Source organism: Emydura macquarii, unplaced genomic scaffold, assembly GCF_026122565.2.
Source record: "Emydura macquarii macquarii isolate MOO-44397 ecotype Brisbane River unplaced genomic scaffold, CSIRO-AGI_Emac_v2 contig_3390, whole genome shotgun sequence".
NCBI lineage: Eukaryota > Metazoa > Chordata > Testudines > Chelidae > Emydura > Emydura macquarii.
This window is the reverse complement of record NW_027133527.1, coordinates 2,589,334-2,711,229: the sequence shown is the minus strand read 5'-3', so window position 1 is coordinate 2,711,229 and position 121,896 is coordinate 2,589,334. Positions and strand designations below refer to the sequence as shown.

At 56.4% G+C, this 121,896-nt stretch overlaps 3 protein-coding genes across 5 annotated transcripts; 1 reads left to right on the top strand and 2 right to left on the bottom strand.

The window, feature by feature from the left end:
* Positions 1–462: 462 nt before the first annotated feature.
* MIEF2 (mitochondrial elongation factor 2) lies at positions 463–14,203 on the bottom strand. Of its 2 annotated transcripts, XM_067534268.1 has the most exons (4): positions 14,076–14,203; positions 11,070–11,223; positions 5,513–5,693; positions 463–3,088 (listed from the first exon to the last, which is right to left on the bottom strand). In XM_067534268.1, exons 2-4 carry the CDS (start codon positions 11,214–11,216, stop codon positions 2,019–2,021), a joined length of 1,398 nt encoding a protein of 465 aa, XP_067390369.1. In that variant the 5' UTR covers positions 11,217–11,223; positions 14,076–14,203; the 3' UTR covers positions 463–2,018. The 2 variants fall into 2 exon arrangements, with proteins under 2 accessions (XP_067390369.1, XP_067390370.1); XM_067534269.1 differs by lacking the exon at positions 14,076–14,203 and having other exon boundaries at positions 11,070–13,216.
* Positions 14,204–15,851: 1,648 nt separating this feature from the next.
* On the top strand, positions 15,852–40,112 carry FLII (FLII actin remodeling protein). The gene is given in 31 exon segments (XM_067534248.1): positions 15,852–15,961; positions 18,057–18,167; positions 20,450–20,521; positions 22,273–22,353; positions 24,486–24,571; positions 25,255–25,416; positions 25,980–26,083; positions 26,911–27,086; positions 27,563–27,720; positions 28,634–28,718; positions 29,599–29,746; positions 30,038–30,171; positions 30,559–30,771; positions 31,358–31,537; positions 31,883–31,965; positions 32,141–32,215; positions 32,414–32,518; positions 32,724–32,827; positions 32,830–32,894; positions 33,014–33,118; positions 33,495–33,686; positions 34,249–34,437; positions 34,888–35,027; positions 35,135–35,369; positions 35,977–36,131; positions 36,457–36,517; positions 36,881–37,009; positions 37,334–37,440; positions 37,822–37,927; positions 38,146–38,211; positions 38,713–40,112. Coding segments are annotated over 31 exon segments (3,825 nt in total). The 5' UTR covers positions 15,852–15,898; the 3' UTR covers positions 38,848–40,112.
* Positions 40,113–43,612: 3,500 nt separating this feature from the next.
* On the bottom strand, positions 43,613–107,300 carry LLGL1 (LLGL scribble cell polarity complex component 1). 2 transcript variants are annotated; one of them, XM_067534245.1, is made up of 23 exons: positions 106,952–107,300; positions 93,562–93,659; positions 72,725–72,806; positions 72,127–72,257; positions 67,528–67,686; positions 66,522–66,684; positions 65,872–66,007; positions 64,513–64,567; positions 63,510–63,664; positions 63,171–63,388; positions 62,736–62,803; positions 58,756–58,909; positions 57,657–57,761; positions 56,592–56,884; positions 55,286–55,439; positions 54,418–54,571; positions 53,255–53,538; positions 52,694–52,958; positions 52,186–52,300; positions 51,675–51,769; positions 50,775–50,895; positions 50,158–50,237; positions 43,613–46,725 (listed from the first exon to the last, which is right to left on the bottom strand). In XM_067534245.1, exons 1-22 carry the CDS (start codon positions 107,030–107,032, stop codon positions 50,159–50,161), a joined length of 3,165 nt encoding a protein of 1,054 aa, XP_067390346.1. In that variant the 5' UTR covers positions 107,033–107,300; the 3' UTR covers positions 43,613–46,725; position 50,158. The 2 variants fall into 2 exon arrangements, with proteins under 2 accessions (XP_067390346.1, XP_067390348.1); XM_067534247.1 differs by having other exon boundaries at positions 72,142–72,257.
* Between the last annotated feature and the right edge of the window lie 14,596 nt (positions 107,301–121,896).

Genomic DNA, 121,896 nt, shown 5'->3' with positions numbered 1-121,896 from the left:
GCCACACAGTTCAAAACATTGACAGCACGATTAGCAGTTTCACTGCACAACCCAAAGTGTGGTTTAAAGTTCCTGTTCCTGTATAGCCAGCTGAGTAATTCAATTGTCAAAGCACTATCAGCGCATTCAGCTAAATGGAATGTAAGACCTCGGACTGTTTTTAAACTTTGGTAGCACACACACCAAATCTTGTTCTTCAGGAAAACGAATGCAGCAAGAAATGCCTATGACACAATAGCTGAGCGTGAAACAGAATTAAAAGCCTCAGCCCCTCAACTTGTGAGCTGCTATTTCAAGTCAGTGAAATCTCCACTGTGAAATTTGTGTGTAGGCGGCTGAGGGAGGGTGACAGAGCTGTACTATACTCATATACATAATCTTTTAAGCAGCAGGGACTCCTCCTCTGGTAGTGAGGGCTATAAGTACCTGGATAGGCAGAACAATGCTGTTCACTACAAGAGACCCGTTCCACAAGGAGGCTTTATTTTCATCACTAACATTTGGAACATGGTTTTGTTCATACAGATCAAGTAGTCTTCAGATCAGAGGGAATCACTGTACAGAGAAGGATTCCTCCCTCCCCCACAAACACAAAATACCATCTTTGCAGAGAAAACTAAATACCAGTTAGATGCTCACAGTAAAAGGCTGCAGGTTTATTTTCCACTCAGTGTGCAAAACAGGCCTGGCTCTTAATTCGTGAGAGCAGTGAGAAAGTTCATTCCTCGTATTTGAAATAGAGCTGGTACCAATCTATCGGCAGCCACTACAGAAACAATTCATTCTTAACATGACGACCGAAACACAAAATCACTTCAGCTCTTGCTAACAGGAAACTCTGATTAAAGCAGCATTGTCCTCATCCTGCCCCGTTCTGGGGTAAGCAGAATCTTAATGAGGACCGAGAGGGGGCAGGATCTCTAGATAGCAGCAACACATGCATAAAACAGGGTTTAACCTGAAAAGCTGGGGTGGAAATTGTCCACGATTCATTTTAAAGCAGCAGGAGGCTCGGGTACAACAGTAGTAGTTACAGCCCTGGCCTGTCTAGTAGCCAGCCTACAATCTTGTCTGCGTCCAAGGCTGGAGATCACTTAGGTCCATCCACAGTGAAAGACTGTGGAAACTCCCCATCTCTCTCCCTCCATCGCCACCGCCACCGTGAATTCACACTGTGGAGCCCCTGCTGAAGTTGGCAGCAAGACATGGGTGAGGAGGGAGAGTTAAAACATAAAAAGACACACTCAGGGTACTGAACCCCCAGTATTAGCGCTCACGTACACACAACGAGGAACACCAGGTACACAGTCTGTCCTGATGGGCAGCTCTATTAGTAACACTGAAAGTGCTTCAGGAAAAAGCAAATGAGATCTGATTGGCTATGGCAAAATCCTGTGGTGCATAATCAGTTGCTCCCTCAGGCCTGTCCCTTCATACAGCCAGCATCTTGGGTTTGCAAATACCTACAAGGTTCCCACACCGCCCCCATAGAAGTGTAGAGGCTGGCACTTTCAGAGTGAATTTTGTGCTCGTGAAAGGGGCTGGATTGAGAGCCCCGGAGACTGAAGTCCAGTTTATACAAGGTACAGCACAAGCAATGGCAGTGTAAGGTTCCCCGCGCACTTACCAGTGAGCATCTAGGGCTGGAGAGTATCTCCAGAAACCAGGGGAAGTTCAGTTTGCAGGCCTGTCAACCCTTGGCCGATAGTTTGGTAGGGACCGAACTCACTTCCCCCAGACCTCGCCACTAAATAGATGGTAACTAACTTCTCGTTACTACAGACGTGGGCTGGATCGGAACTGGGGGGACCTGGAGGTGAATGGCTCCACATCCCATTTCCCGTCCCTTTACTCAGGCACCTCGTGTTGAAAAAGTGAATACTTTTTTGTTCATTAAGTGCAAGGATTTCACCTGGTCGCGACTAGGAAGTTAGAAGCTTGGCAACCTACTCCGCTGGGGAGAAGGGGACAGAGAGAAGCGCAAAAACCTACAGTCAGGAACTCCCCAGGCTAGCAATTCATTTATACGCACATTCCTGCAACAAGAGGCCTGGCTCAGCTACGGCACTGTAGAGTATATACCCCATCTCGTCTATTTCCTCTTCCCCCAACTCGCAGAACAAGTTAATTTTACTGCTGAAATAGCAGGGGAGGACGCCTTTCTCCAGGTAGCCTACCAACTCTTCGATCACTTGCTGGAACCTAGCAGCCAGGGCCTCCTCTGCCCAGTCTGATTCGGTTTCACTGAGATGGAGGAGGACGTGAGTCAGATGGCTGCCAGTCAGTCTGCTCAAGACAGGATGGTTTTTACAAACACCCTTCAGGATTTTGAGGCAGCACTGCCTGGCTCCAGAGTCTCCAGCATCCAGCTCTTTAAGCTTGGCAACCTCGGCCCTATAAAAGCATTGTCGCCACAGGTTTTCCACAAGTCCTTTCGGCGGCTGGGCAAGAAGAACCTTATCCCCAGCTTCTGTCACTGGACAGAGGGTTATGTTCAGCTGGGTCTGCTGGTGCGTGACCTCCAACTTCAGCTCCTCAGAAGCCACCCCGGGTCTGATGATACACTCCAGCAGGCTGCCTATGGCAGGCCAGTTGGTGCAAGCCACCAGTATTTTATGGAGCGCCTCACTGAGCGCGTTGGAAGAGAGGTACCGGCCCACTATGAACCTGTCCCAAGGGCTGCTCCCGCGAGGGAAGTACTCCATGTCAGTCCGCCTGATCATCCAGAACCGGGGGTTTTTTACGACCGTGTCCTCTCCTGGGATCAGGCTCCAGAGCGTGGTTTCAAATACCAAGGGCAGCATGAAGCAGATGTGGTCAGCAGCAACCACCTGGAGGTCATCACAGAGGGAACCACCCAGGGACATGGGGCCGAAGGGCAGCTCCGGGTACTTGCTTTGCAAGAAGCTCTGCAGTTCTGTGCAGATGTCCTTTGCTAGCTGCACGCCAAGGACTACTTCCGTCTCCGGGATGGTGACACGGTTTCTGTAGTAAGAGAGGAGCTTCTCCTGGAACGTGAGACAAAGCAGCGTCCTGGATTCTACTTGGGGAGTCTCCGGGGAGGTGGGATGGCCACGAGGCTCTGCGGCTGAGAAGGGAATAAGGAGATGTATTAGAGGCAATGCTTCCAGAGTGAGCACTGCACGCGCAAAAAGAAAAAAGAATAAATCGGTGCTGGAGACCCAATCTGTACAGCATAAGCAGTGGCAATGCAAGCTTCCCCCATGCAAGCTGCAGCAAACACGCCTCAGTCCTGACCTGGAAGAATCGTCAAGACTTTAGCTTGATATCCAGGGTCATCCAATCCTTGGCCTCTCAGCGCAGATTGCCAGCAAGGGAACCGGCGGATGCTTTGCAGTGACACAGCACCTTTCATCCAAGGATCACAACTAAAGCCTTACAACCCTGCTGGGGCAGGAACTACCCCCCTAGGTCAGCCTGAAAGGCCACAGTAGGAAAGATTAAGTGACTTGCCCAGAGTCAGCAATTCAGTGCCAAAGCTGGGACCGAGACACAAATCTCCTGACCCAGTCTGGTCCTCTAGACACTCAAGGTATGTCTGACCTGCCATAAAAGACGTGCAGCTGGCCTGGGGCTCAGGCTGCGGGGCTATGTAATTGCAGGGGAGACATTTGGTTCTGGGACCCCATGGGGGGGGGGGGGGGAAGACACGACGGTCCCTAAGCCTGAACCTCTACTCTGCAATTGTATAGCCCCGGGAGCCTGAGTCAGCTGACCCGGGCCAAAGGCAGCTGTGCTGCGGGTCTTTTATCACAGCGTAGATGTACCCTCAAGTGCCACGCTGAGGACGAGCCCTGATGGTGGCTTTGTTTCAGGCACACACCCACACTCCTCTATGAAGTGGACTAAAACCACCACACAAGCTCCTTGGGGCGAGAACTATCCTTTGTGCTGTTTGTACAGCGCCTTGCACCATGGGGACCTGGTCCATGAAGGGGCTCCTCAGTGCTACACCACCACAAATAACGTATGGAAGCCACTAATGATGCAGAAGTAGTGACTTCCAATCGCTGGATTCGAACAGGCACCTAGACGAGAAGAGGTCCACGTCCCATTACCCAGTGTCCTGCTTAATGCGTCAGGGTATCTTAACTTCAATACCGACTACCTGGCTTACGTTCCAAGCAGTCTAACCTGCTGTTTCTCTACCTTTTGAGGTGGGTGATCCCTCAATTCAAGTCAAGAAGTGTTGCAAACCCCTTACGTTTACTACAGAAAGTAAAACTAGGGATCTATGATCAGCCTACGTAGCTACTGGGTGAGTGTTTTGAGAGGATGACAAAATACTGGCCCTGGCAGAGGAGATGTGGGAGGAGTGAGATTTCTTCGCTTTCGACTTAACGGAAGTTTCAATACCTCACGGCCCCGCTTGGACTGCCTTCCTTCTCTCCCCCTCAGAGGTTGTGACTCACCTCTTGAGAAACACTGGTTTAGGCCACATGACCCATGACTAACTGCAAGAGGGAAGCCATGTTCGATGTTGATCCAAAGGAGTTATCTGGAAAGAGCGCTGGTTTGAAACGGGACTGTCTTGTATTGAGTCTCTGATCTGCAGGCCCCGTCTCGTGTGGACTGTACATACTCCTGGACACATGCCATGCCCATGTCAGAAAGCTCCAAGCACAGCGTTCAGCCAGTTAGCGGGCAGTGAGAACCAGTTTGTACTGTGTCACAGCATGCAGCTCTTGGGGGTCTAGTAATAAGCGAGTGCTGCACACCTGCAGTATGCCGGGTTCAACCGACCTGCTGCTGAAGAGATCCTGGCTGTAAATACCAAGCTGGCATTTTAAGACAGCATTTGTCTATAGGGCAATTAATATTGGGGTCTCCTGCAGTGTCTTCTGGCAGTCTCCCCTGGTTAGGTACATGGTGATGGGCACCATATAAATATAATCAAAGGGAGGTGAAGCTGACACATTCTTATCCTACCATGTGGTACAGATGTTCTTGATGCCACTTGAAGTGCATGTACCCGGGGGAGATGGATCCTGTCCAACTCATGATGGACTGGGAGCCTCCCACAATCCAGCCAGCTTTCCCATCTCTGGATTAAAATAAGCCCTACCAGCTACATGGCAAGGCAACTCAGGAGTGAGTGTGACCCTCTCTGCCCTGTTACAGTGATGTGGAACCAGTTGTGAACTTGCCATCAGCCACCCACTAGTCAGCCAGCTGTGTGGAACATGAAGGGCCAAATTAACTGCTGGTGTAACACCCTGATGTCAAGCAAGGAGCCCACTGAGACTAGTCTGCTTGGCTAGCCGGAAAGGATGGGTCCCACTACAGAAGACAGGATGAGTTCTCCAGCAGCCAGAGGGTGGAGGAGTTCTCGTATGGTCGTGTAGCATAGCATTACTTAGGAAACAACAAGCAATATGAAGACGAGCAGTTGCCTGACGCCAGCAACATGCAGTGAACACCTGGGGCAGCTGTTTCAACCCTGTCTAGAACTTGGACACTAGGAGTAAGGAGATGGAGCATCGATCCTGACCTGGGGCAGGAAGGGTCGCAGACGAGGACAGCAGAGACTCGCTGAGATCCGCCCGGCTTTGCCTCTTTGGAGGCTTTGACGCTGCCTTGATCAAGGTCAGATCTTGCCAGCTCTCCTCGATGGACTTCTGCTCTGCTTTACTGTCGTCCTCGTCAGGCAAGCTGGTGGCTCGGTCTATCAGCTGTGGGAGCAAATGGAAGAATGAAGATTCACAGCTGAGTCACTGCTCTTACCAGCTGTTATTCTACAGCTGACTAACCCCATCTCTGCTGCCAAAGCATCCATTCGTCCCGAAGTGGGCGGTTCTAGAATGGTTTTATTTAGTTCTCACGCAAGTTTTTACTGCTCATGAAAGACGCTCAGCTGTCAGCACTACCACACAAAGAGTATGGCCAGCAAGCAGCATTTACAGGCATCCTAACACTGCTCCACGCCAGATGCAGAGAAAGCAGATGTAGACATGCAGAGGGTAAAATGAGGACTTGAACCATAGATTAATTGGTACCGTTCTACAGATGGATGGGCTGGTTTCAGAGCTGCATCCACAGATCAGCTTTTTCCCCCCACTTGTGAATGTTACACGGGATTTGCCGCGTCTTAATCAAATGATAAGAAATCAGAATTTACATCCCCAGACAAACAGACTGTAGACCAGTGGTTTTCTAACTGTTTAGGCCACATACCCCTTTCCAAATAAGGCAGACTACCATGTACCCCCATCTGAGTTAGGGTCATAATATATCTAGGAAAATGGGGGAGGGGGGAAGGGGAGGAATAAAAGGTCTGTCAGGGATAACACGATGCGTTGTCCGCCATTATTTTCTCACATAGGATTTTTCTCACATTACCCCCTAACGAGAGCTCACATACCCCAGTTTGAAAATCACTGCTGTAAACAGTCTCAGAGCACTTCTGTCAGGGTGAACATGTAGATCAAGCACGGACATCCCTCCCCCTCTGAATCCTCGCTCATTACTCTCAATCAGGGTGGATTAAAAAAATGGATTTCCTTATTTAAATCAGGAATTTTTTTTTTAGTTTAAATTAAAAAAAATAAAGCTATTAAAATCAAATTTGAAATTGGCAACCAATGTTAAGGCCTAAACTTCTTATAATCATTTAAATTAAATACCATACATTATATTAAGCAGTACTGTTTGCTGCCAACTTTTAAAGAAACTCAATCACTGCCTGGAAGTCTCTGGCAAAGCACCTAGAGCCAGAGTTTGTTGAAGTGCTAAACCACTTTTGACAGCAGTGGCCTCTTCTACAGACTCAGAAAATATTCTCTTTATTTCAGTTTATTCAACTAGTTCAGTTCAATGATTCGTTCATTCAAAGATAGGAAACCAACTGGAGCTGAAAACCCAGGAAAGCTTGTTTTCCTCTTCCAATCTCCGAATGAAAACTAGGTGTGAGAAGACCTAAAATCTTGAAGGATGCAGCGGCCAGAAATAATCATTTTGATTTGCTAAGTACAGACAGCACTTCTTTTCTTTAATACATTAATCTTAAATGCAAAATATGCATCCAGCACATTTAAGGTATCATAGGCCTGACCTACATTACAAACTTGGGTCAACAGAAGCTGCCTTACGTCGACCTAACATATGTGTCTACACTAACCGGTCCCTTCCACCAACCTAACTCGTCTGTAACGTTGACTTAATTACTCCAGCTCCACAAGGGGTGCAGTGCTTTAATCGATGTTGGTGGGTCGACAGAGAGGCAGTGGAGACATGGCACTGTGTAAGTCGACTGAACTGGCCTTCAGGAGGTGTCCCACAATGCTCCACTGTGGCCACTCTGGAGATGGTTTTCAACTCCGCTGCACAGCAGCCAGGTACACAGGAAACAGTCCCTCCCCTGTTCAAGCCCTGGGGAACTTTGAGTTCCCATTTCCTGTTTGATCAGCCTGGAGAGCTTGCCAGGTCAGCTGATCACAGCAACTCAATGTTGACATCCATAAAAACATCACGCAGGGCATGGGGGAGAAGGGCTACCCCATGGACATGCAGCAGCACCACAGGAAAAATCAAAGAACTTGGGCAGGCGTACCACAAGGCAAGGGAGGGGAACAGTCGTTCTGGTTCTGCAACCACAGACGTGCCGCTTCTACAATGAGCTGCATGTGACTCTTGGTGGCAACCCCACCACTGCCCCCAAACGTAGCGTGGATACGCCCAGGAGTGTGAGTCTCCGGCCTCCCTCAGACAATAACAAGGATGTTCTGGACGAGGAGGAGAATGGGAGACAGGCGGGCGGGGGGATCCATTTTCCCTGAGAGCCAGGAGCTATTTTTAACCCTGGAGCAATCCAGCCGGTCACAGCAGGACAGCATGGTGGCCAACCGTGATGCCAGGCAAGGCACCTCTGGTGCGCATGCAATTCCAATCAAACGGTAGGGGTTACAGGCTCTTATGTTTTGTGTGTAATATGAAGAAAAAGTGAGGAGCAGTGGCTATCTGCTTCCCCAGTGGCTGCTCCAGCTATGCAGAAGGTGCCCCTGGAAAAGACTGTTTATGTGCACAGGAATGGCCCGGGAATCCTCCATGGAGATCTCCAGGAAGCTTTCCTGAAGGTACTCTACAATCCTCTGTAGGTGGTTTCTGGGGAGGGCTGCTTTATTTCTTCCTCCATAGCAGGACACTTTCCCCTGCCACTCTAGTATTCGCTCTGCTGGCATCATTGCAGTACACAGCATGAGGTGCAGTATCCCTTCCACTCAACACCAGGGGGAGGATACTAACAACAAAAGCTGGCCATTCAAAGACCTTTGATGGGCAAGACTTCTGTGCTTTCACAGACAAGCTGCATTTGTTTCTCCCCTCCCAATTTTATCACACCGATTGCCCTGATTACATTATTTTTCTGCTCTTTCAGTTTCTTTGTTTGTGCAAGAAAACTCAATGTTTCATGAATGAAATATTTATTTATTACAATTATGGAGATTGGGGGGGGAAGCTGATGCAACAGAGGGGAAGGTCTGGGAAGGCACAACAGATAAGCAGCGCACATTACTGTGGCTCATGACTGAAACGGGCTTTCAAAGCCTCCTGGAAACGCAGAGCTCCTTGCTGGGCTCTTCTTATTGGTCTAGTATCTGGCTACTCAAAATTAGCTGCCAATCTATTCACCTGCCCCGCCCCTGCAGAAACTTTTCTCTTTTTGCCTCACAGATATTACTGAGCACAAAACATGCAGCAATAACAGTACGGATATTTGTTTTCACTGAGGTCTAACCTAGTAAGCAAACTGCACCAACGACCCTTTAAACATCCAAAAACACATTCCATCACCATTCTGCACTTGCTTAGCCTATTGTTGAACTGCTTCTCATTGCTGTCCAGGTGGGCAATGTATGGCTTCATGAGCCACGGAAGCAAGGCTAGGTTGGGTCTCCCAGGATCACTATTGGCATTTCAACATCATCAACGATTATTTTGCGACCTGGAAAGAAAGTCCCTGATTGCAGCTTTCTCAACAGATCTATGCTCCTAAAGATGCGTCATGCACCTTTTCATCCCACGTTGACGTCGGTGAAACGCCCCCTGTGATCCACCAGTGTAACACCACCGAAGAGTATCCCTTTCGGTGTATGTACTCTTTGGCAAGGTGGTCTGATGCCAAGATAAGGAACGTGTGCCATAGCTCGCCCCACCGCAGTTACAGAACCCCATCATGGAAAAACCATCCCCTACGCCTAGAGTCACTACCCTTCTTGGTAGAAGCCGATTAATGACCCTAAATACTTGGATCACAACAGCTCCCACGATGGATTTACCAAACTGATTCCCCACTGACAGGTAGCAGCCTGGTGTTGCAAGCTTCCACAGAGCCATCACCATTCACTTCTCCACTGTCAAGCAGGTCTCATTTTAGTGTTGCTGCACTTCAGGGCTGGGGAAAGCTCTGCACAAACTTCCGGAAAGTGGCCTTCCGCATTGGAAAGTTCTGCAGCGACTGCTCGTCATCCCATAGCTGCATAACGATGCGATCCTACCAGTCAGCACTTGTTTCCCGGGACCAGAAACGACGCTCAACCATGTTCAGCTGCTGCGCAACTGCCAGCAGCAACCGGGAATTGTTTCGTTCTACCGCTTGCAGCAGGGCTGCTTGAATGGCATTGCAATGTTCCTGTCTCAACTCTGGAAATACCTTGCGCCTTATCCTGCAGTGTTTGTAATGCTCATAACAAGAGTGCACAGCTGAGCGGGTTCCGTGCTTCTCGGGCTTGGTGTACTGGCAGCTAAGCCAGGCTTTCAAAAAAAGGTGTGAAAAATATTGGGTTGTTTGCCGTGATATCGGGAGGGTGGAATCTGCATCATGGGAGGCCGAAGCGATGTTCCCATTCCACCCTGCAACAACCTTTTGATCCCATGAGGTTTTTCAAGCCCTTCCCAAAACCCCCCTGTGGCTAGTTGCACTGTGAGATAGCCATCCACAGTGCATTGCTCTGTGCATCAATGCAAGCACTGCTAGTGAAGACACGCACTTCACCAACAGACAAAATGCACGTGGTATGGACATGCCCAGCTGAGTTAATTACTGCAGTGCCTGGATGTCGACTTAAATGAAGTCAACTTAACTTTGTAGTGTAGACATGCCATAGTGAATAAAAAACGTAAATGCTGGTTTTGTGCATTTGCATTGAATTTGAATTTCAATGCAAATGGGATTTGACACAAAATCACAAGTAAAAAATTAATCTACTAAAGAAGAAAAATTAATCTACTAAAGAAGGAATGAATCCTTCACCATTTTCTATCATAACAAAAAAAATGCAAAATTAAAGAATCTGAATAAATGCAAGTTAAGCTAAATAACTGCTTAAATAAATGTGTATAGATATAATGTAGGCTCCTGGTTAGCAAAAAAAACCCCACCAATTATAAGGGGAACTGTAAAGTTGCAAATCAACATAAGAACATATGGTTGGTCCTAAACTTTTCTTTAGGAAAATAACTAGAAAGCACAAATGCAAAACATGATTAAAATCTCTACCTGCAATCAATTCAGCCTGCTCTAAATGAGAAAATCCTGCACCCCTGTTTTTTGTTGAGGAAGCTAAAAGGTGACTTTCCTTTTAACAGGAAGCCAAACCGCAGTCACAGGCAAAGTCCAGGAACATTTAATTGTCCTGGGCTGGGAAGACTGGTGGAGAGAAGATGTTTGCTCCCCCCTACCTCCTGCAGTAATGCTCCTCCCTCAAGAAATACACCCTACAGGTTTTGTGATCTTTGACCACACGGGTATCACATGCAAGCAAGGTGACTGGCTCAGATCACAGACTCTGCTTAGAGGAGGCCAAGGACTGTACGGAAAAAGACATGCATGGAAGGTTTGCTCTCTTGGTGTGGCTAGGGTGGTTTGGGGAAGGATGCGTTGCAAGGCCTTGTTCCTTTGCAAGCTGGGATTATAGCTCTTTTGTTAACCAGGGGCAGCGCCTTAAATTCCTGACGTCCCAATGCATACATCACAGCCCATCGAGTGTGAACAGGACTGTTGGTCACTAATCCTGTTCCAGAGGGAACCCAGAGAGCCCAGCCCGCCTTACCCGTTTCACCGCCAGAGTCGCGATGGCCAGCACGGCAGCACCTCCCACCCCAAGCACCAGCCTGGCGTTGGCCAGCAGGAAGTCAACAGCACCGCCTAGCCCATTGTCGTCCCGCCTCTTCCCTCTTTTATGAACCAGCTCGGCCATGGTCGACCTGCAGAGGAGACAGAAATATGCGAGGTGATGCGCCTGTGCTGGGGTCCGAGGTGACTCTGTGGAACCATCTGAAGATGCTGAAGAGCAGGGAAATTTTCTTCACAAAGAGGATCTACACGTTTGTGAAACAGCCTCCGCAGGGAAGGGATGGAAGGCCCATTAGCTGGGACATTTAAACCTAGGCTAGACAAAGCAGGGGAATGGACCCAGCAGATCTCTTTGGCCTTCGATAGCTTCTTCATACTCACCTTCCTGGCTCTGCATAACTGCACCTCCATCTCCGCTCTCAGTTCATCTTGCCCCCCTCTCCTGGTCAACACTCTCTTACCGCTTGCAGCTCCACACCCCTCCCCGCAAACCTGGAACTGCCTCCACCCCGCTGGGACAGCCCTGCTAACCAACACTTGGTGATCAGAGGAGACGCTCGCCATTTCACAGGTGTCTGTTCGAATGAGAACACGGAGACCTCTACAGGTCCCTGAACCCCACCCTGGAAACACGACAGGAAAGGGAGAGAGATAATTAAACAAAGATGGCTGCTAACGGACGTCCTGCCTGTTCCTCTTACACTGAGAATGAGAGGGATTCGGTGCCACAGGATTTTCAGAGACTCTTGTGATGTAAAGTTAACCGAGACAGAGATGGGGCTCAAATTGAGTTCCTACAAGAGACCTGTGCTCTAAAACAGTAGCTAGAGCAGAGGGGCTGGGCATCAGGAATCCAAGGCTCTGTGATTCTCTGCAACACCACGGTCAAGTCACATGACCTCTGTGACTCTGTTTCCCCATCTGCAAGCTGGGAAAACAAATACCCCAGAGGCATGTAGTCAAGTGCTTTTAGGGCTCCAGAAGAGAAGAGCTAGACAAATACAGAGTGTCATTATAAGGCAGGGGCTGGAGTCAAGACCGGATTCCTTTAAAGATATATTGCGGGGATTGTCTTAGATTGCACAAGCAGATCAAAGTCCATTCAAGATAAGGGCAGTGTGAGATGCCTTTCACCTGGGGATTTTGCTTCCTTCAGCCAGTGAACAAAACTCCTCAAGCAGCACTGACAATCAAGTGGCTGCCTTGTTCCACTTCCTCTTACTCTAACATTGCCATCCTCTCCTTCCCAAACTGCAGGGGCATTATTTCCACCTCACAGCCTGCAAAGGAGACCACCCCCCCCATACGTGCCACTTTCCAGGCCAGGCACTCCTTCTTTCCTACTGACGCTTTGTAGCAGACACGGGCCCCAGCCGAATTCTGAGATCCTGCCACACTGGGACAGCACAAATCTGTACGTGACCTCCACAGCTTAGACCTTTGAAACCCACACAACATCTGCATCCATTCGTCACTCGCAGCAGGCAGAGTAATTATCCCAATATGACTCAGTTTCACGGGCTCACTATGGGAACCGAAGAGCTGCCATCAACAGCTTATCAGAGGCCAGAAGCAGGGTCTGAAGAGCTCCCCAAAATGGTTCCTGTCTCAGGGTACACGCACTACAGGGCCGCGAACCTACGGCCAAAGCAGGCGCGCTGGAGCCAAGCCATTTAGTGCATGAGCAGGCGTTCGCAGAACGCCAAGCGGGGCTGGGCTGCGAGTCCGGCTGTCTCTGTTCAAGCTCTCGGGTTCCTCCAATGAGTAACGGAACGGGTTTAAAGGAGGCCCACCAGGGCAAAGTCTAGCTCAAGGAACCCACAAGTCTGTGAACATGTAGCAGGCTCACAGAAGTAAACAGGTTACCGGGATAGCTCGGAGTCTACGAACACGTGTCATGCATGGGAACAGGCTGCCTGTCCCTGAACACAGGGGAGTTTGTTTTCTACAGACAGAGGCACGTGACAGCATTCCCGGAGTAGGCCCAGATCGCCGCCCCCCCCTTTAGGTTTGGAAATGCTCCATCCCAAGCAACGCCTGGCTGCTCTGCTGGAGCGTTAATAGGCAATTAACTGGCACTCTCCACACAAAACAATTTAATATGACAACCCAGAACCACCCCAAGAGGCAAGTACCCTCCCCCCGTTTGCCTAACCGAGTGGCTCAAATGTACACAACCATTAGAGTAGCTACAGAACCCATCATGCCCCCCTCCCCCCCACTCTAACCACTAGCCGGCACTGCCCTGGGGTAACAGCACAACCCCCAGCCAGACTGCAAAGTGCAGGAGGCTTGGAGACCAGAGCAAGAGGCTTCTCTTGGGGGAAGGGAGAGGGGGAAAGCCCCATGTGCCGGCTTGCAGACCCATAGCAACTTTAGCATCCTCCGGGCTGGACTCTGCTGGGCCGCCAGCCCTCAGGCCAGAGAAGGGCCGCTGACCCTTTCAACGCAGCAGCGTGGGGAAAGGGGTCACTCCACATCCCGCAGCCCCGCCGGAGGCAGACACCCCCGAATCGATGGGGTTTCACCCTCTCCCCGCCTAGGGGGAGTGAGAGAAGCCAACCTGCCCCGGCCGGGGAGCGGGGGGCTCGGCTGCAGAGCCAGGCGGGCAGCCCTCACAAGCGGGGATCGGCCCGGCCTGAGACCCGAGGAGGATCATCAGAAGCGCCCGTCCCAGCCTTCTCCGGCCGGCGGGAAGCGGCCGCCCCCCACCCGTGCGCACCCGGTCCGCTCGTGACATCGGCCCGACCTACGCAGCTCCGGATCAGGGGCTCTCCGCCCGCCCCACGGGCCCTCGCTGTCACCCCACGGCTAGCGCTCAAGATCACGGTCCCTCCCGGGGTCTAGATCACGGCCCCCCCGCCGTGCCCTCCCTCCCGGGGTCTAGATCACGGGGCCCCCACTCTAGATCCGCAGACGCCGCTTGCAGCGTCGCCCCGGGCGAAGGGGGAGGCCCCGGCACGCACCCACTCGCCCCGCTCACCTTGCGCAGCCAGCCCCGCTCGGTCAGGGCATGTTGCGGCGGGCGAGGCGGATCGTGGCTGGCCCCGGAGCCCAGGCGCTGGAACAAGCCTCGGCCAGCCCCGCACCCACCCTCACCCCCTGTCCGTCCCTCCCCGCGGTTATGGCCGCCCGCGGCGCCTCCTCTCCGGTGGCGGCCGCCTCCAGCGAACGTCGGCAACCGTCAGACTCCGGCGGGCGGCCAATGGGAGCGCCCGCCCGCTGTCTCAGTGTTCCGCAATGGAACGCCCTGTTGCCAATCTCCCCCCCGCCCTCTGCCCCGGACTCGTCACACGTGGGCGGAGCCCGGCGGCGCTTCGCCTTAAAGGTACAGCGCAGGCTGGCAGGGCCCAGGCTGAACGCTGAGAACGCGCCCGGGGAGAGACCCTCCCTGCCTCTCTAAAGCTGCCCCGTATGTGGGTCTTCGCAGGGCCGCCCCTCTGTCCTGAGCGTGGGAGATATGTTCAGGGCACACCGCCAGCTGCACAGTTGTCAGGGCTCAGGGTCCTCCCGGAAGTCCTGGGTTCGAGGTCTCAGAGGTGACAACTTGCCCCAATCCTGGACCAGGAGGAGCCCCCTGTGCTGGGCGCTGTACAAACAGAAAACAAAAGAGAGCCCCTGCCCCAAAGAGCTTACCATTGACTATTAGAGAAGAGGCCGTAAGATGGATAAGGAGGGGCAGGGCAGCATGATGAGACAATTAGCATCATCTTATTATTCATTTGTATTTGTTAATTAATATTAATAACCTGTCTCCTGCACACAAAGACTGCCAGGGTGTTGTGCAGACAATTAAATACACTGAAGTTAGTGAGCACAGCTACGCCAGGTGAGACCTTAGAGGTTGAAGCTCTACTTGCTCTGTGTGGATGTTAAAAAGTGGAATAGACTGGCCTGGGATTCCAGGGATCGAGGTTCTAGTCCCAACTGGGCGATGTTAGGAAAGCCCCTTCCCTCTCTTTGCCTCAGTTTCTCCATCTGTGAAATGGGCATAAGGATATCTTGTCTGTAAAGTGCTTTGAGATCTGCTAGCCCTGGCTGGGATGGTTTAGCCGGGGTTGGTCCTGCTTTGAGCAGGGGGTTGGAGTTGGTGACCTCCTGAGGTCCCTTCCAACCCTCATCTTCTGTGATTCCATTATTTTCCTATCAGTAGTCCCAGTATCTTCACAAACACGTCCCCTCTCTTTCACGGATCGCTGCCAACTCCCCACATCACACAGCAAAACAGTAAGGTCGCATCCTTAGCATCCATGGCCCTGTGACAGGGCGGCGCGGGATAAAGGAGGGTACGCAAAGCCAGCTAAATGGGACAAAAACAACCAGCGTCCTGTCGCACTTTACAGACTAACACGTGTAATTTCTGCAGGCAGAAGCTTTCGTGGGCCGCCTGCAAAAATTAAATGTGTTTTTCTTTAAGGTGCTACAGGACTCTGGTTGTTTTTGCTGTATGCAGACTAACACGGCCACCCCTCTGGAACTGAATGGGACAAGGTTCCCCTCCTCCCCCCTGGGACCAAATAAAGGGGGATTCACGCCAAAATGTGTCCCTGCCTGAGACAGGCCACTGCAAATCCCTTCTCACGGGTGTGTGCTTCACAGCAAACCTCCCCTGGGCCTGGGAAGCGTGTGTAGCACCTCCGTCGAGGAAGGGGTTAAAAGAGGGAGAGGCGGCCTCCACCAAGCTTGGCTGTAGTGTGCACAGGGCCAGCCCCTGCTTCCTCTGGGCTGTGTGTCAGTGTAACACACCCTGGAAGAGCCGGCCCCACTCCTGGCAGCATTGCAGCTGCTGCTGCTGACAGAGGCGACATGGCAGCCACTGGAGTGCTCCCCTTTATCAGGGGGGTGGATCTGAGTGGGAATGACTTCAAGGTAACTCAGGGCCCCCCTTCAGCTGGGCCCTGGTGGGGCAGAGGGGAGTTCAGTTGGGGGGGCTGGCCTGTGGGCAAAGCCCAGGGCTGGGAGACAGGCAGGGAAGTGGTTGGGCAACTCCCAGAGTCTAGGCCCTGCCTGCTTCCTGCATGGCTAATTTTAGACAGTTGCTCACCCTGGTGGCTGCAGTGTGGGCCTGGAGATCAGGCTCCCAGAAAGTGGGTTTTGTCCTGCAGGCAGGATTTGGGCTGTTTGTGCCACTACGATTGTTGTGAGAGGGCGTTTAGTTGCCAGAGGTGCCTGGCAATTTCCGAGGCCCCTTTCCAGGGCGGGGCGGGGGGATATGAATGGGTGCCATTGTCCGTCTGTGGCCGGGAAGCGCTCGGTGTTGTGATGTTTGATTACGGTCTGTGCCGCCTCGATCACATTTAGCACCTGTCAAGCGTTTTTAATCCAGGGCTCCCCGCACTGAGACGATTTAAGCGTCCTTGTGAGCCCCGTGAGGGCGGGACAAGTATTATCCCTGTTTTTTAGAGGAGTAAAATGCACCCTAGAGAGATGGAACGCCCAAGGTCACGCCGGCAGAGCTGGGAACAGAACCCAGGTGCTGTTGTGCCCAGTCCTCTGCTCTAACCCCTAGATCGCACTTCCTCCTGGGGAATGCTGGTCTCCAGAGTTATATTTCCCCTGCCTCAGCTCCGACCAGGGGTATCCTGGTTATCCTCTGGCTACCCTCGCAAGTCAGCCTTGTTTTCCCTGGGTCCATTCCTGGCACTTGGCCATGGGTGATTTTGCTTGTGTACGGAGACTGAGCTGGCTCGCCCGGCTTTGCCCCGGCGCTGTGACATGATTGATATTTTGTGCGTGCATAATCCGACCATGCTGATAAGGATCTTGTCCCCTGGCATGACCCCGCGTGCGACATTGATACGGGTTCCTACCCTGCATGAAACTCGAACCAGGCCTGGCAGATATGAGGTCACGCTGGCCCATGCCCGTCACCTTTGCCAGCATCTGATGGGGTACGCAGAGACTTTACCTCCTCTGAGATTAAAATTCAGGGTCTTTCCTTTCCCTGAACAGCTGATCCCTCCACTTTCTAGCATGGGCTTACCTGCGTCAAACAAAATAATACCCACCGAGGCCCTGATCTGGCCAGCTGCTCCATGCAGGTGGTCTGCCCGTTGATATAATCAGGGGTGGGGGCAGGGGTCTCTCCTGGCTGGCAGGGTCGGGGCCTCCGCCTGTCGCTGCGAAACCTGCTCGACGCAGTTGCGTGGTCTGGGTTAAGGATTTTGTACTTTGGAAAGGCTTTTCATTGCGTGTGTGCGCCTGTCCTTCTTCCCCCCTCGATGGGTCTCCGGGGGCTGGGTTGTTTTTTAGGAAGCCCATCTTCTTCCTGACAGTGGTGGCAGCACGCCCAACCCCCTCATCTTGCATAACCTGCCTCACCGTTGCTCCATTCATGCTCTCCTGTGGGGACGTTACCCTCCTCTGTGTCAGTTTCCAGGGCTTATCCAAGCAGGGCACATGTAGCCGACGGTAGAGTCGGCCTAGGCCCATGCCTGCCTTTAGATCCTTTCTCTAAAACCCATGGATGAGGCAATGCTCTGAGCTAAGAGGGCAGCGATCCTGGGCTGCGTGAGCCAGGAAATCAATCATAAGCAGGGTGGTGGAGGGGCAGGATCGAGAACCCCGCAGGAGGGAGGCCGTTGTTGGGGTGGAAGGTCACAGGGTGAGATTCCTATAGGGAGGGCTGCAGGATGTTGTTGGGGTGGGGGGGCGGTGCCAGGGCTGAGAGCCCTCGCAGGGGCTCGGAGTCCTGTCCGGCTGTGTCTGTGGCGGTAAGTGTGACGCCCGAGTGCATTTCCCTGGGGGCTTTGCTACAGTAAGTTGCGTGCTGGCAGAACAGCCTGTGCCATTGGCGCCTTTAACGGGCAGGCTGGGAAAGTTGCCGGGGCTGGTTTCACCCCTGGGGCGCGGTGGCGGGTGTTGAGAACACAGGGTCTAACCATTTCATCTCCGCTGGATGAGAAACCTGGCAGTACCCGCTGGGCGCCGTGGAACGACTCTTTCTCTCCCCCTCTCTTCTCAGGGTGGCTATTTTCCTGACCACGTGAAGTCCATGACCAGCTTGCGATGGCTGAAGCTGAACAGGACGGGTCTGTGCTACCTGCCGGAGGAGCTCGCGTCCCTCCAGAAACTGGTAAGAGCGGCTTGCTGTGCAAAAACCCACCGGCCCTCTTTGAGGCTTCTCTTGGGAGGCAGGCCTTTTGGGAGGGCGTGTGAGTAGAAGACCGGGGACAGCATGGGTCCATTGAGAGCCAGCGCGCAGAGCCAGCAGGCTTCAAAGGGAAAGCGTAGGGGGCAGGTAAACCCGCCTGCAAGCTGCTCCTACCATCATCCTTAGTCCTTAAACAGTGCTTTCCATTCCATTGCAAAGCAGCTCAGTGTGATTATCGCCATTTCACAGCTGGGGAAACTGAGGCACCGGGCAGTGCCGGGACTTGCCCAAGCTCACCCAGCAGGCCAATGGCCAAGCCAGGAATAAAACCCTTGCGGCTTGATCTGGGGTTCTGTCTGCTAGGCCACGCTGTCTCCCGCGCCGCGCATTGCAGCATGTGTTTGCATACACACTCTCTGTCTTTAAGGATGACCTGGAAAGGAGCTTTAAAAACTGGGCTTGGGTCTTGAAAGTTCTTTAAATCTCCCCCCACCTTAGAAAGGTCAGGAATGTCAGGACTGCTTCTCCCTGGTTTTCCTGCAGGACCTCTTGGGAGTCTCGGGAGATGCGTATTGTGATCCCTCGCAACTTAATCGAGGGGGTTGAGGTGTTGGAACTTGAACAAAGGCGTACTTTAGCCAGAGTGGTCATTAGATGTTGGAATGAAACCAGGAGTGGAGTCCTCTTGCGCTAGGCGCTGCATAGTCTTTTTCTTCCTCGGCCACTTGGCGTTCACTTTCTTGTGATCAGAGGAATGTGGTGGATTCACCATCACTTGAAGGCTTTTAAATCCAGACTGGGCGTCTTTCTAAAAGATCTGTAGCTCAATCAGAAGTTATGGGCTTGATGCGGGAACTGCTCTGAGGTGTTGTGTGGCCTGTGTTAGACAGTATAACCTCAGACAAGATAATCCTAATGGTTCCTTCTCGCCTTCCAATCGGGGCATCTGTGTCATACCTTTACTGGTTCCCCAGTTGCCATAAAGTCTTCCAGAATAGACAAGATCTGAATATCTAATGGTGCCGGCAAACAAACCTCCTTGCTACATTATAAAGAAACAAAAAATGGGCTCAAGTCCCCATTTTTACTTTTTCTTTTCAGATCATCTTGAATGGAAAACTGTCCAGTTAAAACTCTCCTTTATAACCAAGCCCCCAGTAAATCTCATTACCTCTGGGACTGATGCTGCCTTCGACATTAGTCGTGCAACCCTGTGCATGCCTGACCTCACTCGTGAGAATAGTCTCTGGAATCTCAATGTGTTTACACACAGTCACGTTAAACTTGCTTGTAACTATTTGCAAGAGGGAAGCTTTCGCTGATTGAAGCTGAGCGAATGTCTTTAAACCATAGATTCGCCAATCCTTTGATTTCTGTTTGGAATCAAACTAACATAGTTCAGTCAATTTCAGTGCAGTTTATAGTCAATTTCACTTTGAGGTTCCCATGTGCTGTCTCTGTCTCTATGGCTAGTTTTTAAATAGTGCCTCTCATCCATAGATCTCAGAGAGCTTGTAAAGGAGGTGCTGTCTCTATCCAAGGCACTTATCTTACCCCCTCACAATCTTTGAATGGATTTATCCTCACACCGCTGGTGATCAGGGGTATGGTGAAATGAAGCACAGAGACTGTGTTGTGCCCAAGACTGCCAGGAAGTCTGTGGAATAGCAGGGAATTGAAAGAACCTGGGTCTCCTGCGTCCTATTGAGGCCACCCTGTCGCTCTAGCAAAATGCTGCAATGTGCTGGTTGCAAAAGCAGAGAGAATGTTATTTTTTTAAAATGAGTCCCAGCTCCCATTGGAATAATAAAAACAAACTCTGGAAACTCTTCTGTAGCCTCAGCCTGCCTCGTGGGGTCTAGGGCCTGTAAAAAAAGCAAGGTTGGACAAAATAAGCTGTCGTGGTGGGGACTCGAATGAAGAATCCTGCCTGTATTCGGAGCATAGTCTGGTGCTCTAGCTCCTGGTGGGATGATCTTTTATTTTCCTTTGGTAGCACCAAGACGCTGGCTAGGCGGCAGTGAGCGTGAGGGACGGCTTAGGGCTAGCCAGGAATGGGGTCCCACTGCACTAGGTGCCGTACAAAGCCAGTAGCAGACAGTCCCTGCCCCGAAGAGGTGGGCAGTCTAAAGAGCCAAGACCCCACAGGACGGAGGAGGGGGCAGACGGCTCCAGCTGGGTGGTGACAGCAAATGGCCCAGTGGTGCCGTGATTTCTTTTCGCGGCGTTTGCAACCAGGCGTTTGTTCTTCCGTTTCCAAACAGGAGCATCTGTCTGTGAGTCACAACAACCTCACCACGCTCCACGGCGAGCTCACCGACCTTCCCTGCCTCAGGGTGAGTAACCTACGCTGTGTCCCCCGGTCACCCACGCACCCTGCTGCTCCCGGAGACAGCGTGTCTCTGCAGGCACTCGACAGCCGGCCTGCGGATAGAAACACCAGCCACGGCTGGATCCCAGATTGGGAGCCCAGGCTCCCCTGCCACGCCTGGGCCCAGCCAGGACAGCTGGGCCGATGGAAGTCAGGGGCTTCTGAGCTCCTCTCAGAAACTCTCTCAGCTCCAGAGGTTGAATTCTCCAGCTGAGTGGAAATGCACCAGCGCTGCTTCGGGCTCGGGGCTGCTCTTGTCTGTAATTAGCAGCTTGTCCTGCCTGCAGGCATCTCGGGGTGCCTCTCTGGTGAGCGGGGGCCTCTCCAGATTGCAATTCCAGGAGCGAGTGCCAGTGCCTCCCCTGTGCCTGGGAACAGCTGCTGCGGCTGGTCCATCTCGCGCAGGGGAGGAGGGATGGGCTGCGGTGTAGCCGGATTCTCGCCACGCTTTGGTCAGGAAACGTTTTGGACCCGCTGCAAACGCTGACGGAGAGCTTTGCCTCCAAAGATCCAACCCACGCCCCAACCCCCCACCCCTGCCTCCCCGGGAAGCGGGTGAGGCCAAATGCTGCGCTATGCTTTGGTAACTTCCTGAACCGCTTGCTGTGCCGTAACCCAGGGGGGCGGCTTCCTGGCAGCTGCTCCTTCAAGGGGCTGGCACCAGGGGTTGCTGGTGCTGAATGGTTCGAACGACCCAGTGTCTCCCCTCCCTCCACCAGGGGAGAGGGGCACTGGCTTCTAGGCTAGGGGTCAGAGCTGGAGGCTGGGGGTCAGGTCCCCTGGGGTCTGTCCCCGGCTCTGCCCCCCACTCGTTGTGTACCCATGTCACTTGGAGGCCCACCCTGCAGCCATCGCTCACTCAAATGGGAGCTCTCCCTTGAATGAGGGCTGCGGGGCGGAGCCCTTCACCGCCCCGTGCCTCAGTTTCCCCCTCTACCAAACGGGGACTATAGCCCTTGCTGGGGGACTGGAGGAGTGCCTGATGCAGCGAAGCTGCTTGGGGCTGCCCCTTGCGCCGGGGTGAAGCCCAGGGGAGCCGTGGGCTGGCTTGTGTAACTCCCGTGAAGACAGGCCTAGTCCATGCGTAGTGGGTGAGTCTGGGCAGCCGTGGCGCTACGGTGCCTGGGTTCTTCAGCTCAAGTGGGAGAGAGAAACAAGCGTTTAGATCCAGCCGCCCCCCGGTCAACCCCGGCGGGGCCGTCCGGCTTGGAAACCCCGGTGAGCTGGTGGCCCGCCGGGCTGTGTAGCCTGGGACTCTTCCCGGGTGGGGGTGGGAGCTGGTGCCTTTCTCTGGGCGGTGGGGGTGGGGAAGCTGGATGCTCTTCACCCCCCCAGGCACTGCTGGCAGCTGACCGGCTGGGACCGTGGCTCTGTTTGGTGGTGGGTGGGAGGAGATCACTGGTGGCTGAGAGTATCCGCCCTCTCCCAACCCATGCTTCCCTTCCCTCTGGCAGGGGATTTTCTGCTCTCTCCTCCGATCCCAGCCAGCTTCTCCTCCTCTCTCCCCGTTAACCCTCCAGCTGCATGCCAGCCCAGCAAGCCTTCCCCAGGCTGCCCCCCTTCTGCTAATCCCCCTCCTCTGGGCCCAGCGGGGCCTGCTCATGTCTGGCCAGTCTCTTCCCCCAGCTCCGGTGCAGCTGCTGAGTCGGGCCTGCGAAGGACCAGGCCCTGTCTGCCTCTGGAGCCGCGGTTGTAAATCTCTCTTCCCCTTTTAAGGCAATCGTGGCTCGGGCGAACAGCCTGAAGAATTCAGGAGTTCCTGACGACATTTTCAAGCTGGATGACCTCTCAGTGCTGGTATGTGCTGCCTGTTCAGGCTGGGTCCTTCCTCGCTCGCCGAACCCAATCAGTGCAGAGAGATGCCAACGGCAGCAGCGGGGAGGAGAAGGGAACCATAAACCAGCGTGTCCAGTCAACCCAAAAGAGAGGCAGCACTGTCTAGTGATCAGAGAAAAGGATGAGAGCTCAGACTCCTGGGTTCAATTCATGGCTGTGCCACTGATGTGCTGTGTGACCTCTGGCAAGTCCCTTCGCCAGTCTGTGCCGCTGTTTAAACGGGGATTGTACCCATCTCTCTGAATTGCTTTGGGTCACGCTTTGTATTAAGGGCACATTCATAAGAGGTTTAACGCTATACAGTGTTGTAATAAGTGGCTTATCAGTTGTTAAAATCCAGTTGCACAAAAGGTTGCTTATAAACTATGGCTTAGAACTGACTCTAAGTCCACCTACTGATGTGCTTATAACTACCCCTAGCTAGGCGTGGCAGCATTTGGTTTATATTTATTTTACAGTTTCAATGGATAATAATCAGCGTTTGCTTTGAAGCATTTTTTAGATTTCTATCAGTGTAAATGTTCACAGTTGTGTGAAATCCTGGGGGGTGTCAGACAGTAATTATTTAAAGACAGGAGACACTGAGGTTCAGAACGTTAAAACTTTACAACCGTTAAAACACAAATTGTCAACATCAGACGTCAAGAAATATATAAACTAAATATATATATATATATATATATATATATATATATATAAAGTAAATCTCCTTCAGTCAAACGCTAAGTTCTCAAGCAATGTTTTCCTGACTTTGCCTATCTGTACATTTTGATTATTATCGATGGAAATATTTTTCTGGCAATTTATGTGCCGGTGTATGGAGTGAAACCGACATTTACCGACACGTTCCAGTAAAAACCGAATCTGTCCAAGCCCACCTATAGCGTATTTGTTTGCAACGGGCTTATAACATCTCTTAATCCTTGGTTAACTCTACAAATGTACCCTGGCTACAAAGTGTGACTTGAAGTTTGAGCTTCCTGGATGTAAAGGCACCGCCCTATGAACTACGGGTGAGACTTTTAAAAAGTGCCTAACTCCCATTGGCTCTCCGTGGGAACTGGGAGTGTAACTTCCTTCGGCAGGTTTGACCGTCCCAGCCCTTAATAGTAAAACCTGGCTGTTGTCGATAGGGTCCTTTGCCAAGCGTGCGGCCAGCTATGTGCGCTTCAATAGCTTCGTTATTAGATCCTCTTTTTAAAGGCACATGCTGTTAACTTCGGGGCAGGGCTCTTCCTTTGTGTCCGTACAGCACCTAGCACGATGGAGCCCAGATCCTGCTTGGGACCTTAGGTATTTATTGTGTCTATTATGGTAATGCCCAGCTTGACCTCTGCTCACCGTAATACACTTTACCATAAGAGCCTGTTTGACTCTACATTGGTCCCCATTTTAAAGCTGTTCTAGTCTGCTCAGGAATATCTTTGGGGATTCCGAATCTTTTCTTTTTTGAGCACCATGATCTGGCTGAGAAATAAGTAAACAGCCCACGTTTTACCGTGCCGCACCAAAACCCCGCTGGGCGTGAGTCGTCCCCGTCCCCCTCTGCCTTGTACCTGGCAGCTGCCAACTGCGTTAGTGGCGCTGCTGCCCCTCTGCAGGAAAGCGATGCAGGCCAGCCACAACGTCCGCGACGCCCTGTGATTGCCTTGGCAGGGAGCACACACCGCGGAGCGTTTATCAAGGCAGGAGGCTTTGGATGCCCCCATAGCAGTGGGGCAGGCAGTGAAATCAGTGGGAGCTGGGTGCCCGTCCCCGGAGCTGGAATCTGAGCTGAGGAGTAATGCTGGGGGCGGGGGCCTGGAAACCGGACTTCCCGAGGCCCTTAGGGTTGAGTTTTCCAGCAGGGAGGTTCCAGGGCCACGTGCTCGGAGGCAGGTGCAGCCGTGGTAGCTGCGTTACGCACACGATCCAGGGCACGTGTTTGCCCTCAGGCTTTGCTGGTTAGCACGGTGGCCCGGAAGATCTTTGTGGTGGTGGGAGGGGGCTGATTTCGGCCGCGCCGGGGGGGGGAGGCGGTTGCTGGGTGGGTCATTCCGTGTCTGCTGGGATCGAGGAGTTTCCTGACCGCTCTCTCGCTTCCCCTCCCCCAGGACCTGAGCTACAACCAGCTCACGGAGTGTCCCCGGGAGCTCGAGAACGCCAGGAACATGCTGGTGCTCAACCTCAGCCACAACAGGTGAGTCCGGCCGATCCGGGGCTCCGGCCACGGCTCTGAATGCTGCACGGGCGGGGGCACCCACTGGGCACACCCCCGGGGACACCCGGTTCATCCAGCCTGGCTTTCCCCAGCCCCATCTGCGGCTCTCGGGGAGGCCTGGGGGCTGGCGCCGTGTGAGAGAAGGGAGGTGGAACTGACGCGAGGGCCGCTCCGAGCGGCTGGTGAAGGTCACGACGTGTCTGGTTCCAAACAAGCCCCCTGGGAGAGGTGCGCTCGTCCCGTGCGACTCGGTAACGCCTTCCCGCCTCCGTCCTGCGTTTTCTCCCTCCTCGGCCCAGGGCGTCCTCTGCGGCCCTGTCAGAACCCAGAAGATCCCCCTTCTTTGCATCTCGGCTAGGATCGTGCCCCCAGCCAGGCCTGGGTTGCTCTGCTGTCTCCCTGGGTGGAGATCTGGGAGCTGAGCTTGTGTGTGACTGCAGCATGTGTAGACGTACCTGCGCGAGTTCCCGGCACCCGGGCAGTGAAGCTGCAGCAGGCCAGGCTGGGTCTGTTCTCAATCAGCTGGCCCATGCTGCGTCGCTGGCTGAAGATCAAAGCCAGCCCGGGTGCGTCTACACATGCTGAGGACACATCTGGTGGCAGCATGGCCCTACCCCCTCTCCTGGCGGGTAAACATGGCGCGGCTCGTCTTTCCTCTCCAGCATCGACAGCATCCCCAACCAGCTCTTCATCAACCTGACGGACCTGCTGTACCTGGACCTGAGCGAGAACCAGCTGGACAGCCTGCCCCCGCAGATGAGGCGGCTGGGGCACCTGCAGACCTTGGTCCTCAACAACAACCCTCTGCTGCACGCCCAGCTCAGGTAGACGGGTGCCGTGCTGCGCTGCCCAGGGCCTGCCGGCTCCGGTAGGGGGTGGGATGCGGGACCAGGAGAGGTCACCTTGGTCCGGCCAACTTCTCTTCTAGCCACTCTCCTGGGCCTGGCTGGGAAGAATCTTGGCCAGGCAGGGGGGTCGGGTTTCTTGACTGGTTTCCAGCTGCACCAGACTGGGGAGGGAAAGCAGCCGCCGAAAAACAACCCCAAGAAACGCCCGAGAACCCAGCCTGGCGGGCCCCTTTGGAAGGGACATGGCCAGCCTGAACCAGACGTGACGTCAGTGGAAACCTCCCCCCACTGCCGTCCCTAGGCTTTGGATAAGGCCCGTAAGTCTTTATATCAGACCAGCTTCTTTATATCAGACCAGCCCTAAAGACGGGTCTTCTCTCTGCCTAGCTATGGCAGGCCCAGGTCCTGTCCCCCGCCCCGTGCCAGCCTGTCCCAACCCTGAGCCAGCAGGACTGTGGATTGGAGAGCTGGGCCGGCCCCGGCGCTGGCTGGATCCACCCCACCCCTCACTGCTTCCCTCCGTCTTTTTAAATGTAAAGGCAGCTGCCGGCGATGACGGCTCTGCAGACTCTGCACCTACGGAACACGCAGCGCACTCAGAGCAACCTGCCCACCAGCCTGGAGAGCCTGGCCAATCTCGCAGGTGAGCTGCCGGGGGGTTCGTGCCGGAGGCTGGGGGCGCACGGGGAAACAGCATCTCTCCAGGCCTCCTTCCGGCAGCTGCCGTGCGCCGGGGCCGGTCCAGCGAGATGGCAGAGCCTGCGGCTTTGGGCCTGCAGCCTTGGGGAAGTGTCCCACGCCCGCCTGCATGGCGCCGCGTGGCCACGCGCCGTAGCTGCGCCCAGCTCTGTGCAAGCGGTGGCGGGGCTGGCCGGGTGCATCTCCCAGGGCCAGGCCTTTATCTCTGGGCTGGCTGAACCCGTCCTCTGCAACGGCGTCTTCCCTGCTGGGGACCCACGACCGTTGCATCTTCCCCGGTCCAGCCACTCCTCCCTCGCTCCCACAATGCAGTGCCTTGTGCCTGGGGAAATTACCCAGCAGCCCCTGCTCCCTGTAATGCCCCTGCAGTCCCAGCGGGCACCGGGACAGCCGCCTGGCGAGGTTCCTCTTGCGACCACGAGCCGCGACGTTGCCGCTGTCGCCCGCGGCGCTGGGCGGGACGAGCCGTGGCGAGGATGACCGAGGCAGCCGTCCCGGGCGGCGGTCGCCTCCGAAATGGCCCCCTTGCCTCTGGCCCAGACCTGACCCCACTGGCCGAGCTCCGGCTGGTGCAGACGGGGCGTAGCGGTTAGACGGGCAGCCTGTCCCCTCCCCGGGAAAGCGGACGCGTTCGGGGCAGGGCCCGCTGCATTGTCCTGGCATCACGTCTGTGCACTTGTGGTGATGGTGCAACCCGGCCAGAGCCCTGGGTCCTACTTGCCTCCCAGCTGCCTTGAGACTTCCCTCCGCCCCCCGTTCTTCTCCCCCCAGACGTGGACCTGGCCTGCAATGAGCTGAGCCGAGTCCCCGAGTGCCTCTACACCCTCACCAGCCTGCGCCGCCTCAACCTGAGCAGCAACCAGATCGCCGAGCTCTCCCTCTGCATCGACCAGTGGACCCAGCTGGAGACCCTCAACCTCTCGCGGAACCAGCTCACCTCGCTGCCTGTACGGCGCCCCCTCTCCCGAGACGCCCGCGCGCTGCCCTCGGGGAGCCCGCGGCCAAGCCCAGGGGGTGGTCTCAGTGGGATGCGGGGTGGCTCTCACTGGAGTGTGGCTTGTGGAGCTGTGAATGCCACAGCAGCATTGCAGACCCACGGGGCTGGTCCCATCCCTCCCACACTCAATGGACCCGTGCTGTCCTCACCGTTCAGGCCGAGCTACGTAGCTGAGGACCTCCAAGGGGCCCCATCGCCCTAGCATCAGAGCCCCTCGCAACCTGTAGTGGGTTTATCCCCACAGAACCCCGGGGAGGTAGGGCAGTGCTGTTATCCCCGTGGTACAGTGGGGAAACTGAGGCACGGAGCGGCTAAGTGACTTGCCCCAGCGGCTGGTAGGATGCCCTGGACGGTAGCCCCCGCATCGCCCAGTGGCCCAGGCCGTGGGTGCCGCCTGATCTGTGGCGCGTCTCCCTCCCTTCCCAGTCTGCCATCTGCAAGCTGACCAAGATGAAGAAGCTCTACCTGAACTCCAACAAGCTGGACTTCGACGGCATCCCCTCGGGCATCGGCAAACTGACCAGCCTGGAGGAGTTCATGGCAGCCAACAACAACCTGGAGCTGATCCCCGAAAGCCTGTGCAGGTCAGCGACCCGCCCGCCACCCTGGCCTGGGGGTGCCCTGTGCCGTCCGGCTGCCCATCGCCCCCATCCCCCAAACACTTGCCGGTCCGCTAAAGGGGCTGGGCGCCTGCAGCCCTGCTGGACCTCAGCGGGGTCTTGGCACCGGCAACAATCAGTCCTGCTGCGCGGCGCCCCCGCCCCCTGCGCATCCTGCAGGGCCGCCCAGCGCCCTCCCCCCCACACCTCCCCAGGCCAGGGGGGTGAGGCCGCCCCGCCCGAGCTGGCACCGGGCTGCAGGGCTGGAGTAGGAGAGGCGGGTGCCGTGCAGCGGGTAAGGGTGGGGGTCCCCCAAGCAGGAGGAGGTAAGTGGGGGTGTCCCCCCCCCCCCAGTCTGCAGGTACAGACCCCCATCCCTGGGGCAACTGGGGGGCGGCACCATCTGGGACCCCTCCTGCCCTGCGTGGGGGAGGGAGGAGGGTCTGAGGCCTGGGTGGGGGGGGAACAAATGCAGCCTTGGCCCCCGGGTGCCAGAGACCCCCAGTACACCACTGCCTCCCTCCTGGGCACGTCTGGGGCGGAGAGGAGAGAGGAAGGGCTTTGCAGGCTCAGGGTGGGGCAGGACAGATGGACGGCGGGCGGGCGGGGCCGGGGCAACGGCGGGAATGAAAACCCAGGGACTCTGCTCCATCCCAAGCCCCTGCCGTGAAGAACTGAGCTGTCTCGTGGTCACTCACCCAGCTCCTTCCTCCGCGTGGCGCTGTCCCCTCTGCACCCTGCGTCCCTCCTTCCTCCCCGGCCGGGATCTGGCTCCCCTGCTCGCGAGCGGGGCTCTCTGGCCGTAATCGATCTCCTGGCACGGCGCCCCCCCCCCGTGTCTCCGCTCCGACGCGGGTGCAGGTGCTAGGCTCTGCTCGCCTCTCCTCCGCCCCGCCAGGTGCGCAAAGCTGAAGAAGCTGGTGCTGAACAAGAACCGCTTGGTCACCCTGCCGGAGGCTGTTCACTTCCTGGCGGACGTCGAGGTGAGGCCGCCGGGGCGCAGGCCTTGGTGCTGAGCAGATCTCCCGGGCCCCGGGCAGGGTACAGGCTGGCGTGCGCGTGGAGGGCGAGGCGGAGGCTAACCACGCCTGAACGGGCTGGGTCTGACCTGGGGCAGGGGGAAGGCTCTCTGCGCCCCCTTGCCAGCTGGGGGGGTGGCCCGAGTTAACGTCCGGGGTCGGGATAATCCCGTTGCGCAGAGGTAGGAAGCTGGAAGCCTAAACCCATTGAGGGGCTGGGCCTGGGACACTAAAGGGGAAGGGTCGGGGGGTTTTAGCCCCAGACCGAGTTCTGCCGATCATGCTGCCCCTCGCCCTGGCCCGGCAAATCCCTGGACCGGAGCAGCTATGATGGAGCCGCCCTTTGCACCCTCTGCCGCCCAGCGATTCAGTCTGGGGTGCCCGGCCAGGCCTGGTGATCCGGTGCCACGCTGAGGGTGGGGTCAGCGCATGCCCAGGAGGAGATCTTGCTGCTGGGTCTCACCTGGTGTAAAATCCCTGCTCCCCCCAGTGCTGGCAGGTGCATGCGGTGAGGTGGCCCGTTCCCACGGGCACCCGGAGCACGTCGGACGTTGATCCGAGTGGCACTTGGGCTGGCTGCCCCTGGGCCCCAGCCCGCCCGCTGCTGGAGATGGTTTGTGTGTTGGCAGTGGAGGGCGTGGCCGTCCCGGCCCCCAGCACATGGGAAATGAATCACGTTTGCCCTGCCCAGCCATAGTCCGGCACCTTCAGACCCTGACCCTAAATCCTGATGGGGGCACTGGAGGTTCCTCCTCCCCCCGCGCTCTCCGGGGCAGAGCGACCACCACCGGCTGCCCAGGTCTCTCTCGTGGCGGGTGTTCAGCTCACCTCTCTGCCCCTGCAGATCCTGGATGTCCGGGAGAACCCCAACCTCGTGATGCCCCCGAAACCGGTGGACAAAACCTCCGAGTGGTACAACATCGACTTCTCCCTGCAGAACCAGCTGCGCCTGGCCGGCGCCTCGCCCGCTACCGTCGCAGCAGCCGCAGCTGGTGAGCCGAGGGGCAGCGGGGGAGCACCCATCCAGCGGGAGCTCAGCTCCTGGGGAGCCAGTGATTCATTGGTGGGGGGGCACTGGGCGGACTGGGGAATCCCGGGCACTGGGAGCAGAGTAGAGGGAGCCCAGACGGCTCTTGGCCAGGCTGCGGCACGTCTCTGCAATGCCGAGCGGTCCCTCCTTGGGCTGAGAGCACCCGGTGGAGCAGGGCCCCACGCCCTGCCCTCGAGCAGGTGTTGGTGATCTCTGGGCTGCCGGTTCTCACCCTCCCTGGCCCCGTTCCCAGGCAGCAGCACGAAGGACCCCACGGCCCGCAAGATGCGGCTCCGCCGGCGGAAGGACTCGGCCCAGGACGACCAGGCCAAGCAGGTGCTGAAGGGGATGTCGGACGTGGCTCAAGAGAAGAACAAGAAACTGGAGGTAGGAAGCGGTGGGCGCGTGTCACCCCTTCCTCCACCTCGGCTACCTCCCTCCCGCAGCCCACGGGTGTCCACCTTCCCCCCCCCCGAGGCCAACGGAAGCTGCCGCTGCTCAGTGCCTCTCTCGCTGGGGGCCCAGAAAGGGTGGCACCCCAACATAGGCGTCACAGCCGGGACTGGAAGGGCCACGCTCCACGGAGGAGCCTTGCTTACCGGGGACAGGCGCGCGGGTTTTGTCAGATCCCAGCCCCAGTTGGCATCTAGGAAGATCCCCAGCGTCTAGGGACCCTGCGGGGTTGAAGGTGGCCCAAGATCTCAGCTGTGACTGGAGAGAAGCCAGGCCCCTTCTCACCCGCCCTCTGGTCTTTCCCCCACCCTCACCTGACAGGAGAACGGGGACGTGAAATACACTGACCTGAAGACGCGCCGCTGGGACCACAGCCTGGAGAAGCCCCAGCTCAACTACTCGGAGTTCTTCACCGAGGACGTGGGGCAGATCCCCGGCGTCTCCGTCTGGCAGATCGAGAACTTCGTGCCCACCCTGGTGGACGAGGCCCTCAACGGGAAGTTCTACGAAGCTGACTGCTACATCGTGCTCAAGGTACGGGCGCCGCCAGGCCGCCACGCCTGCCTGCGGGGGGACCTAGAGCACACCCCGGACTCAGGGACCTGAGTCACCTGGGGAAAGAGGGCGGGGAGCAGTGCGGTGACTCGCCTGAGGTCACGCAGGGCAGAGCTGGGAGTAGGACCCAGGAGTCCTGGAGACCAGCCCCACCCTGCTCTGACCACTAGGACACGCTGCTTCCGGGATAGCGCCCGGGGCTCCTGGCCTGCTGCTCTCGCCATGCTCCTTCCTAGCTTCAGAGGGTTTCCCGTGAAGAGGTTTAATGCTGTGGGTGGGAGACGGGGGCAAAATCCAAGCTACGCCCTTCCCCCTCCACGGTTCCTCGAGGCAAGTGACAGTGAGAAGGGAATGATTCCCTCACCCCAAATGCCCCTGCATCGGCTCCAGCTTCTCCCATGCTGGCCCCGGGCCGTGTCCCCCATGCTCTGCCCGGCAGAGCGTCCCAGGGCTCCTTTGGGTGGCGCAGAGAGCAGGGAAATGCCCTGGGTTCTCCCCCACCCCGCCACCCACTCAGCTCCCTCCAGCCCTGCCGACTGCGCTGCGCCTTGGCGTCTCCCCGCAGACGTTCCTGGACGACAACGGCTCCTTGAACTGGGAGATCTACTACTGGATCGGGCAGGAGGCCACGCTGGACAAGAAGGCCGGCTCGGCCATCCACGCCGTCAACCTGCGCAACTACCTCGGGGCTGAGGGCCGCACCATCCGGGAGGAGATGGGGGACGAGAGCGACGAATTCCTCCAGGTGCCCTCCCCCCTCGACCGCCCCGGCCACTCTCCTGCCTTCCTCTTCCTCCTCCTCCTCCTCCTCCGTGCAGGCCCACCCACCCGCCATCCCTCGGGCTGCCCGCTGCTCCGCACAACCCCTGTCCCATACAGATCCCCCCTGCCTCCCTTTCCCATCTCTCCCAGCCCCTGGGGCCGGAGACGTCGGCTTTGCCGCTGGAGGCTCCCCGTGACCGACCGCCCAGCCCCCCTGCCGCCGGTTCTCGCCCTGCCGGGAGGGATGCCAAAAACAGCCCCCTGTTGTCCCTGAGCTGTGGGGCTGGCTGGCTGGCTCCGAGCTGACCCCTCATCCCTGCCCCCTTAGGTGTTCAACCATGATATCTCCTACATCGAGGGGGGCACAGCCAGCGGCTTCTACACCGTGGAGGACACGCAGTACATCACCAGGTATTGGCGCCGGGGTGGGGGGCAGTGGGGCGCCACCATTGCGTGCGGAGCCGTTCGCGCAGGCGGCAGAGGCTGTGGCAGCCCCTCCAGGAGAGGGTGCCCTGGGGTGCGCCGCTGCCGGGTGCGGGGGCAGATTCCCTCTGGTAACCCGCTGCCGCTCGGCCCCTCCCTGCAGGCTGTATCGCGTCTACGGGAAGAAGAACATTAAGCTGGAGCCGGTGGCGCTGAAGGCTGCTTCGCTGGACCCCCGGTGAGTGCGGAGCGGGGCCGGGCCACGCTGCAGACGGGCAGTGCCTCTCTGGGGGTGGGCCGGGCGCACTGGCAGAGCAGCTACCAGCTGGGGGGGCCATCTCTGCCACTGAGCCCCCATCAGGAAGGCTCTTGCACCACACTGGCTGCGGGATGCAGGACCCCTGCACCCTGCGCCGGCTCTTGGCCTTCAGAGCAGCTACCAGCTGGGGAGAGAGGGGGACGTCTTCCTCCTGGACAACGGCCTGGAGATCTCCGTGTGGAGGGGGAGCCAGGCCACCCTGAGCAGCACCACCAAAGCCAGGTACCGGCCGGCGGGGGGCGGCTGCGGGGGGGGCATGGCAGCCACAGAGCCAGGCTGTGCCGATGGGGGGGGGACGCTGAGTGCAGGGTGATTTTTACCCCCCCACACACACCACATTGGAGCTCGCCACCGGCAGGGGGGGCCCCCAGGAGCGCGGCTGGCCTGGGATCTGACCGGAGTCTCTCTCTGCCCCCCCGTGGCGCAGGCTCTTCGCCGAGAAGATCAACAAGAACGAGCGGAAGGGCAAGGCGGAGATCGTGCTGCTGAGCCAGGGCCAGGAGCCCCCCGAGTTCTGGGAGGTGCTGGGGGGCAGCCCGAGGAGATCACGGCCAACGTCCCGGACGACTTCCAGCCGGCTAAGCCCAAACTGTATAAGGTAGAGACTCCCCGCCCCCACCCCGGGGTGCCCCCCCAGGGCAGCCTCCCCGGGGTACAGGGGAGCTTGGCCTCATCTCTGACCTGCTGGCCACCCCCTCTCCTCTCTCCTCGGCTCAGGTCGGCCTGGGGCTGGGCTACCTGGAGCTGCCCCAGATCAACTACAAGCTGTCCGTGGAGCACCAGAAGCGGCCCAAGGTGGACCTGCTGCCGGAGATGCGACTGGTAGGGCAGGGCTGGGGCCGGGGCTGTGCGCCGGGGGGGGCCCACGAAGGCCACGGGGGCTGTGTGTGTGGCTGGAGGATCTGGGGGAGACTGGCCGTACTCTCGACCGCCTCCTCCCTCTGCCCCTGCTCCCAGGAGCTTCCAGGAGAGCCACGGGGCTGAGCTCTGGGTCTCCATCCCCGGCACCGTGGGAGGTGGGGAGTCCAGAAAGTGCCTCCCTTTTGTGGGGGGGGGGATATCAGAGTGGGGAGCTGTGCATGGGGCCCTGCTCCCAGCTGGGGGATGCTGGCAGGGCCTGGGGCCGCGCGGGAGAGTTACCCGAAGGGTGCTGGGCTGGCGGCAGGTCCCAATTCCTCCCCTGCCGGTTGCTCTGCAGCTGCAGAGCCTGCTGGACACCAAGGCCGTGTACATCCTGGACTGCTGGTCGGACGTCTTCATCTGGATCGGCAGGAAGTCCCCGCGCCTGGTGCGGGCGGCCGCCCTCAAGCTGGGCCAGGAGCTGTGCAACATGCTGCACCGGCCCAGGCACGCCAGGGTCATCCGCAACCTGGAGGGCACCGAGTGTCAGGTGCGAGGGCGGGCGGGGGCGCTGGGAGCGGATCCCTGCTGGCTGCGTCTGCGCCCGTCGCTGGGCCCTCGCCCCTGGGTGCCCCTGGCCGCCCCCCTCTGCGCAGGGATGGCTTGGCAGAGGGTGGGGGGCGCATGCATGCAGGGGGGACCCGGTGTCGCGCCCTCTGCCCGGGGCCTGGCACTCCGGCGTGGGGAAGCCCGTTGCTCTGCGTCGGCACGTGCTGGAGCGGGAGGTCTCTGCGGCACGTGCCCTGTCCGTTCCAGGTCCTGGCATTTCTACACCGCTTCCCCGTCTGGCAGGGCGCCGTGGGCCGATGGCGCTGCACTGGGATGGGCTGGGGAATCGGGGTCTGGCCCGCTGCCAGTGGAGGGGCGAACGGGCTGCCCGCTCTGCGGGGTGGGGATCTGCGTCCGTCTCGCTTCCCGTCTATCTGCGTCCGTCTCGCTTCCCGTCTAGCCGCGCTGGGAGCTGCCCTCTGGGGAGGGAGGGGGCCGCGTCCCCTGGGAGAGGCTGAAACCTCCCCCCACCCGGGGCCGGGGTCTCTCTCCTCCCGTGGCAGGTGTTCAAGTCCAAGTTCAAGAACTGGGACGACGTGCTGAAGGTGGACTACACCCGCAACGCGGAGACCGTGCTGCAGGCCGAGGGGCTGGCCGGCAAGGTGAAGAAGGACGCCGCGAAGAAGGATCAGATGAAGGCTGACCTGACAGCGCTGTTTCTGCCCCGCCAGCCCCCCATGGCGCTGACGGAGGTAGGAGGCGGGGGTTAAAAGAAAGACCCCCCTCACTCCCCCAGGGGAGTCAACTGGGCCCTTTGGGGAGGGATGTGCTGGGACCTTCTCTGCCAACCCAGCTGCCCTAGGCTTCCTCGCCTGCCCCCGGACCCCCTCCAACCAGCCATGGATCCACGGCCCCACTGGCTCTGGGGCAGCCAAGCCTGGGCGGGTGCGGGAGGGCAAGGACTGGTCCCACTGTCTCTGGCGAAGTGGAAATGTTAGTCCTAGAGGCTGGGCTCTGGCCCCATGCCCTGGACCTCCCCTTATTGGGGCGGCGGGGTGTGGGAGCAGGTCACCGCAGCCCCACTCCCATCTCAGGAGTTCCCCTAGGCCCCCCCCTGCAGAGCACTAACCACTAGGCCAGCTTGCTGCCCGGCGCAATGTCCTCCTAACGGTGTCTCCCGCGTCTCTGGGCGCGAGGTGCAGGCGGAGCAGCTGATGGAGGAGTGGAACGAGGACCTGGATGGCATGGAAGGCTTCGTCCTGGAGGGCAAGAAATTCGCTCGCCTGCCCGAAGAGGAGTTCGGACATTTCCACACGCAGGATTGCTACGTCTTCTTGTGCAGGTGACGGCCTCCCCTGCCTTCCCCGCCGGGCCGCTGGGTTGTGGGGGGCTGGGAGACTGGGGCTGCCCCTCCCCGTGTCACTGGCATCCCCCCCTCTGTGCTGGCAGGTACTGGGTGCCGGTGGAGCACGAGGACGAGGCGGAGAAGAGGAAGAAGAAGGGCGGCGGCACGGGCGGCGGGGAGGAAGAGGAGGAGGAGGAGGAAGAGGAGAAGCAGCCGGAGGAAGATTTCCAGTGCATCGTCTACTTCTGGCAGGGGCGTGAGGCCTCCAACATGGGCTGGCTCACCTTCACCTTCAGCCTGCAGAAGAAGTTCGAGAGCCTCTTCCCGGGCAAGCTGGAGGTGAGATGGGAGCCTGGCGGCCCCCCTGCCCCCCAAAATGCTACCCCCCCCACGGGCCGCACCCCGACCTGGGCACCCTGAGCACCCCCCGCCCTCCAAAATACTACCCCCCCCCACGGGCCGCACCCCGACCTGGGCACCCTGAGCACCCCCCATCCTCCCCAAAATACTACCTCCTTCTACGGGCCGCACCCCGACCTGGGCACCCTGAGCACCCCCCCCATTCCCAGGGGCCAGACTGGGCGCCCCAAGGCCCCTGCGCTATACCTGCCCTGCCAGAGGCAGGGAGCCCCCTTACATCCAGCCCCACGGGCCCTACCACAAGCTGGGCAAAATCCTCCAAGTCAGTCTAGTCTCTGCTGCGGGGGGCGCCCTGTGGCGGGCGAGCAGGGCCGCGACGTTCCCCGCCCTTCTCCCGGCTGTGGCGTTCGGCTCCCAGTGCGGGAACGGGCCGCTGGCCTTCAGAGCCGGCAGGCGCCCTCATGGGCTTTGCGTGGGGCCGGCCAGGTGGCCATGCCGTCACTCGACGGGGGCTGCCCGCGTCCTGCGGTCCTGCCCCCCCCCCGAGGATGAATGGCCACCTCCGACGCTGTCCCCTTGCCCCCAGGTCGTGCGCATGACCCAGCAGCAGGAGAACCCCAAGTTCCTGTCGCACTTCAAGAGGAAGTTCATTATCCACAAGGGCAAGAGGAAAGCCAAGGACGCCAACCTGCAGCCCAGCCTGTACCACGTCCGCACCAACGGCAGCGCCCTCTGCACCCGGTGAGCGCCGGAGCCGGGCTTGTCCTCGCCGGCCAGGCTGTGCCGGCGGCTGGGTGGAGAGGACGCCTGGCTGTCAACCCTGAGCTCCAGCAGGGAAAGGTGCCTGGGCTCGACCTCCCTATCCCTGCCCGGCTGAGCTTCCAAGGCCGGGTCACCCCTGGGACTGGCGGGATGTCCCCCCCCCCCCCGGCGATGCCTCTGGCCAGGGGCTTTCCCGCGAGGAGCTGCTCTGCTCACCGGAGCCTCCTCCCTGTGGGGGTTGAATTGGGAGGGGGGCGGCTGGCCATCCAGGGCTCTGAACTCCCCCTCATCTCGTCCCTTGCAGCTGCATCCAGACCAGCACCGACGCCAGCCTGCTGAACTCCGAGTTCTGCTTCATCCTGAAGGTGAGCGGCCCCGGGGCTGGCCGCCGTCCCCACGGAGCGAGGGTGGCCAAGGGGACTCCAAGGGGACTGGAAGGGGCTGGTTGCCCGAGTGTCCTCACCCCAGATGGAGGGGGAGGAGGAGAGGCAGGCTGGGGCAGATGAGGCGGGGCAGAGAGCGGCTGGTAGAAATCGGGCTCGGTTGGTGGTTAAGCTGCGGCGCGTCCGGCTGATCTGACCCCTCAGCGCCGCAGCCTCCCCTGCCCTTCTCCAAGGGCGATGTCCCCCGTGGACCGGGACGCCAGCGGCTTGTCCCCCGTCTCCCCTCCTCACGCCCGGGCTTCCCCGTCTGCTCCGGCAGCCCTGACCCGCCCTCCGCTCCCCTAGGTACCGTTCGAGAGCACGGACAACCAAGGCATCGTCTACACCTGGGTGGGCCGGGCCGCCGACCCCGACGAGGCCAAGCTGGCCGAGGACATCATGAACCACATGTTCGACGACTCCTACAGCAAGCAGGTGGGGCGCTGGGCCCGAGGCCGGGCGGGCGGGCGCCCCTGTGGGCGGCGCTTGGTGCCAGGCTGGGCCAGCCAGCACCTGCTGGTGTCACTTGTCAGAGCGAAAGGCTGGCGGCAGGGGGGGGACGACCCTGGGACACTTGGTGCAGGAGCAAGATCTTGGAGGCTGGGCTGAGTCCATGGGGAGGCCCTGGTTCTTCGCCCAGCACCCCAGGGCAGGAGATGGCGTGGGATCGTACCGGGAAGCTGTGAGTGGTGCTTGCAGGCGCCCCTCCTGAAACACACGGGTGGGCGGGCGCCCTGACCTCTCCGCTCTGCCTGCCAGGTGATCAACGAAGGGGAGGAGCCCGAGAACTTCTTCTGGGTGGGCATCGGGGGCCAGAAGCCTTACGACGAGGACGCCGACTACATGAAGCACTCGCGGCTGTTCAGGTGTGTCCCTGCAGGGCGGGGGCAGTCTCCCCGCGCAAGGTATCCACTGGCTAGAAAGGTCCCCGGCCGGTCAGGGCTTCAGGTGCCCTTTTGCGCTCCCACCCGCCGGGCCGACGGCTCCCAGCCAAGGGGGGAGGAGACCCTAGGCCCTGTGACACGCTGCCCCGTGGGTACCAGGAGAGCTCTGCCCTGACCTCTGGAACTGAGGAAAATGTTCACCAGCACTGGGTTGAGCTCTGACACACTCATCGCCACGGGGGGGGCTGTCCCAGAGTCTGGCTCCCAGGACAGCCCACGTGCTGCCTGGCTGCTGCGGGGCTGGCCTGGGGCAGGGCACCCCCGCCTCCCCTCGCTGACGGCGGGCTGGCTCTCCTGCTGCAGGTGCTCCAACGAGAAGGGCTATTTCTCCGTCTCGGAGAAGTGCTCCGATTTCTGCCAGGACGACCTGGCGGATGACGACATCATGCTGCTGGACAACGGCCAGGAGGTGAGTTCCCGGGGCCCCCTGTCCTCGTGGGGGTGACCCCAGTGGTGCAGAGTGGAGGGGGGGGAAGGGGCGGTAGCCCCGTGATTGTTCTACATCCAACTGGGCCTCCCCGGCCCAGATCCTTGTGAGACCCATGCGTGGCAGGCTCAGCCAGGTCCGGCCGTGCTGCCAGGCGCGGGCGCAGCTGCTCGCACGCTGAATTCTCTTGTTCCCTGCAGGTTTACATGTGGGTGGGAACCCAGACCAGCCAGGTGGAAATCAAACTCAGCTTGAAAGCCTGCCAGGTAAGGGCCTGGGGCCGTGTCCTCTCTGAAAGCTTCCCTGCTCGTGAACGAAAGCGGCTGTGAAGGCAGGACTCGGAGGGCTGGGGGGGGTGATGCTACTGCAACCTCTGGGAGTGCCCCCCCCCCCCAGGCTGGAGCATCTGCTGCCCTTGCACAGGGGTCCTGGGGGCTGTTCCGGCAGCTTGAACATGTCCCCTTGAAACGCTGCAGCATCTGCTCCTAGCTCTGCCCCCAGACCCGCTGCGGCCTGGGGCACGTGATTGTGCCCCCTCCTGGCCCCTGGGGCTGGCTCCCTGTCCCTTCCTGGGGGGGGGATTGAGCCGTGAGGTGAGGCTCTGAAGTGCTGGCAGCTCGGGCACAGTGGAAGAGCCACTGCTGGCAGGCTAGAAAGCCCCAGCCTGGGAACGCAGCAGCCCAGGGCTCCCCCGCTGCCCCCGTTTCCTTCCCTAGGATCAGGCCCCCCCCTTCGCAGCCTGACACCATCCCTCCCCCTCCCTCCAGGTGTACATCCAGCACCTGCGCGCCAAGGAGGCCGGGCATCCCCGCAAGCTGCGCCTGGTGCGGAAGGGCAACGAGCCCCACCCCTTCACCCGCTGCTTCCACGCCTGGAGCGTCTTCCGCAAGCCGCCCGCCTAGGGAGCCGGGGCGAGGGCCGGGCAGCACGCGGGAGCGACTAGGCAGCAGCAGCCCGGCTGAGGCGGACGGCCAGGGGCTGGAGCGACGTGGCCCTCTGCCCCTCCCCGCTTTGCTCTGCTTGCTGCCGTCCGCGATGGGGGGCTGGTCCAAGCCAGGCCTAGGGAAGAGACGGGAGCTGCCCATGGGCGGGCGAGAATCCCCTGGGCCGAGGGGAGGGGGGAGCAGCCTGCATTGCTGAAAGGGGGTGTCTATAAAACCGGCCCCATCCCACCCTGCGTGGCTGGAGCCCCTTGTAAAATGCTGCCTCTCACCGGCCCCTAAAGTGACCAGCCTGGGCCGCCCTGAGCGCTGGGGCCGTGGCTGGGTTTTGGGGGTGGGTTATGCCTAGGGGGTTATTTCGAACACTGCTCGCAGGGCTGCTTCCGCTTTTGGCCTGACCCCGGCTGCTGGTCTGCTCTCCTCAGCTGGCCCGCAGGCAGGGAGAGCTTAGGGCTAGAAGCCACAGCCTGTTATCTAGTGGGGGGGGGCTCCAGCAGCAGCAGCACCCAGCCCTTCCTGGGGGGGGCAGCGCAGGCTGCAGCACTGGGAGCAAGGCAGTGTGAGGCCGGGGGCACTGCTGTGTTTAAAATCCCTGCACGGCCACAGCCCGCCGTGGGGAGAACAGCTGCCTGGGGCCAGCCCCCCCTTTCAGTCCCCCAGCTGGCTGCTGCTTCTTCACCCCTTTCCCTGGGGGCTGCGGAGAGGATGGCAGGGGCCCTGGTGCTCACCTGGCCCCAGCAAGGGCCAGACAGGCCCCCACCAGACAGGCAGCAGCTGTTACCGCTCAGCTGCCCCGGTGCCTGTGGGCTACCGTCCAGCGCCGGGGGGTTCCCACTGCCTCTTCCTGGCCAGAGCTGGGCCGGGACCCCTGCTGTGGCTGTCAGCTACTGTAATGCCACAGGGGGCAGCTGGGCTTCAGCCCAGACTTCTCCCAGGGGACCTGTCGCTGTTTGCAGAGCTGCAGGAGGGGGGTAAAAATACCATCCACCTTCCGCCCTTTGGCTCTCACCGGACAGAAGCACATTTTGCACTCAGCCTCCCCCCGCACCTGTCAGCAGCGGCTCGCTGCCTGCGTGGCCCCAGGGCCTGGACGCTGCGGTTCTGTATCATAGCAATAAAGGTTGCACTTCACCCAGCCCAGCCCCCTGCGGGGAGGTGGAAACAGCCGTGACTTTCTGGCTCGTCAGCTCTGACTGGGAGCAGCCTTATGCCAAGTGCCGGGAGCTGCATCTCACAGATGGTGGGGCTTTGGCCAAGCCAGACCCCCCACCCCTGCTGCACGAGCCCAGGGAGTTGTCAGGTGCCTGCAGGCCCCATGCCCCCCCTTCACCCCTTGGGAGATGCCCCTGTCCTCTCCACGCCCGAGCACAGAGCAAGGAAGAGCAGCGGGGAGGTGCATTAACATTAAGAGGCAGGATCGGGCTGATGCAAGCTGAGGGTAGAATTACTGTACCCAACCAGGCGAGGAATGGGGGCCAGGAAGATGTGTGTACACTCCTGGAGCAACTGGCACGACTGGGTCAGGAAGCAACACCAGCTCCTAGGGGGATAACAGACAGGATGGGACCTTCCTCGTGACTGGAGCACAGCTAGGGCAGGGCAGGTGCAGTTCAGCACAGCCAGGAATAAAGGCCCAGCGGGCGCAGCAGGCTGGTGTGTTAATGCTGAGGAAGACGAGAGCTTAGATGGGATGGAATGGAAGAGACAAGAGTCTGTTTGGGCTAAAATGACGGTGGGTAAGAAAGCCACTCGAGCGCCCCTTGGGGTGGGCTACAGCCCCGCACCATTGGCTTGGGACAGGGATAGAGACCTTGGTACTGTTTTAATGCAATAAATACTGCCGGGACTCATGGAATTACGGGAGACTAACTGCCCCGCTGGCACTGGAGGACCAGCGCTACTAATAAGAGTAGGGCCCCCCTTTTCCTGACTGCAAGAGCTGAGCCATTGCTTCACCCCCGCGTTGCTGATCCAAGCCCAGGGGATGGCAGGTGAGAGGCGGAGTGGGGAAGGGCGCGGCCCTGCTCGCACTGGGTGCAGGGGACAACCCTGGTGTGAGGGGGCATGAGCTGAAGTCAGTTTAAACTAAACGGGAGGATAAATAAAAATAGGGCTGCCCCGGGGTCCTGGATTTCAGAAGGGCAAACTTAAGGGAACGCGGGACGTGGACTAGAGCCAAGAAGTGCAGGGTGTGACGGTGGAGGAGGCTTGGCATTACTGCAAGCCCAAGGTGAGCAGCTAGCTGCAGCCTGCAGTGCAGGGAAGGTTGCAGATGAAGACAGATGAGCAACATCTCAAGCCGGTGATTAGGAGAAAGGCTCCAAGGAATGGAAGAGGGGCTGGCTCAGCCAGCAACGCTACCTCTGCGAGGTCAGACCCTCTGGAGATAAAGTGAGAACGGCCAACAGTCCAGCAGAGCCGGACCTTGCAAAGGGCTAAAACCAGTAATAAAATGTTCTAGAGCCATCGAAATAAGGCAAAAACAAGGAAAGACGTGGGACCACTGAGGCTGGGGGCGGAGATTAAAGGGTCCAGGTGTGGCCCACCACCCACACCAATACTTTGCCTCAGTTTTTAATGAGGCTAATAAACCACTTAGCGGTAGTGGCAGGGTCACCAACAGGAATGAGAATATGGAGGTAGAAGTTACTCTCTTTGAGCTGCAAACCAAACTCCAGCAGTTTAAGGTGACTAAACTGGGGGACTTGGATAATTTCCATCCAAAAATATTAAAGGAAGTGACCCGTGAAATTGAAAGCCCCATAGCAAGAACGTAATGAATCTAAACTGCGGGATTGTAGCCTATGGCTGGAGAATTGCTCATCTAGTTCCTCTTTTTAAGAAGGGGGAAAAAAAAGTGACCTGGGAAACTATAGACCCCCTAGTTTGGGATAAAATACAACATGGTTTTACAAAAAGTAGATAGGCCCAGCTGATCTGCTTTAAGAAGATGACGGATTTTTTTAGCCACAGGAAATGCAGAAGATCTAAGCTAGCTGGATTTCAGTGAGGCAGTTGATACAGTTCCACCTGTGAAATTATTTGTTAAATTGGAGACTCTGGGAATTAATCTGAGAAAGGAAAGGTGGATAATGAACTGGTTAAAGGGGAGATGACAAGCAGTCATGTGGCAGGGTGAACTGTCAGGCTGGAGGGAGGTTACGAGTGGAGTTCTTCAGGCATGGATCTTGGGACTCATCTTATTTAACACTTTTATTACTGACCTTGGGACAAAAGGTGGGTATGCGCTAATAAAATCTGCAGTGACAAAGTGGGGCCGTACTGCCAATCCAGAGGAGGATTGGGCTATCATACAAGAAGATCTGGATGATCTGATGAACTGGAGTAATAGAAATGGGATGAAATTGAATAGTGCACAGTCATGCACTTAGGGACTAAGAACAAGAATTTTTGCTGTAAGTTGAGGACATGGGAGAAAGACCTAGGGACATCGGTTGATCACAGGATGACCATGGGCTGCCCCTGGGATGTGGCCGTGAAGAAGGCTAATGCAGTCCTGGGATGCACCAGGCGAGGTATTTCCAGCAGAGACAGGGATGTGTTTGTACCACTACAGCAGGCACGGATGAGATCTCGTCTGGAATACCGTGCGCAGTTCTGGTTTCCCACATTTAAGAGATTCATTCAGACTGGAATAAGTGCAGTGAAAGGCTGCAGAGAAACCCTACCTTACCAGAGGAGACTCAGCGCTTGGCTTGGTTAGCCAACCACAAGGCGACTGAGGGGAGAAAGGATGGTTCTTCCCAAATACATCAGAGGGATAAATACGAGGGAGGGAGAGGGGTTATAAGAGACGCGCCAACGGGGATACAAGAACAAATGGACAAACAATTCCTTCCCTGGGGTGTGGCTGCTGGGTCCTGTCCCCATGCTCAGGTCTAACTGCTGGCTGTAGTGGGGGGCAGGCAGGAATTTCCCCCAGCTCAGATTGGCAGGGGTTCTTTGGCCTTCCTCTGCAGCTTGGGGCATGGGTCACTGACTGCTTTGAACTAGTGGAAATGGTGGATCTCTCTGTAGCTTTACACCATGATTTGAGGACATCAGTAACTCAGCCAGAGGTCAGGGCTCCAGGAGAGGAGTGGATGGGGGAGTTCTGGGGCCTGCAACGTGCAGGAAGTTCAGATCAGAGGAGCACAACGGTCCCTGCTGGCCTCACAGTCTATGAAAGGCACCGGTTTCTCTCCTGCCCACCTTGGAAGCACCCACAGCGCCCAGCATGGAGCCAGGGCCATCCCAGCACCGGCCCTTTGGAACGCAGCCCAGACGCGCGCCAGCTGAGGTTAGCGATGCCCCCGCCGCTCCCCAGGGGAAGAGGAACCGGGCGCAGACAGGACCCGACCCAGCTCTTAGGGCCGTTAGGTACCGAGGGGAAGGACAGGAGGCAGCTCCCTGCCCCCAGCTGTTCAGCAGGAGGTTCACCGGCTGGTGGGGGGTTCGGTGCAAGACAGAACCAGCTCCCTCCCCCCGGCTGTTTAACCCTCCTCCCTTCTGCTCTCCTGGCACCAGCAGCGGGTCCGGCTGGTGCTGCCAGTCTTTGGCCAGGCCAGGCCCCCGTGCAGCAAGTGTGCTTGTGCCCGACACCCCAGGCAGATCCCGGCCCTCGAGGCCAGGGTGTGATCCCAGACCCCTCCAGGGCCCCGGCAACCATCTCCAGCCCTCCTTGGAGGAACGCACCGCAGGGCAGAGGGACAAGCACAGCCACAGCTAAGAGATATTAAATGCTTTATTTTCAATATTAAAAACCAGTATTGAACAACTAAACAATGCTAGTCATCTTACCAAAAAGAGAGACGGCGGGGACGTTCTACAGGGGACGCTAGCACCCCACGGGACTGGGTTCGACCGCAGGGGACCCATGGCACATTGCAGCTCCATTTCTTGCCGCCCGCCCCCCCCCCCCCCCGATCAAGTACCAAAATAGCCCTACAAAGTATGGGTTCTGGTGGCAAAGCTCAGGCGTAGAAAAATACTATCAGCAAACAGAAGCGAGGAGGGGGCAGAGGGTTTGTGCAGCTGAGATTCTTCCTCTGCCCCCAGCCCCTTCAACGCCTCAAAGTCTTGGTCCCCTGCCTAACCGATTTCCCACCCACCCCACACACAGACGCCCGAGTAACATCATTCACTCACGTGGTGCCGGCTCGGAGACGCGGGGAGAGTCGCCGGCAGGCGCCCCCCCAGTAAAGAGCTGCCCAGAGAACTCGGGGCGGCTCAGAGCTCTTTTGGCACACGAGGCCGTGCGGCAAGACAGGCAGGTGCTGGTCCCCGGCCGGCCGAGGGGAGACGGGATTTTGCTCATGCTGGCAAGGTGGGGGGGCTGATGACCCATGGGGGGAGAAGGGGGCTGCAGGGAGATGCCACCATCCCAGCCCTTCTCTCTCCAACCACACCTCTATGATCCCCAAGGGCCCTGGCTCCTGAAAACCCTGGTACCTGGGGGTGGAAGAGGGAAGGCGCCTCAAATCAGGCATTGACCAGGTACGGGATTCGCGCTCTCCTGGGCCCACCTTGGCCTCCAGCTCCGGGCCCCGCCTCTGCAATGGGGGGGAAGCCAGGCCTGGCCAGCGGCACTGGAAGCGAAGATACACCCTGGGAAAAGGCTTCCCGCAGCCAAGGGAGAAAGCTGAGAGGGCTAGTTTGGAATGAAGGAAGGTGGCATCAATAAAAGCCGGCCCGGCTGCAAGATCCCCCCCCCCCCCCCGGGGAAGAGCAGAGCCGAGCGGGGGACGTTCCCACGCTAGAGCCGCGGCCCTGGTGCTGATCAGAAAGCACGAAGCACAGCACCGTGGAAGCCAGGCTAGAGTCTAGCTCCAGGCCACGCTTCCGCCTTCCAGCTCCACGGGGAGAAACCACCACCCTGATCCAAAGGTGGCAGGATCCAGCCCCAGGGGAGCCCCGACCAGCTGGCCCCTGCAGGCCTTCCACACCTGTTTAGAGACAGGAATCCCCCCCCAGCCACCCTGCTCTGCTCTACGCCCACGGCTCAGAGCAACTATGAACACTAATACTGCTGAATCGACAGCTGCTCAGGCGAAGTTTTTTAGTGCTGTCCTTCCCCCTCCCCCCTTTAGGTTTGGCCAAATCAAACAAGCCATCTTCAACATTCACCAAACCCCCCCATGCACAGAGTCAAGTGGCGCTTCAGGAAAAGCAGGAGCCTACGGAAACGGGCTAACGCAGCCGGCTGAAACGGAGCAGGCTGCCAGGACCACGCCTGATGATGGACAGGCGCCCGCATTTCCACCCCTACCCAAATGACCTTCCCTGCCCTGCATCCACATTTCATCCCAGGGGAGGGGGAACTTTCCAATGCCACGAAGGGCTAAAAGTGTAACCGGGGCGAGGGGCTGCCCACGTTGAAAGCAGGCCGGCCGGAAAACCAGTTCGGAGGATGCTTAGGGGCTGGCTGGGCCCCGGCCTTACTGGCAAGCCTAGGAAGGGAACTTCCTCCGCAGGCCTCGGGGCCGTCACAGCCGGGGAAGTCACAGCTGCGGGTGAACGGCCTTGTGGAAGCCACGTGTGGGAATGCCGGGGACCGGTTTCCAGAGGGGGGAGACTACAGCCCCTTGTTTTGGCATCTAACGCTTAGGCAGGCCTGGGCTACCCCCAGCATCTCAGCATGCCAGGGAGCCGCCCCCCCCCAGGCGAGCCACGCACGGGGCGGACCGGCTTTGATCTGGGCTCATTCATTCAAGGTGCTCCAAAGGGGTGTGGGGGGACCCTCGTTGGAGCCGGCTGTGAAGAGGAGACCCGCAACCCACCCCCCTAAACCAGCGCGAGTGCAGGAATTCAGCTCTACCGCTGCCCGAGGAGGAGTGAAGGGTGCTGGGGAGGGAGGTGGGCACCAGCCTGGCCGTCTGGAGCCGTGCCACAGCGCTCGCCCGCCTGCTACAGCGGACCGCTGGCACCGCCCCAGCCGGGGGGGCTTCCTAGCAGGCGCCAGCTTCTCCCAGCCGCCCGTCACTTCACACCGAGAGCCAGCCGGGGCTCCCGTGGTCCGCAGAGGGTGAACCCCGCTCCTCGAGACAGCCCGAAGGGCAAGGGGCAAGCACTAACCTGCGGCCGACCTCCTGATGGGCTCTGCTTCGGTAGAGATCATCCGCCCCGGGCCTGGCACGAGGGACGACATTGACCCGGGCGGGGAAACGCCCACCGCCGCTGAGAAATGGAGCATCGCCCGAGAGGGCCCCTTGGTGGCAGACGGGGGTTAAGGCGAGTCTCCCACCCACGCACCCTCCATGGGCTTCTCTGAAGCCCTATGGGGCAGGTCAGGGTCCACAGAAGGTAGACGTATTTAGAGCGGCTCGAGGGAGGAATAAACTTGTAAACACGTCCCCCCAAGCCAAGCAATGGTGTCATCTCCCCGCCACAGCTGGCGGAGTCGTTTGGGGAGCTCAGCAGAGGAGGGGGGGGGAACCCAAACAGAGAACGGTACAAAACCCTCCCCCCAGATGTCTGTGTGATGCAGCGTCCCAGCAAGGGGGTCCCTGGAGACAGATCCAGTCCTTCCTGGTCTCGGCCAGGCTGAAGCAGCGGTCCCATCCCACTGCCCCCGTGTGTCCGGTTTTCGCTACGAGGGGGCAGAGCTGCAATGTGGCCGTGCGCTGGGCTCGCTGGCGGAGAGAGAACCTCCTGACCGGGGCAGAGCAGGGGAGGCGTCGCACCCCAGCTTCCCGGCCGGCTGTTAGAGAGAAGAGGCGAGTCTAAGTTACGCTGAGGGTCTCTGGGAGAAGCGGAGCCGACGGCCGGGCTCAGTCAAGTCGTGTGTCCATGGAATCCAAGGGCAGAGATGGGCCGCTGAGTCCTGACGACGCGCAGTCCCTAAAGAGAGCACAGGCAAATCCATCAGTGCCGCGTCCCGGGCTGGATACTGCACGGCACCACCAGCCCGGGCTCAGCTGCGGGGCAAGTAGGGGATGGGAGATACCCTTCCCCCCCCCCAGGGGGCACACAGCTTTCGAGAGGTCCCACCCCCTTCCAGTTATGATTGTGGGGGGGATCCCAGAGTTTATGCCGCAGGATGCAACACGGAAAGAGAGAGAGACACCGTCCTGCCCGGTCCTGAGCACAAGTACGGCCGAGAGGCTTTTCAAATAGCAGAAAAGGGGCAGGAAAAGGTCTCCTTGCAATGACTTGGGTTCAGCTGTGGCCGGCCAGCTTCCGCTCATTGCTCTTTATACAAAAAGGGAGGGAGGGAAGATTTTTTTTAAAGCAACTGGCCAAACGTGGGGGAAGTGATCAAAAAAGGGCCCTGGCGAATCTCGCGACGGGAAAGGCGGCTTCAAAAATGTCACCAGTTCTAGGCATGAAGCAGCTAATGCAGAATACTGCTGGATACAATCATATGTGGGTCATAAGCCCTATACAGCTGGCAGCTACTGGAGAGTCTTTCACCCCATGGCAGCAGCTGTGCTTTCAGTCTGGCTAGGTGGCGAGCAGCAGCTGAGTTGTGTAACCCGCCCAGCAGAGCACTCCGTCCCCCTCGAGGAGGGCAGGGCCGCTCGTCCTGGCAGACAGAGATGGGTTGTTTAAACCCCGGCTTTCAGAGTCAAGGTTCACTCCCCACTGCGGACAAGCCCGCCCACAGGCATGAACAGAAACAAGGGACTGTGCCGTCCCCAGGCCTGTACTAGCTGAACCCCACCCGGCAGAGATCCACAGAACCAATCTTGAGGTTCCCCTAGAAAAAGCCACCCTGCCTTCCCCTCCCTGCAGGAGCCTGCGCTGCCGTTATCAAACCTAGAAGACCCCCCAGGGATCAGCCATTAAATTAACACACCGCTAAACGCTCCCCCCACCCCGGCTGCCTTTATTGAAGGAGGAAGTGAGGCACGACACAAATTGCAGCATCTCCCCTAACGATATGAAGGGCTTAAACGGAGCATTTCGAACCCAGATGGGCTGCCAGGGCAGCGAACCGGCACATGGGGGCAGCAGCGGTCCCTTCAGAGTGGGGCCACCAAGAAGAGAGTGAATTCAGGACCTTGCCCCCACGTCACAGCTGGGGAAAACGGGACCGAGGCCAGCCTGCCGAGGCCCAGCCAGGAATAGGACCCAGGAGTCCTGACTCCAAGCCCCACGTTCAATCCACCAGACGGCAGCTGCCCCGAGGATTTAAACACACGGGAGGGCTCAGTGGACCAGACACACAATCAGCGAACACACAGAGATCCACACGGGATCATCTGGCTCCATGGAGCCGGCTTTCCCACCACAGCAGCCAGCCAACCAGCATCCCAGGAAGGCCACAGTCCTGACCGCTGATTAGCTTCAGGTTGGCCAGAGAAAGGAACCCCCCGGATGCAGCGTGCAGGGTGCTGTACGTGGGGGTCGCTGCGTCCAGCTCACGTCCCTCGCTCCAGCCCAGAGCTGATGCTGGTGGCCGCGCTGGTGTGGAAGGGTGGGCCCCGCGAGCAAGGAGGGCTGCGGTTTTGACTCTCGGCTGCATGGAGCAAGCCAGGAGTTTCCTAACAGAACCCAGTGTCCATTGGAAAACGCCCACTCCCGGAGAGCACAAGGTTTAGTGGGAACGCGTCAACTCAGGCAGGGTTGCCACCCAGACTCCAAAGTTCCTGGCTCCGTCAAGGGGGACAGGGCTGAGCTGGGAACCTCAGAGCTGGGGCTCTCGGGGGCAGGTTTGCTGTGAACAAAGCGTTGAGTCGGGACCGACTCCTGCTTTGCCTTCCGAAGGGAATGGAAATCCAGAACACCAACGCTGCCCCCGGGACCCCAGTTCTGACTCTCCACCCGCTCTCTAACAGGAGCCCTTTATCCAGGCCAGTCCTGCTGAACTGGGCCCCTACAGATCCCGTGCTAGGGAGGTGGGGAAGACTGGGGGGCACCTGCCCCACGGCAAGGACCCCCCACATCAGCACCTGGGGAGCGCTATTCCAAACAGCAGAGTGGCGACTGGATGATTGAACACACAGGACTCACCAGACCAGAGCAGGCCCACAGGACATCTAGCCCTTTCTGACAGCAGCCAGCATCACATGCTTCGGAGGAAGGTGCAAGACATCCCGTAGGGGGCCGATGTGGGGCAACCTGCCCCCATGAAGGTCTCCCCCTAACCCCCAACAGAGGATAAATCTTGGAGCAGGCAGCTATGCCTTCCAACGGTCTGCACCAGAAGTCAGCCCCATCCCCGGCATGGGGGGGGGGGGGGAGGAGGGAGGAGGAACCAAAGCAGTTCTCCAACAGCCCATAGCTGACCCCTCACCTCTGTCTCACCGGGGGCAGTAAGCACGACTCCCATTCAAGAGAGTGGGGAAACTGAGGCAGGGCAGTTTAGCGACTGGCTCCAAGATAGAGGGAGTCAGAGCAGGAGTTGCAGTCCAGCCCACGCCTGTAAGCAGAGCAGTGTGAGTGGGGGACGCCACCCTGTGCTGGATAGAATCAGGACTGCTCAGCTAGTGGTCATATTCCCTATACTGACAGATTCTCCCTGGTCTCAGGTGGCTGGAGCCTGCGTCTTAGGAGAGCGAGGGTCGGAGCTCTAGCCATGCTGCTCCCGCCAGCGGCTCGGGCCTGCGAGTTTCCAGGACAGCCCCAGCCCTAGTCCATTGCACCCCAGCTTCTGTCGTTCACACACGGCAGCCACTGGATTCTGGCGCAGCCTCGCTCTGCATCGGGGTGGGGGAAGGAGTCTCCCAGCTGCCACCGACTGGCACAGCTCAGCGGGCAGCTCTCCAGAGGGCAGCGCAGGCGGGACCCACAACGGAGCCATTCACCAGTCTTCTGCGTCCATCGTCTGGGTGGAAGCTTCCTCACTGCGGATGCTGGGGCCTTGCTTCTTACAGGGGGATCCTGGGCTGGGCAGCAACACGTCTCCGGCCAACGGGGCCTTTCGCTCCAGCAGCAGGGAGATCCAGCTCCTCTGCCTCCCGGGGGCAGCCACGCAGCCCCAGCAGAGCCTGGGTCGGGTGTGAAACCTGGCAGAGGGGCTCCGCGGAGCAGAGTCCTGGCTGGGGATGTCTGCCTCCGGCCCAGTGGTTCTGGAGACGCGGCAGCGCCGGGCTGGATGAGGAGAGGCCAGCACGGTTCCAAGGCCAGCAGAAGGAGGCTGGGCCCTCCCGGCTTACAAACCAGCCAGCCGCTGGGCTCCGGGGGCCAGACGACGCCAGCCGGGCTTTCAGACACAGCATCAGGTGCTAGGTAGGGAGGGGTCAGGAGAGCGTGGCACTGGGGACCGTTGCACCGGGCCCCACCGCTCTGACAGAGCGAGGTCCCCCCCCACCCAATAGAACCACCCACCTCATTTAATCAGGAGCCCCGGAGAGCGGGCCTCGTCTTCGCTCATGTTCCTCAGGTTCTTCTCGGCTTCCTCCGCGGAGCTGGAAGAGAAGACGCTACCACTGAGACAGTTCTGGCAGCCGGGCCGAAGACGCCTTCCCCCAGCCCAGTAGAGCCGCATGCCCCTGGGTTCTGCACGCCACCCTGCCTCCTGAACATTCAGGAAAAGACGAGAGGGTCCGTTGCTCCCGCTGACGGGGGAGGCTGGTTTTGGTTAGGGCAGGGAGAGCTGGTATTGAAGCCTCCCAGCTTCCGGGGCTAAAGGAGCAAGGTTCACACAGCACCTCCTACAGGCAGCGACCTAGCTCTGCGAGACGACGCTCATGAGCCAAGTCCGGCCGTGCTAGTGGCCAGGGCAGATTCCAGGCCCTGGTACGCACAGAACAACCCTGAGAGCTGGGACAGACCATGGCCGGAGCAGGTGGCCCATCCAACCACTGGAGCCTGGGAGAAGGGGAAACTCATTTGTCTTGCAAAAACTCCCTCCCCGCCCAACCCCCCAGGCTGGCAATGGGGAGTTCTCCAGCAGAGACCACTCCCGCTCGTTGCTCCAGTGACTCCCCAGCGCCCCAACTTACGACAGGAAATCTTTCACTTCCTCCACGGTGATGTCCCCGGAGGCGTCCAGGGGGCTCTCCACGCTGTTTGGCGAGTCGATGGGCGTGGGGGAGAAGGCAGCCTGGTGTTCCTCGGGCGTCCCTGGAGGAGAACGCAGGCAGGGATGGGTTTGGCTCCAGGACATCTCCTGGTGCCAGCCCTGCTAGAGGGCAGGCCGGGTGTTTGCACCCCAGGCCAGCACAGCTAGGAGCTGACAGCTCCCCTGGACAACACCCCCCATCCTCAGAGACAGCCCATCCGGAGCGGTGCCAGCCATGTTCCTGATGCCGGAGGGCGTCCCAACTGCCAGCGCCTATGGGGCGAGCCTTCCCACGGGACCAAACTGTCCCAGCAGCTGTTGGGGCCAGGGGCAGGGATGGTCCCTGCTACACAAGAAGGGGAGTTGCTGTGGCACCACATGGGCTGTGTGAGATGTCTGCCACGGCCAGGCTGCATGCCAGCCTCCTGCACGCCTCAGTGGGACGCCCAGGTGCCATCAGGCCGGCGCCAGCCTGTCAGTGGCCTGCTTTGACACTGGACCTGTCTGGTGGAGAGTCAAGGATATTCACCACCCAGGAGCACTTCACCCCACAACAGGCCAGGGAGAGCACAGCTCGAGGCTTACAAGTGCAGTTCGGGTCCATAGTGTTCCCTTCCTATGCACCGCCAAGGAGGTCAGCCTTACAGCGAAAATCACAATGACCCTCCTCTGCCTCAATCCCCACAGACCTTGGCCGAGTTCCAGCCCCTCCGTGCCTCAGTTTCCCCATCTGTACCATCAAGGCAGCGGAGGCTCGGCAGGCTGCGAAGCACAGCTCAGTCAACACCCCCAGTGCACCGAGACCCGGCGCGTTTCAGAGAGCCCGAGCGCTTTTCCTTACGGGCGCCATCGCCGGTGCAGCCGTTCGCCTCCGAGCCCTGCAGCACGTGCGTCCCGTTGGCCTGGGTCAGTTTCGGCGTCCCGGTGAAACTGGCGCTGAGGAGCAAGGAGAGAAGGCCGTTTCCGTCGCTGCCAGCTCCCAGCCCACGCCGAGGGGAGGGGAGGGGAGGGGGCACATTTCTGCCGGGGACTCAACAGCAGACAGGCCCATGGTCACCCACAGCTGCTACATTCCCGCGTGGGACAGAGGACGGGGCCTTCGGGATTGAAGGCATCTGCCCTGCCCCATCAGGGCCGTGCGGGCACAGGCCAACTGCTCAGGGACAGAGCGGCCAGGACGCAGCCAGAAGCCAGTTTGCTGTGGTCCAGCAGTGATGGGGAGCGGGAGGCGGAGGAAGTTTCCCTACGCTGGGAGGCTGCCGACCCCCGACGAGCCCAGCCTTCCCCACCAGGGACGCGCTATTTCAGAAGGCAGCAGCTGGCGGTTCCTGCAGCCCGGGCGACTGGCCTACCTGAGACAGGTGGTGCCGCGAAGCCGGGCGAGCTCCAGCGAGCACAGCGGCTCGGTGATGTTGCGGGCGCTCAGGGAGAATCGCTCGAACTCAGAAGGCGAGATCAGGTAGAAGCCTGGGGAGAAGGAGCCCAGAGAGAGTCGGTCCCCCAGGGTCAGCGGCCGACACCGACTCGCACAGCTTAACCAGGGCAGCTGGCGCGCACCTGGCGTCTCAGCACCAGCAGGATCTCAATGCACCAGCTATTGCCAGAACCGCTCCCCAGAGCTTCCCCGGCCGTGGTCCGGCTCTGCCAGGGCACCGCCGTGCTCGGCCCTGCGCGGACAGCGAGTCCCTGCCAGCCCGGAGAGGAGACAGAGGTGCAGAGCTCTACCCACTGTGGAGCGCTGCCTCCGACAACACGGGAGCCCGGGGCCAAGTAAATGGCACCGGCGGAACCGAAGCCTGGTCCGAAGCCACGGCCCGGCCTGCCCGGCAACCTCCAGCCCCCCGGGCGCGGCCCGCTCACCTTGGCCGTGCTTGGTGAAGACGCAGGAGGCAATGCCGCTGATGTCCTCCTTGCGGATGCAGTCGTAGTGCACCTGGGGCCGCAGGCCGGGCACCGTGAAGATGTGGATGTCCCCCAGGTTGGTGAGGCAGGCCAGGCAGTTCTCTGTGTAGTCCTCGCAGGCCAGGCTGGTGAAACTCGCCAGCGCCACCTTCCGCACCCGGCAGCCCTCGTGGGCCGTCAGCTTGAACTTGGTCTTGGCGCTGACTTTCGGCAGCGTGAACACCTGGGCGAGGCAGAGGGCAGGCAGGCTGGAGAGCAGGGGCCTGGGCCTGCCTCCCCCTGCCCTGACCCCACTGCTATGGGGCAAGGACCCACGTTGTGGCTGCACGCCCCATTGCCAAGAGTACCAACGAGGGGCTCTAACCGTGGCCTGGCTGAGGCTTAACAGCGAGGATCAGGGCCTCCCTCAAGCGTGCCAGGGCTCCGGCCAGCAGCAGCCGCGGCCACGACCTTCATGTTCACTAGCCCACGGCCACCACCCTATAGATCCCACGGCCAGCTCCACGGGATCGCTCTTACCTTGAACTGTTCCTCGGAGGCGATGAGCACCGAATGGCTGCCCTGCATGTCCGGGGCTTTGGCCAGGTCCCGGGACACCTCGTAGGGCTCCGGGAGAGGGTTCCCCCGCCCGTCCAGGACCGCGATGGACACCACAGGCGCCCTGTGCATCAGCTGGATCTCCTTGCCCAGCACGGCTTCCACCGAGCGCTCGGAGAACTTCTCCTGGGACGGGACCTCCAGGGCATAGGCAAACACGGAGCCCGAGTTCGTCCCAGCCCACATGCTGGGCCCGTGGTGCGCGGCTGGGGGAGGGGGGATGCAAAGCAGCGGCATTAATAGGGCTGCAGGGAGGTTTTGGGAGGCACGGGGCAAAGTCTGACACTGAGCCCGCCTCCCCATCAAAAAAACCAAACCGGACTGCTGAGGAGCGGCCCTGGGGTGACGGGGCGCGCTGGGGAGTCACCTCACCCCACAGCTGCGTTTTCGATCCCACAGGTCTGGGCCCGGCTCCACAGCCTGGACATTGCGACCAGGCGCATGCGGGGTCACGGCCCCACTCCGGTTTGTGCCAGGCTGCAAGGCCGCTCGGTTTGGGGGCCCTCTCAAGGAGGGGGCCACTGGGGCAAAACTGGCTCCCCCCCAGGCAGCCCGCAGCGTTCGCACAACATCAACCCACACCAGGACCCCAGGGACACCCTGGGTCTATCATGCTTTCTGAGCTCGGGATCTTTAGCACTGGCTAGTCTAACCACCAAAGGAAGAACTGCACAAGGTAGTGCTAGCCAGGGGAACTCTCTGCCACATGATTTTACTGCAGTAAACAGAGTTTAAAGATTAGACATTTCTAAGGAGTAGGAATTCTCTCTGCAGTGCTACTAGTATAGTTATATTCACCATTAATGATCATGCTGCAGGGCGTAAGCTGAGCACCAGACAAGGTCAGGAAGAAACTGCCCCTGCTTCTTGGTACAGTGCTGTACCAGCAGTGCAGCATTCCTGGTGCCCCACCTGCCTCTTAGGCATCTCGTATTCAGCGCTGGCAGAGGCAAGGTGTCCAGCCAGGGGAGATGCAATCCAGCTCAGCACGGCAGTGCTTGTGCCAACAGGCCTCGCAGGATCCCCTCCCTAGCTGCACTTTTGTATGGCCACCAACAGCTGCAGCTGGGCTCATGGGGCCTTACCATCTCGGAGGAAGGTATCGGCAAAGTACAGGCAGCGCACCACCCCTGAGAGCGAGTCGTCGGCCGACCGGGGCTCGATCCGCCTCTGCACAGGGGTCATCTCCACGTCGGGGGGCCCCGCCTGCTCGGCCAGCTGGGCGTTGGCTTCTTGCACCTGGCGGATGAGACACGCGTCCCAGTGAGCAGCCTGGATTCCAAATGGCAGCTTCTTCCCTCAGCCAGCCCCCTCCTGGGATCCCAGCAGGACATCAGGGGACCCTCCAGGTGCTGGGAGGATGAGGAATGAGTTCTACGCTACAGGGGGGTAGGATGATCAAGGCACTAGCCAGGGACATAGGAGGGGCAATTCGCTGCTCTGCTACTGACTTCCCGTGTGACCTCAGGCAGCTCACTCAGCCGCCCTGGGCCTCAGTTCCCCTGTGCCTGGAAGACATTCATCACAGGAAGCAGCGGGAGAAGGGATTCTGCTTGGTTCGGACATTAGAAACTCAAGCCTCATCTCCCCTGGAGGACGCTGCTGAGCGGGGCCAGCGCGGGAGCAGCTGCAAGTTCTCACACTGTCTGAGTAACGCCTCGTTCTGCTCACGTCCCTCTCCGGTGCTCAAGGCACGCGGGGGATAAAGGGCATCCCTTGCTGAAAAGCCAACACGCCGCCCCGCCAGCTAAGGCGCAAGAGGTCGCGAACCCTGCTCCCAGTGACATCCCCGCTTTGCGCTGAGTTTACTGTCTGGACAGGGAGGGGGATTTCCCGGGGTGAGGTGCACGGGACGCAGTGCCCAGCGCTAACACGGCAGGCTCTGCTCACCCCCTGCACTGTGGCCGATTGGTACGTCACTCCCTGCCCCCCCATGCCCTGCCCCGCAGTTACCTTGTTGGACGGGCTGCTGGCGTTGACCCTCTTCTTGCCGGAGACCCTGCTTTTGCGGATCCTGCGGAAGGACTGGCGCAAGGACTTCTTCAGAGACTTCACGCGGGAGAGGGGCCCCTCCATGGCCAGGGAGTCGTTGGGATGGAGCGTGCACCTGCAGCGCAAGACAGCTGCTCAGCGCCAGCCCATGGCTCGCCACGGCCTGGGGCCCAGGACCAGGGACCCCCGAGGATTCGCCACGTTCAGAGGGGAGACTCGTTTCCCTGCCTTCTCCCCGAGCAGACCCCCGGCCCGTCGCTTGAAACAGGCGCTTACCAGGTAACCCACCAACACAGGGGAACGGGGACTAGACCCCTCACCTCCTCCAACAGCGGCCTCGACTGCCTCCGCAGTAAGTCCCCTCTGGGACCACAGGACACCTCTCAGCCACCCCCGACAGGAGGATCAGGTGTGCCCAGGGCAGCCTCTGTCCCCGCCGAGAACTCAGCAACCCAGGGGCACGACCTGGCGGCAGGGGAGCCAAACGCCGAGCAAGCCTAGCTAGTGGAGCGCATCCTGGGTCCAGCTGGGACCCGGTGTCTAAACCACGCTCCGCAAGCATGCGAGCGGTCGTGGCGGTCCCCCCCCCACTCAATGAGCGGCTCCATCGAGGGACCCTCTTCCTAGCGACGCTCCCCCAACGGGTCCCACAGCCCCATGCAGCGCTCGGTCCCCCATTGCTGTCTGGAGAGGTTCCTGGCAGGGAGATGGACAGCCCGCCGCCCCCCTTGCTCACTCGGCAGCCCTAGACGGCTCAGATGGCAGGAGAGCCGTACGCGCCAAGCTGCTGTCGGGGGCCGCCGGTGGCCTGTGGCCAAGCCGGCAGGAGGCGGCAGCATCGCACGGGACAGTGCCGGCAAGTCACAGCACCTACTTCCCCGAGCAGACTCCCCTAGGTCTTGGTGAGGATTGGTGCCAGGGAAAGGGACCCGCCCCGCAACGTTTCAACCTCCCTGCGCCTCATTCGTGGGGCACGGGGCCTCCGGCAAGCGCAGAGCACCCCAGCTTCTCCCAGCACAGCGCCGAGCTGGGGCCACCACCCACACAGTGACAAGGCTCCTTCCAGCAGGGGTAGAGGGTAGTTGTGGGGCAGCAGGGTGCCCCCTCCATAGAGCCCGGCCCCCGCCCATCTGCCCTGGGGGGCTAGCCGTGATCCTTCGCCCGTGGGCTCTGCAGCCCCGCACGCGCACCGAGCTGGCCGGGACGAGCGCCGTGGCTGCAGTCTGTCCCCCGCGGAGGAGGGAATGCAGCTCCCGGGTCCTCCTACCTGGCCAGCACCGGGTTGCGGCGGTAATAGTCGAAGAGCCCAAAGCCGTGGCTGGTGCCGAAAGCCACCAGGTTCCACTCGGAGTGCAGCGTCACGGCGGTGACGGCGGCCGGCGGCATGCACTGCACCAGCACGCTGGGCTGGAAGCCCGGGCTGAAGGCAACGGAGCCATTCTTGGGGGGGAGCCGATCGTGCCCCTTCCAGGTGAAGCCCTCGCGGTCCTGCAGCAGGTCCACCGTGGCGACGCTGAGCGTGTGATCGGACGTCTCGTCACTCAGCTCCATGACGAGCACCTGGCGAGAGGCAGAGGGTCGGTCCCACCAGCAATGGCAGGGCACGGGCTGCGCGGGGCCCGTGAGACGGACGCAGGCTCCGGGCTCTTCTGAAGCACACTCAGCCCTGAGCTGCTGCAACCGCGGTTATCCCAGGGCCAACACCCCTCCTCCCAGCCCAGCCCTGCCAAAGCCAGATGGTAGCTGCAATGAGGGGAGAGGATCAAGCCCTCCAGTCTCCTGTGACAGCCGGGCAGGGGGAACCTCTCATCCAGGAAGCGGCTGGTACGCTCAGACCGTCGGCGCTGGCTGCCCAGTGGAGCACAGCCCCGGGGCAGTGGTCACTAACAAAGGGGGTTATCCCTGCTCACATTGAAGCCAGACGGCTGAGCAGACAGCCGGATCCCCAAAAGCAGAGGGAGACAGAGCAGATGCTCCCCAGCCGATTGCAAACACACACAGCGTCCCCAACCGGGTCAAACCCGCCCTCAGCATGTCTGCCAAGCCCTGGGGCAGATCCCACCAGCCCTGGGGTGCTTCCCTTCACCCCAGGTCGCCGGGCTGGCTGGGAAATACGCATGCTGGAGCAGGGCCTGCCATCAGCGCTCTAGCCCCAGGGAAAATGCAGAGGCCAGGGGGCAGGCACGGTCCGAGAAACCCCATCCTCCCCAGTGAATACGGGGTCTCTGCCCCAGCCCAGGCGCTCCCGGCCCCCACCCAACTTTACCCACAAGAGAAACCCAGCAACAGAAGAGGCCTGTCCCCATAGAGCTTCTCCGCCCAGCCGCTCTACCTGCCCAGCAGTCCCAGCCACCACCATCCTGGCCGTGTATTTACACAGCGCGATCTTCTGGATGCCCAGTCGGGGGTCGTCGCTGTACGGGTCGAAGCAGCCCACCTGGAGGATGGAGACAGGAAAAAGAGGGGGTGAGAGGCTGCAGGAGAGCGAGACCCGGCTTTCGTCTGGGGCTCCGCCGGGCCATCTCACATGCCAACGTCTCACCCTCCATCCTCATCCATCCTCACCCTTGGATCCTACCTTAAACCCCAGCCGGGACCCTTTGAACCGCGGTCCCAGTGCAAAGCCCTCGCCGGGCGCCCCCGACCTTTGACACTGGGCTGCATTGTTACACAGCTCTTGCCGAAACAGCCAGCCCAGGACTTCGGGCTCTGGTGCTGTGGCTGACAGGTTTGGATCAGATGCAGGCCCGGCTGTCGGTCGTCTGGCCAGCAATTCCAGTTCTTCATGAAGGCAGCCATGGGCAAGCAGAGCTCCTCCAGCAAGTGGACGGAAACCCACTGCACTAACAGCTCCTGGACTAGCCGACCGGCCCTGGTCATGTGTCACAGACATAGGGGCTACGAACCAGGGAGTCGGACGCAGCCTGGCTACAGGATGCATTAGGGGATTGCCACGGACACTCACGGCGCCTCTGGCCTGAAATCGATCAGCCACCGGACAGGGGCGCCCGTGCCCCCAGCAGGCCGTGAGGCTGTACCAGCTCCGTGTCCAGCCGGGAAGTGGTGATGGGAGGTTTTGGGGGCTGCCCGCACACCCCGCCGCAGCAGCTCAGCCAGCGGTGCCCGAGAACAAGATGGTGAGAGAGCCCAGCACGGCCCTAGACGCTGTGTGCGCCACATCGGAGAGAGACTCGTTTTCTGACTCCCATCAGCACCTCCCTTCCCACAAGCACCTTCACACGGCAGGGAGGAAGGAGCGTGCATCTGGGGAGCGCATCAGCTCCAGAGGCCGCTCGGGAACCCTCAGCCAGCCGGGCCCCGGCTGTGATATGGCGGGACGGGACAGTCTGGGACAGGCCCAATGGCACCAAGGAAAAGGGGCCCCAGCCGGAGGCCCTAGCACTGCCCCGGGGACGGGGAAGGGTCGGTACCTTTCGGAACGGAGGCCACTCCTCCTCGCTGGCCTGGTTGAGGCTGTCGTTGTGCTCGCAGTCCGTCTGGAAGATGTTGGCCGTGCCCAGTTTGTACAGCGGCCGCAGAGACACTCCCGAGGCGTCCCAGAACCGGACCGTGCCGTCCTCGTGCCTGGGGAGGGGAGAGGGAGACGTGTGCCAGCCCGTGCAGAGAAGCCAGGAGAGCTGCTTGTCCGTCCCTTGCCCGGGGCCCTGACGTCGGCACTAAAAGCCTGAACTCCCCACATACGACCATCCCAAGAACAACAGCCCGTCTGCGTCCGCACACAGCCCGTGTGTGTCCAGTCTGAGCGGACACGGGGGTCTCCCCCCATGTCTGGGGGAGGGGGGCGTCACACTAGCTCCAGCAACCATGCACCCTGCTAAATGCACTGAGCCCTGCCAGCCAGACACTCATTGTTACGGACTCTGCAGCAGGGCACCACCACGGGGCTGTGTCTACACTAGAAACGCCGTAAGGGGGCAGCTGCTCCACCATAGCGTTCCTAGTGTAGACTCTTACTGCAGTGACAAGGGGGTCCTGCCATTGCTGGAGCAAAGCCACACCTTCCGCTGACCAAGTGGGGTTAGGTCGGCTTCACTACATCTCCCAAGGGTGTACGTTTTTCACATCCCTAGCGACGTGACGGGGTCGATCCAACTTGCTGGTGTAACCAGCCCATCGTGCACCAAGGAAATCCAGAGAACAACGGATTCCTCAACGCTGAGATAGAGCATTACGTCTGGATCAGGGAGACTCAGCCGGAGGGTCCCGAGCCGCAAGCGTCTCCTGTGGTTCTGTGCAGCACGCGGTATTAAAACATTGCGCAATTTCTTTATTAACCCATCTAGGTTAGTGAAAGCATCCTGACTGGTTAGCAGGTTATTAGCCGAGGGTAGCTGATAAAAGAACACTTGGTCAGTCATTTTGCTGTGAGAATAATATGTATAAAAACTCTATTTCCCGTCAGACTGTTTACTGCAGGACTCTGTTTTTATTTATTCACACTACGGTGGCTTTTTCGGGTGACGCTGATCGCTAATTTGGCTCCTGCAAAATTCTTTCAGTGCGGGGAAACAAAGGTGTGTCCGTGTCCGGCTCTTTCGGGGGCTGATCCGAGTATCGCTGGCCGAGATCACTTATCTGGTGAGGAACCAGTCCAGGCTTTCCACTAAACGCAGACAGACGGGGTCTTGCAACACCTCCCTTAGTCACAATTCAGTCAGGAATTCCCCGCTCCGAGATAAACCAGCTGATCTAAAGTGCACTGCACCAGGCTGGCCTGGAGTGTCCCAGCTTTTCAGTGGGGCTGGAACAGACGCGGATGCCTGCACGTTCCAGTAGCAATACAAGCCTGGCTTTCCCACAAGTCACCATGCAACAAAGGCACCTTCTCCTCCAGAGCTCCCAAGTCAGCCTCTTCCACTCAAACAGCTTCCTAGCCTCCAGCATCCTTTCCCAGAAGCCTCAGCCCCCGAAAGAGCCGGACACGGACACACCTTTGTTTCCCCGCACTGAAAGAACGCACGGGACAAGCCGACGCCGCCGAGAGAGATCAGTTAGCGCAGGTTTGACAAGCGCGTTCCAGAGGTTTAGAGTTTCCCCCTCGGGACACGGGGCGCATGAACGTGGGGTGGAGGTCAGGGAGGGGAACGGGCTCTCCATTCGTGTGGACTAGTTTCGACTCCTGCCCGGTGGCTCTGCTGCTCCCGTCCGGCTGCACGCTGCCTCCTCACCCCACAGCCGTCAGGGCGGGTGGCTGCGTTCATCGATTTCGGTCCTTCCTCTCTGCCCCAGCCAGAAGCGGTTCCTCAGCCTTTTCCTTAGGGAGCAGGCGGGAACGAGGCTTGGCTCGGCTTGGGGGGGGCCCCATTCACGACACTTGGGACCCGGCGGGTTCAGGAAGGTGGTGAGGGGAGGCAAGATCTCCTGGATCCACGGCATGTCTGGATTGTGGACTAGTTATCGGGTCACAGACCGGGCAATCTGCCACCGTGGAGACGCCCTCCGGACAGAGCAGTCACGGAGCTGCGCGGTGCCCCGCTGCTGCAGTATCAGTCGGGGGCAGGAGGGAGGTATGTGGCTGCAGAGCCTGCCCCAGGCTCGGCTCGGCTTAAGCCAGCAGCGCCTCGTTAGCACTAGACCTACCGACGATTAAGGGAAGCAGTTCCTCCGCAACCACGGCCCAGCCGACATTTCTCTCCAGCCGGGAGAGCTAGAAACCACCCGACAATTGCGCTGTGGCTTTGCCACAGCTCGAGGCAAGAACCGACAAGCCACGAAACGTGAGTGCAGGCTGTTACGCCCACGGACCGGGGGAACGGCCAGTCCTGCACCACACCGGGGAGAGGGGCTCCTCCAGGGCAAAGCCGACGGCCTCCCTCTGTCCACACGGAAGGGCCGCCGTGGGACGCCGGGGAAGCCGAGGTCTGGGCCAAGTGGCAATGCCTGAGCAAGGAACCGCTTGCCCACAGCACAGCCTCCAGCTGCTCCCCGCTCCCCAGGCATGGGCTGATCTGTAACGTATCAGCCCCCAGCCTGCCCCACCCAAGAGCAGGCAGAGCAGCCTGGCGTGCTGTCATCCGCACCAGATCAGGTCTCAGGGCAGAGGAAACAGACCAGAAGCAGGCACGCAAAGGGGGCAGACGCTGCCCGCTGGGGAAGGCTCTGGCCAGTGGCAGAATCTGCCCTTGCCATCTGGGCTCCAGGCTGGGCTGCCGGTCAGCGAGCCGCCCTGGCCCCCCCAGGTGGACGTGCATCTCAGCAGGACAGCAAGGGCTTTAAGCGTGACGACATCCGTCTCGATTTTTCCTTCGTCTCCCCGCCCCCGGCTCCAGCCTGAACATCTGCGGCCGCTAACAAGCCCTGCCTGCGCCTTCAGAGGAGCCGGTGCAGCACTAAAGCCAACGATGCATTTGGCAAAGCGTCACCAACGCGGAGCCAAGATTAAAAAAACCAAAACAACCAAGACCGAGGAGGAGGAAAATATAAACAGAGTGACCCGTTCTTGCCCGGCTGAACAAGGCGGGTAGCTGCTCGTTAGCCCACCACCAACTGAGGAGGGGTTCCCCCTCCCCCTTCTCCCTGCTGGCATCCATACACACCCCACTCCTCAGGCCCAGCCTCCAGGCTTTACACACCGCTTCCCTTCCCCCCTCTGGGGAAGCAACATCCCCCGCCCTGCAATTCAGCAGCAGCGTTGGGATTAGAATCCAGGTCTCCCCACCCCCTACTCTAGCCACTAGACCGCGCTGCCCTCCTCCAGCAGCAGGGAACACCCTTCAGCACAGACTTCGGCCCTGACAGACTGTCGGCCCGGGAGAGGTCTGCTTGTAGGTCCTCGGTTCAGTCAGTCAGACCTGAGCCAAGGAGAGCCCCCGCACGGCTGGAGGAGGGCCGGCAGAATCGCTCACTGGCTGCCCCCAGATCACAGCGCAAGCCCCCACATTCCAGCACGTTTTATCCTTGGCCCTTGTAAGTCCCTGCCCCAGCCCCGTCGCTGCCCCTACGGGCCCTCTGTCGGAGGGTTGGCTGCTCGAGGGCCATGGGGCCGGCACCCACCAGATACCTGGATTCTGGCTGGGGGTAGGCGCAGGCTTGGTGGTTCTTCTGGGTTTCCATGCTCTGTGCGGTTCCCTCACGCCGCGCTTTTAAACCTCATGCCTGCCTACGCTGCCCTTAAAAACCCAAGCCCAGCCTGGGACAGCTGACTTGGGCTTGGACTAAGGGGCTGTTTAATTCAGGCCCAGGTGCTCTAAGACCCTGGGAGGGTCCCAGAGCTCATTAAACCATGGGCCAGCTGCAGGTTTTTAATTGTGGTGTAGACAGACCCTGCCATCCCCCACACGCGGCTGCCCAGACACCTGCCAGGGATCAAACACCAGATGCAAACCCCAGCTCCCCATGGGAGGGCAGAGGAAAAGCTCAGCCATGCGAAGGGAGGCAGAGCGGCACTTACCCTGTGAGAAGCAGGCCCCGCTGGGTGGGTTCTTGGGCTAAGTTTTTCCCTCCGTTGATGGGCCAGTTCTAGAAGACAGACCCCACCCACGCGGAGCGGGAGGAAATGTTACGTTCCACGGACCCTTGGGGGCTCTCACCCACCCACGTGCGCCCCCCTCCCTCCCTGCTGCTGGCCTCGATGCAAAAATCGAGACGGATTCTGCACAGCCCCAAGTGGACGCTGCTCGACGAGCCGGGAGATCAGGGTCACGACTCCCCCTCCAGAGGCTCCCACGGACACAACGCTGGCCCCTTACACCGTAGGGGCCCCGAGCAACCTCAGCCAAATCCGGCTGGTTGTGCCGGGAGCAGATGTACACACCCGCCTTTTGGCAAGAGACAGTTACAGCTCCGTGGCTTTTCTCCTGCAGGGGTGTGTGTGTGTGTCTCTTACCACAGAAGAATGCCGGGGACTCTGCTGTTCTCCAGCACTGATTATCCTCTCCCACAGCTTCAGCGGGACGTTGGAGATGTGATAGGAGCAGGTGATGGCGGAGGAATGGAGGGGCGCCAGGTAGGGGGCAGGAACCGTAGGCCAGCCGGGCGTCTGCAGGTCTAGGACCACCAGCTCCTCCTCCACCAGGACCACCAGGGCAGTCGGGTTATCAAACTCTGGAAGGCAGAGCACACACGGACCCCCAGTGAGACATCAGCGGCCAGCCCGGGAGGGGCAGCGGGCGTCAGGCTGGGGAGGGAGACAGGAGTGCTCGGTTCTGAAGAGCCGGCCGCTTACCCTCCTCCGGCTCGGTGTTGTGCACGGTGAAAAAGTCGATCACGCGCGACGTGAAGTCCAAGGTGACGAGGGTCTGGCCCTGCAGGATGCTGACGCAGTGCCGGTCTCCGTAGCTGGCGCGTGGCATCCCGCCGCTGAAGATGATGAAGTGGTTTCTGCAGGCAGGGGAGAAGTAACCAGCTGTCGCCGGGTTCCCTGCCAGGATTTCTCCCCCGCCCCCAGGGGTGGCGCTTGAGCAGGTGCCCAAACCCCCCTGACAGGCAATGGGAGTGGGGCACCCCATTCCCTCAGGAAATCCCCAGCCAGACCCAACTCGGGGGGTTCCTACTTCAGAGGATTTCTAATCAGCATGGCAGAGGGCGGCAGGCCGGGGCCGTGGTCAGCTGGAAGCAGCACCTGGCAGGGACAGGTGGGGGATGAAAGGGGAAGCCAGGCCCACGCCAGCCTGCAGTAGCTTGGCCGGTATCAGCCAGGCTCCCGGCCCTCTCTCAGCCGAGCCGTGCGGCTCAGACGCTGACGGGAGCGACTGCATTTGAACGACACCGGTGGCTTCTCCCGGGCTGCTAGCATTGGCACCTGCGCAGCGCTCCAAATACGGGGGGCTTGGGTGGGCCGAGCCCCCTTCCTACCATTAGGGCCACCTCACTTCTGTTTCATTGCAGGGCACCGGGGGCCAGGTTTTAGCCCGTTCGCTAATTTACTGGCCAGTGCTGAAAACGGGATGCGCTGGGTCGTGTCGGCTGTATTGCCGATAGGCTGGGGAGTGTTTAAAACAGGAGCTCGGGCCCACGTTCTGAGAATAAAGTTGGTCTTCCATTAAGGGTCCCCCACACGCCCCCCCATCCCCATCATTCGAGCACTCCTCCGGAGTCAGCGGGATGGTCCCTCAGGGACACAGCCCGTAACTGCTGCAGGAGCTGCGGCAGAGATGAGCCCTGAGACCAGACCACTGCCTCCTCCCCAGAGGTCCGATAACCTTGGACCAAGTCCGCAGGGGACGTACCTGGATTCACAGGTCCGCCACAGGATTTTGTTGATTGCTTTACAGGGGAACGGACCTGGAATGAAAAAGCAGTCGCTGCATTAACGCCATCCTCCGCTCAACACCAGCTCCTAGGAGGGGTCTCGGTCTTACCCCCTAAATCAACCCGCGCCCATTGCTTTGCACCACGGCAGCTCCCCCACAGGTTGTGGAGCACCTTTGCTCTCCTGCCCACCCCAGCTGGAGCCCGGTTTAAGCTCCCAAATCTGCCTTTCTAGATCAAGATAGATGTTCCCCAAAGCCCACTGGGCCAGATACACAGCAGCTGTTTTCCCCTCCATTAGAACAGCCTTCCCGGCCCGACTCTGAGAAAGGACAGAGCCTTCGCGAGCCGCTCCGGGCTGTTCTTTAACACAGCGTTACACTGAACATTCCCAGGGATAACTGAGCAGCACTTCCAGCCGCCACTAAATCACCCCTCCCCACTGCCTGCTAGGGATTCAAACTCGGGACTCCACCCCCACCAGCACACCCCATGGACGTGGCAGGGTCCTGCCCACAGAGGGAGCTCCTAGGGAAACACCTAGCTAGCAGCAACGAGTCCCCAAGGGAGTTGCTGGTCCAGGCTTCAGGATGTAGGCTTGCTCCATCAGTCCAGGTAACATGACAGGGGCCAACCCCAGAAGAAAGCTGGAGAGCCAGGTCAGCCTGAGGCAGCAGCACGGAGAAGAAATATGCTAATTTACACTCACAGCTCGGGACCGGATCAGATTGCTCTTCCCGTGACTCCCTGCTGATGTTACAGGGATCACTGTCCAGCTACTATATGTGACTCCATCTTCCAGCACTGATGCCATCAGTTTAGCAACATGTTCCCATCTCTAAGTGCCCACAGGGGAGCACCCCCACTGCCCGCTCTAGGTGGGCTCTTTTGGGGAACGCCGGGGGGGATCCCCAAGGTTTAGCAGATGTAGCTATAGGAGCCAATGAAACACCAGCGCCCAAGTTAAAGCAGGGGGCCCTAGCAGCTAAGAGCACATGTGCTGGTGAGCCAGGCGTGCAGGCCGTTCGTAGCCTGCAGCGTCTGCACCACACCTGCAGCGTACCATTCAGACCGTGGCCACCGCTCCCCCAGCCTGGGCCGTCAGTGGTCAGCCTCACAGCAGGAAGTGGTGCACAGTGGTCCACGCGAGTTAATGGCTCAGTCAGAGACTCCTTGCGGCCCCGTATCGACCTCCCCCTCCAGTGCGGTACTGAGGGCAGGCGTGAGCTCAGAAGTGGCGTAAGGACGAGCCCGACTGGGAGGTAAAGCCGCCCCGGGGCCGGTTTTGAGAGGGCCGGGGAACAAGGCGAGTGGATCGCAAGGCAAAGCAAACTCACCGTAGGGGATGGTTGACGTGAGCGGCTGCAGAGTCTTACGGCAGCTGCTGTTGACAGCCCACACCATGTAGCCTCCATCGCTGTGCGAACTCACCACCGTCCTGCCACGCCGCTCCCAGCCCAGGCTCTCCAGCTGCTGCAAGGGACAGAGGGGGCCAGTAAACCCAAGGTGGAGAAAGAGAGATGAGGCAGCTGTGCCGTCTCATCCCCTCTGGGCACACAGAGCCTGGTTGTACCAAAGGGACACGGAGAGCAAGGCACCGCCCTCCGGATGGGAGCAGGAAGATCAGGGCAGCAGTGGAGGTGAGAGTCACGGGTGCAGCTGTAAGTCAGACGAGTGAAGTCAAAAGCCTCAAGTTCACTTTGGCCACAGGCGGCTGCCTACGAGACCTCCTGTCTCGGACCCCGATTCAAAGCGTGCTGGGCTCTGCAAGCGTAGCCTCATCGACGAAGCTAGCGGCATGCTTCAAACTCCAGGCCACCAGCAGTCAGCACGGCAGAGCGCGGGAAGGCGGCTCAGAGGGAAGCCACAGAAACCCATGGAGCGCAGACGGCTTTGCCAAAGCTCCCACGTGCCGTGGGTCAGTGGGACGGCCCCGGGCCGGAGCGCCCCAGGTTGCGGGCTCTCGCTGCAATCCCATTCGAGGTACCTGATTGCCCAGGAAGAGGTGGTCGACGTTTCTTGTGCTCTGGTCCCACACGATCACCAGCCCCCTGCTATAGCCAATCAGGATCTTGGAGGAGTCTTGAGGGTGTTCCTGCAGCGACTCCACGGGCCCGAGCGCCTTCCCGCAGCGGTACTCATCTGGCATGCTGGCAGGGGAACACCAGAGTGGTTAGGAGCCATTCAGTCCAGAACCTCACCACTTCCTCTCTAACCCCTCCCCAGCGTTGCAGGGAAGACAGCCCAACTTCTCTGTACCGAGGAAGGCGCCGCCCTCTCAGCCCTGGATGGACAGATTAACACCCCCCGACAGTCAGTGCGGACACAGACCGACCCACCAGGGCATCTCCCTCCAGTGCCCAGGGCTCAGCAGAGGGCATCGCTCAGATGGGGGGGGAGGGGGAGCACAAGCCAAGATGGGTGTGTGAGGGAGCTCGTTAAATCACGGCACAGATTTGAAACTGGGCTTGAACATCACTGATCATCTGTGCTGTACCAAAGCACGCTCAGCGCGGTCGGCCCCCAGAGTCCTGCCCCAGTGGGCATTCGGCTCCAGTGAAGACCTGGGGTGGCTTCTCCGGCGGCAGTACCCACTTTGGTCTTCCAAGTGCTGCTGGGGTATCTGGGAGAGGACAGGGTAGGACAGAAGGTGGCGAGGTGCTAGATCCCTGCTATTGGCAGTGACCTACCTCGCTGCTACCCGTCAGTTACGGGGCTGCTGCACCTCCAGAAACAACTCCCAGGGAGCGGCCTCCAGGCATCTCTGACCCACCCCGAGAAGCTGCTCAGCACAGCCATCTGCAGAGCTGCAGACTCTCCACCCCGGCCAGGTGGCATCCCAGCTAACATTTGACAGGTGCAGCTGCTGCCAATGCGACCCTGGCTGGGGTGGCTGTTTCCACAGAGCCCAGCCAGCACCCGACCCTATCTGCCGTGTACCGGGAGCCGATTTCCAATGGCACCAGTTTATGGAGCTCCCCTGGCCAGCTCACCTCTGCATGATCTCCTCTTGGTACAGGGTTTTATCCTCCAGCAGCGTTAAGGCAGAGAGCTCCAGGAAGTACACGCCACCCCCTTCTGTGCCCAGGCAGGCCACATCGCAGACAGATTTCAGCAGGATCACCGTCACCCGGGTAATGCTCGGAGGAGAGCTACCGGGAAGAAAAGAAGCAGACCATGAGCGCCACCCCCTTTCACAGGCTGGACGTTTACACGCAGAGGGACAATTGCTCATTTTGAGAGGACTTCCCATTCCCGCCAAGAGATGCGGAGATGGCCCCTTCCACGGGTCGAAGAGGAACTGGGGCTATTTTCCTCCTGCCAGTACTGGGTCACTAAGTTGCTCCCTTTTACGGGCCGCCCCCCGACACACCAGAGGGTCCCAGTCTCCCGCTCTGAAGATGGAAGAGCAGATGGATCAGGAGGAGAAGTTGGTCCACGAGAAAGATCGAGAATCTACCCAGCGGAGCTACGTTCATTTTGGGCCCGAGCCTAGAGATGCGGCGTTCCCTCACCTTCTACTGACTTCAGCAGGAGCTGAAACCCTCACCATCAATCCCTCCTGTGCCCAAGCTCCACTGATGACCCCTGACCTGCCCCAATTACCAGGGCCCAGTGAGAAGGTATCAGATCCCAGCTCATGCGTAGGACGTTCCACTTTGCTGGAGATGGACCGCGACACACGAGAGTCTGGGGAGACCTTGTGCCTTTGTGTTTGTAACTGGTTTTAGACTCCGCGCCGACTATTTTAGGCCGAAGAACCAAGCGGCTGTCTGCACTGATTATTAAGTGGTTTATGCCAGGTAAGCCATGGCAGACGCCCGGGAGAGGATCACCACAGCCCCGCCTGCGATCGCCCTGTCGCTTAGATTCTAGCTTACGCGGGCTTTAAACTCCCGCACGCTCCGAAAAGAGAATCGGACAAACGAGACAACGGCCCACGTGCGACCCAGCTCCCTGAGGTGTGATGCAAGGAGGGGGAAGGGGTCAGGGAAGCGAGCAGAAGCAGCCACTGCAAGGATGCATTGGCAGACTAATGGAATCTCAGCTCTGGGGCAATTCTCTCCGGGTGCCGGCCGTGCCCATCTCCCCAGCGGCCTCTGGAGGAAGTCAGCAGGTGCTGTTCTCCCCAGCTCACAGCAGAGAAGCTGAGCCACACGGAAAGCACGAAGTTGCTTGGCTGGATTCACACACGTCCTGCTGGGGGCATTTTAAAAGGGGTTTGGGTCTTCGGTGTCTAGCACATGGCCTGGTTTTAGAGAGAGGGGAATTCAATGCAGGGCCCGGAGACACCCCAGCAATAAAGTGACATGCTGCCACAGAGGGCGTGGGTCTGCGTGTCAGTCAATCCGTCCCCCCCATCAGCAGGATTGCTCTGGGCCGTAGGGCACGAGGGGTGCTGGATGCAGTGCCAAAGCCAGGGCGGCAGGGGGCAGCATTGGCTGGCGTGGAAGGCAGCCAATGGGCAATTCGAGCCAAGCGGCGAAACAGCTCCCGTGAGTATCTGGGCTGACTCCCTTGTTCTTCGCTGAGCTCCTGGGGACTTGGCATCCCATGCGGCGCGGAGTCCCCCCTCCTTTGGAGGTGCCTGCTCGGGGAGCGAGTCTCAACAGCAGCATACTGTGCTCCGGGCCTTACCCTGCGCCCGGCCGACAGCTCATCCCAGGCCGTTCAGTCTCAGGGGCTGGCTACAGGTTGCCTTGTAGCATGGCCTTTTCACAGTGGGAGAGCAGGGTCTCTGATCTGGGATTTGTAACCCTACAGATTCCACCTCACCTCTTCAACCGGACACCATAGCAGCTGCTTCTCTGACTGCACAGCTTCACGCCTCCCCACACTCCCCCCTCTTCCCTGGGGGATTTGGAAGCAGGAATTAAGTATCTCCACCTATTCTGCTCATCTCACTGGACTGACGGACAGGTCTACTGCCAAGATCAATCATTCCAAGATGCCCATCATGGCTCATTAGCTTCCTGAATTGCTCTCTAAGCATTCTCAATAGCTGGGCCAGTTTCCATTCCCTGCTCCTAGGTACGAGGGGTCCCTTGTTCCACTTAGGAGATCTCATTGTCTAGGTAAACGACCAGTTAACCTTTACCCCTAGTTTATATTGTTCTCTAAAGTCTTGGATCCAAATAAAGATGGCCCCAGGCAAGGATACAGACAGTCTCTTTGTAAACCCAGATGTTTCCCGTGGGGTTATGGAAGAAATGAGAGGTAAACAGGAACAAGCCGGTATTTGTGTATACACTAGAAGCCTGGATGGGCCAAGATGGCACAAAGCAACTCACGCTCCTCTGCCCACTCACACACGCTTCTTATGTATTGCAAGTGTCCCTGGCTCTTTTGATTTCACCGGACTTTCCACCCAGAGAATGGATAAAACCACGGCCTGCACATCACAACGCACATGGCAGAAGAACAAAGCCTTCATTTAAGGACGTTGCTACACAGGAAGAGCACCTTCCACCTCCCAGCGCTAGCCAGCGCGAAAGGGACACGGAATTGATTTTTAATATTGCCACCGTCTCAGAGGAGGAGCTGTAGATGCAAAATGCATCATCTGACCATGCAACTGTGGCAAGCATCTGTTCAATGAGCAACTCTTCGCCCTGCATGACTGCACACACATTTTTAGAAAGGCCGAGCGTCCACACTGGCCATTAGCTTCAACTGGAATTCTGGGTATCCAGCACTTCCGACAGTCAGGCTGGAGAGTCTCGGGCCTGCTGGGACTAGGCATTTCAGAGAACACGGGGCTTTGCTGCAGTTAGAATTTTTAGAAATTAACATTTCAATTTTTTTGTTGTTGAAATTTTGCCATTTAATTTTTTGCTCTTCATTTAGTGCCCAGAGACAAACGGACTTAGCAACTCCACTCTGGGTACCACACAGCTTGGGTTGCAAGTTCTACTGAGGCTCACTGAAGTTCAGAGAAACGTTTCCATTATCTTTCAAAAAAAAAAAAAAGTCACAGAAGCATCTCCCTCAAGATTAGGTTCTGCAAAATTTTAGTACTGACAATGTCCATGTAAAAAAAGAAAAACAGGAAAGAAAGCTATCTACCTAGACGAGTTAGTATCAAGTTTTAGAGAGTTTATCTGGGCTGTGTTCAAAACTGAAGAGCAAGATATGCAGTCAAAGGAGTCCTTAAAATGAACTAATCAAACAGTGTTTGGTTTATACTGTTGGTTGGCCAAAAAGAGAGAGAGAGAGCCCATGAGAATTAAGTTTGTTTGGTCATTCCCCACCCTTAAGTAAAAAGAGGCCAAGCAGATTTCAATGATTTTTTTTTTAAAAAAGAATAAACTTTCGCATCTGGCAACACCACCCTCGCAAAAAGAGGCTTGAGAATAAACTCTGGCAGACCTTTTGCAAGAGTTGTGTTGCTATCACTGTGGCGCGTTGTGGAGGTTTTGTTTTTTTTTTTAATTTAAAGACAAGAACTTGCCGAGTCCAGCAAAAGCTGAACCTCAGACAGCAATTCATTCCCCCGTCAGTTTCTCATCCATGCTTCCTTTCTCCATTTATAAGCAGAGGTGTCTGCAGAGCCAAGCTAATCTCAGCCTAGCAGGCTCTGTCTATTTTCTCCCCCATTGCAACCATTCCCATGGCAACAGATTGATAGGCAAACTATACAGCTGTGTACAAAAGGAAAGCTTTGGAAACCACAGAGCCAGGATATAGATTCCAAGAGGGGAGAAGGAATGAAACTGCATCTCGGACAAAGTGATTGAAGCAGATGGATAAAATTAAACTGGGGTATTCGGCCTTTTAAATACCCTTTGGCTATTTCCACAGAGTGGCACCTACAAGGCATAGTCAATTGGGGGGGAGAGACAGGAATTTAGATTCAGCTCAAGTGGCCCAAGACCTTTTACACTGAAATCTGGGCTGTTTGGACAGTCTCACGAGGCAAAGGGATTAAAGAGGTCACAGCTAGGGTTTCAAGCCCCGTCACGAGCACTTTAAAGGGGAGTTCCATGCTGAATAGCAGTTCTAACACCTGCCTCATGTGTTGATGTTGCAGAAGCACCCAAAACGTGCAAGGCTCCATCAGTGGTTATTGCCTAAGTTACTCCTGGCTAAGTTAGCTCAGTCTGCACCGCAGCTGTCGAGTTATTGGCGGCCTGCTCTGCAAACGCAACCTCAGAGAAGCCAGTGCTGAGCTCTTTGTGGTTCATACAGCGCCTCCAGCAAGACTCTGGCAGGCCAATTCCTGCCCGTGCTTTCCCCAGGGCAAGGGACATTAAAACTGGGCTCTGGTGCTGGAGCTTCCTAGGTGGGTTTGTTTCGGACGATGCACAAGCCAGAACAGAGGCCAGCTGACTCTGCAACACTGCCAGCAGCAATGAGCAATAATAGTCACTGAGTCAACAGGACACAGACCTGGCAACACCACGAGGGCTGCACAAAGCAGCGCTGGTCCTGTGCCGGCTCTGAGCACCACCTACGGGCAGGCCCTGTCTAAGCCATGGCAGGGCCTGGATGGAACACCAGGCCAGCGAGAGGGCTAGAGAATCGGGAGCTCGGGGGATGCCAAACTCCCCAGCCAAGCGTGAAAGAGGAAGGAGGCAGGCTGCAGTGAGTACTTAGCGCTGTCGAACCCTGGTCGTCCTGGGAGGATGAAGCTGCGGGTCTCCTCCAAGTGCGAATAGCCGTCCTTCTGGTCGATTTCCCACAGGTGCAGGGTGTTGTCATCCAGCAAGGACAGAAGCCGACCCTGGGAGAAGAGAGACGGACGCGTCAGGAAACAAAGGACGTCACGTGATTACGAGTTGGGTCTCCCGCTCCACGGCGAGGCCCCGGCTGCAGCCGTGAGCGCACTGGACTCGGCCGCACCGGCCCATGCCTCTCGATCAGGACGTTTGGGAGCAGGCACCTTTAGCACCAGCCCAAGGGCGCAGCCTTGCATGCTTGCTGGCCTGCTGGCCGCACCCACCCACGAGCAGCTGCGAACGTCTTGGAAAGATCGGCACAGCAGAGCTCTTTTGCAGGACAGGAGGCCCCAGCCAGGGGATTAGCAGGCCAGGAGGAGTCTGGGGGGATAGGAAACATTGGCTTGTCACATATGGGAGAAACGCTGCACCCTGGGGACCCCAGGGCTGGAGAGCGAGGGACCTGGGTTACTGCAGCTGCACCGCACTGAAGGGAGACGCGAGGCAACAAGAACCGAAAGCAGCCACCTACCTGTCCAGGCAAAAAGTGCATCTGTGTGACGGTGGCAGTCTCCTTATGTAACCCAGTAAACTCCACTCCCGGGGCTCCATATCTGGCGAGGGCTGAGAGTCAAGGAAGCAACGAGCGGACAGAGACAATCCCGTGCCAACTCCCTGCCCTTCCCGCCCCCCGCCCTAAAACCGACTCTGCCCGCACACACGGCACCCGGCCCATTGCAGCCTTTTAGTGCCCTCGCAGGGCAGACGGGGGCTACACCCTGGAGGACCCAGCTAGGTCCATTCAGCTAGTTTGATGGCACTGCACTTGCCACCCTGGTATCCAAGCAGCCACGCTGGGCCCAGCAAGGAGACCTTAAACCCGTCACGGCCCTTCTACGGCCAGGCAGGTCGCCTCACTGGTTAGTGAGAAGCACTTGGTTTATGTGGTCCTAAGACACCTCCCGAGAGAGAGTTGCACACCAGCGTCCGCCTGCCATTGCTGAGACTGAGGCTGCACGGTCTAGGTGCACCGAATCCTGCCTCGGCCCATGACATCCCCCTCCCCCCATCTTTCAGTCACTGCCACCCAGAATCCTTGAGCACGACCTATATTCTTTGTTCCTAGACGTATGCACTTCGCCATATGAAAAGGCAAATTGTTTTCTTATGCCTCGCTTACCAAGCAAGCCGTGAGACTCTATCAGTGATCGGTCCTCTTCGTTATTTACCATTCTGCAAATGCTGGGGTCCTCTGCAAACTTTATCAGTAATGATTTGATGTTTTCTTCCAGGCCATTGAGAAAAGCGTTAAATATAGGGCCAAGCACCGACGCCTGCTGGACCCCACTAGGAACACAAATGACGATTCCCCCTTCAGAGTTACATTTTGAGACCTGTCCGTTAGCCAGCTTTCAGCCCATTTAACATGTGCTGTTCATTTTATATCATTCTAGGTTTTTTTAATCAAAATGCCGTGCAGTACTAAGTCAAGTGCCTTACAGAAGTAGACAACATCATTACCTTTATCAACCAAATTTGTAACCTCAAACCAAAGTTAAAGTTAATTTGACAGGATCGATTTTCCATAAACTCACGTTCACTGAAATTAAAGGAGGTAATTTCACTAATCATTTATTAAACTATGTTCCTATCAGCCACTCCATTATCTTGCCCAGGATTGTATGTCACACGGACACGCCTATATTTACCCTTTTTAAATACTGGCACAATTAGACATTTTTAAATCAGCAGGTCCAGACAGCTCTTTTAAAACTCCTGGATGCAAGTTGTCTACAGAGCTCTCAAACCCATTAATGGTGACTTTCAATAAATGTTGGAACACGGGGAAGATTGGAAGAAAGCTAATGTTTTCATAGCTGGTGTTTAACATCCTCCAGAGATACTCGTGGAATGGAGAGCGTGCTATATGACGACAATACCATCTGTGTTTGGGAAAAAATATTTATTAAATATTAAAGATTAAAGATTAAAGAAGCTATTGACTGAGTAGCCAGAAGCAAGACTCTGACTCCATTAATTGCAACAAGCCCGTAGCAGTTTGTCTGGTCTATTCAGACAGTTTTTTTGGAGCAGTGAATGTGCAGCACCCAGCACAACAGAGTCCTGATTTCAGCTGGGCCTCTATGAGTGACAGATACACAAACAGACCAGTACCTACAGAAACCATTATAACAAGTACTATGCTAGCAGAGAGAGACTAAAATTTGTAGCAGGGACACTCCAGGGTTTTCCCCCAAGTGTTGCACTCTCTCTAAAGAACTAACGGGAACAGCAGCCCATAACATGCTTCCCAGAGATCACCAAGGCATGAGCAACCACTCTGTCCTGGGACAGAGCTACTGAATGACCAAACTGGCTTTTGTTGTAAGCAGAGGCTTAAAGTTTAATCCCAGAGAATTTGTTGGCCCCCCAACCTGAATTAAAGTGTCCCTTTCAGAGACACCATGACTGCCAGTCACTTGCGTCCAGGGACATTTCTTGCAGGCGTTAGCAGAGAGCAGCTGGTTTCCCTTGCAATTCCCACTCTCTCTGTAAGGAGTCCCCTACTTCTCCTAGCGCCTCCCTTCCTTTCTTTTTGGTTTACCCGGGGCCTCCCAGAGCTGTGTTCTCTGAAATCCCTCACTAAAGGGTCACCAGGCAACGAGTCGCCTGCTCGCCTGTTGCTCGGAGCAACCACCTCTTCTAACTCCAGACTCCAGGCTATGCTTATTCAGCAACTCTCCAGCACTCCGTTTCCTGTCCCAGAAAAATAAAAAGAACTTCTGAAACACAAGGAAATGGAATGTGACCAGAAAAATCCAGCGCATCTGAAATGGGGACGCAGGATCTGGGCTCCTTTCTCACCCAAGGGCCAGGGTTCAGGAGTGCAACCTTTGCTATAATGTTTCCCCCCCCCCCGGAAGTTTTGGGGGGGGGGGGTTGCAGATTAACTCTTGGTTAAACATGAGGCCATAGAACCTGGAGTACAGCTGATATGGGAAAGCCACTCCCCTTGAAGAGGATCATGCTATGCCTAAGGTATAGCTGACACGTCATACAACACAGAACTTCAAGTTTTAATATCCCCACTGCTTGGAGGAAGATTCGCTCAGATCTTTCCCAGAGACACTTCCCCAGACAAGATTCGAACTAGGGCTGCTCAGTTAGTCTGATGTGGGTTTATAGAGGGATGGAGGGGACCGACCCGCTCTGCCCCCCTTCAAAGTTCACAAAAAGGAGGGGGCAGGCTGGAATTACAGGTCACGTTTGGCTCCGTTCCCTGGACCACCTGCACTCTCACGCCATTGTCCGGACTCTTTAAAGCAGCCGCCGCGGAGTCTGCAATGCAGCAGGAGTACAGGGAAGGCAAGAGAGCGACATGATGAATTTAAGTCACTTTCATGAACTCGTTTCATTGCCCAATTAAACTCCCCAACGGCTGCGCTCTCCAGATGGGTAATCCGATCGGCTGGGCACGTCTGCAATTAGCTTTGCTCCTTCGGGCACAAACAATGGCATTAGCTCTCGTGTTCTTTAGGACCCTGAACTTTCCCAGGGGTTCACACTTCTGGCTCCCCTGCTGGAGAAGCCAAGCCGCAGTCTACCTGCACCGTCAGCGCCCGCCCCCCGCCCAGAGCCGTGCTACGGTAGCCGCAGGAAGGCAGGTTAAAAAGGGATGAGTGGCACTGGACCAGCCGAGGCCATCAGCTCTGGGTTCAAATCCTAGGACTAGGGGGCTGGGATCAGCCATGGTCCTGGAAGACGTTAGCCCACGTTATGGCAGACCCACAAAACTCAGCCCCATCAGCTCAGCTCGAAGGAGTATTTCAGTCCTGTCCTGCAACGACACTGCCCTGCCTTCTACGAGGCCAGGCTGCACCAAGCCACCTTAGCTCTTCCTTCTCCTGGGCCTTGAATCCACACACCCAAGCCCACACCTGGGGTAGATGGGAGCAGCACAACACCAACCCTGGACCAGTCGCCAGCAGCAGAGAGTCCGAGCCCCAGTCCACACCAGATCACGGCCTGGGTCGCATCCACACAGCACAGTCCCAGCCAGTGAGGGGCCGGGTCAGATCCGCGCAGGAGTGCAGCCAGCCAGAGGGGCCAGCGCCCCACGCAGGAATCTGACGAAGTTCTGGTTTTGCTGTGCCTCACCACAGCCACGCAGGGCTGAGCCCAGCTCTGAGCTTGTGGGGCTCCTGGATCAGTAGCCTGGAAGTTCAGGCTCTAAAGGTCACGTCCTCGCTCGCATCCTCCTGCCATCCAGAGCGTTTGGGTGTGGGGCTGAGGGACTCCCTCGGTTGAGAGCGCCAGGGGGTGTGCGTTGGTCACGCAGCCCTAGACGGCTCCAGGCAGATGGCTGGGGGGGCCTAGACACCAAGCCCGCCGGCTCAGCCTTGTAACGGAAACGTCTTCTCACAGCCGCCAGGAAGGCTGCGAGCGTTCATCCTGCTGCAAGACCGGACAGGGGACCCACCGGCACCTCCCCGACGCCAGCACCACGGGCGGGGCGAGAGCTCGCTCGAATCACCCCTGGGACCCAGCACCACGGACACCTTCACCGGCCTGGAAGGGGGTCAGAGCTGAGACACCTTGGAAGCCAAGCGGGAGGACGGGGAAGCTGGGGACAAAGTGAGCCGCTGCACACGTCGCCCGGCTGAGCCAGGAACCCCCACGGCACGGGCTGAGAACGGAGGCGGAGAGGGAAAGCCACCCAGATTCCCACCACACTCGCCAACGCGACTTCTCCAGCTCCCAGAGAGAAGAGAACACTTTGCTGCCTCCCCGGCGCGCACCATCCCCAGCACCAGATTCTCATCCGCCAACGCGGGAGCATTTCCAGGAACTCCACCTGCCAGGGGCTGGACTGGAAGAGGGCGCAAGCCAGCAGCACGACCAAGGGCTGGCACAAGGGCCTCAAGGCCAAAGGCTCGGCCGGCTGGGAGAGGTGCCAGGCTGGAAGAGTCAGTAGAAACCTGAGCCTGGCTGGGTTCTGCCCTTTGGACCTGTGCAGAGTTAAAGAAACTCCCTTCTGTTACTGAACTGGGGCCATTCCCAGCCAGGGTCTGGGCAAGGACCCTGCAGACTGGCTTTGGGCCCTGCCTCCAAGTCCCAGGTGAATGTGGCAGAGTTTGTTCAGCTTTAGTGAAGCCTCACGTGGCCTTCAGTGGAGAGCCGGCTTCGCCCAGCATGCTCCCAGCTCGGCCAGGGCCACGCGGGGCAGCGCTCAGAGCTAAGCAGGCGCCGAAACGCAGCCTCGGGCAGGGAAGAATCTCTGGTTACTCCTGGGGAGGACGCGCAGGTAGACAGTCAGCACGCCCCAAGCCCGTTGTAAGTGCATCCCCTCCCCCGTCACATGCCAACAGGCCCGGCAGGTACTGCAGAGCAAACCCGTCAGCGTAGGGAGACCGAAGGAGAAGGGGAGACATGCAGCAGCGCATCAGGGGCATCATTTCAGCCGCCATGGGAGTTTCCAGGGGCCTGGAAATCTCAACCTGCCTAGGAGAAGAGGAAGGCCTCTCTCAGAGCTTGACAGTTCCCTCATTTCAGGCCATCTCGTCTGCTCCACTGCCTATTACAGGCCATTGCAGCTCACCCAGGTACCCTAACACTGGGCCCAATAGGATCTGGGTATACAAAAGCATTCCAAGCCTCAGGAGCCCCAACGGCCACGTGCCACAGGCGGAGAACAAAAGAGCGAGGTGCCACCAAAGCCCGAGGCTCCTGAAGCGGCAGGAGAGGGATTAGATGAGCTATGCCCGTTTGATCCCGCCAAAGCGGGCCCCACGCGGCAGAAGATTTCAGATTAGAGGCAGGGGTGTGGATTTGAAGCACAGTAACCGCGCCTGACTAATGCCACGTGCGCCACTTTTTCCGGAGCACGTGCACCCAGGGAACCACTGCAGAACAGTTATTCCACTTCAGATGGACATGGAGACAAACCCACCGCCCAGGCCACGCGCACTGCCCGCCACTGCTCTCTGCCCCAGCAGAGCCATGCCAGGGTAGCCCAGCAAGCCTGCCCTAGATGAGCGCGTGGAAGGGGGAGTCCATGAAGGCCTCAAACTCCTTCCGCTCTGGGACAGGATCAGATTGCTACAGACGGCAACAGTTCACAGCCGATCTCGGCCTTAACAGCTGCAGAACCCGGGGAGAGGTTCCATCACGCGGCTCCTCAGCCTGGTTGGCACTGGGTACCAGTGACGTTCTGTAACCGAGGGTTACTTCAGCTGTGTATTCCCACACCCCCCATGGCAGGCGAGGGCGGCTGCCGAGTGCAGGTTTCGGCGCCTCAGAGCGCCCTGCAAGCGCTGCTTGTGCGGACAGCGGATCACCACGTGCCTCCGAACAACCAGACGTTCCCGACGGGCAGGAGAGCACGTTCCGTGGCTGTGCCATAGACACGGGTTAGGTGCTTGTATGCAGAGCCACGGGGACAACCACCTCGAGTCCCCAGAGACTCCAGCCATGGCCACACGACAGGTGCACCAGCAGCACAGCTACGGCGCAGTCCTGCAGAGGCAAGCTATAGCGAAGGAAGGCACTCACCCATCACTATAGTAACTCCACCTCCCCATGCTGGAGAAGACAGAGGCTTTAATGAGGCTGGTTACACTGGAAAGCCATGGGGACTGGTTTTCAATTAGCTGCCAACGTCTAGCAACTCCCACCGCTTCACTGTGGGGCAAGGGGAAGCGGAGACGTGGGGCAGACAGGGCTGGCGTTCAGATCCTCCTGCCCCACTCGACTCCGGTTTGTCCGGGGGTTTCAGAACGGATTAGCAGCCCAGAGAGCAGCAAGGAGCAGATTTGATTCTTGGAAGAGGGTTGGGCCAATACATTTTTAGTGGCATGGAGCTCAAGCACTTCCTATTCCCTTAACCTGTCACACCAAGCCCTTCCCGACTCGTCCAAGCAGCTGTTGCGGATGGAACACAGACACCCGGAGTCAGGAAGTTCCCTGGCTGGGCGCCTAAGCCTTCTGCAAGGCAAAGTGATATAGGTAGGTTAGAGGGCTGAGTCCAGATTTCTCCTCCTCCCCGCCACCCTCCTCTCACTCACAGCTACTGGAAAGCCAGACAGCCCTGTGCATGCACTGCCAGGGACCCCAGAATGCAAAGCAAGCGCCCGCTCCCGCAGCAAAGATCCCCCCCCCCGCACAAGTTGTCCTGCACAGCGAGCACTAGCTTGCAACACCGACGCCCGCACTGCAGGCTTGCGTCGATTTGCTCCAGCTACAAAACTGGGAACTTTACAACAGTCACAGCTTCTAGTGGCAAGTGGCCAGGGCCGGACTGGAACCCCAACTGTCCAGCCAGGCCACGACAGCCAAAGCACGCTGACACGTTCCATTCTTTGTGGATTACGGCCCCGGCCTTTTGTGGCAGAGTCCTACCCTCAAGCATGGACAGGATGGAGACAGTCTAGGAGGTTTCAGCTCACGGCTCAGAGAGAGAGTTAGATTACGAGGTGCTTGGGCTTGGTGATGCAATGGAACTGGCATCAGACTGGCAGGCTGCAGGTCACCAGAGAGCACAAGAGTTGTCACGAGCAGGGATGCAGTGACACCCCCTGCGTTGCCCCATTCGTACCTTGTGCCCATGGGGGAGGCCAGGCTCCCCATGTGCTGGAAGAACCATATTCAAGGAGAGCTTGTAACACCAACCTACCAGCCAGGCTCTGACCAGCGCCCGCCTTCACATGTAAGAGTCCACCATGCGTTAAGAGGGCGACCCACACGGCCAGCTGGGAAATGCAGCCGGGCTCCTAGCACAGTTACCAGCTCTGTCAGCCACTTGGTGCAATTCAGGAAGTTGAGGCTGGGTCAGATGCGTAGAGTCACATGCCAGAAGAGACCAGAACGGTTACGTAGTCTGACCTCCTGTATTGCACAGGCCGCAGCACTTCTGCAAAACAGCTCCCAGAGCAGATCTCAGGGGAAAAAAAACCCCAATCATGATTTTAAAACAGTCAGTGCCAGAGACTCCACCACAACCCTTGGTGAGTTGCTCCAAAGATTCATTACCCACTGTTAAAGTTTTACACCTTATTTCCGGTCTGAATTTATCTAGTTCAACTTCCATTGGAAGCGGGTTTACACCTTTCTCTGCTAGATTGAAGAGCCCATTATTAAGTCTTTGTTCTCCTACAGATACTTACAGATTAAGTCAGTCACCCTTTAACCTTCCTTTTGTTAAGCTAAATCGATTGAGCTCCTGGAGCCGGTCACTACAAAGGCATGTTTTCTGGTCCTTTAAATCATTTTCACGGATCTTCTCTGGACTCTCGCCAATCTATCAACGTCCTTCGTGACTTGTGCACACCAGAACTGGACAATAACCCAGCAGCAGTTGCACCCGTGCCAAAGAGAGATAAAAATAACCTCTCTACCTCTACTCAGAGATTCCTCAGTTTACACATCCAAAAACTGCATTAGCCCTTTTGGCCAAGGTCACACAGCGCTCATGTTCATCTAATTATCCGCCGTGACCCCCAGTCTTTTGCAGAGTCACTGCTTCCCAGAAGAGAGCTCCCCCATCCTGTAATCAGGGCCTGCATTTGTCCCTATTCAAACGGATATTGCTTGCTGGTGCTCAGCTTACCAAGCGACCCAGATTGCTCTGTCTCAGTGACCTGTCCTCTTCCTTATCTACCATCCCCTCCATTTGAGGGGTCATTTGGGAACTTTAGTGATGATTTTATATTTTCTTCCAGGTCACTGATAAAAACGTTAAACAGAGCAGGGTCAAGCACCCACACCTGCTGGACTCCACTAGAAACACTCCCGCTTGATCATTCCCCATTTAGTTACATTTTGATACCTATCAGTTAGCCAGTTTTTAATACATTTAACGTGCGCCATGTTAATTTTGTATCATTCTTTAATCAAAATATCATGTGGTACTAAGTCAAATGCTTCACAGAAGTCTAAGGATATTACATCAACACTAGTACCTTTATCAACCAAACTTGATACTTCCCCCTCTCCCATGCCCCCAAGTTTGGTTGACAGGATCTATTTTCTATAAATCCATGTTGAGTGGAATTAGTTACCCTCCTTTAATTAATAATAGAGTCCCACATCAGCCACTCCATTATCCTGGCCAGGATCGATGTCAAACTGCCTGGCCTAGAATTATCTGCATCATCTTGTTTACCCTTTTTAAATACTGGCACAAAATCAGCTTTCTTCCAGTCTCCTGGAACTTCCCCAGTTTTCCAAGACTTAGTAAAAACAAAACCCAACATCAACAGTCCAGCAAGCTCCTTGGCCAGCTCTTTTAAAACTCTTGGATGCAAGTTATCTGGATCTGCCGACTTCAAAATGTCTGACTTTAGTAGCTGCTATTTAAAATCCTCCAGAGGTGCTAATGGCATGGAAAGGAAACTGTTATATGGTCTGACTATGTGTGTGTCCCCCACCCCAATGCAGAACAGAAATATTTATTCAACACATCTGCCTTTTCTACACTATTGATGATTCTACCATTTCCATCTAGTATTTGACCAATGCCTTTGTTCAGATTCTTTTTGTTCCTAGTATACTTTAAAAACTCCTTATTGTCCTTATCTCTGCTGGCCACAGATTTCAACTTGTGTTCTTTGGGCTTCCTTTATCAATTTTCTACAATTTCTAGATTTATATTCATTGCTATCAACTTCCCCTTTCTTCAACGATCAGTTCCGCTTATCTGTCAAAACAAGATCTAATATACGACTCCCTGTTGGATGCAATACTTTGAGTTAGGAAATTGTCATCTCGAATATTTAAAAACATTGAGCAACCCTCACCGTCACCCTAAGCTTTAAGGTCAGGAAGGTGTGGAAAAGCCAGACCTGAAAAGCAGGCTGCAGAGTTGCAAACAGAAACAGCCCTTCTCAAAAGGGAACCAGCCAGCCGCTAGCTTGAAGGGATGCAGCTCTCTGCAGCATGTTGCGAGCAACTCTGCAAGGAGGAGAACCGGGCCTCATGAAAAGCCAGGCTGTGGGATCCAAGAACATCAGGCATTGCCATTAAACTTCTCTTCCCCCATCCCCTCTGTCAGGAAGGCAGCAATAAATTAGTGCGAAACAAAAACCCCGCAATGCCATCTACATAAATCAGCAGCAGTCACCCAGCAGTGTCACAACACAAGGCCAGACTTTGCTCCCTTGGATGGATTTCTGGATTGGATGTGGATGCCACAGGCCACAAGCAGAAGGGTGTTTGAGGAGTTCTTCAGCTGGGGGAGGGAAGAGGCTTATGTTGCTCATTTTACAGTGTCTGAGCAAGGCACATTCATAACAGACCTGCCGAGGCTTTAAGAGTCTTGTGCTTGGAGGAAGATTTTAAATGCAAGGCTATATGGCAACTGGATTTCAGACCAGGCTACAAGCGGAGACACCAGGATGGTGAGAATGGACAGGTTTTAAATCAACTAGGGCAGAAACCCAGAGAAAAAAGCCAAAACAACCAGGCTTCGTCCGGGATTTTGCAGCCCAAGTGTAGGCTTGTCAGAGGGCTGCAAAACTAATCTTGCAAACAATGCTTCCTGAATTGTTTCTATTTTAAATTCCAGTTTACAGGAGGAGTTTTGGACGCAAGGACTCCCTCCACTGCAGCATTGGACCCAACCTGCTACTGTAACAGGCTAGTGCAAGAGAACTCAAAAGTGAAACCAACCAGTCTGTTGTCAGTATACAAGCCAAGTAAGGAGTCAAACCACTAAAATCACCCTCCCTCCCCATCCACTCTGCTTAAGTCAGTCTCTTTCCGTGCAGCTTTTAAAGTGTTTTAGTAACACCTGTGACAGTGTGGGAAAGGCCAGCTCAATTTGAGAGTGCTCCTTCTCTAAAGGCATTCCCTCGCTTATTTATTCAAAGTCATTTCCGGGGCTCTCTTCAAAGCATCCAAACACCTAACCACACAGGAAAACACAACTGGCAGTGAACAATTTACCGAGGAAATTAATGCAAGCAGTGGTTTGTGTTTTTTTTAAAACCCAACCGTTCGCATAGTCCACTATCTGGCACGTTATCCTCTATCAAGAAATCCTTTGCTCTGATAAACTTGGAAAGTCAGTGGATGGAAAATTTGCTATACTGCAGCGAGTGTGTCAAACGCTTCGGAGTTACGAGTTTGACATCACCTGCCTCTTTTACAGCGAGAAGCCTGTACATTATAAAGGCTTCGGCAATTTACTTCTGTTACGTACTAACTTGATGCTCACCATCTCACTGTACGCACCTCCAACAGGCCGGCACCAGATGCAAGGTCACCATCCCTCTGCTCATAAACTCATTATCGCAAGCCTCATTATAAAAATCTGCCTATGCACTCATTAAGATGTTGCTGACTCCAGTGTGAATCTTGGCTGGAGCTCTGAGCAACGCACCGGCTGCTTCGTTTCAGTCTGAAGCTTAGAACAATTCCCCCTCACCTCCCCCTCTCCCCATAAAGACCCTGCATGCTAGCAAGAGACATTGTCTCTTCAAAGGAGACTGGTAACTCCACAAAGGCAGCCCTAGCGCAAAGGGGTTTTTGAATGTGATGCTTCCAGACACTCACAGCTGGAAATCCTACAGACGCCACCACAGCAATTAGAGGTTGCCAATGGGAGGAGTTTAATGAGTCCCACGCTGGCAGTTAGCCTATCTGCATTCAGGATCATGGATGAGCCTTCTGTAGCAGGAATTGGTGAGCTCCCTGCACAGACGGGGAAAATGCTTGTGGCCTAGATTAGAAGGGGACGTTACAGGGCTGCGAGAGTTCCAGGACCAGAATTGAAGCCATGTGAGACCAGCAGGAATTCCCTAGGGAAGAGGCCAACCACGCACAGGATAAAAACCCAGAAGTAATTTAACCCTCAAAAGGCAGCAATCCCACGGCAGCACCGAAAGGCGCATTTGCTGTCTGCTCTGACTGGACCGCATTCTGTCCAGCCACTCGGAGGAAGGCTGGAGAATCTCTGGCACCGACTTTGTATTAGAACGAGGGACGTGGTTAGTGCTGCAAGGAATTGGCTCAACAGTGCTGGAAAGCAGAGAGTCCTCCATCCAGAGAGCTGGAACAGAGAGAGTGCAAGTTTCATACAGATCACTGAGCGCACTGGAACAACAAACGCACGGGCTTTAAACAGGAACCCCAACGACAAGAGATGCATACTTGTGCAGACTGGGAGCTCATTAAAAGTGACACCATTAGGAAGAGTTCTTTATGCTCTCATTATAAACAAGGCGGACTGCTTTGCTTTTCAAACTTCAGACTGTTTACTCTTCGCACTTCGCTCCGTTTGGGCACAGGCAAGGAGCTAATAAAAAGTGCCTCCAGATTCTCATGCACCTCCCTGCTTGGTTTAGAACTTTCCTTTCCCAGTCAGGAGTGTTTTCAGTCTTCGGTTTGGTTTGTAAAGTTTACCTAAAAGGTCATGTTGGCCAATCAAGGGGAATGGAGCAGGGACTAGGATAAGCAAGAGCTATTCAGAACCAATGAAGAGCAAATCTGGTCTAAACTAGCGTCTCCACGGGAGGTGCGAAGGCTGCAGCTTTTTTCTGCAGACACCTAGAGCAGTGATCCAACACTTAGGTGTCACTCTGACCGTCTGCCGGGGCCTATTACGCAGGACCATGGACGCTGGCAACAACTGCGCAGGAGAAAGAGGGCTGCAGACCTCCTCCAAAGCCAGGACGTGCAGACCAGAGAGATGACGGTTGCCCAAAGAAAGCTTTCAATTGGCTACTGCAGCAACAACAATTCCAGGGAGATGCAATGCAGCAAAGGAAGTCTTACGGGTGCTACCTAGAGGTTGCACTTCGCGCAAGCTATGTACACAAGGGAGAGGAAGTCGTTTTTGTTGGGTTTTTTTTTTTAAAACTACAAATCGTACTTAACACCTTAAAACCAAAACACACAGAGACTAAGTGGAGTGAAGTGCAAAAGAAAATGACAGGTAAAACAGATGGGTCAGTTTCACTTTTACTACTAACTATACAGTTCCACTTGCTCATTTGACAGCCCAGGGCCGCCCCGGCTTAAAGAAACACACTGTAATTGTGCCGGGGGAAAATGTCCACGTTCAGTATTCTCTTCTGTCAAGCGCCCGCACGCACACGCCCTGCCATTCCTTTAATGTCTTTAACACTAGCAATGCATACAAAAGAGCCACTAAGCACTATATCCGGGCAGTAATATAGGGAATGTAAAGCTTTTAATACGCCTGGTGTGGATCCTTTGAATGCACCACACTAGAAGTCCCCCGCAGGAGTTCCATTTACATACAGAGCAGACCTGTTAGCTGCTCCCTTTCCTTCCCCCTGGTATCAACATTCTCCACAGCAGTGGTGGTTTGCATCGATGTGGTTTGCACACCCATTGCTCTACATCTCACAGCAATGCTGGAGCCAGTTGTGGGAGTTTAAAGACAAGATCTCTAAACAGTGTCAGAGCATCCTGCCACTGTACTGCTAAGGCACCAGAGCCGTGAGAAGTGCCGACACCACACACCCACAGCAGCTGTTTTGACTGCGGGTGTTTGCACTAGCTCCCCCCCCCCCCCCTGCATTCACTCACCATTTCGTTATTCCTCAGACAGCTTCTCCAGCAGCAATTCAAGAACCAGCCTCCCGTACGCCTTAAGCAAGTTGAGACAATGGGTAAGATCACCAGCGCTGCTTCTACACCGGCCTGGCTAGTGGAGAAGTTAAGCTACATGCTACTGTAAAGATGACCTGCACTCAAATGTTGTGGGTTCGGATAGATAACAAGGATGCCTAGGGAGCCACCTCCGGTTAGGACTGTTCATCGAGTGCCACGTATTCTTGCTAGACCAAGTCATTGACACCAGCTTTCAATAAGGCTCATCCAGTGAAAGTGAATTAGCAGCAAGATGCTAGCGAATCGAGCCTCCCGGACACAGGTCCGGTGAGCTCCTGTAACAGGGTGCAATGGGTGTACAACACCCAGAAGGGCTAGAGAGAAGATGTTATTCTTCCCCCCCCCACACACACACCAGTCATGGTTACAAGGGATTAGCACCAGACCTGTGACAGGGGCCAGCATTCACCATGCCGCTCGTTATCGCTAACGAACCATTTAGAGCACCTGAAGTAGGGGGAGCGTTCCTCTACAGGACAGCAGTGGCATGTCACCAGATCAGGAGGCAGCAAGACAGGAGGGTGCCCAACAAGGTCCGCGTGTGGTCTGACAAGCCGGCTTGGACTGTTCACTAACATGTGCCACTAGCCGAGGAGACTGGAGGCCACTGAAATCCAAGCTCCCTATGCCAATAGGCCCATCAGCATCGTTCTCTTGGCTACACAAGGCTAGGAAGTTTTCAAGGCGCGCTGTCTACAGCAGGGCAGTCCCAGAATGACAGCCCTCCTATGCAAACAGCCCCTTGAGAAGGGAAACCCCGCTGTGCACTGGGATGACAGGCTCTCTCAATTACACACGGCAGCTCTAGAAAAGGTTCATGCGTGTACCCAGACCCATCAGAGTTTAGCCACCCCCTGACAACACCTCAAAGCCACCGGGGGGGGTAGAAACCGGACTTGCTCAGGCCCCAGCTCTGCCTTGCAACAGACAAGCAGCTATTTCTGCCTCCACATCAGGCTAGGGTAAGAGTTGAGCGTTCAGTAACTGAGAAGCCGGGCTGTACCACCATCACCTGTTGTCGGCAGATATCCACATCCTGTTGATCTGAACTTCTCTGTAGGGAATCCCCCAGATCACAGCCGATTTTGAGGCCAGGTTTGCTGGCCATTAAGATGTAAATTTTCAGAGTGGTGGATGACGGGGCTTCAGCTGCATGAGATTTTGCTAGCGCAGCGGTTTTCAACTTTTCTTCCCCATTTGTGAGCAAACTAAAAAATGTTCAAATGGAGGTGTGGACCCCATGGAAATCAGACACTCTGCAGGCTCCCAGGGATCTGCGGACCACAGGTTGAAAGCCACTGTGCTAGATAATTAAAGGCAGATGGCTGAGGCAGCACATCAACTAGAGTTTGCTTGAGTCTCTTCTGCAGAACAGCCCCCCGAGTTTATTCAGGAGGCAGATTAAGGAGCTAGATAATTATGGCCTCCCCTACAAGTACAAAGAGGTATTTAGGGTGCCCATTTCCAACCCTTCAGCGGAACCCTGCTGGAAGAGGCAGAACAAGCCCAGGAAGGCATCTATGGAGAATAAAGTTCAGTTGCTGCAGGAGGAGGGGAAGCTGGAACCTAGTTCTCCAACCCAGCCAGTTTGAGTTTCCTTGCATCTCAGCAAATGCAGCTCATTTCTTTGGCACTCAGGAGGGACGGAGTGTTTTGGAACAAATCGACCAATTAAACAGCAATAAGTCACCAGGACCAGATGGAATTCACCCAAGAGTTCTGAAGGAACTCAAATATAAAACTGCAGAACTACTAAGCATGGTATGTAACCTATTGCTTAACTCAGCCTCTGTACCAGATCACTGGAGGGAAAGCAAATGTAATGCAGATTTATTTTTTTAAAAGGCAGTTACAGGCCACTAAGTCTATCCTCAGTACCAAACAAACAAACTGGTTGAAATTATAGTAAAGGACAGAATTATCAGACACGTAGATGAACATAATTTGTTGGCCAAGAGTCAGTTTTTGTAAAGGGAAATCATGCCTCACCAATCTATTCTAATGCTTTGAGGGTGTCAACCAACACGTGCACATGGGTGATCTAGTGGATACAGTGTACTTGGACTTTCAGAAAACCTTTGACAAGATCCCTCACCAAAGGGTCTAAAGCAAAGTAAGCAGTCATGGGATACGAGGGAAGGTCTTCTCATGGGTCAGTAACTGGTTAAAAGACAGGAAGCAAAGGGTAGGAATAAATGGCCAGCTTTCACAGTGGAGAGATGTAAATAGCTTCATCCCCAGTACTGGGACCAGTGCTGGTCAACACGTTCATAAATGATCTGGAAAAGGGGGTAAACCGGGAGGTGGCAAAGTTTGCAGATGACAACTATCGTGAGAAATTTTATACAAGTCCAAAGTTGATTGCAAGGAGTTACAAAGGAATCTCACAAAACTGGGTGACTGGGCAACAAAATGGCAGATGAAAGTCAATGTGGATAAATGCAAAGTGATGCACATGGGATTATTTTTTCTGAACTATACAGACAAAATGATGGGGTCTAAGTTAGCTGTTACCACTCGAGAAAGATCTTGGAGTCACTGCGTATAGCCCACTGAAAACATCCGCTTAATGTGCAGTTGGCAGTCCAAAAAAAAGCTAAATGCTAGGAACCATGAGGAAAGGGATTGATAAGACAATAAATATCACAATGCCACTATAAATCCATAGGACACCCACGCTTTGAATACTGCATGCAGTTCAGGTTGCCCTAGCTCTAAAAAGATATTAGAATTGGAAAAAGGTACAGAGAAGGGCAACAAAAACAACAACCAGGGTATGGAACAGCTTCCATATGAGGAGAGAGTGAAGAGACGGATCGTTCAGCTTGGAATAGAGACAGCTAAGGGGACAGGGATATGATCGAGGTCTATAAAAGCATGGCTGGTGTGGAGAAAGCGAATAGGGAAATGTGATTTATCCCTTCACATAACACAAGACCCCAGGGCCCCGATTAAATTGATCGGCAGCAGGTTTAACACAAAAGGGAAAGAAGCAGTCAGTGCCCGTGATGCAGCTGGTTCGGATTTTGCTTCTGCCAATTGCTCTGAGCTAAGCAGGCACCGACCCGCTTGGACCCAGCTCTTGCTCCCATGAAGAAGTGGGCTGGGAGATCGGGAGCGAGGGAAATGGGAAGCCAAGGGCTCCGCTCGCTTTGTCTCTAAGTTATCCACCGTCCCTGGCACCGGTTCAGTCTTGCTGAACGGAGGCTATTCCGTGCAGGCTAGAATCCATCCAGCGGCTCTGGCCAGCCCCGTCAAAAGCAATAGCCTCCGATCCAGGCTGTGTGACCTGGCAGCATGGTGGCTTCTCTTTGGCGGTGAAGAGAGGAGCTTTCATGCAGCTAACTAACCCTAACGAGGATGGAGTAAGAGGAAAATGCACGGAGGCTGCCCCTACGCAGCTCTTTGCCCTGGTTACTCTCCATACGCCCGTAGGGTGCACAGCCTAGAACAGAGGTGGTTGAAAACCACAGAGCTTACTGTCCAGATAGCCATCTGCACACCAGTCATGCATGTTCCCGGAGCACACATTAACACCACGGACCAGCCTGTGTATAACCTGAGGAAGGCAACGTTTTATTCCCCCAGCAAGGAGCAATTCCTACCAGGCCGGTGGAATTTCTGTAGAGCTAAACTCTACTTATAGGAGCCTCTCTGCACCCAGATCAGTTTTGGCTGGGGGGTGGAGTGGGGAGAATCAGGCCCCTGAAAAGTTGCCCCCTTCCCCCACACAGTCTGTTGTGCCTGTCGACTAAGCTCTCCGCTTCAGGGACAAATCAAACCATCTTCTGGCTGCACGGCCAGCGACGTCGCAGCTGGGCCGGCATTCAGGCCTGGTGCACAATGGAAAGAAATGCCAGCTTTGTGCTCCGAGGCTGAATAAAGGGAGCCCCTCTTGGGTGCACACACAGCGACTAGGTCTTAGATTTCCTTCCCCCTCCCATGCAGAGAGGCTGCACAGACAGAACCAGCAGCGGTGCCGGGAGAAGATTTTACAGCTAGGACAGGCCACGGCACAGCCAACTCTGCACCTTGTCCTGTCCTGCACGTCCGACGGATTTCAGACTAACACCCCCTCGCATTCCTGCAGAGCGGGGCCCAGGGCCTCAAAACCCCTGGGACAAATTGATTCCTGGCCTGCCGCCAGCGAGCCCTCTGAAGTCTCTACACACAGCAAGCAACAAAGGACGCTCTCTGCCAGGCCTTAGAACCGTGCCAGCTCTCTTCTGCTGTGAGATCCTTTGACTACGTGCAGCAGACTGGTCAAGGATGCCCTGCATCCAACGGGCCAATTTCCCCCCTGCCCACAATGGCTCAAGACAGATGCTCAATTCAAGGGCAGCCAGTTTGCCTGCGAGCGAGGGGCCCCGTAAGGCTTGCCACTGTCAAACTCAACCCAAATCACTAAGTTGTTGTCCACGGGGTGCCGGTCTGTTCGGGGCTCCCTGCCGCAACGGTGATAAAAGCAAGTACATCGTAGCATCCCTGCGAGAGACATGCTGATCCACTGCATGGGGACACGCCAGATCCAAGGCTGGGGTTTGGGCCCGTATCTTGCCTCTAGGGGCCATCTTTCCTCTTCACTGGAACACACAAAACCAACCAAGCTGCAGCTTATTTCCGAGCAGTGGGCTGGGATGCACAGAAATTGGGTGGGCCTCAGCATTGAACGGATTGCAGTTTAAGCTGGAGATAGATGAGTGTTTGGGGATTTTTTTTTTAAACCAAAGAAATCCAACTCCTAATTGGACACAGACTTCCATGCTTCATGTGTGAACAGATTTATTATTTGTGCCCCCACCGCACTTATGAGCCCGTCACGGATCAGGACCCCACTGTGCTAGGTGCTGAACAAACACAGAACAAGACAAAAAACCCCACACTCTCTGCCCCAAAACCCTTCCAATCTATGCAGAACCCAGATCTCCAGCTCAGTACCTTCTTCACCAGACTTCGCTGTCTAGCGACTCCACCCTATTTGATCAGTATTGGAGAGGGTGGGAAAGACAAGAAATGAGACCCCCACCCCCCCACCATTTCTTGTAGGTCCACTTGGCAGGCTAGTGGGTCCCCACCCCGGGCTCACCTTCCCCACCAACTGCTTGCAGAGGTGGAAGAACAAAAAGACAACCACTGAGCAAGGAGCTTTAAACACCAGGTACCTGGCATCCCAGCGGCGGCAGCTGGCCTCGTGTGTGTCTGCCAGCCCTGTTCTCCCCAGCCACCTCTGTAATTTGCCATCCAACCCACAACGTGTGTTCCTTAAATAAATCTCTGGGCTGAAGGTTTGTTGGAGGAGGAGGAGGAAGAAACACACACATCTGCTCCTTCCCCCCCAGCCTGCATCACTGCTTAGTCCCAACTTTCCATTGGCACGGATCCTTCATGGAAAGAGGAAGCTAAGAGCATGACAGCACCGCTAAGAGAGCTGGAGGTAAGTGGTGGAGAAGCCGCCAGCAGAGGCGGCGAGCGAGCGTGAACTCCCCCCCATGTTGGAAGCCCATCAGGAACTGGGAATGCCAGTTTTTAAGTGCCTGATCTGCCGTTTCCCCTGGGCGCCGCTCCACAGCGAGCATGACACCACGGCTATTCAGAGCAGAGCAGGGCTCCATTCATAAGTCACATCACGGATTTTTGGAAGATTCAGCAAGTTCAGCTGTTTGCTGCCCCACCCTTGGGGAATGAGGAGCTCTGATTTATCCTCTACTCGGCCAACACTCCCCCCGCCCACCCAGTCCAGCTGCTACAGAGACAGATCCAGACGCTGGATGAGGCTGTCCATGGAGAGATCCCTGATGCCTTTACTCCTCCCAGAACAAGCTGTAACCAGGTCATGCTAACGCGGCAGGCATGTGATGAAGTGAGGGGCTGCAGGAGGGGCAGCAAAAAGGCATTGGGTTTGCCACACTTTAAGGAGACCCCAGAGCTTCTGGGGCTGCCCCGCTGGCTCACACACGGACTGTTTAGCTTGGCCATTAACAGCAGAAAAGCAGCAGCATGGCAGGGAAGCCATTCCCTCAGTGCTAACACGGCACAGCTCGGACTAGGGAAGGCTACCTGACGTTCGATGCAAGCCGGCCGTTTGTTCGTGAGCTCACCGTCCCCACATCTGCCCCTGCCCACAGGCTGGTTTCTCTGAGGCCAGCGCAGGCCGTATAACCGCTTCGCCAAGCCAAAGCCCACCCGCTGCCATCCAGCCCCGGCTCTGCAGCCATCCAGATTCCTCCCCTCCACGAGCCGAGTTGCTAGTTGTCAGAGGTCTGGTTGCCATGCACTGAGTAAGGAACACCACCCACCCTGCTAGAGGAGGACGAGCCATGCTTCTGCGGCGAGCAGGAGGATCAACTCTGAGTCACCGCTTTGCACAGGCGGCTGATTGCCGAGGCTGGAATCTTGGCAAGGCCAATTTGCAGCAACACCCAGGCAGGGAGAGGGCGTGTGCTCCCACCCACCCAATCTGGAGCACAAGCCACCTTTCCCGCCCCCTCCCCCAAATTTGGGCCATGCAGCAGTGACTTCACTTCCCATCCCCAAGGCGGGGTGACTAATACTGACGGAACATCCCCCATCCCTCCGGGAAGTAAACAAACACCATCAGCTCTGTTTAACAGATCTAGAAACGAGAGGCACAAGCGAGAACCCAAGAGCAGAGGGGATCTTCGTCAGAGCATAGAGGGCCTGGGTTCCAGTCTTGTGCTCCAACCACTACCCCCAATGGAAGTCTGGAGAGGTAGTAGGTTAAGATCTACATCCCTTCCATACATACACCTTTTCCAGATGCTCACTGTATTCCCAGCCACCTCCCGTCACTCTGCTCCAGACCCACTCCCCCCCTTCCCCACGCACACCTGCCAAAAAAGGTGGGAGCAGAACGGCACCCTTGTTTTCCAAGTCTGGAGATACGTATAAACAACCCACGCCCACAAGAAGCCACGTACTAGCAAATTCACATGCACGACAAGCACACACCCATTCACAGCGGATTACATTGTACAATGCTCAAGATGCAGCCTAGCCGTGCTGCCAGGAGGCTACGCAGAGTCCTCCAGCGCTCCAGGCTCTGCAGCCTTCGGTGGGCCCAGAAGCGAAGCAGTTATCCTAGGTTTTACGCTTAGTTGCAATCCTTGTCGTGAGATTTTTGCAGAGACAAGAAAAACACAGTGAAAGCTCCTTGCTGTAAGCCTGAATTTTAAGTTGTCTGGACAACCCAGTCAGCCAGGGTCCTAGCCACGGGACATTCGCCGGGAAGCTTGTGATCCTCAAGGACAAGACTCCCACTGTCCCGACCAACACAACAGGCTCTCAGCTGAGTTGAGATCAGCTGCCATATTGATCCTGGAGCTGCAGGGGGCTGGGCTGGAATACAGTCCTGGTGTGGAGTGGTCCCAGCTTCCTCCCGGGGCAGTAGGGAATGCTGCTACCTACGCCAGGGCTGGATTACCCCCAGGTCCCAGCTGTCGGCCTGCGAGGTACTGTGAGACGCCTAGTTAGCGCCTGACAAGGGGAACAGCACGGACCACGCCAGCATTTACAGTGAGCCCCAGAGTTTGAAGGAGACCAACAAGACACCGGTTCCATGTGCACGGGAGCCACGTCGGGCTGCCTTGGCACTGGAGGCCCACCTGGCCTGGGAAACCAGCACCGGGGCGAGAGTGAGTGTCCCCTCAAGCTGGCAGGAGTGGGAGGGGACCTTACCTTCCGCCCTTCTCCAGGGAGTCCCGCAGGAAAGGATACATTTTGACAGCTCCGGATTTGGTGCCAACAGCCATGATTCGCAGCGTGGGATCGTAGGCCAGAGAGCTCGGCTGGTTGGGGAACCCATGTTCTACCGTCTGGGAGGAAGACGAAAAGAGACGGACAGCGTCACACGCCAGGGGATTCAGCGGTTCGAGACCGACTCGCTATTAACCCCAGGAGAGGGGCACGCTAGGAGACGGGCCCTGGTGCTGCCTCGGTGGGCTCGTGACGAGAAGTTCACACACATCCCGATTTACAGGACACGCTTAAGATCTTGCCATTCCCATCCCGCCCTTCCCTGCAGCACTGGGGAGAAGGGGAAGGACTCACACTCATTGGTCTGCCAGAGACAAATCCCCCCCTCGAGCACCTGCCGGACAGCGTTTTAAAGGGGATGGGCCGGCTGCAGGCACGCATGCCGCCCCATTACCCAGGTGGGCCAGGCAACGACCACACACACCACAGCCTCATCGAATGCTGCGAGCCATGGCACGGCCTGAAAACGGTCAGACCTCGCCTCCCCTTCGAGGGGGACTGGTGTGGGTTGCGATCGGCCCAGGACAAGGCGCGCTGACCTTGGCGCAGGACAGACCGTGGGACCCCGGGCCCTGACGCAGAGGGATAGGTGCATTACAGGGAGACCTTGGAACCGGCAGCCAAATTTAAGAGCCAAGGCCCAAGACCCCTAGCAGCTCTCCGGCCGGTCATGGACCGGCCATCCCCCACTCATCCGGCTGATCGCCGTGCAGCCCAGAGAGGCCACAGAAGCAAGGGCATGGCCTGAGTGCGCCTTAACCTGGAGGGAAGCGCTAGGTTCACCTCGGCTCCGGCCCCAGCCGCTTCCTTCCGAGCGGCAGCTACAAGAGCAGAACTCTACAGACAGCTGGCGGCCTTCTATTGCTGGCCACAGCCTGCTTTGAGGAAGGTTAATAAGAGCCCATGCAGCCCACACGGTGCAGGTGCAGCCTCCCTTCGCTCCCCTCCCACTCCAGTGGCCTCCCGGGAGGCCATGTTTTGGGAGAAGCGGAAGGGAGGAGGAGGAGAAAAGATTAATCGGGGCTGGCGGAAAGAGCCGCCTGGAGCATTCGCTCGCTCCCGCCTCCCCCGAGCAGTCCCAGGAGCGCCGCCATCCAAGGACAGGATATTTTTTTCTTTTCTTTTCTTTTTTCCAGGATCAACATGCAAATAATCCTGGAAGCAAATTCCGGTTACGTCTCTCCAGTGTCAGGGTCGATCTGAGCAGAGGCTCAGTACAGGAAGAGAAGGAATCTCAGCTCTCACTCAACAAGCGCTCCCCCTTTCCCCTCGCAGCCACTTGGCAATCCACGTGCAGCGCTGAACACGACCACCCAGGAAACCTATGCCTTGTACACAGAACAGAGCCCTCTGCACGGCTATGGGGGCAGTTAGCGGGATGTGGGCATTCTGCTAGATAATTGCAACCAGAGACAGGGCAGAGTCCAGCAGAAGGGCTAGCTACAGGGAGGACTCGTCTGAGCAACTGGATCTAGTTATTGGATGGACTTCAAATCATCTGCCACTCAGAGAAACAGGATGTTTTCGCATTGAAAGTGTCCGCCGTGGACAAGTTATCCAGGAAGCAATATCCGCAAGAGACCTTATTACCGGCTCACAGAACGGGCCGGTTATTCCTGCCGCGAGCGAAGGACGCTCACTCTGTTTCCTGCGCCCCTTTCCCTGATGCGCACCGGCAGTACCCATTTCACCATGCAGGGGCCTTTAATACTCAGCATTTCCACGGCACCTTACACAGAAGGCTCTCCCCCAACGGTCTCTAGGATTAAGTGTTACAATACGGTCAGTAGGATTCTCCCAACAGCACCTTCCACTCAGACTCTTAACCCTTGCATCCCCACAGCACACCGTCACAGAAGCCAGCTTCTTTGCACCTGCTGTGGCTGACAGATGTTCCAAGTTCCCCTTTAGTGCAAAATTGTTTTCTCCAACACTACAGAGTGAGAGGAGGACCAGACTGAGGAAGCTCTCGTACAAACGCCAGGCTAAAAAAAAGAGCAAAAGAAGCTCGTGTGTAAACTTGCAGGCCAAGGCCAATGAAACTTTTCCATTTAAATACCTGGCCAGATTGTAACAAGGCAGCTGGAGAGGCGAGTGGGAGACTCTACCAGAAAGCAGTCATAGGGCGGCTTGGCAAACACCCTGGAGAGATCCGTGTTCAGAACAAGCAGTGTGTTTAGCACGGGGCTGAAGAGCGACCAGACGACACACTGCAGAGTCACCGCCTGCAGCACAGTCGAAGCGGTCTCCCCCCCCCCCGGGCCTGAAATCGTGGTTACGCTGCCAGGCGGCAACACAGAACAGACTCGGGATCGCGTCACGGGACGTACCAACTGGAAACCCGCTGATCTGCTGGCGGCTGCTGGGCCTCTTCTGACATTTAGAGCTCAACAGATCTCTTTATGTGCAGGATATCCTTGGAGAGCGCAGCACGGGGGGTTAGTGGGAAGGCTCTGAAATGCCATGGGCACAACTCAGTGCTCTAGCTGGCGGAAGGCCAGCCTCGGGGACTGGGTCTGCATGCCAGCAGGGGCTTCGTGCTCTAGACAGAGGGAGGCCTGGTCACCCTGCACACGAGGATGCACCGGAAGCAATACCGCCACCGTTCCCTTGGGAACGGGCCTAGGATCAGCAGGGAAGTTTGCCATGCTGTCCAGTGGAGCCTTCCAGGGAACAGCCGTCAGGCAAAGGCGATCCAGGGAGTAGGACGTGTATCGCGCCCCGAAATACAGCAAGCAGAGCATCGAAAGACTTGGGTGCCGGTGTTACTCTTCCTGCGGGGGGGGCAGCTGTACAGCTGGTCTGCCGTCACCAAGCCAGTCAGACAGCGCCGGGCTCCCTGCAGTCATGCCACGCGCAGCCCCTCCGCTTTCTTAAGCGGAGCCAGGCAAGGCCAGCGAGGGCATGGACGAGACCACGGGAACCGGCTTCTGCAGAAGGCAGCATTGGCTGTTAACACAGGTGGTGCAGCTGCTCAGAGCCAGCACTGTCCCCGTTCCCCCAGCGTTTGCCTGGGACACAGACCCCAGGAGGGAGATGTACTCCCAGCAGAGGAGTCACAAGCATGAAGCCAGGGGTTGGAATGCAAGCTCCTTGGAGCTAGCCAAGGACCTGCCGATTTGTCGGACGCGCCGTTCAGCCGCAGGGCTCTGTACGAACCACACTCCCTCCGCACCGGCCATCCAAGGGTCTTTAGTGCTTTGCACCTGTCGGTTTGCCACCAGCACCTCTGGGAGGCAGGTCTCCATTCTGTAAGCAGGGAGACAAAAAGAGGCTAAGTGACTTGCCAAAGGTCACAAAGCAAGGAAGTGGCTGAGTCGAGAGAGTCTTTGCTTTAACTACTAGGCTGTCTTGCCAGCAGAGGAGCTCAAACTCATGGGTTCCCCAATAACCTGGGGACGGCCAGCATAGGACACCAACGAGCAACTCACAAGTAGCTAGTGACATTTACAGTCCTCAACACTCTCTCTCACGGGGGAAGCGTCACCCTGCGTCTAGATTGGGAACAGTGGCGCAGAGACGCTTCATGCCCAAGATCACAGATCAGCAGGAGTGCTAGGAATTCAATCCAGCTCCCCCAAGCCCCTTGCATAAGGCAATTCGTTGTTCCGGACAAGACACTGCACAGTTGCAAGAGGCGAATGGAGGAGAAACATTCACAAACCTTCTAGGGGATCTCCTGAATCCACACAGAACAGAAAGGATGTGGTATCACAGCTGAAATACAGCGGGAACTGCATATCCGTTTTAACTGCAGGCTTCACCTCTGAACTCCCCTAGGGTGGAATGATGGCACGCACAGTGGCTAGGCACCAGCCGGAGCCAGAAGACAGGTTCAATTCCTTGCTCTGCTACACACTTCCTGTACAACCTTGGGCAAGTCACTTAGTCTCCGCACCATCTATAAAGTGGTCGTTCGTATTTCCCTACCTGCAAGGACAGATGCACAAAAGACTGCAAAGCACTCCGATATCATGGGAATGGGGGTCACCCAAGCACTGAAGGCACATCACTCCTTGGAGTATTCCCAGCCCATCAGCCTGCAAGGCCAGGAGGCCATCTTTCTACTTCAGCCGAGAGCAGGAAGTACTGCAGATGCTTTCAGTGCTTCCTCTTCGTTTCCCTGAGCTACAAATAGCAGAGGATTAGCATCTTGCCCTCCACCATGCACACATGGACATTAGTCAGCTGCCATTCTGTTTCCCCCCAGCTCCCAAAAGCCAATGCTCCCACCTTCCAAACCGTTTCCTCCTGTTTCCCCCTCCTGGGATCTGAAGATTTGGCTTATTATCGTCAGCAGCAAATATAAAAATAAAGTGACTCATGCACCAGCGGCTCAGAGCCCTTCTCTTGCACTTGTGTTCTCTCTGTGGATGGGTTTCCACAGGCCAATTAAGTGAACTAGGTATTACAGGTGCCTGGCTGCGTAACAGCCATTCCAGCCGCATGTCTCACCCTGGTTTCATTGCTCACGTACCAGATCAATCACTGTCCTGGGGATAACTAGGAACCCAGGAAGCCGTCAGTGGGTGTGGGCTGCCACATTTAAAGCTGCAAGATTCCTTCCAGCAGCTAATTAATTAGCTCTTTCCCATTTTCCTGCAGACACCCGATACCTTCCAAACAGGCCTTGCTGTGAAAGTTCAGGTGCAGCCACCCAGATGGCTACTCCCCCTCTCCAGAGAGAGGATCAGCTGTGTCTGGTACTGAATTCAGCCATCCGGGCAGGAGACGGGGCCGCTAGATTAAATCCCTGGCCCTGTCACAGATTTATAGCTGACCAGGGAGAGCATGTGTCCGTTCGGGGTCGCTGAGTGGTGATGGCGTTTCCTCACCTGGGTGGGCTGGGAGTGCTTTGAAGTCCTCCAACAGGAGGAACTAGGAACATTCAGATTAATAAGGAATTTTCCGAGGCCAAGTGCGCCGGTGGTGAAGCATTCTCCCGGCACAGCTGGCTGCGCTCACCTGGGCCATCTGGCCAGGGATTCGTCATTGGCAGAGGGCCAGTGGCTCAGATTTTCTACGCTGTTAGCCAGCTTGCTGACACCAAGCCAACACTGAGCGCAACGCTGCACCAAGAATACAGTTATAACACTTCGTGCATATTTCTAGGGAACTGGAAGATATTAGGAAGACCCATCAGGGGGGCTGAATATGCTAGTACTTTACACATCTGGAGAAAACCCAGGACATCACCAGGACAATCCATTATGAATCTGGAGGTGGCTTACCAAAGGTCCCAGGCGCATCCTGCTCAAGCAGATCCAGTTTGCATTGTACTTGTCACCATCATACCCAAGGAGAGTCAGATTATAACTACTCCAAATATTACAGCAAAAGTCAGTGGTGCATCCTGCCTGTAATTCGCAGGGTCTCCACCACTCCCCTTGTCTTTTTTCATACAAAGCCTTTCAGGGAAAGAACTATTTCCTCGTGTCTGGGACATGCCACAGTGTGCCACGAAGCCGATGCGCTTCCATGGTGCTGTCTGCTTGGGTTCCACAGTTTGAGACAGACGGACTAGAGCTGCTCTCAAACCAGCCTGCGCAGCCACTTTTACAGCCGATGTCTAACTGGGATGTGGCGGTGGCATCCCTGCTCGTCAGTCAAGACACGGTGCATTCTTCTGTTCAGGATATACCCATTCCCTAATGCACCTTCTTGAAAATTAGGCCCTTCATTTCTAGCTGGGTCAGAGCTCTGGTATTCTGAGAGGACTTCTAGGGGCCAGAACAAATCTTTAAGAACCTCTCAGATCAGAAGAAAGAGGGAGCAGAACGCCTTGCCTTTCCACAACAAATCCCTGTAAGACACTCGCTTACAAGTGGCCAGCACTGCATCCTCAAGACATTCCTTCTTCCATAACCCCACACACCATTCTCTAGACCAGCGCATGCCCCAGGATGAACTTCAATCTCAGAGTCATGCCACCCCATTGCACTCTGTTGCCATGTAACGGGAAAAGGATTCAGGATCTAGTTTCCCCATGGTCAGTCTTTCTTTAGAGCAGCACCATTGCTGTTTAAGCCAACAGGAACACAGCATAAGATATAGCTATAAGGTTCAAATCCCTTGCTCTTCATCCCAATGTGATGGAACACCACTGGGGAATCAGATTAAGATATTCACGACTGGAGGAGCAGAGCCAGGAGTACGACCTGGGGCAACAAGAAAGACCAAAGCAGATCAATGGGGGTGATGGGAAAGAGAAGTGAGGCTTCCTTCTCATCAGTGACAAAATCAGAAGATCTACAAACTCCCCCCGAGATACTACACACTTCATGAGACATCCAGAGCCCCCCACCCGCTCCCCCGGGTTTCAGCATCTTTAGTTTTACAGAGCCAAAGTTCTGAGGAGTTGCAGATTTCAGGGAGGTGTCAAGCACCCCAAGGGGACTGCATAAGTCTGCATAAGCCTAAAAGAATTTAGCCATGGGGCCATGCAGAAACACAGTTTATTTGGGAAAAGCATTAAGCCCACAAGACCCTCTTATCACCCCTGATTAGGGGCCCAACCTCCCTCTGGTGTTGGAAGAGGTCTGTAGCCAGACAGCCCTGTCCTTCTCAGAGAGGAAGAGGAGAACCATAGACACGGTGCATGTGAGTGCCAGCAAGGAGATGTAGCCACCAGCCTGCCTGTGGAACTGCTGGCAGAGGTACCTGGCGCTCCAGCTCCAGCTCTCAGGCATGGGCTGCCTACTGCACTGAGTTATGCAGCGAGCGAGAGGCAGTGACCTCCAGGGATCAGCTTCAGAGGCAATGCATTTTCCGTGTTAACTGACAGGTCTCTAGGGTGAAAGGTGAGTGCATTTATCCTGCTACAAGGCTCCAGTATTACAACCCACCCACCCCCACCCGCAGCATCTTCCTTCTGCCAGTAAATCCACAGAGCTTTCCAGTTCTTCATCAGAGCGACAGCTTAATGAGCAATTCTATACGACCCCAGCCCACATTATAGCACATCCCCTCCCTCCCTGCCCTGCCAGACGGCTCGCAGAGCCCACGAGCTCTGGGCCGAGTTACAGCTGATAGAAATCAGATTTCAGGCAGGCTTTGGGGGAAGTCTTAATAGAAGTCAGGTGGAGATCCTACCCTGGAGTGCTTAGCGGTTCAAAACGCAAGTTCAGAGCTGCTCCTCAGCAATTTTCTGCTGCATTGCAGACACGCCAGCCACATGCCAGGCCTGCATCCACAAAAAGCCCATCCAAGCAGCTTTGCTTTCACCATGTCTCCTCAGCGGGAGACCAGACTCCTGCCCAAAACACAGGAGTAACTGCTGAGGGACTCAGAGCAAGAACTGCACCTGCCCCCTCACCCGCATAGTTTGTAACTAGCCTGGTCTTCGACAAGGTACCAACCACAGCCCCAGTCCTGCAAATGCTAACCCTGAGACTAGCAGCCCGGTAAGCACTGTGACTGGAAGCGTCTGCAGAATCAGGTCACCGATTACAAACGGGACTGCCTATGGCATGGGCAAGACACGCGGCCACACCACAGAGGGCCACGGCGCTCCAACTGGAGCATGGTTTGAGCCAGCACATCCGTCCGCACTAGGAATGGGACCAAATAAATGGCCCCCCCAGCCAGGGTTGAGATGGATTTCGCCATCTGCTTCCACCAGCCATCCCAGAAACAAGGAACCCTGAAATGGGGACAATACTCTCCCTCCTTTGTCAAGCGCTTTGAGATCTACTAATGAAAAGCACGGTGTATGAGCTAGGTATTCTTCCATTCACTATGGACACGGCCCAACACGAAACAGGGCCACAACATGTCATTAGCCACATCTGCCCACAACTCAACTACCCAATTTTACTCCTATCTTACTTGACAGAAGACAAGTTACTCACACTGAACAAGCGTCTCTTTGCCCTGCAGTTTCATAGAGAAAACTGCATTCAGCCTCCCAACACAACCTGAGCAAAAACTGATTTTTCAGGTGGGAGCAGGAATCGAACAAAGTTATGTTTTAGGGCAAACCCAACCTGGAACGTTGAAGTTCCCCCCCCCATTTTGGTGGAACAAAAACAACTGTTCAGGGTTGAGCTAAAGGTTTTGTTTGACCCAAAAAACAATTGGGTTATGTTTTGGGGTGGTTTTTTTTAGCCTTTTAAAAGAAAAAATTTGACAAATCTAGCTACATTTGTAAACAAAATGCCATTTCCGAGTGAAAAGTTAAACGCTTGGCTTGCAAAGCGTCCAAACGAACTGCTGAGGATTTTTTTTTTTTTTTTAAATTCAGCCAAAACAATTCACAAATAGTTTTGGCTGCCCTGAAACTGCAGTTTCGGGCAAATAAACTATTTGACTGAAAAGGTTCACCCAACTCTAGCGCCAACCCTTTAAAGCAGCAAGAGGAAGATGAGCAACAGCTAGAAAAGTGAGCACACTTACGCCCAGTTTGCATTTAAGTATAATCTTAATCGAGGCACCACTGGTCAGCAACAACGCCTACCCCAAAGCACAGCATCTGGGTTTGCTCTCATTGAGCCAACTGGCCTTCGCTTTGATTACAAGTGAGAATAAACCTCCTGTACCTCTTCCAGTGCAGCCCCATGCACAGCCTGGCATGCACTTCGGGGTCCGCACTGGTGCAGCTGATTCCTGCCCAGGAATACAAAGGTTCTATCAACACAAACTGATGTCAGGGCTGCGCGAAGGGGAGATATAAGCTCACCGATTGTGCAAGCAGTTTAGGATGGGTGCCCAAGCTTGTCCTCAGAGCCATCTGGATTCCTCTGCAGATGTCTGCAAGCGTTGATCAGTCCAGTCCTTTATCTCTAGCTCGCTGTGGGCTGGACCCAGAGAAACTATTGCCAACACTGACAGCCCTTTTTAAGCCCAGAACTCCCAAGGAGCCTCAGGAAGGACACAGCCTGAATGAGGAGCAGGTCTGGTGGCCGTAACTCTCAGCCAGGATTTCACAGCCCTTCAGCCAGCGAGATCCCATTCAAATCCCCAACCATGCAGTGGGTACGAAGTGACTCCCTAGGGTTTGTCGTGTAACCTGCTTTGGGAGGCGACTAATGGGGCTCAATGCACAGGCCACATAGACTTTGGTACCCCCAAGAACTGGTCAAAGTTCAGGACATCACAGACCATCATGTGAGTATTTAGATCCCAGTTCTGCAAGGGACAAAACCCTTGACTGCTCTTCAATGGGGAAAGAGAGAACGGCTTACTACACAGGATCAGGCCGTGGACATGAAGGCAATTAGCAAACCAAGAACCAACTGCACTGCCCAGAGGGTTTCCTGTATGCAGCTCTGCCCATGCATCTTGACCCTGCTTGATCTACAGCATGTCCTGGCTTCTGTAGCACAGACTACCCTTTGGGGAGGTTGCTGTGCGGTGGGGACAGGTATCCGGGCTGGACTGGGTTTTCAGCTGCAGCCAGAAGACCTACGTCTGCAGAGAGCTGACCCACTTCTGACGAAGACAGTGCGGTGTTTAAAGCAACCGGTTCGAATTCTATCCCTGACTCCGGTGATCTGGCAAAGATGCTGGCAGATCTAAAGCCTGTCCCTTGCAAATACAAGATCTCGCACAGCCCGTGCACCAGAGATGTCCACTGTGCACCTGCTTGTGAAATCTGAATCTCTACCCTCTCCATTAGCTTCCTGCTGGCATAGGAATTCTATAGCTTGCTCCAGGCATGCAGCTCGTTAGCCGGCCTTCCTTCGCTAACGGGAATGGAGAAAACCAATATTTGCTCACAACTGTCACAATGAAGCACCACAAGGGAATCACGATCAGCTCAGGCCACGCTCGACTTCGCAGAAGCGCTTCCCGTCCTGAATGCAGAGCGCAACGGGCCTGCCTGGTCGAATGCTGGCCGCCCGCATGCCCCATCAGCAAAGCTTGTCTCATTGATGGCCACAGAACTGATCATTTAGAGACAGCGCAGCACTCCAGGGCACCACGCAGAGTACAGCTTTGCCTCTTTCCTGAGCCGCCGCTTACCGAGACTCCCTCCGGATCCCCCACTCAAGGCCACTGGAAACCCCACTGCAAGTCAATCAACACGCCGCGCTTTGCTTGTCGGGGGCGGACTAGTCATCCAAGGCAGAGCTGCTCAAGGAGGTGAAGGAAGCAAAGGAAATGGCTTCTGGCAAGCTGCAGAAGAGATCCAGGAGGTTCCTAGCCTGACATTCAGGCCATGTCCCAGAACGAAGAGCTGCAGGCCAATCCTACCACATATAGTTTGCTGCTGCTGGAGTGCTTGTGAGGGGGGTGGGGGGGTCCATTCTTTCTGCTCAGGAGATTAATGGAAGACTGTCTAAATCCCCAGCACATCTAGAGGAGATTATATGATCACAATTACTGTACATTTCAAATGCAGGCTTAAAAACCTCCACACAGCTCATTTTCCCTTCTTGACATCAGTGGGAAATCCACTGCAGATCAAAGGTAGCACAAGATCCAGAATCCTTCAGGGCTTCGTCCCCAGCCCCACAGGAGAGACCCACATGTTAAGAAGTGAGCTTCAGCAAAGACAAGAACACAGCCAGAAAATTGGCTGGAGTACAGTAGAACCTCAGTTACGAGCACCTCGAATGGAGGGTTTCGTAACTCTAAAATGTTCATAACTCTGAACAAAGTGTTGTGGTTGTTCTTTCAAAAGTTTACAACTGAACATTAACCTAATACAGCTTTGAAACACACTGATGCAGAAGAAAAATGCTGCTTTCCCTTTATTTTTTTTGAGTCCTTTACGTTTAACGCAGTACTCTCCTGTGTTTGCTTTTTTCCCCTCTCTCTCTGCGGCTGTTTGATTATGTACTTCTGGTTCCAAATGAGGGGTGTGGTTGACGGGTCAGTTTGTAACTCTGGTATTGGTAACTCTGAGGTTCTATTGTAAATCCCTGCTTTCCACAGCACTCACGTGCTAGTAACATTCCCAAGCCAGAAACACACAGCTGGCTGGCTTGGAAGACGTCTGCACCAATACACCCCTTTGAGCCCCGGACTCCAGTCACACTAGGAATCCCATCTCTGGCAGGCTGTTCTTGAGCTTCCTCTCCCAGGCTGCCTAAATTCACGTACAGCACTAATGTGCTAAGACAGCAGTGCAGTCACATAGCCTCCCATGGGAAGTGTGGGACCACGAAGCACAGGGCAGCCATTTAGGCACCTTACGGTTCACGGGTTCCCAGGGCTTGCTGTTGCACATCCCCTATTTTGTTAGGCAAGTTACAGCTTCACTTTGGGAACAGATTAACCCCATGAGAGAAGGCGGCCAAAAACCCCACTACCCTACAGGACCAGTCCCAAGACAGAGGTGTTTTAGCCCCATTTCAGACCCAGCAAGAGCTTTCCAAGGAAAGATCTTCATCACTAAGGTCTAAATATACTTCCATTATGGGGCAAACGCACGTTCCGTGGAAACATACGGGTAACACGCAAGAGCTCCGAAGACCATGGGAGGTGGATAGAGCTCCGGATGGGGGCTCAGATCCTGGGTTCTATTCCCCAACTCGGACGCAGACCTACTGCGTGTCCATGGGCAAGTCATCACCTTTCCGCTGGCTTCCCCTTTTCACTTGCACTGAAAGCTCTTTGGGGCAGGGATTGCACAACGGGGCCTTGTTCTCTGCTTCAGTGCTACTGCAATACAAAGGAATCCGTGAGCCACCAAAGTACAAGCAGTAGGAAACCGAGCAAGGTTGGGAAGAGAAGGCCAGGCCAAGTCACCCTATCAGAGCAGCCAGGTGTGACCTACAACTCCAAGGCATAGGAGCAGGCATTCTTCCTTCAAATATCACACAGCTGGTCAAGCCACAAGCCCGGATGTTTGCACAACGCAAGCAGGCTCCTAAGGCAGGATCATGCCGTGTTCACGTCCAAGCTAAACAGGCGACAAAGTGGAACTGATTTAGCTTCCTTTCGTTTGCAAGTCGCAGGCTGGAAAAAGCATCAACGTTTGATGCACTCAAGGGCAGCCTTCGGGATGGAATCCAAGCAAGCTGGGAGATTTTATTTATCTTCATAAAAATCCCAGACCACCCAGCTGTGCACTTACAATCAGCATCCCCTCGGCACACGTATGGAGCCTAAGGAAGGGGATCGGTTCCACCTCCCAGAGGGGACAGCTTGCAGAACCCCTAAAGTTACCCCATAAGAGACGCAGAAGTGAAAGCGCAGCCACATTTCCAGCCTTTTCACAGGCAGCTTCTGGCTGCCTCATAAAGTGTGTTTGTGGCCAGGAGGACAAGGACCATGGAGTCCTGTGTAGCAATAAAGGAAAGAGCAGAACGTCAGCATTTTCAAAGGGCGAGCACACACATTTGTCCATTGCGTGCGGCCCCCTCCTGGGATCCCTGGTCTTCCTCTGTATCACTCCCTGCCACCCGTCACTTAAGAGGCTAATTTAAAGATCCCAGCAGGCTTATTAAGCCTGCCCAATAAAGAGACAGAAGTAGAGGATGAAAAGGACTATAAATCAAAGCGACACAGCTCTCCCCCTTCAAAGGGGGGGACCCGGCAAGGGAAGTTGGGCCTTTCCAAACGACCTTTGCCGAGATGCTGGAGAACTTGCTGCCGGGTTTAAGTGTCACTTCGGTGTCTGCGCACCAAACTAAAACTCAGGTGCGGGTCTAGATTTCCGCTCCAGTTCCTGGGCCCCCGAGTCTGTTTCCAGCCAAAAAAGTCCCTGAGCCTGTTTGCAGAGCCGGGCTGACCATGCCAGAAGTAACCAAACCAACTGTCTCCAGCTGGAGCCCTGCCCGGCCCCAGGACCGCACAGGTTCTGCCGGCTGCAAAACCTTGCCGGAGAGTGGCCAGAGCCTGCACCACACAACTCTTGTGTGCGGCTTGCGCGTCCCAGGCAGCGGACAGAGGCACACGAGGGGCGGCCAGGAGGAAAGTGGTACAGCGGGGGGGGGGGGGGGGGGGGGGGGGGGGGGGGGGGGGGGGGGGGGGCAGACAAACTCAGCATCGGACTTGCCCTGTCCCTGCAGCAAAACGGGGCCCACGGCGAAGATTGAGGACAGCGGCGTCCGTGCATTGGGCCGCTCTGCAGCCGCCCCCCGCAGCCCCAGCCCCGCCAGGCGGCAGGAAAACTCCTGCAACCCCGGCAGGCCTGGGGAGGGGGGAGAGAGAAACGGACGGGGACAGAGAACAGGCCGCCGACAAAGAGAGCGCGGGGAGGGAAAGGCAGCGCCGAGCACCCCACCGGCGGGGAGGGGGGGTGGTGGAAAGGGCTGGGGGGGGGAATCTGCACCCCCCCACCTCCCCGAGGGTGGGATGGGGGGATGCACGGCCCTGCTCCAAACCGCCCCCCCCCCAAATACACACACCCCCGGTTCCCGGAGCCGCGGGGGGGTGGGGGACCTCCCGCCCCCCCCCTTACCTTGTTGAAGGCGAACAGCTCCAGCTTGAGCTTCTCCCGCTGCGGGTCGTGCCCCTGCCGCCGGAACCGAAACTTCATCATCCTGCCGCCGGGCTGGGACTGGGGCTGGGCGGCGCGCCGGGCTCCCTGCAACCGCGGCCAGGCAGCGCGCGGGCGGCTTCCCCCATGCACCCGGGTCCCGGGCTCCGGCCACGGCCAGGGCGGCTGGCGCGCGCGGGGCGGGGAAGGGAAGGGAAGGGGGTGGGGAGGGGAGGCGCGCGGGGAGGGGCAGTTCAGGAGGAGGAGGGGGGCTGACCGACGCCCGGCCGAGCCAATCAGCGGCCCCGGCCGAGGGAACTGGACAATGGGGGAGAGAGGAAAAAGGCCAGCGCTTCTCCGCGGCTCTCCCGGCCCCGCCCCACCGGCCCCGGCTCGGAGCATGCGCACGGGCGCAGGGGTGCCTGGGAGATGTAGTTTCCGGCCCCCCCTCCCTGTCCGGCTAAGTCCTGCAGGAGCGGGCCCGATCCTGGGCCGGGCTGCTGGGCCGGCACTCCTGAGTGGGGAACCCCTAGTGCTCCGCAGCGCGGGGGCTGACCCCGTTCCGCGTCTGCGGGGGTGTGGCCGGGGGAGGAGGATTGGCAGCCAGACAGGAAAGAAGGTGGATGCTCACACACACACACACACCAGCTCCTTTCAAGACTTACACACACACAACACACACACACACACACACACACACACCCTTTCAAGACTTACACACACACAAACACACACAACACACACACACCAGCTCCTTTCAAGCACACACACACACACACACACACACACACACACACACCTTTCAGCTCACACACACACACAACAAACACACACACACACCAGCTTTCAAGACTTACACACACACACACACACACACACACACACACACACACACTCCTTTCAAGACTTACACACACAACAAACACACACAACACACACACACCAGCTCCTTTCAAGACTTACACACACACACACACACACACACACACACACACCAGCTCCTTTCAAGACTTACACACACACACACACAACACACACACACCAGCACAACACACACGCATCAGGTCCTTTCAAGACTTACACACACACACACCAGCTCCTTTCAAGACTCTCTCTCTCACACACACACACACAACACACATACCCCAGCTCCTTTCAAGCCTTCCATAGGAACAGCTGCCATAGGAGGGGAGATTCAAAAGACTGGGGCAGTTTGGCTTAGGAAAGAGACAACTCAGGGGGATATGACAGAGGGCTGCAAAATCATGACTGGGGGGGTGGGGGAAGTGTTATTCACCCCTTCACATAACACAAGAATGGGATCACCCAATGGAATTAACAGGCAGCCGGTTTAAAATAAATGTCAAGAAACACTTCATACCCCCTCCCTCCCCGGCACATTCAACCTGTGGAACTCCTTGCCAGGTGATGTTGTAGAGGCCAAAAGTATAACTGGGTTCAGAAAATAATTAGATAAGTTCCCGGAGGATAGGTCCATCAGTGCCTATTAGGCAAGATGGTTGGGGTGCAACCCCATGCTCTGCGCACCCCTAGCCTCTGACTGCCAGAAGCCAGGACTGGACCAGGAATGAATTTCTTGAAAATTGTCCCCTTCTGTTCTTTCCTTCTGAAGCATCTAGGATTGGCCACTGTCAGAAGACAGGATACTGGGTTAGATGGACCATTGGTCTGACCCAGTCTGGCCTTTCTTAGTTCGGCCCAATCCTGCCAACACTTGTTCATGTAGCTTTCCTCATCTCGCTGAACTCAATAAAGTGACTCACACGCTGGCAGAAGCAGGCCCTGCTTTGAACACATCGGCTTCCTATCCCACCAACTTTCTGCTGGGATCTCCCTCCCCAACCCCATCAGGCTTGGGCATCTTGTTTACAGCACACAACACACCACTCCCTCTGCTGTCACTTACACTGAGCATGCTGCTAAGCAGAAGATTGGGATGGTCATGGACGTGGTGGGTGCCTGGAAAGGCCAGGGTCGCACTCTCGACAGATTCAGTTACTAAATTTCCATCCCGCTTAAAAGTCAGAACACGGCTCCCTCCTGCGCTCCACCAGCTAAGCCAGCCTTGATGCCCCCTTACATTGCCTCTCCCACAACCCCCTTTGCACTTGAAACCACAACACCCTCCCTGAGCCAATCCGCAGGGCTGCTCCGCTCCTCTTCATTCCAATCCCTCCTCCAGATACCCACAATGGCCAGGTAGGCAAAGGGAGCTCATTGAGCCTTACAGAAAACATGTTCAACAACTTGGGATGTTGTTTGTGCTGGGGCAGGGACCCTGCCTCCCTGCCATGAGTGCCTTACACGTTGTGGGGTGCTACGGGAACACAGCCACTAACACGCGGGGTTACAGTCCCACACTGGAACCGTGCAGATGCCTGATCTCCCTCCACCACGTTAGTACCCATGACTCATTATTTTATCTATTAATCCCCGGTGGCGCACTCAGTACTGCGCAAGCCCCAGCTGAAGACGTGGCCTCCTGTCTCAAAGAGTCTAATCCTGCTGACATTCCCCCATGGAGCTCTTTACAAGCTTCCACGGCCTACCCTTGATAACAAGCATTTGTGGGCTGAGCATCTTGTTACTATTCTCAGTGTATCAGATAGACAAACCGCTCAGATCAAGCCAACGGGGAGTTGCAGATGGCGGCTGTGTGCGATTGCCAGCCGACGCATTCCGAAATCATGAGACTGCCTTCAAAACCAGGAGGTTTTTTGTGTGTGTGGGTTTGTTTTTTTTTTAAATAAATAAATAAATGGTGGGTTCTTTTGAACCTTTAGGGGTCACGTCTGCAAGCTTTTCTTTGTAACCCGGCGGGCTAGAAAGCTGAGCTTCTCATGTAATCACCTCCAGGGGCTGGGGCTGTAAGAAAAACACCAACGATCCTGAAAATTGCAGGAGGTGCCAACGCTGGTTCTGTCCTGGAGCAGTTGGTGTCTTTTGTGGTGGCGGCAATTTTACTGAGATTGTAAACGCTGGGAACTAAGGAAGGATTTTAGCTCATTCTTCATATAGGCTCAAGGTCAGCAAAGCATTTAAGCGCATGCATAAACCTCTGCTCCTTAAGTAGGCGTTCTGCTGACACAAAGCCATAGGGCTCCTGTGCGTTTACATACTGACCAAGGCATATAGCAATGGATGGCTGGAGTTTCTTTGTGAACAGTGCTTCAAAACAACCCTTGTTTTTTCCAACCCCTCTAGGCTTCTCCCTGTAAAGATTGGATGTAAGGTCCACGGTGGCAGTTTTTAAAGTATCTTACGCGCCTTGGAAGCATTCATCAGAAACATGCTGAAAAAGAAACTGAGAACAGGGCATTCATGATGCTGCAGACGTTTAACAGTGTTGCCAACTCTCATGGTTTTGTCATGAGTCGCATGATCATTAGTTTTCCTTAAAGCCCCAGCTCCTGGAGTCAGGTGGCTATGTGATGATTTCAGCTTTCATTCTTAAAGGAAAAGTACGTTTCCAACCCTCCTGACTGTGGCGAAAGCTTCAAAATGTGACCCCCAGTGCACCCTCAAAAAGCAGAAGGGAAATAAAAAGAACACCAACTCTTTTATTTTTACACCATCTCACGGTTTTAAAGCCAGTCTCATGCTCTGTTTGCGAGCCTGCCGCCTGGGTTTTGACCATTTGGGGTTGGCAGTACTGACAAAACAACGCACAGATGAGCTCTGTGAGGGGCAGGCGCAGAAGAGGGGCGCCGCTATTTGTTCTGGCCAGGAGAGCAACGGCAACACAGCCGAAGGCTCACTGACGTGAGTCGCCACAGCACAGCGTATGTGTGTGTGTGTAGTTATTTGCACCATTGGCGCTATTACACCAGCACTGGCACAGCGTGGGTAGAGACTGAGATGGTAGCGGCCCATGCAGCAACAAACCTTTGAAGCACGGGCCCAGGTGCCAGTGGGAGCTCGTGTATGAAGTTGTGAGGTGTGTCCAAGGATGCACGTGGCGATTAGCACAGTAAAATTCTCTTGTGGAGCCAAGACCACTGTGAGCCAGGACAGCCTGACTGCCCCCACGGCTCCAAATGGGGAAACTGAGGCACAGAGCAGCCAGACAGGGAATCTGCAGCAGAGGCAGGGCTTGACTCTGTGTCTCTTGAGTTCCAGTCCGGTGCATTAGCCACTAGACTGTGGTTCCTCTCGTGTGTGTGGCTAATATGATTATTGATAGCTTGTATTGCTGTCCTGCCTAGAATCCCCCACTGAGCTAGGTGCAGTGCAGACACTGCCCCAAAGCCATTACACCCTTCGGCCCCTGCGTCTGCCCTCAGATTCACACTGTGCAGGGGCTCCATTGCAGCACCGAGATCCTCACCGGAGCCAAGACCCAGCAGGAGGGTGAAGCAAGTCACTAGTGGGGTGGGGGAGACTGGGCGCTCCGAGAAGGATTTTGCGTAGACGAAGGGGTGCACTCAACGTGTAGGGATTTGCTCTTGTGTCTTTTTTTTTGGGGGGGAGCAGGAGGGGCGGGGACCAACCATTATCCGGGGCAGCCATCTCAGTTCTGCACCTGATTAGGTGTCAGGGCTGGGTTTTCACAGCGCTACTGGAGTTTAGTTCATTCGGGAGAGAGACGAGACAGGTCTCTCGTTTCCAGATTCATTCCAAGGCAGCTTTTACAACGCCTGCCTCCTGCCGTGCAGGGTTTTGCTCTGTCTGTTGCAAAAGGAGATTTGGAAGCTCCCTGGTGTGGGTTTGATTCGATATGATTTTCCAAACCTCTCTGAAATTGGCACAGCTTGACAGACCCATTTCTCCAGGAAATGTGTGGGAAAGGGCGGGGGAAAAGACAGAGAAAGGGCCTGATCCAAAAACCCTCTTAAACTAACTCATTGACCCCAAGGCCTTTGTATCAGGCCCTAAAATGAGTGAAACTGCAGGGTGCTGGATGGGTCCTGCAAGATGCTGCCTGCCTTCATGGGCAGCCTGATTTTCAGAAGTGCTGAGCTGAGAGGGGTGATGGGCTGTGACTGACTCTGGTTTTGGGAGGTGTTAGAGCAGGATGCAGCATTTTGCTGGAGAGTTGGGGAGGGGGACGTGATTTGTTGGGTAGGAGGAGCATCCCCCTCCGGTATACTCGCTGGCCTTTGGTTTCTTTATGATCTCTTATTAGTTTCACTGGGAGGAGGCGCCCCCACAAGTACTTTAAAACATTATGATTTATGAATTGTATCGCAGGAGCCTTCAAACCAAGATCCGGGTCCCACTGTGCTGGGAACTGTACAGACACAAAGGGCCTGCCGTCTAATAGCCCAGACAAATGAAGGTTAGGAGGGGAAACTGAGGCACGGAGCGTCAAGGTGATTTGCCCAAGGTCACACAGCAGGCCAATAGCAGGATCAGCCATAACAATTAGCTTGTCTGACTCTCAACCCAGCACCTGCCCACTCGCCCACACTGCCTAATTAATTATTAGGGTTCACATGATGGTGCCAGAGAAAGGAAACAACCTATCACAAGCACATAGGACAAAAACACAGGCCATAGGACACAGAAGGACAAGAAGATCTGTTTGCCTCCTGATTGCTTCACTCTACTCTGGCCAACAGCCAACTCCCCATACTTTTTTAATTTAAATCAGCCATAAATTCAAACAGCGCCGGAGTTCGGATTCAGGGTTTTGATTAATTCCACTGTAGAGATGACAGGAGGGAGCTACAAAAATCTGGATTCAGATTCCGCTCCAGTCCAGATCCCAACTTCCCCAAAGTTCTGCAGTGAGTCAGACCTCGGAGCTGGGTTTGGTCCTAGCTCAGAATCACATACTAGGAAGGTCAGCGATGGCTGGAAGGAAAGATCCGAGAGGAGGTTTTCAGAATTTCCTTGTTCAGTTGGCTGTCCAATTTCCATTGAAACTAATCAGAATCAGGTGTCCAAATCTAAGTCTGAGACGCATGTCTAGTGTTACCCCCTTTTAACAAGAGCCAGAATGCGGGGTCTTAGAGGTTGTTTCCATTAGGAGGATAAAATGGTGATGGTAAAATGGTGATGTCTTTCTCTAATGCAATCCTGTTTATTTACAAAGAATGCACATGAAGCCCTGTTTCCCTGAACACAGCAGGAATCACATGGCAGGAAACAGTTTCCTGGCTTACAGTTCCAAGCCGCCTTCCAGCCAACACTCCACCCACAAGCTCTTCCTATAAGCCTTTTCTCTGGGTCATGCTACAAATGCTCATGGGGCAGTCTGCGGGGCTTCCTTGCTCCCTTTTCTGTGTGTGCTGCTTCGCTCTCTCCCCCACTTGCACTCACACACACACACCCCTGCAATCAAATCAAGCCCCTCTCCTGGCATATATCATCAACGCCCCCAGGAAATCTCTCGAACCACATGGCCCAGCCACTTGCCCAGGCTAGCGCACAGACTAATCCTTGGGCAGTGATTTTCCATTGTTTCAGCTATCACTGAACAAAAGGGGGTTTTAATTGCTCCATCACTGTGCCTGCACAGAAGGCAGCTGTCACGCTCAACAGCTTCACAGAGGGGCGTGACCGCCCAATCCCTGCCATAATTGAAGGCGTGATAGAATGAAGTGTCGTGACCGAGGAAAGAAAGATTTGGGGTTATTATTGCCACATTAGCCCTTCAACCCTGAGTACCATTTGTTGCCCTAACAAGGTCTCGTCTTCAGATGCCTCCGGCAGGGAAATTACGTTCTCCAGCTGTAGCCTCCTGGTGAAGCTGCTCCTCCGCGGCTTGATCTTTGCAAACCTTGTCATGTTCTGCAATCCCTCCCTGCCCCAAGACATGATACCTGCAGGAGCTGGCGCCCAGTCCTAGAAACACGCTTGCGCTGGCTCGCTCTCTCCCTCGCAGATTACGCCGCCGAGCCTGGCGGGAACCCGCTTTTCTGATGAGATCAATCTGGAAATACAACCAGTTCCTAAAACTGACAGCCCCGTCGGAAGAGAGACATGTCATGTGCAGAGGCCAGCTCCACACAAGGGAGAAGAGAGGCTGCCACCTGCCCTCCACCGGGGCGTATCCAGCTTGCCAACACAGCCCCCAAAGTGGACAGCCCTGGATGGGGAAGGAGGACGTGTAGGCCAGCTGGGAGATGCACTGAATCAGGATACTCTGCAGGCCTGGCTGTCACCAGAAGCTGCCTTCCCCTGGCAAAAAAACAAACAAACCCAAGAGAGGGCATGTGGCAAGATCTCCTCATGGGGCCCAGAGTGCTAGCAGGGGACGAATTCTGGTCCATGTGCTTTTGAGGCTGGGATCCTGGGCCGTTCGTGGTTGATGGCGCTGCGTTGCCGCTCCCACCCCTGGCCAGGGAAGATCACCACTGCACAAGAAGGGAACCAGAACGTATTTAACTGTAACAAGCCCTTCTGATTCTCCAGCACCACGCCTGCCTGTGGCCCACTAGAAATAATGCTATGGTAAATAATGGGTCTTTGCTGCCACCTTATCAGAGCCCTGACTACTGCCACCCCCACGTCCAACTTCAGCATCCTTCCGACCAAGGAGGACTACACAGAATTCCACTTGGGATCTGTATGGACCACCGGCTAACGGGCTGCAGGAATCATCATAGAGCACGGCCCGGGCTTGTTTCCATCCCTCGGTGCGAAATGCAAAACTCCCCAGATTTCCAAGACCGGGACCAAGCCTGGCTGTGCTGGGAACTGCCATGAATCTGGGCACTGGAGTGCTGGCAGTTAACAAAGAAAATAATCAGACAGGAGAGAGAGGGGGTGGTGATTACACAGGAAGTGGATGATTCACCAGGCGGGTTAATGGGGCGACTGGTTAAACATGTCTGTGCCTCTGCCTCACACGCTGACATCTACTCACGAGGGCCGGCTGGATCCTGGGTGCAACTGGCAGAATCGGGCCCGGCTGGTTACCAAAAACATGTTCCCTTTAAAGGAGAAAAAAAAAACAGATTCTCTCCCCCCCCTTTGAATATATCCCAGGAAATAAACATCAGTGTGTTACAAAAGCACAGTCTGGGTCCAAATTCCCTGACACGAATCCCTTTTCCTCCCCATCCTGAAGAGTCCCCAACCCAGTCACTCACACCAGACATAAACCGCTTTCGGAGCCCTGCTGCCCCACAGCTCGCACTGGCCCATCTCAGCATCCACCAGCATGAAACCAGAATCGCCAGGCATTCCCTGCCACTCGCCAGTCCCGCACAAAGAATGTGACGGGCTTCAAAATAAGATTTAAAAAAACCAAAACCAAACCAAAACATGTGGGGGGGTCATTTTCTTTGCCTTCTGGTGTCTGAGTCTTTTGGGGTCCCCTTTTCAAGCTTTTCTCCACAAGCATAGGGCTCGGGGGGAGCGGGAGTCCCCCAGTGCAAGCTGACGTTCTCATGAATCATCCACTGGGGCTTCAAGAGAACCACCGTGGAGTTACCAGGCCTGCTTCTCCCGAAGGAACTGGTACACACCAGCCTGTAAGAGTCAGCTCAGGAGCCTCGCTTTGCTTAGCACTCCGGCATGGAGCTATATTTATAGCGCACCCAGGAATGTTTATGATCAAAGAACAGAGATTCCAGAGACGGTGAGTAAGAATTTTGGAAGCAAACGGTTACATATCAAACAAAACCATAACATGCTTCCCGAAGACGAAATGTAACTGATAAGTTGCCCTCCTGGCTAACGCTTAGCTCACCCACAGGCTCTCTCCAGCATCTTCAACCTCGCCGGGCTGAGACCCTTTTCAGGAAGCAAACTCGCTGGCTGTTTATCTCCCTGGTGAAGGATGCCAGGGTGTCTGCTTTGACCCGCAAATATACTCCAGCCCACCTTTGATGTGCACCTCAAGATGGGGTCCCCCGCTCCTGCCTCTCCTTCCTTTGCTTTTCCCTAGGGCCAGTCTACGTTACAGAGTGTTGTCGACGAAAGTCAGCTTTCGTCAGCGCTACCACCACGCAAATTAATAATCATGGCACAAAACAACAACAACATCTCCCTGCTTACTTCTGGGGCTGGGAGCAGCTTTTCGTCAGGCACACGCACGGCGCCGAGCTCCAGCGAGCCCGTCCCCCTGAGCACGGCCTTTGCGCCCTACCATCACCTGAATGATAAAAGCAGCCCTGGGATGCCACTGATCCTGAAACCGTCACCGTGGCGCGGAGGTAACGAGGGGGGGGAGGGGCGCAGAATTACAGAGCCAGGATTGCAGGGGCGTAGTAATAGACTGGCACCGGCCTGGATCCAAACTCTCACATCAGCAAGCTGTGGTCGGCCATGCCCCTCCGTCCTGTTGCTCACACGTTGTCCCTGTCCCCTCCCCCCAGTCTTCATGCTGGGTGGGAGCTGGGCCTTGTTTTCCAATTGGAAAGCGCCTGGCACGTCCTGGGCCCTAGTGGACACCGCTACGAATAATAATCAGTGTGACGGCCTGGCCCAGTAACCTGCTTCACTGCAGGCATCTGCTGCAGCCACGGGACGGTGGGGAATCATGGCAGCTATTTTAAGCGCTCACGTTCCACCATGGTGAGGACGCCCCGGCGAACGGCAGCGGCCGTAGACGTGCAGCTGACGCATGTGGCACTGGGTCGCACGACGCTGGCGGTGGAAGAGCGTAATTCAGATGCATTCATCGCAGCCCTTCGGGGCAGGGGCTGCGCTCCCCTCGCTGTTTGCAATCGCCCAGCATATTAAGGGCACTTCTGTATTAGTTAACAGTGGCAGGGGAAAAGGGGATGGCTAATGTAGCGGCAGAAACTCGGAACTGTAGTAAGTAGCCCTAGCCTGGAGGATGCGTGTCTCTGCACCGGGGGGCGCCAGTGGGAGCAGGATCCAGCCGCAGAGAAGCCCCACATTTAATCACGCACTTGCTGTGGGGCAGCATTGCATAGGGGTTAGATCAGAAGCACGGCAACAGGGCTCCAGAGTCCTATTCCCAGCTCCGACACTAACTCCTTGGGTGACCTTGACCAAGTCAGCTCACATCCCATGCCTCAGTTTCCCCACCCATAAAATACTAACGCCCCTCTGCAAACTCCTTCGGATGAAGGCCGGTACCGGAAGGCAAGGCATTAGGACTAAGTGCATTCCGAGATTTCTGAGGCCTGCTATACACCCAAAGACTAACGGTGGGATTCGGAACCGATTTAGTGAAACTAGTGCCACTTTGTGTGTAGACACTATTAAATTGATTTAATCCTGCTTTACAGTGGGTTAGAGTGCACACACCGTTTCTGTACTGGTATAACTGTCAGCGAGGCGGTGATATTTACCACTATAGTAAATAATACACCACACACTAGTATAGACAGTTAAACCAGTACAAAGGGGCCGTGCACTGGCAGAGTTTATTCCCCTTTTTGTACCACAACAAGCTATGCCAATAGGAAGCACCTGCACAGTGATAGACCTGCATCCGCACTGGGGAAGAACATACCGCTTTAACTATACCAGTGCCGTTACAATGGTCCAACTTCCTAGTGTAGACAAGGCCCGAGACATGAACCTGCATGGCCCCTTTGAAAGCGACAGAAGCAGGTCCCCACTCAGCGTTGCCCCGTTGAACGAAATGGGTTGTTCAAACCAGTCAGCGTTACCGTGGGGGCCACTTGTGCAAAGGTCGCCTCGATGTCCGAGCAACAGAAGCAGAGATGGTCTGGATCCCCGGACCAAGCCCATCCCCTGGGTCTCTGGGAGTGGGGAGGCCTGTGAGCTCTTGGCTGTAGTAGAGATCCCCTGGTAACTGCACCTCAGTGGAGGTCAGGCACCTGTCAGGCCACACAAAAGGGTCGCAGCGGCTGTTACACAAAGAAAAAGCCCGGCCTTGTTTGGCTTGACTCTTTCAGAGGCCAGCTGCCTGTGTGCGCCAGTGACAGCCTGAGAGTGGGATTGAAGGGGGAGCGGCTCCTCCCAGGCAAACGGCACAGCTGGGCCTATTGCAATTACATTGCAATGACTCAAGCTGGGCATTCTGCTTCAGCGGCGTTAGCATTTAAATAGTCGCCCCCTGAGCTTTGAAGTTAACACCCCATTAAAAAGAAAGGAGGAATCTTTGCATTGCTGCTGGAGCTATTGTTCCAGTCCCTCAGGATGCAGGACAGCAAGACGCTGGTTTCCACAAGCTTTTCCCGAGGCTACGAAACGTTTAAGGGTAGCTTTGGGACTGGGTATGTTTCTGTGCTCACAAACAAGAAACACAGTCTCGCCGCCAAATGGCGGCTGACTGCAAAGCAAGAAAGAACTAAAGTCAAGCAGCCGTGTGGGGGTGAGAGCACAGCATGCGTGTCTCCTCCGTCACAGTCTGCGCTGGCCTGGACCCAGAAATAACTAGCTGTTCCTGCAGCTCCTCAGAGAATGAAATGCGTGGCACAAAGAAAAGAAAAGGTGTAACAGTTACAGCCACCAGACCAGCCACATCGGACTCCACGGATTCATTGAAATGTTCCGCTCAGGCCCGGCCCACACCAGAAATTTTTGCCAGTATAGCAATGTTGGTTTGGGGTGTGATTCCCCCACCCCAACATTTTTATGTTGGCTGAAGCCCCAGCACAGCTGCAGTTAGACCAGTGGAACCGTCCTTTCGCTGGCATCGCTTATTTTGCTCAGGGAACTGGGATCAACACTTTGTTTCGCAGGTATAAATTGCACCTCCACTCGGGGATTAGCTGGTCTGGACATGCCAGGTTTGCCCCTTTCCGACCCGTGCAGCGAATCAGGCGTTCAGAGCTCTGTGGGTGGTCTCGCTGGGTGCAGAAGTCGATAGTAGCTGGGTATTTTCTTTCAGGCGCTCTTGTTTATCTACAAGGAAGGTACAAAATCCTGCTTCTCTGAACACAGACGGAACCGAAAACAAAAGTGACAAGGTGGGTGAGACAGTATCTTTTACTGGACCAACTTCTGTTGGTGGGCGAGAGAGAAGCTTGTCCAGTAAAAGATATTACATCACGCAGCTTGTCTCTCTAATATCCTGGGGCCAACACGACAACAACACTGCATACAAAAACAAACACAGCAGCTTCTTAGCTCTACAGCTCCTCCCCCTCTCCACACTTCTTTAGCTAACACCAGATCCAAAAGCTTTTTCCAGGGTCACACAGACAGTGCTCACAGGCTCCCGCTTCGGTTTTTCTTGCCTCTTTTCCTCTGGCTGCCTCGCTTTTTTATTTTGTCTATCCCCTGATCACTTGTATGTTCTCTCCCACTCCCCCCCCAAAACAATACTCAACCCAAAAGCTCCCGGGGCGGGTTCACACACCCCTTTTGTCTTTGATGGGGCTTATGTTTACAGTTGTGTTAATTGAGGGGTAAATGCACACCTATCAACCTCAATGGGGGTTTTAACCCAACCCATAACAAGGTTTCAGGCAGCTCATAGACCTTTTCTAGCATAGACTTAACCTGAGAAGATTTTGACTGCCCTTGTGTACACCCTGATTATCACCAGCTATTGGAAACGGGGGCGGGTCCCATGATCAGGGCGCTAGCCAGACACCCGCATGTAATTCCATGCTCTGCCACAGGCTTTCTGTGTGATCTTGGACAAGTCTGTCTATGCTGCAGTTCCCGACGTGGAGATAATAGGGGCAATTGTGTTCATGGAAGCAAGGTCTTGTGATGAAGGGGATAATGCTGTGCTGTTAACACCAACATGCCCATTTTTTTAATGGTTTGACAATGGGATCACAAGGCTGGTTTACATACACATTTGCCCCCAAATATCAAAAAGGTCTGAATTGCACCTGATTTTGTTCTTTCCGGGCAAGTCGGGGTGGGGGTAGATACTTTTGTTTTGGAATGAAAAGGGTTAAAGTTGATTTAGCTCAAGTTGGTGTGTTTCTAGCTGAAAGCCTGGTCTCCATGTCATTTCTCCAGCAATTTCACTACATCGGAATAAAATCGGATGAGTTAGTACAAGCCCCTAACCTGGACACACACATGTTAATTTCAGAGTGTTTACAGTGGCTGCATAGTTACATTCACTGTGCCCATATAATACAAGCTATACCATAATCTTTGACATTGAGAAAACCAGTGTAAACCCTTGGAAATCGATGTACCTGCATCCAGGTTAGGGAAATGCACTGATTTAACTGATCTGTTTTCATTCCAATTGAGTGACATCAGTGACGGATCCTTAATTAAATGAATTTGAGTCGCTTTCGTTCCAAAATAAATAAACGTGTCTATACACAGACTCAAACTGAAATAATTGCATGGTGTCACAATCTGACCAGTCCCCCAGTCAGCCTCGTGGTCTTGTAAAAACCGGAATACGTGACTGCTGAATCTCCAAAATAAGCGGATTAGAGAGTTGAGATTTGAACCCTGCTCTGACCTTAACCCGAAGATCGTCCTTCCTCTTTTTGATCCATATCAAGATTTCATCGGAAATGGCCTGAGATTGCAGGATGGGTGCAGCACTCCCAGGGGGGTTCTATGTGACGTGCAGGGCTCTCTCTTGCTACAGATGTCTATTTCAACCCACCGAAAATACTACATCACAGCAGAAAGCCATGCTGACCCCGGGGGCTACACTGTAATTGTGCAGAGCACAGGGACAGCTACTTTAGCTAAACACTTTAGCTCAGTTCTGCTGAGCTTTTCCAGTCTGCAGATAATCTTCTTCAGGTGCCAATGGCTGAGCACCCAGCCAAATCAAGAACCCAGTCCTAGGCTGCTGGGGGCGGATCTGGCTAATACACAGGCTAGTTTAATTCTACCAGCGAGATCTCTGTGCTGTCCAGTTACATTCTAGCTTCTGCATCAAGATCACTTTGTCTAGCCACGGCTGCCTCCACCTGGCCATTACAGCTCCGTTTCCCATTTCTTTGGCTGCAAAAGCCAACCTCCTCTTCCTTCCTCTGGGGAAGGATTCGAGGCGGCCGACACGCTGTCGTGGATATTTTTAGCGGAACTAATCACGGCCGCTGGCCGTGAGCGGATGTGTGAGGAGCCTTCTAGGACCGGGAGCGGAGCCGGGAGATAAGCACAGCTGTGGTACCAGGGCAGGCCTGCATCCAGGATGTGGGCTGGTTGCTGGCAGCTGGGAGGGTATTCCCATCTCCCTCCAGCTGCAAGGTCTCTGGCAGCTGTTCTCTCCCTATCTCGCCAGCCCGGGGTTATCGACCAGGGAGCAGAAATGGCGCGAGGAGTTTCCTATGGACCGACGCTGAGTGGGCGAACATGCCGTTGCTGTGGGAGCTGAGCCAGAGAACGACCTCGCCACCTCATTTGCGGAGAGCTCCCTCCGGCTGCCCCTGGATCCTGCGGCCTTGCGCCGAAAGCAACGGATCAGCCCAGGGCCACGTAGCCGGAGGCACGCGCACGGCCTCGCGCTGCCTCCTGCCGTCTGCCCGGAGCACTTCACAAGCGACAGATGGCGACCGCCAGGATTAGCTTCTGCTCAGCAGTGGCACAGGGCAGGGCAGGAAGCGAAGGAGGCATCGGTCTGTGACGGAGCGGGCTGGCGAGGTGGGCACAAAGGTCATTCTCCGCCTCGGCCGGCGTTCGGCCAGGACAGGGGGGCTAACGCCTTTGTTCTGACAAAACATGCTCCCTTGCTTTGCTGCGCTGGGGGTGGAGAAGCAGCGTGGAGGCTGGGAAGTGGCGTGTGCCAATGTCTCTCTCAGCAGGATCCCAGCGGGTAGCACTGGGCATTTGCTCTCCTACCCGCAGGCCCTGCTCCCCGTTCAGCAGATGTGACGGACCATTGGAGGGTTGTGGGGAAGCCTTGCTGCGGATGTCTGCAAGGCACTGCAGACCCTGGCGGGCTGTGTCTATCCCTGGGGATGCAGGAAGGGCGGGGAAGTGTCTGGTGGAGGCTGGGGCGTGGCAGAGAGCAGCTTGGCCGAGCCCCCCCACTCAGAGCAGACAGGACGATGGAATCGATGTGGGTGGAAGCAACCAGAGATCAACAAAGATTACCGCCGGGGGCAGGGTGTCTCTGCTGATTATTACTCACGCTC

Coding starts and splice junctions, on each gene's coding strand:
- LLGL1 (XM_067534245.1), bottom strand. CDS start 107,032: ATGATGAAGTTTCGGTTCCGGCGGCAGGGGCACGACCCGCAGCGGGAG. Junction 67,687..72,126: donor CCAGGGTTCGACAGCGCTAA/GTACTCACTGCA, acceptor TCTTCCCGGTAG/CTCTCCTCCGAGCATTACCC. Junction 63,389..63,509: donor CAACACCGAGCCGGAGGAGG/GTAAGCGGCCGG, acceptor TCTGCCTTCCAG/AGTTTGATAACCCGACTGCC.
- MIEF2 (XM_067534268.1), bottom strand. CDS start 11,216: ATGGCCGAGCTGGTTCATAAAAGAGGGAAGAGGCGGGACGACAATGGG. Junction 5,694..11,069: donor CGACTCTGGCGGTGAAACGG/GTAAGGCGGGCT, acceptor TTGCTCCCACAG/CTGATAGACCGAGCCACCAG. Junction 3,089..5,512: donor TGCGACCCTTCCTGCCCCAG/GTCAGGATCGAT, acceptor TTCCCTTCTCAG/CCGCAGAGCCTCGTGGCCAT.